The sequence below is a fragment of the Sminthopsis crassicaudata genome, chromosome 3 (assembly GCF_048593235.1).
Source record: "Sminthopsis crassicaudata isolate SCR6 chromosome 3, ASM4859323v1, whole genome shotgun sequence".
NCBI lineage: Eukaryota > Metazoa > Chordata > Mammalia > Dasyuromorphia > Dasyuridae > Sminthopsis > Sminthopsis crassicaudata.
Window position 1 is genome coordinate 603,393,047 of NC_133619.1, and position 103,409 is coordinate 603,496,455.

Consider the following 103,409-nt stretch of genomic DNA (forward strand, 5'->3'; position numbering starts at 1 on the left):
ACTTTCCCCCTCCCACTTTTTAATGAAGTGGAGGAAGTTTTACCATAAATTGAATATGTCTAATATTTTTCTCTTTAAGCCGATTCTAATAAGAATAAGATACACATTATGTTCATCCCCCTCCATTCTTTCTCTCAGATATAATTGGTTTCCTTTGCCTCTTCATGAGATGTAGTACCCCCACCTTTTTCCACTTCAATTTCCTTTTTACCTCTAGTTTCTAGAACAGATTATACATGTGTTCTTTATATATCTTTATAGCAGAAATATAGTTCCCAAGATTTCTTTTTACCTTTTAAGGTTTCTCTTGAGTTCTATGTTTGTAGATTAAACTTTTTGTTTAGTTCCATTTTTTTCATCTGAAATAGATGAAATTCACTTATTTTGTTGAATGTCCATCTTCTTCCCTGGAGAAAAATGTTCATTTTGGCTGGGTAAGTTATTTTTGGCTGCAGTCCAAGTTCTTTTGCCTTTTGGAATATCAGATTCCAGGCCCTTTGATCCTTTAATGTGGATGCTGCTAGATCCTGAGTTATTCTTATTGTGGCACCTCTATATTTAAATTGATTTTTTTCTTTGTCTGATAGTTCTGGAATTTGGCCACTATATTTCTTGATGTTTTGATTTTAAGGACCCTTTCAGTAGGTGATCAATGAATTCTTTCAATGTCTATTTTATCCTCTGTTTCTAAAACAACTGGGCAGTTCTCTTTAATAATTTCCTGGAAAATAGTGTCCAGGGTCTTTTTTTCATCATATTTTTCAGGGAGTCCAATTATTCTCAGATTGTCTCCTGGATCTATTTTCCAGGTCTGTTGTTTTCCCAAGAAGGTATTTGACATTTTTTTCCATTGTTTCACTTTTTTGGTTTTGCTTGACTGATTCTTGGTGTCTCCTCGAGTCATTCAATTCTGATTTTCAATGAAGTATTTTCTTCACTCACTTTTTTATATCTTTTTCTAATTGTGCAATTGAGTTTTTAAGTGAGTTGTTTTGTTTTATAGGATTTTTTTCCATTCACCAATTTTATTTTTTAAAGAGCTATTTTCTTTTTCCAACTCACTAATTCTGTTTTTGGAGGCTTTGATTTCTTTATCCACTTTATCTTTAAATGAGTAGGATACTTGTCCAGACTCTAGCTTCCCTTTCCTTTTTCCATTTTTCTTCTAGCTCTCTTGTGAGAGCCTTTTTAATTTCTTCTATGAGAGTCTTGTGTGTTGAGGAGCAGATCATATATCCCCCTTTGGGAATTCATCTGGAGACAGTCTGTTTTTAGTCTCCTCAGGGTTTAAAGTCTGCTCTCTATCAGTGTAGAAGCTATCAATAGTTAGAGCCCTTTTTAATATTTTGCTCATTTTGTTAAAGAAGAGTCAAAGAAAACAAACTAACAAAAAAACAAAAAACAAATGCAGTCTGCTTTTTTGGGGGGTGGGGTGCTGGATGGTATTACATAGTTTCCTCTGCAGACTGCAGGGGGCAGCAGTGAGGCACTAGCAGGACAGCAATGGTTGTGTTTGGTCTGTGCTTTGAGACTCTTAGAGCATGCTGAGACACTCTGGGTAGGTGTGGCCAGGTGCCAAAAGATCCTAGCTTTTGGGGGTTATAGTCTTTATCCCCTGTGTTTACAGCTTCTCTGCTGACCTACTGGCTTGCTGCCAGAGGAAAGTAGCCACATTGTGGTAAAGTTCTTTCTGAAGAAACAGCTGAGATCACCCCCCCTCCTATTGTGAGCTGACTACCTTACTCTCCCTGCCTGCCTGCAGCCTGCCCTTGATCTGACCATCTCTACCCTCCAGCAAAAATTGACCTTTTCTGGAAAATTTCAAGGATGTCTTCTGTTGGTAATTATTTGTGGGGGTTTTTTTAGTCAAGCCCTAATTCCGAGACTTGTCATGAAATAAATTCTGAGGGCAAAGATGGAGTTTAAGTTGATGTGTGTGTCCTCTCCACCATCTTGGCTGGAAGTCCTATAGGGTATCATTTTTAATTTACTTTCAAAATTATTAACTGTATATATGTTGTATTTCTATCTCCAGCTTCCCCTTCCCCTATCTTTGTAAGCCATAGCATAGTGCCTTATGCATACACAGTAGCCACTTAATATTCATTGAATTGAATTTTTTTTTCTTTTTGGAGGTAATCAAGGTTAATTGTCCAGTATCAAATAGCTAGTGAGTGTCTAAAGCCAAGATATAAGCTCATGTTGCCCCCACTCCACCTAATTGCCCCCATTGAATTAGATCTAGACTGCATTGAAGAGAGGCCTAAAGTCCAAAATGAGGAAGCCCATATTCTGAGTATTGTTCAGTTTTTGACATTCCACTTTGGAAAAGATAATGAGAAGGGAAAAACAAGCATTTATTAAGCACCGACGACCCTGGGAGGTAAATGCTATCTTCCCATTCACAGATGAGCAAATTGAGGCAAGAAATCAAAAACATGTCCAGGGTTTCACAATTAGTCTGAGGCCAGGCCCAAATCTCTATCTACTGCACCACCTTGCTGCCTAGATAAGCTGAAAAGCATTCAGAGAAGGAAGACAAGGAAGACAAAAGGCTTATTTCATGTCATATGAAGAAAATTGGAAGGCACTAGGGATGTTTAGCCTGGAGAAGACATGACTTCAGGGAAGAAACAGTGAACAGAATTAGAAATCAAAGATTAGGTATGATGAATAGGCACATTGCTGAGATGAAGATTTGGGCTCCAGTAATTAAAGGTTATACATGGCAGAATTGTCTGCTTGGGGGTGAGGCAGGGAAAAAGGAGGAGGGAATATTTTCCTTCTCACCAAAGATTACCTTCCATTTATAGGATATGTATCTTATATGTATATAGTGATTTGTCTTCTCCATTAGACTGTAGGGCAGCTAAATAGTGCAGGGCATAGACCGCCTAAGTTTGAGAACCTGGCCTCAGACATTTCCTAGCTTGTGATCTTGGACAAGTCACTTCACTCCGTTTGCCTCAGTTTTCTCATTTGTAAAATGAGCTGGAGAAGGAAATGCAAACAGTTCCAGTATCCTTGCCAACAAGAAAAATGAATATACTTTTTCTTATATTAATAAAAAATTATTAAGATTAAGGTTTTCTCTTATTTCCTCATTCAGAAACCAACCCCTGTGGCCCTGAAGGACATTGTTGATAGAGGAGATTGCCCAAACTCTCGGGGCACATGCAATCTTGGGTGGGTCCCCATCCAACGAGAAAACCTTAGGAATAGCATCCAGTAGAGATCCGAAGAGATCTTGCACTTAGGAAATAAGCTCCTGTCCTTGGAACCTTCCATTAGTATTCAGGATGACCCAGCTTATGGGTCAGAGTAGCACAGGCAGAGATGGATTCTTTTGTCCAGATTGCTGAAGGCAGCTGTCTCACAAGCAGGTCACATTCTCAACAGGAGATGCTGAAGACTTTTACAGAGCTCTTCATTAATATGTCCATCCCCTCCTTGTCAGCCAATCAGAGTTGATTTCCATCCTCAGGTACGTTCCCTTTCCCAAAGTCTTAAGCATTCAGTGTTACAAGAGAAAACTGATTTAGACTTGTGATACAAAGAGCCACCCCTGTCCAAGAGAGAGCTATGGAGACTGAATGTGGATGCCAACATAGTATTTCCACATTTTTTGTTATTTGCTTATTTTTCATCTGATTTTTCTTGTGCAGCATGATATATGTAGAAATATGTTTAGAAGAATTTCACATGTGTAACCTATATTGGATTACTTGCTGTCTAGGGAACTGGAGAGAGGGGAGAGAAAGAGAAAAATATGGAACACAAGGTTTTTCAAAAGTGAATGTTAAAAACTATCTGCATGTATTTTGAAAAAACTGTTATTTAAAAAAGAGAAAAGTACCATAATTTTATTAATTATTTGCTAGTTATAATTAATAAATTGATATTATCCAGAAACCACGTCTCTCAGATTTTTCATATGGCACACTAAGAAAACCCCAAATGGGCTCACAAAGAGTGGGACCCTTTGCCATGATATGAAACCTTTTTCCCAGAAGCAAAGGAGTTGAGGGACTTGCCCAGGGTCACACAGCTAGTAAATGTCTGAGACTGGATTTGAACCAAGGTTCTTCTGATTCCAGGACTGGTGTTCTATGTACTGCCCCTTCCCCCACCCACCCTGAAGAATAGAAAGATCCTCTTGCAATCCTCCAGGCAAAGGTATCCAAACTCCCAGACTGTTAGTGGGGCTAATTGTCTCTGCAATCACTGGCAATGCTCATTTCTATGGATCCGATCCTTAAAGGCAAGCCCAAGAGGATTTTTACTTTGGTGCTGCTCTTTCTTGCCTTTTAATTAGACCATATCCAAAACAATCCCAATAGATTTTGGACAGAAAATGCCATTGCAGCCAGAAAAAGAACTAAGGAAACTGAATGTAAATCAACACATGCTATGTTCACTTCTTTTTTCTTTTCTTTTTTAAAAATCTCTCTGATGGTTTTTCCCCTTTGCTCTGATTTTTCTCTCCCAACATGATTTGTAAAGCAATGGGTATTACAAATAAATAAATTTACTAGGAAAAAATTGATTAGACCACAATATTTTCCCAGAAAAACTTAAATTTGGAGGGGAATTTGGGATTATTCCATTGGGATCAGGGCTAGTAAAGAAAATCTGATCATGTATTCAGGTGAAGAAACCAGATCCTTGTCTCCTAGGGAGAGAAACAATCACCAGAGGAGAAGAGTAGTAGTAATCTTTAATATATTATTATTTATATATATAAAATTATATAATCTATATATAATCTTTAATAAAATAATAAGATCTACCTTCCAGTGTTGCTACAAGGATCAAGTGAAATAACGTATGATGCTTATCACGATGTCTGAAATATTAATGCTATTATATAAATATATATTTATATATGCTCATTCCCTTCTTTTCTTTCCCTAGTTACTTAATAGTGACTAAGGGGAAAGATTCACTCAACTATTTTTAAATGTTACTTTGAGGTGATACCAGCAGGGAAAAGATTTCTCTCCTCTTTTCTCCATCAGCAACAATGGTAGCTACTAACATGATAGTGAGAATGTGCTTCCCTGGGAGAAACTAACTGCCTGTTTTTCCTTTGTATTTTTTCTTTAAGAGCACATCTCCAAGCAGTAACCAGCCATCCTGAGAATGGGAGATTTGGGGCTTTGGTGACCACCATGAGGTGAAGAAATCCTGAGCAGGTACTGACTGCCCAATGGGAGATGCTTCCTACAATTATACCAGTCATCGGAGATGACGATCAAGGACAATCTTTATCTACCTGGTCCAGAGATCTAGACGTTGGGAATTGCTTAGATAGGGCAGGTGTGAGGTGAAGGTTGAAAGTGAAGTCTGTCCAGCAGCTTTACATTTTGGGGAGATCACAATGATCTGGTGTGGAAACACACTAAAACCTTTTAGTTCAACTGAAAATACTTAGAATTTTCCTTCAAGTGGATTTTCCCTTTAGGAAAGTAGAACAAAAGACTTTCCATTTATTTCTGATAATAACCAAGTTTAGCTCTCATCTTGTTTAGATCCTTCCCACACCCTAAGGGATTGGTCTGTGACTAATCCAAGAGAAGAGACTTCTCTTATTCAGAAAGATTATATCTGTTTTGAGGAGGTCCTTTTAATACTTAAAGAGAAAGACCAATGGAAATAAATTGTTGTTCTGCATATTAACTCAAAATTAATAAGTAATCTTTTAATACATTTTATGTAGTACATATCCATATTTTAATAGGTTTTAAATATTAAACATATAATTAAATATCAAGGTAATGAATTAACTATATTATAGGTTTTTAAAAGTATTTTTTCTTGTACAAGATTCCTATGAATGTTACCTAAATTTTTTTTGGAATAGAGACATGTTCAAGCACACATGGCCATAGGAGGTAGGGTTAGAAAAGGAACTATGTGAAGTTGTATAATTTTTCTTTAGGCTAGAAATGCTTGGATTTTGAATAATGCTAAGGTAGATAAAATTGCTTCTGATGTGCTTGTGTCTAAAATATAGTAGTAATATTTTTTTCTTTGCTATTGAATTGTCTTCAAGTATTAATGCCCACTTAATATCCTTTTGTGTTTTGAGGTGTGTATGTGTACTTATAGAGAAAATAGCTGTCCTGTGATATCTATTTTATACAGAGTGCAATTCTTTTTTAGGATTTTCTGTCAGTCCACTCTTGGGAAGACTCTTGAGATGAGCTTTATCACACCTTTTTTCATAAAGTTTTCCCTGGAGCTCCAGTGTGGAAGCAATATATAAAAGAGAGTTGGAGAAAAGTAATTTTTCAGAATACTGTACAGTCTCCTAAAGAGATTTGTATCCACTCAAGAGTTAGGCTTGACCATCCACACAGGGAAGACCAAGTGGATATAAACTATCTACTACCCAGATTCAGATATTAGTGTGTGTGTGTATATACATATATAGATAGAGAGGGGGAGGGGGACAGGTTACTAGTTAAGCCCTGGGTTGAATAGAAGAGAGAGCTGGATACATTTGGGGAGTTGCAAAGCTTTTTAATACCAACATTGTATCATTGCTCTCTGGCAGTAAGACATGGAATACAACACTCTTTGAGGAATTCAAAACTACTACTCTGAGGGTCATGAAGAGGTATGGTGGCTGTGACTGCAACTTATAACCATAAAGAAGAGGAGTTAATATGATAGGAAAAGGTGCCCCGAGATTGAGATCACAGCTCCGTTTGTGCTGAATAATTCCAAGGATGGACAAGGATCCCCAAAGGAAAACCAATGGCCCTCTAGAGTAGGTTTTGATTCACATGAACCTAGTGTCTTGGCAGGATCAGGGAAACATGGATCATGGGCTACATTCGTGGGAACTTGTATCCATGATGTTTCCAGATAATTCTGGAGCAGATTATATGTATGTGACATGATTCCTAAATCGTGGAGATAAACTCAGCACAACTTTGCAGAGTTCCATGAAACTGGGGCAGGGGTCCCCAGAAATTCTGCCCCCATCTCATACTAAGGTTGAAGTCAATAATCTGTGTGAGGCATTTAGCCATTTGTCCCAGGTTAACATTTTACTCCATTTCATTTATAAAATGAAATGGTTGGGTTTAGCCACTTCTAAGATCCCTTTATCAGGTGAGAGATAGCCTCTTTAATTTATAGAATCAAAGGTGTGAACTAGGTCTTCAAGCCGGATGATGTACATTATTACAATTGGATAAATTAGGCACCCTGGATATGGTGTTCTGTATCAGAAAAGGAAATTTGGGCAACCAATTCAAAAGTGAATCTTTGGAAGCTCTTTGCCAGATCCTCCAACTTACCCAGAAAGGGCTGAGATCCAGGATTGTGACACTCCTTCCACAGACAAGGTCATGAGCAACAAGATACATTAGAAATGTTGAGGAAAGGGCATTTCAGGGATGACCTCTCCAAAGGAGCTTGGCAAGAAGTGCAGCATTACCTAGCTCAGAAGAGTGTTGTGCACACCTTAGGGAAACTTCCTGGAAGGGGGGGGGGGCTTCCGGGGAGTAAGGCCCTTTCATCCAATCAAGAGCAGCTACTCTTTTGAGCCCACTTTTGGCCTGTATATAGTTATGGGAAAGCATGTCAGATTTTTTTGGAGGGAATGTTTCATTCTAACTGTTCTTACTACATCCCTAGAAATTTAATAAATTAATTTTGGCTAATTGAATTCATTTGGATAACCAATAGAGAGCATATCAATGGGAGGTCACGAACATGAGAACATGTAGGAAGCAGGGGTCAGACATCCTGAGGACCCAGGCTTCCACTTCAAGGAGTGGAAAACAGTCCTAGAAGGGTTCTATACCCTGAACATCCTGCTTCTGGCTTTCACCCTTTTTGCACAGGTGAGCTCCAGCTCCCTACTTACTAGTCTCATGGGCTCCTCAGGAGGATAACCTGTATCATCTCTTCACGCCCCCAGATACTATCATTTCTCTTTTAAAATGAAGTTATACTAACACTTAAGAGTAGGGGCTTTAAATTTCTCTATGTGTATCCTTTGCACATATTAAGTGCCTAATGTTTACTGTATATTTGTTCAATGACCAACTCATTTATATAGCAGGTTAAGGTTTACAAAGCGTTTTCCACATTTCGAGATGGATTGTGTATTTCTGTAGATAAGGTGGGGCTGTGTTGACCCAAGGTTAGAGCAGCCAGTGCTTCACTTAATTAAGACCTGGCCTATGTGATGAGGGAAGAGGCACTACTATTGGCAGCAGGGAGCTCCTGGTGGTCCAGTGAACTTCTCCCATCCCCAGCTACTTATCTACAGGAGCAGCAAGAACTTTGGCTTCATGTACCTTCTCACTGGATGGGACCTGAAAGCTCATCTACACCAACCTCTCATTTGAGGAAATTGCAGATAAGAGGATGGAATATCTTGCCCAAGGTCACTCAAGAAGTGAGAAGCAGAACTAAGAGTTGAACCCAGATCCTTTGATGCCAGTGCTCTTTATACTCCACCCTACAGGGCTCCTTGGCAGTGGGACAGTCAGGAGCAGCTATGACTAGGAGGACTCTGTTGATGCTTCTGGGGCTGAATCAGGCAATGTGCTATCCTCTATTTTGTTTGAACTAGATGCTGCATTCATTTAGTGATGTTTATCCTGGTATCTCCCACTAAAACAATCTGAGGGCTTTATTTTTCTTTTTATTGTGCCCACCAGTGTCTAGCACACATTAAGTGCTTTATGCAAATCATTGCAAACCTCATTCATATTGGATGGGGGGCAGCTGAATAAAGGATGCCATCTGAGGAGGAAAAACAGGCTGCTCAATCTAAGGTTACACTGTCCTAGTACACCCAGGACAAAAAGTTAACTCCCCAGGTTGCTGCCATGAAGGCCCTAAGAAATAGACTGGCTCTAGGCCATTGAAAAGTTCCAAGGCAGCATCTTAAGACACCACTGAAGTGCTGATTTCTAGTTTTGATTACAGCTGCTCACCTTTAGAGAGGAAGTAGTCACGCTAAAACAAATTCCACATCGTCCGAAGAATTAGAGCAGCACTGTACTGGGGTAGTACTGTCCGCTCTGACCCAAAGTGCCAGGCTCTGAAATATTACATGCTCTTGCCTTGGCCAGTTTCACTAGTTGGTCTTGGGCCTAATTCTTCCACTGCAAAAAGTGTCAAATGAATCCTCGGCCCCTCCAGCTCTGAAGTTCTCTGTTCTAAAGGCATCCCAAGCCAGCCTTCCCTCCTTTTATTTCGGTAGGTAGAAGATGCCCCCCACGCAGGACCTAGCATCATAGTTTTCTTCACTTTCTATGTGGCCTAGGACTTGACAAGGCCTCAGAATCACATTGTGGGCATTTCTGGGAGGGGCATGGCTGCAGGTGTGGGGCCATTGCCAAATCCCAGCCAGGCTCCCTCCAGCCCTGCCCAGGCTCCAGCCATTCCTGTCAGTCTCTGAAATATGATAGATGGAGGCTGGTACAGAACTGGAGTGTCCTTTAACAAGTGCAAACCCCATGGGCACCGTGTGTGGAGAGCTGAGGGGGGCGAGGGGGGGCATGGCTTGGCCCTTAGTAGAGCTGGGGATGGATGACTGCTGGCGTCAGCAGGTTCACAGCAGGCCCATGGGGGACCAAAGAATCAGTCTCAGATCCTAAGGAGCCCCTCTCCCCTTCCACAAATTCCACATCCACACCTAGAACAAAATGTTTTTAATCAATTGCATCATCACCCTCACTCTGCTGGGGGTGGGGAGGGAGGGGGGGGCAGAGGAACAAAAATATTCTGCTCCTGCCCAAGTGGACAGTAAGGCTTTTGTGTTTCTTCCACACTGTGGGGGAAGGGGCCCTGGGCTGGAGCAGAGTGAGTGTGGTCTTAAGAGGCAGGAAAGCTAAGGGGCTATGCCAGGCCTTCCATCCCCTCCCCAGGGGGTCCTGCTTGCCCCCCTCTCCCTCTCTGGGCAAGAGAAGTGAGGGAACACAGAGGGGAGAGGGAGTCCGAGCAGCAGCTGTCTCCTTCACCAATAAATATACTTCATTACCAAGCAAGGGCAAGATGGAGGGTAGAGGGGGATGGTGAGGAAAAGAAGTTGGGGAAAAGCCGCCCCTGCCCTGCTGGGAGTGAAGCAGCACAAAGATGCCCCGTGACCTTCAATGTCCATCTTCCTTCCCCCAATTTTGCTTTTAAAACAATGAAATGGATTTTAAAATGATCCCCAGCCTGGATACCCAGCAGAGGCAGGGAAGTGCTCAGAGGTGCCCCCCTTCTGACCGGAAGGTGGGGAGAATGGCATCTACCTTTCCCAAGTGTCCTTGGCTTGGATGGGGGAGGGCAGGACCTGAGGAGTGGGGGGTGGGGGGATTCTGGGCTGGGTGGCCCTCTACAGGTAGAGAAGGATGTAGGGGAGGGTGAATGAGCCCCCGCCTCCACCAGCAGGTGAAGATGTCCATACAGGGTCGGGGGTGGGGGGCCCTACAGAGGAGACAGAAAAGCCGTCCCGTCCTTGGTGTCCAAAGGCTCGGCACAAGAGGGAACATAAAAAGGACAGAAGGTTGGGAGGGGAGAGCTCCTTGGCCAGGGCAGGTGGTACCAAGGAGCCCTCATTATGCTCGGCCTTGACGCTGGAAGAGACGGGGCAGTGGCGGGGCGGAGGCTCCAGGACAGAGGTCACAGTGAGTCCAAGCAGAGTTGGAGAGGGGGCATTAGCGTAGTGAAAGGCTATTCTCTGCCAGGGCCAGTGGCTCTAGGCCCCAACCACTTTCTCAGGAAGATCAAGGGAATGAGTTAATTGAGGCTGCTAACTGAGAGCACAAAGGGCCAGGATACCCGGGAAGGCCACAGAGCCCCCTCCTACTGGGCTGGACCGGCCTCTGCAGTCTAGCCAGGGGTAGGATGGGGGGTCTTTCCCTCCATCTGCTTGAACCACTTCAGGACCCTCCCTCCGGGAAAGGAGCAGCAGGAAGGCCAAGCAGATGCCAGGCTCTCCAAAGGCCTCACCCTGACCACCCCAGAGGACTTGGGGAGGCAGGTCAGTTCTCCAGAGAGTCGGGAACAGGCACTCAGCACAGCCAAGGGTACCTGCAGCCCAAGATTCCTCCTTCCCTCCCGTGACCCCTACTGTAGTCACCAGGCTCCAGGAACGGGGGCTCTGTTCTTGCCCTCACACATGCCTAAGCCCCTTTCCCAGCAGCCTGATTCCAGAGGACTTGCAGTTAGGGGCAGGAGGAGGGACACTGCTGGGAGAAGCTTCTGCTCTGGGTCTGGGGCTGTCACCCCCAAGAGTCTGGAAGCCAAGGAGCTGTACCGTCCCCCACCCACCACCCCCAAACAAACAAACAAAACGGGGGAGGGGGTCTGGAGGGGAATAAAAAAAACCCAAAAACAAAAAGAAAAACCAAAACTAAACCCCTCCTCCTCCTCTTCCTCCTCTCCTCGTCTGTGAGGAGATAGGAGGCGTGGGCTGAGCCTTAGCTGGGCCGGCACTGGACCTGCCCCTCCGAGCTGTCCTCATCATCAGAAGCCCCGGCGCCTCCGCTGCTCAGGCCCGTGATCCGATATCCCATGTTGAGCAGCATCACCTCGAGTGGGTCGGCATTCATGCGGCGCTGATTGGCCTGAGAAGCCCCCTCCATGTCCTCCACCACTCGGCCGGTGAGGTCTTCGCTCTGAGAGGCACGGAAGGACAGAAAGGGGAGAACATGAGTCGAGAGGGAAGCAAGTTCCCCCATTCCCCAATTGGGAAAATCATGCCCCAAGTAAGCTGAGCCCTGAAGGCAAAGGTCTGAGCCAAGACTCGCTGCCATGGCAATGGGCTCCCCTGCTGCCATGCTGCCATTTTTAATCTCAAAGACTCAGCACGAATCATCCTGAATGCCTTATGGAGCCTGCTGGGTTTCCCTATTGAAGTGGGGGTAAATTCTTTTTGCTTTCCGAGAAGACAGGAAGAAGTGGAGGGGCCAGGCTAAAAAGGACACTCCAATGGGTAGGGCCCCCCCACAAAGAATCCAAACACCAGCCTTCTTCAGGCTAAAGCCAATCCCACACCTTTTCCTTGACTTTCCAGGTGTGTGACTGTGCAGAGGTACATCTCTCTCACATTCCAGATCCCTATCTTTAAAATGGGGATAATGCCATTATAATATTACAGGGTTGTACTGGAAAAGAATATGAACTCTGAGGCTTCCTCCCCCTCTAATCTTCCTGGCTCTTTCCTCCCTTCTAAGGAATCCTTCTGTTTCGGCCCTCCTGGGCTGGAAGCTCTCCCAGGGAAGGGCCTATGTCTCGGTTTCCTTGCTGACCTCCAAGGATTAGGCGGTGGGAGCACTGCAAGCTGCAGGCCTTAGTTCAAGGGCCCTGATTCCACTGAGGAGACGGCAAAAACCAGGATGATAAGAAGCCATGGTGCTTTATGGTTTCTCAAAGGTTTCCCTTTGGAGGTCAGAGAGGCAGATGCCATGCTCAGCACAGCACAGGGCCAGGAGCTGGTCCCCAAACACCCTTTCTGTTCCCACCATCTCTCACCTCGGGCCGAGGATTCCAGAGCCTCACGACGGGGTCGATGCCGCTGGTGGCCAGGAAGCAGTAGCTGGGATGGGGCTGCAGGCAGTTGACGATGGACTCATCCCCCTGCAGCACGCGCACCAGGTTGGTGGTCTCTTTCTCCCAGATGAAGAAGGAGCCATCGTCTGAGCCACTGACGATGTATTGTGCGTTGCTGGGGAGGGAAAGGAGGAGGTGGTTCGTTATGGGGGAAGGAGTGCAACACACCCTACCCCTCTCCCTCAACCTAGTCCTTCAGTTTCAGAAGGACTGTGGGGACCCTGGACTGGAGGAGCAGAGAAGAGGGCATCCTAAGTAGTAGGGAAAGAAGCCAGGGGAAGAAAAAGGTACTTGAGCCCCAGAGTCTCCCCTTATTCTCCTGCACTAGTTTGGTAATAAGTACTAAGGCTAGCCCGTTTTGTGTAGCTGAGTGCCCCAAGTACTGCTGGCCCCATTTTGCTGACCCAGAGATGGAAGAGCATGAACCCATGTCCCTTAATTCCAGTTCCCTCTCTACTGAAGCACTCCCCTCCACCAGCAACACTCACTCTCTCTCTCCCCCAGTCTGTACCTATGCCTGTAATGTCCTCCCTGTATTTCACCTGATGAATTCTTATCTATTAAAAAAAAAAATAAGTCGCTTCCTCCTAAAAAAGGCCAATGTGCCAAATGCAAAGGGCTTTGCTAATTTTCAAGGATTATACAAAGAGGCTTCCTTGTCTCTGCCCTTGACCAGAACTTACTGGTGCCCCTGGGAGCACCGCGCAATACGATCTCGTGGGACAGTTGTTCTTGGGTCTTCCCTCCCTACGAGACTGAAGCTCCGCCAGCTCCAAGCACAGGATTCATGCCCAGGAGCAGCTATTAGTAAATGAGACCACCTCACTACAGGGATGCTCTTCTCCTCCCTACCATGGGCCCCTCTCTGATCTGCCCAATTGCCAGGCCCTAGGAGTGCTCCCTGGTGCTCCTCCAGGTTAAGAAAATAGCCCAGTGCGTTGTTGGCCTGCACACAGAGGAGGCTTCTGCTCTCCTGTCACTTGCTCAGAGTGGAAGAAACAGTGACTCACAGACCTGCCGAAGAAGTTTGCTTCCTTGATGTCGGTGGTGGTGTTGCAGTGCCCACAGTACCGGAACTGGTAGTCGTAGCTGCGCTCCCGGAGCACCATCTCGTCCTCTGAGATGGAGTCCTTCCGGCTGGTGCTCCTCAGGCGTACGGGGCCACCCCCCTTCTTCTCCTCTGTGGGCAGAAGGGGCCAGAGCTGGTGAGCAGCCTGCTCCCACCCCCTCTGCTTTGAGCCTGGGTGTTCTGGACAGGGTCTCGGTGTCAGGACAGAGCCCAACAATGTTGCACAGAGCAACATTTCTGGATGGGGTGGACATAGGGGACAAGAGCCGGCTGACAGCAGGCCTGACTCACTGGAGACAGCCACAGTGATGACAGTGGGGAGGATGGAGAAGCCTCTTTTCTAGAGGTTGCCAGGATCAGGGCTTACATGTTCAAAAGTCACCATCAATACTCTTGTCTGACTCAGATTATTTACATTTTCCAGGGATGAGAGAAAGGACAAAAAGCACTGAGCAAGTAGATTTTTCTAGATCAATCAAAGAATGTCTAACACCCAGATATCTCTAGTCCCAAGACTTTAAGCAGGGGTAGTCTGACCAGAGAATGTAAGCAATCTGATAAGGGGTCACAGTTTTTATTTTATCTTTGTATCCTTAGTGCTTTACACACAGAGGACACTTGTCAATCCAAACTGAACCACCACTTGCATTTTACAGATCAGACAAGTAAGTTCCAGGAGAGACTGAACACTTTGCTAAGGTCATGCAGAGAGTGGGCCAAGGCCCCCTCCTCCACAGCAATACAGGAGCCAGTATAGAACAAGACGTGTTGTGGGGGACTCACATACAAGACCTGAACTTGGTGGTGAGAGCTATGTGATCTTGGCAACATTTGGGATCCCTTCCATAGGGCTTAGGCCTCAAGGCCCAATCTGACTCTACCCTCATTTGGTTTCCATGGGGGGCAGGCGGAGCCAGGAAGCAACCCAACCTGAAACTCATCATAGCTCACTAGGCTTAGTTTGGAGCCTGGCCAGGGAAGGGAGAGCCAGCCCCTTGTCCCTCAGCAGCAGCCCCTTGCTCTGGACTTTGGTTGGCCAGCTCACTCACCGCTATCACTCTTGGAGAAGAGAGCTGCTGTGATGTCTCGGCCCAGAGCGTCACAGGCACTGCTGTGGGCCTGCTCTGGGAACTTCCCTTTGAAGTCATCCAAACACTCCAGGGCCTCAGCCACGTACTTGAGCTCGAAGAGGCATCGGGCTAGGCGGAAATGGGCCTTCAAGTGGCATGGGTTCAGGGAGATGGCTCGCAGGCAATCCCTTAGGGCGTCGTAGTGGTCCCCATCCCTGAGGAGACAGGAGAGCACAAGCAGCTGAAAGGAGGCAGGGGAGCCAAAGAGGCTGGCAGTGATTCCTCTTCAGTCATCTTTTCTTCCCCCTCCCTGCCCTGGACCACCTCTTCCCAATCTTATTTTTGGTCCCCACTGAGACATGACAACTCCCAGGCTCTCATAGGTTCTCAGAAGGCACAAGCCACTGCTCCTCCAAAAGCGCTACAGCACAGAAGCAAGCCAAGTGGATCCCAAGAGATACAGGCTTGGGTGGCGGCTCTGAGGCCAGCTCTGTGTGATCCTGGACAACTCATTTAGCCTCTCCTGATCTCAGTTCCCTCCTTTGTGAAAGGAAAGCGTTGTCTCATCAAGAGCACAGTGTAAGAGAACATCCTGCTGGAGGTCAGCAGAGAGCCCTGTTTGAATTCTGCTCTGACACGGGCTGTGTAACCATAGGCCAATCACTTCTGAGACTAAAATTTCTCACCTGGCGGGCCTTCTCTCCTTGGGTGACTGGGAGACTTGAACCCCAGTCCTGGGGTTTTGCATACATCAGCTATCACTGACTGCTCTCTAAAGACCAGGCTTCGGGGTGCTTTTCTTGCCTAATCTAAGAGTCTCTACTCCCGTTTTCCTCTCTAGTGGGTGCATAGAACACACTAGATGGAATGCTTGGCCTAGAGACAGAAAAGACTCATCTTCCTGAGTTCAAATTCTGCCTCAGAAACTTCCTAGCAGTGTGGTCCTGGGCAAGCCACTTAACCCAGTTTCCTCATCTGTAAAAATGAGCTGAAGAAAGAAATAGAAAATCACTGCAGTTATCTCTGCAAAGAAAACCCCGAATGGGCCACCAAGAGTTTGACATTATTAAAAATGCCAGAACACCCAAGAAACTTGAGTGAAACAAATGACTCCCAGTTTGTAAGCAAGGACACACCTTGACAAGTACAGGACAAGACTGCCCCCCAGTGGGCAAACAGCCCAACTGCCTGCTGCCATCCAGCACCCACCTCAACAGGCCCCCCTCCATCCATCCTGACTCCTTTCCCAAAGTCCCCTTCCTCACCACCAGGGGCTGAGACAGATTCCTCCTCAGAGGGAGGCTAAAAATTCGAAATTCCAGGGGTCAACCTCTACCCTGGCCATGGGCGGCTTCTTTCTTGTGATTTACCAGCTGGTCTGTATGCTTGACAAAGTCTGGCTTAGAGACTGTGGGGGAGGGAGGGAAGGAGGCCAGCAGGTGGTCACAAAAGCGCACTAAGAGGGGTCACCCTCTGCTCCACCCTATCCTATGCTGACTTCATCACTATCCCTGAGGTCTAAAGGCCATGCGCTGCTCACCAATGCACCAGGCATTGGATCTATTCTAGGAATAAGACTCCTTAGAAGCCCAGGGTGTTAATCTGATAACGCAAAACACCCACCATCTCCCCCCCTTGCTAATCTTCAGTCTCTCCTTATCTACTGGTTTCTTCTCCAATATCTATAAACATATCTCTGCCCCCTCCCTCAGTCTTTTTTTTTTTCCCCAGTCAGCAAGTCTGCGTTTGTTGTTCTCCCATCTTCTCTCTCCCTTCACTGAGGAAAGCAAAAAAACCCCAAACCAAAACAAAATCCTTGTTAGACATGCATAGTCAAACAAAACAGTTCCCTCATTGGACATGTCCAAAAAATTATGCTTCAACCTGCACTCCATCAATTCTGTCAGAAAAGTGGGCAGCTAGTTTCATTGCGGATCCTCTGGAATTGTTTGGTCATTACACTAATCAGTTCCTAAGTCTTTCAAGTTCTTTTGTCTTTACAATATAATTGTCATTGTAGAAATTGTTCTCCAGATTATGTTCACTCGGCATCAGTTACACAAGTCTTCCCAGGTTTCTCTGAGATCGTTAGCATTTCTTACAGCACAATGGTAATCCATCATATTAACATGTTATAATTTGTTCAGACATTCTCTGATGGGCATCCTCTGCTGTCAATTCTTTGCTAGCACAAAAAGAGCTATTAGAAGAATTTCCATACATATGGGCTGGTCTCTTTGAGAAAGACCTAAAAAAAAAACGGTGCAGCCACACCCCCCTCTTAGCATTTGTCATTTGCACCCTTCCCCCCCCACCCCCCCCCCCCAGCCAATTTTGTCAATCTGAATCTTTCTCCATTTTTAAAAAACATTTGTTTGATCTGATCTTATCTTTCTCTCTAGCTATCATCCAATCTATTTTTTGCCTTTCTTGGCTAAACTTAAAAATACCATATACACCTAATGTCTATAATTATTATTTTTTTTTATTTCCACCATCCAATTGAATTTGCCTTCTCTAATGATATCAATGATCTCTTTATTGCCAAATCTAATGATATTGCCTCAAAATTCTTTTTGATTTTTTCCAAAAAATTTCTGACACTGTTGGTCATTTTATTTCTCCCCTTGGCTATTTTTCTTTCTTGCTCCAGTATCACAATGAGCACTCCTCATTTTTTTTTTTTGCTGGCTATTTATCCATTAACCAAGGCCAATTTCTCCTTCTATACTAAATTTTCCTGAGCTACAATTTTAAAGTACCAATTGCCTTTGACAACTCAAACTTACTGTGTCCAAAAGAGAACTTATTCTCCCCTAAATCCTTTTCTCTTAAACTTTCCTATTACAGTTCCTCCCAGTCAATCAGGTTTATAATATCAGTATTATTCTCTACTCCTGATTTTTACCTCACAAACTATTGCCAAGTCTTGTCCTTTCTATCTTCATATCTCTTATGTATTCATTCCTCTATTCATTTCCCATTCTGATTCATCCTCCACTTGGTTGCCAAAGTAATCCCCTACTACACCCAGAGAAGAAACACTGGGAAGTGAATGTAAACTCTTAGCACTACTGTCTATCTACCCTGGTTACTTATACCTTCAGAATCTAATACTTAATGTGCAACAAGAAAATGGGATTTACACATATATTGTATCTACGTTATATTGTAACACATGTAAAATGTATGGGATTGCCTGTCATCTAGGGGAGGGAGTAGAGGGAGGGAGGGGAAAATTTGGAAAAATGAATACAAGGGATAATGTTATAAAAAAAAAATTACTCATGCATATATACTGTCAAAAAAATTATAAAAAAAAAAAAAGTAATCCCCTAAAAAAGCCTGATCAGGTCATCTCTTTCCTTATTCAATAAACATCTAATATCTTCAGGAACAATGTTTTTTGTTTTCTTTTTAAATCCCCAGCCATTAATGTAGTGTCTGGCACGTAGTAAGTGCTTAATAAATACATGCTCATTGATTGCTCATTTATTAATGATACAATTAGGTATAGTTGTAATTGGTACAAATAATGAATCCCCTGAAGTGGTTACATGCATTTGACATCAGACTATTTGAAATTATAATTCTGTAAAAGATACAGTCAGTTCTTGCTTTATATAAATTTGCATTGTGCAATTTTACATAAAGAATTGTGGAAAAAATGTGCATTCCAAAGAAACTATCTATGCTGTGTACTGCCCCCCCCCCAAAAAAAAAACCCTGAAAAAAAGTGAAAGAACTCATGCACAGAGAGAGAGAGGGAGATAGAGACTGCACAACTTCCACTCAGTCAGGGGTTTATCTGGAGATCTCTGGAGAGAGACAGGAGACCTTTCCCTTATACTAGCCATCTGCCTGCTCATCTTCCGTGCATTCTTGCTCAGGTACTATGAGAATGTCCCTGGTCCCTGATTTTCGCCTGTCTGTGGCAGTGTCCAACCCCATGTGTCTGTCTCCTGTGTGTTGTTCCTCTCAATTTCAGCCAGGCCCCCACATGGCTATCCCACATCCCATGTGTTTCTCCCCTCCTACTCTCACGTCTCTGTCCACAGTCCCTACATGTCCTTGAACTTTGTGCCAGTCCCCTCCCTCTATGGCGCAGGGTCTCCTTCCTGCCTCACTCCCTCTCTTCTCCACATATGCAGGCAAATTCACTTGGTATAAAAAGATTACTTTATGTAGAGGTCCGCAGAACAGTCTGCTTATGTAAAAGTGAGAGCTATCTGTAATTGGTTCCAGCCAAATGGAAAGGTGCAGTGCAAATCTGAATAAATTTCTTCTCCACTTCAGAGGATTTCTTATTCACACTAATTGGGGTTTACTTGGCTAATGCCAACAAGGACAATTTAGGCTAGGCTCCAGAATATTCAGAGACTTGAGGCAGCAGTGACTGGCATAGGTATAGATCATCAGAGAGGTTTTTAGCCAAGACACACACTAGGTCAATGGCTAATAATGAGTACCTATGGAACTTCTCAGCCTCAAGACTCAGCACCTAAAGCAGGAGGAAAGGGTGGACTAGTAGACTATAACTAGTAGAGATTGAAAAAGGAAGGGGAGAGGGGTGCAGTCATGCAGAAACAGAATGCATCATGCTGCAACAGACACCAGAATAGGGGGGAGTGACTCAGGAATTGCTGCAACACTGAAATCCAATTACTGTCTGCAAGATGCCCCTCTAAAAGGTGCAATGGAGAGAAAGGCTGATCATGATGAGTCACCCCAAAGACCAAGCCAGGAGCACTGTAGGCCATGGGGCCTGAGGGGTATGCAAAGTGGAACAGTAACCATGGAGTTAGTCTGTATTTTAAAGAAATGAGTGCTAAGAGGGTGACATTCATGGACCCAGTCCTGCTCCCTCCAAGAGCTACAAACTCAATAAGTCAATGTCATAATCTAATAGACAAAAGACAAAGGCTAATGCAACCTTAAGCTGTATTACTAGAGACACCGTGGACACCATGCTCAGAACAGGGAGGAGGATCGTCCTGCTCTTCCTGTTCTAGTGTTCTGTGTCAGATCTGCAGGTCACCTTTGAGGAAGGTCTTGGACAAGACAGTGCACATCCAGAAGATAGTAATACAGAGAGTGAGGGGACTTAGAAACTAACCACCATCTCCTTTTGGCCAGAGGTACAAGACATAACACTAGCAGCAGGAAGGACAAAACAATTTAGACGGACCCCAAAGATCCTAGTGAAAATATTTTCCTATTTCAGGTGATATAACAACTAGAAAAAAGACCACAATGCACCAGGGGTAGATATGGAGCTGGACTGAGAACCATGGGAAAGGACCTTTGGGCAGAAGAGCACCTCACATCAGGCATTTACTGGGTTTTTCCAATGGTATTCTCTGGCCCAGGTAGCTGTCAGAGAATAGAAACAGATGCCTAGCTAATTTACCCATTCCCAGGAAAAAAGATGGCCTGTCAGCCCCCAAGAATGAAGGGTTCAAATGAATAAGCATTCATATATAGTACTACCATGTGCTGTGCCAGCAACTGTCCTAAGCATTTATACAAATAACATTTCATCTGATGGGATAGAGGGATAGAGAGGCCTTTCCAAAGTTCAACTGTTATCTCTTTAGGAGCAGCTCAGGCTCACACAAGGCTTTACATCTCTGGGATCCCTATTTTGGATGAAGAACATTGGCGGGCAAAAAAGCTGGAGGATCTCTAGATGGGCACTAAAGAGATTCTCCAAATTTCTTTGCTTAGTGTCTGTAGAACATCTTTTGTAATTATTCTGCCTTGTCTCCCTGAACTCTTCTGCTGAATCAGTGACACTGGAAGTGGCTAAGCAGTAATGCAGAGCTTGGGTGACATGGCTACAGGATCTGCAGATAAGAGGAGTCTTTAACTGCTTCTCCTTCCTGGGAAAAGCCAAAGTTCCCAGGGACAGGGTACAATCTTCAGCCCCGACTTGTGAAGCCTCAACATCTGTGGTTCCCACCAGCCACATGGACCACATTCCCTCTGTAACTTAGAAAAGCTTCGGGAGTTGCTGGAAAACTCAGGCCCTGCTGGTCAAACTGGGAAGGACTATGAATTTTACTAAGTTGTTCTGTGGAAAAGTGAGAAAGTCCTACCAACAGCAGCTACCATGGGAGCGTTTTACAGTCCCTTTTTTCAGTGACCCTGGAAGTAAGCTAATACCAAGATTATTATCCCTGCTTTACAAATGAGGTAATTGAGGCTCAGAAGGGGAACTGATGCAGATCCAGGCTGGAAGAAACTTCAGAAATCCTCTAGACCCAGAAATGGAGTCTCAGAGAAGGGCGGTGACTTGTCCAATGCAGCCCAGAAATGAGTTCATCTTGGTGAGACACCACACCTATGCCCAAAGATGCTGATGCCTGTGGGGCTCACTTACCACTTGCGTTTCATGTAGGCAGCGGCTCGGTTCCCGTAGAGCATGGCATTGTGTGGGGCCTTCTGCACAGCTTTGCTGTAGAGTTGGATAGCCTGAGTCCATTGCTGACAGGCAAAAGCTTCATTGGCCTGCTGCTTTACTCGCTCTAAGGATGGAGGCAGCTCTGCTTGGGGACTACGGAGAAGAGGTAAAATAGAGGAGAAAATCAAGGCAGAAGAGCAAGGGACAAGGCACCTGGGCTAGGCCGGAGTTGCAGAGCTGATACGGTGCTAGCCGGCTACCTATTCCTTTAAACTCCTGAGAAGGGCAAATCCCCAACTGCTGTTCTAGAGCAACACAGATGAGGCAGCAGACAGTAGAGTAGAATGAACAGTGGCAGCAAAGTTCCAGTTAATTCCCTCCCATCTTCCAGGCTCATATTTCACACTATTGACTATCGTCTTCCTCTCTAAAACTTGCCTCTTGCCCTGGCTTGTCTTTTGAGATGCCCCAGATAAGCCAGGCATAGAACTGCCTCTTTTGTCTCCTAACTTCTACATCAAGTTAAGTCTTGTGGATGTTACTTCTCGCCCTACTTCCTGTCGGCTCCTCCCTATTTCTTCCCAATGCTACCAGTCCCCTAGCTCTTGTTCAGATGACGGAACAGCTTCCTTGCCTCTGGGTTCTGGCTGCTCCCTTCAATTCTACACTATCAGGTTCCTCCTCCTAATGCAGAGCTCTCATCCCGCCAGCCCTTCATGGCTCTACTATCTAGAACAAAGTCCATACCTCTTTGCTTGGCATTTCACAGCCTTCCTTTCAGAACTTAGCCCCTCATCCCCCTTTAGTAACAACTGACTCTCACTGTTGCTCCCTTTATCCTGTCCTTACCAGTCTCCTACCATTCCACTTCTGTCCACCAGCATGTTGTTGAGATGCTACTTCCTTCAAGAAGCCTTATTTGATGTATCCAGATAAAGGTGCTATTTATCAACTTGATTCTCTCTGACCAAATTCTTCTTGTGCATATAATCACTTCTGGAACTGTACATACCTTATCCCTCAACTAGATCATAAGCTCCTCTTTTCTTCTGCCATCTAAATGTTTATCACAGGGCCCTGTACATCAAAGAAGCCTATCATCAGACTGAAATGTACCTCAGCAGCCATCTAGTTCAACCTAAATGGAATCTCCATTCTAAAAGACTGGATAAGTGGTCATCAAACCCTCCAAATAAGGAGAAAGTCACTGTTTCCCAAGGCAGTCCATCCATTCCATTTCTGGATGGTCTCTTCTTAGAAAGGTCTTACCACACCAGCGTAAACTTGCCTCTATGAAGCTTCCTCCCATTGCTCTGAGAACACATCTAATTTCTCTTTCCACATAAAAGAAAAGACTTCCTGCTCCTAAGTCTTTTTTTTCCAGGCTAAATATTCCTATTTATGATTTTTCACCTGGTCTTCACTGCTACTCCTCTGGACACTTCCCAGATGCTAAGTATTCTTAAGCCAAAGCAGCTGGAAAGCACATCTGATTTGTTCTGAAGGGAGCAGGGGAGACAGGGATTTATCAATGCTCTGTCTCTGAAATTAATGGTTCTTTCCATGTAGGCCCATGTAGCATGAGAATGGCTGGCTGTCACGTCACACTGCTGATTCATATGGAGAATGCAGGCCACTAAAATTACCAGCTCTTTTTCAGACAAACTGTTTTCTAATCCTGCCTTTCTTGAAGCTAATTTTTGGAACCCACATATAAAACTTCTCATTTATCATTGTTGGATTTCATCTTGTTAGATCCAGACCCAACACATGTCAAGCTCTTTAGGGACCTTGACATAATAGTGGGTGCTTAATAATGTCTGTTGGATTGAACTGAATTTCTTGACTTTAGATTTGATGGAAGTGAAAAGAATCTTTTGACCCAGCTCCCTGCCTTTAGAACACAAGGACATCTAGTCATACTTATCAAAGCTATGTAAAAAAAGAGTCATAGACTCAGAACACATTATGAGTCATAAAGTTTTAACTCCCTAGTCAAGATATCTTGCCCTCTAGGCCCTAAGGAGCTAGAAAATGCCATACCTATTTCCCAAGAGAACTCCCAAATGGCAGTTTCTCCCTCTATTACATTATCTTTCCCCTCCACTTCCTGTGTGTTGGAAATGGTTTCTATTCATCTTATCCTTACTGGAAACTTGGAGACTACAGGGAAGAGAGCAAAGAAGTGGGAAAATCAAGACAGTATAAAGTGAGGATAAGGTAAACTCTGGGACCTCAACCCTTGCTGATGCAATCCTGGGACGGCATGACTTGATATATTCCCCATCCCAAAGGTCTGACTAGGGATAAAGAATAAAGCATCTTCTCCACCCACAAACCAAATGGCTTTAATGGTCCTCTTTTGCCTATGTAGGCAGATTCATATCCTTTCCTCCCTCTCTGGGAAGATCACGAAAGGTACCAAGTCATCTCATGGGACACATCACAATTAAGGAGAGGTACTACAGCCTAAAAACTGACATTACCTAACATGTGCTCTGCCCTCCGACAATCGAAAACCGTTGCTGTGCAGGTGGAGCCCGTTGGACATGCCATTGGTGGACATCTTGCCATTCTGGACCTCTGATGGGTTTAGTGGGAAGAACAAAGAATGGGACAACTTAAATTTTGGGCATGGATAATAATACTCTTATTTTCACCCAAACTCAGGTAGGACCTGCTGATGATACCAGGTAAAAGTTTATTGGGTAGTGGACAAAATAGGCTACACCTCCCAGCTACAGCAGAAGAAATGGGACAGGTTCCACAATGGGGAAGAGTTGAAGGAAAAGGCTTCTACTGACAAACCATCCTTTCCATAGCCACAAAAGCTCAACATGACTTCCGTGGGATCAGCCTGACAGTAAAGGTTGTCTATCAGTCTTTGATGCCTCCATTCTGACTTGGTGGGGAAAAGAAGTAGTGTCAGAAACCTGGGCCCTACCATTCCCACACTCACCCGCTGATGAATGACATTTCCTTGGCAGGAGAAAGGTATATGGTCGCTGCTTGTATGTCAGGTCAAACAAATAGACCTAAAGACAAATTGAGAGAGAGAAAGAAAGAGAGAAGACAGACAGACACACACAGAGGCCATAAAACAGCCTCACTGTCATTAGTATTTAGCAAAGATTCTACCCCCTTTGGGGATGTATCCTAAAAAGCCGGGATATAATGAGTGCCAAATAGATGGTAGGGAGAATTCACAACGAATTGCCAAATGAGGATCTATCAAGGCATTAAGCAGTTCCAGGGCAAGAGCTCTCTAGAGCAATATTTGGCCAATTCATATTAAAATACATGAGTTATCAACAACTGAAATGCATAGTTTAAGTTTGTTATAAATTCTCTAATTCTTTCATGTGTTTTTCATAATAAACCTAATCTGAGAAGACATTATTTCAGAAACTTTCTCCTCATTTCACAGTTGAGGGAAATGTTGTTCTGTGGACTCCACACCCACCATTTTCCTACTGCATACTACTGACTTTCAAACAGAACCCATCTTACCTACTACTCTCTAGGTGAGAAGCTACAATGATCCCCTGCATACCTCCTTTGAGGGCCTAAACCCTTTCTATGTTGTCTCACTCAGGAACACAGTAGCAAGGACTTTAAAGTCCATCAATCCAACTTTACCATTTTAGAAAAGATGAAATTAGGGCCAGAATGGGAAAATAATACACCTAGTCTTACAGGACAGAGTGAGGGATTAAATGATATTATAAGGCAATAAATAAGGAAATACTTCATGTCCATTAAAAGGTTAGAAAAGGCTTGCCTAACAGTAAATAATCACAACAGTGAGGCAGTAAAAGAGCTGGTATCACCATTTTACAGTTAGATAGAGTTCTAATATGAAGCAAATGTTCAATAACATATGATAACTTGGCCCAAAGCTCTTTGGAGGTCCCAATGGCATTTATTCAACCAGCTCTTTTATTAGGCCCCTGTGCAAGGAGCACAGTGTTTGGTTCTAGAGGGCATACAAAGATATATAAGATCAGATTCTTTCCATCAAGGCATAGGGGATAAAGGAGCATCACCTCTCTGAAGGCTTATGTCTTCTGATACCCCTCTAACCAAGTGACAGTTACTACCTGTTTATTTTGGGTATTGCCCTGTTTCCCCTTTGGATTTCCCTGTCTGGACAGGACTGTTATGCCAACTGAGGAAGGCCCTGGCGCTAACACTACAATATTATGCTCACTCTCTTTGCCCTTTTGCTGGGTTCAGCAAACAAATTCTACTTCTCACTTGCCTCTGTAGGTCTGCTCTGACCTTTTATAAAAAACAAACTAAATAGGGAAATCAAAACTGTTTTCTTCATTCTATCTTAACCTCCTCTGTGACAACCACATACAACTAGTTGGACACAGGGTTACCTGCAAAGCTCAGCTTATTCCCACTGAAGTGCCTACCTGTTCCCCTCCCATGTTGACCAACAGCTCGGTGCCATTGGGACTGAAGGTGACATAGGTAGCAACCAGCACACGAAGGCGGTTATTGTAGTCTGGCAGCTTCACTGGTAAGTGCCCTGTGGGGGACAGGCCAAAAATAGATGTAAGATGTCTACTCCAAGTCACCCACTAATTTTCTCTTATATTCACTACTCCAGAGTCAGATATTAAGAAGTAAAGACTGCTACATGGCAGAGATGACTCTTACTCAACCCTATGGCATTCATTCTTTTTCACCAAAATCACAGGCAGGAAGATTGACTAGAGAAAGGAAGACAAGGGAAAGTCCCTTTGCCCAATTCTCTTTCCTGCAGATGCTGGGGATTCTCCCTAAAAGTCCAGAAGATGAGCTTTCTGTGCTCACCCTCCTAATGCTTTAACATGAAGTGCTTTTCAAACCACTCTGACACATATCACCTTGTTTGATCCCAATAGCACACTTGTGGGTTAAGAAGGGGGATTATGATCTCCCACCCAGCCCCATCACTGACCAATAAGCAGGCTCTCTCCCAAATTGTTTCCTTAAAGCCATTCAACCAATTAATGGCTGAGTTTTAACCTAACCTGCCTAACCTCTTCCTGCTTGCTATCAGTTCTCCCTACAGCTGCTTCACCATTGGACTGGCAGCTTTTCTGGCAACAGGGTCCTTGATACCCCAGATTGCCCATAATGGTGTAGACGATGAGAGTGAGGCCACAGGAGAATAACTCTCCAGGACACTGACTGTTCACATTGAAAGGGACTTTAGAGAAACCTAGGGTGAAATGGTTTGCCTCTTCAATCAGCTAAATATAGAAAGTAATGTCCAAAGATGAGGCAACTCCAGGATATGACAAGTCCCATGGAACTGGTTGTTGAGGAGGAACAGAGCTGAGGCCCAGAGGGCCTGAGGCTCTTTCCATAAACTACCAGTCTATTCTACCCTCCAAAAAAAGTGCCAAAGGACTAAGAGTTCTCTGTCCCTAGAGGACAGTGCTATTTCCCGAGTTCAGTCACACTGTCCACCCTTCCCAAGAAGTCTCCTCAACCTGCTGAGGAGCTTCTCCAAGGGCTATGGCTGGACAGACGCCTACCTGCTACGTAGTACTGGGCAGCACCATCAGGGAGCGGCTTCCGTCGGTCACAGAACGTGTGCACACCAGCGGAAGGGCCTTGTTTCATGCTTTTTCTGTCAGGAGAAGGAACCATAAAACCCTTAAGAACTGCCAACTAAAGGTGGCACTACAAGGCAAAACCAGACAATCCTTGGCATCAAGAAATGGTTTTTCATTTTATCTGCTTAGTTACAGTGCTTTGGGGCAGTGAGGTGATTCAGTGGATAGAGCACCAGCCCAGAAGTAAGGAGGACCTGAGTTCAAATCTGGCCTCAGACACTTAACACTTCCTAGCTGTGTGACCCTGGGCAAGTCACTTAACCCCAATTGCCTCAGGGGGGAAAAAAAGCACAGTGCTTTGTATATGGTGCTTAAAAATACCTAATGAATCGCATGACATGGCAGGTGGAATTTTTCAATTTCTCCCTTATCTTACAGAAAGGTAAGGGGCCCTCAGGTGCCAGTGCATGGTCCTTGTCTACCCTGTGAGATAGACTGCTCCATAAGGCACTGAAAATATCATGCAAAATTCTTCCCTCCTCCCAAGCAATCCTAGGGTATTTCCACTGACTCTTTGAATTACAGATCACCACAAAATTGCAGGCAACTGATTCAAAAGACAATGCAAAGGATAATAATAGAGCCCTTAGACAGGCTGCAGCATGTTGTCCATGATTTGCATTCAGGAAGTGATGTAACAGACACCATTCAAGGGTGCAGATAGCTGGAAAAGAAAGTAGGTCATATATGGGAAATAGGACAATGGATGGCCAGATTGCAAGTACTACCTTGATACCCTCCAAGGCATGAAAAGAACACAAAAAGGCCCTCATGGAGATTTATCAAGCAGCCTGGAGGAATGCAGTTCAGATGGGAAAGGACAGAGTGGTTTTGATCTATACCAGTAGAGCCAGCCAACTACTCTGAGATCCGGATCCCCTGAGTAAGCATGCAAGGAGAGCATAGGAAATAGGTTTTTTGGTTTTGTTTGTTTTTTTAAATGGCAAATTACTAACTATCTCCAATAAATTCTGGAGTGAACCTGGAAAGACTAAAACCATTTTAGGGGTTCTGTTTTAAAGTCCCTCAGGGAGTTCAGGTCTTACCAGGGATCCTTTCTGGGATCTCCAGACACTGCTTTCACAACTTAAAATAACTACTAAGTAAGAAGGGACAGTAAAAAGAGGAAGCTGGCTGGTGGCAGTGACCTCGGCTCTGGTGGGAGTTGGTGGTCCAGAGGGTCATACCTGTGATTATGTATCATTCGGATATCGTAGAGTCGCACAAAGGGTCCACTGGCTCCTACTGCCAGGCAGTTGTTGTCTTGGGGGTTGACTGTGAGGCATTTGGCCTCCACCAGCTGGCCACAATACTCGGTCAGGTCGATCAGCACCTCTGAGTGTTTACTATTCTCTCGAAGGTCATACTGACTGCAAGACAGAAGGGTTGGGAAAATGTAAGCCATTGTAGAGAACAGCAGAGAGACCAAGCTTTCTGTGGACTCAAGTAGTACACCTCAATGTAGAAGCTCACAGCAGGAGAGTTCAAAGAGAGAAGAGTTATATGAGAAATTGGAATGATAAGTGGGGATTTTTACATGAAAGTAAATACTGACCATTTTTAATCAGTCCTAAAATCAACCAAGCTTAAAAATCTTGGGGTCAACTTTGACTCTTCCCTTTTTATCCATATTTAATAGACAAATCTTGATAAACTTTCTCTCACCCTTCCCTTGTACTTCCATTGCTCCTGCTGGAGTTTCCATTTTCCTCAAGGCCCCACACTCAGGTCAAGGTCCCCAAAGTAAGCTTTTCCCAACAATTCTATTCCCACCTCACAAGTTTTCTGTTATCTTTACTTGTCCTCTTTCTTTCCTCCTGTGACTTCACCAAAACTAACCTTGCATCTATGTCCTAAAATCACTTCTTTCCAATAACATTTGGAACTTTGTACTTCTCTCTCTGAGACATATTTTTACATTTACCTGCTTTATAATTCTTCTCCCTACACATACAGATTCGTTGTCTTCTCTCCTTTTCCTCTGTCATTACTAAACTCTAATATATTTGTTACCTTTATTTCATGAGTTGCAATCTGATTGCAATCCACATTACTCTCCATAAGGTCCACAAAGACGTCCAATCATCAAATCCACTGAACAATGCTTTGTTTTCAATGACCAGGACCTCTCTGCAGCTAATTGTCAACTATTGATCAGACCTTCCCTAGGGAAATTTTCTTCTAAGGATATTTGATCTATACAGGCATTCTTTCTTTCTCTGATCTAATTCATTCACAAGACTTCAACCACTGTCTTTGTAGCTATTCTCAAATACGTTTTTTTCCACTCCAATCTCTCTAAAGCTTCAGAATCCAAGTCCTGTCTGCTTACTGAATGCATACAACTGTCAATGTATCCACATCAGTATTTAAACTCAATACCTCCATGACTGAACTAACTTTAAACTCTTTCAAAGTGGCTCTTGTTCCCGATTTCCCCACTTCTATGAACTGTATAGATCAGCCTTTTAATAAAGCTTAAAAATAAAAAAGTCAATTCTGATTCTTCCCTTTTTCACCATATCCATTGGCCAACTGGCCAAGTCTTGCCAATTCAATCTCTATAAATTCTCTTACCCTTCCTTTGTATTTCCATTGTTCCTGCTGGAGTTTAGACCTTCATTACTTTTTGCCTGGACTATAATAGACTTGAAACTTATCTTCCTGCCTCTAACCTCTCTATGTTTCAGTTCTCCAAGTTAGATTGCCAAAGAAAATTTTCTAATGCATTACTAATCTTGATAGCTGAGGTCCTTTCAGCATTATGTTCTATCATTCCATGTTATTTCCCTCCTCCCAAACTTCCAATTATCATCTACTGCCAATGGAACAAGGTTAAAATCTGTTTGTCCAGCATCTGAGGCCCACCTTAATTTGTTCCCAGGCTCCCTTTACAATGACAATTCACAATTCCCCTTCTTATGCCCTGTTCTGGTCATACTCCCTGAACATGCCTCTGTGTGTTTCTAGTTGCCTTACTAAAGTCTTTCCTTGTTCATCCTTCCTGTTTCTCACCTATAGACTTCCAAACCCCTTCCTATATTCCCTTTTGTGCTTATTCAATTCTATTTTGCAGTGCCCATTACCAAGATTGAAGACAACATTCTTTGTTGTTTTATCTCCTGAAATGCTCTGTATGTGCTTCATAATCAATTGATGTTTGTTGAATGACTGAATTATGCCTCAAATTAATTAATTAATTGTTTGTTTATTAAGTGCCTATGGAACTGACAGGACTGGATTGTAACGTGCTCTCCTGGTAGTTACAATTACTAGTCTGTCCTAGACCCACCAGAGTACCTTTGACCACTGTCCTTTGCAGTGTGAGCTCTACCCGGCTCGCCTCCTCTGAGGCCTTCTAAGGTCTCTGGCCACAATCTCTTGAATCTATAGCTTAATAACCGGTAGCGCACTCAAGAACAACCACGTGTAATCTTAAAAGCCTTTATTATACCTACTCACATAATGCCCTAGCTGATGCCCTGACTTGTTGGTTCCCGAGTGAACACCTGGTCAGAAGACCCATGTGTTCACTACCAAAATCCTTACCTCTTTCGGCTACCCATCTTGGCTTGGCCACCCAGGCTAGGAGCCAGGGTGAACAGCACGAGGTTAAAGAGGGCGGTTGCTGCCTGCAGTGGGCTTATATAGGGCCTGTGAGGTCACACACACAGCCAATCAGCGAGAGAGTCACCCATTACAAAACTATCTCAATATGGCCAGGATCCCGCCCAAGGGCAGTCCTAATATCCACAGAAATTACTTCTGGGCCTCAATCTCCCGATGCACTGTGTCCGCCCATTTAAAGGGCCCTTACACTGGATTATGCACAAGAGATATGAAAAAACATAGACAAACCAGTTCCTATCCTTATGGAACTTGCAGTCTAGTATTAAGACACACACAAGTAACTAAAATACAAAATATTACATATCTAAGTGCACATAGAGGAAGAAAACCAAGTATTACTGTGAAATTCAAGGTTAAACATCAGAAAAGGCTTCACAGAGGAGGTAACAGTTCAAAAAATTTCAAAAGAGGATGGTAAGAATTTAACAGATGTGGAACAGGGAAGAGAAAAAAGTTTTCTTGATAAAGAAGGGAACAATATAAGGAAAATCACAGGGGTGAGGGTGGGAAGGGGGAAGGAAATGTAGACACAAAGGGTAGTGAGTAGTCCAGATTGGCTAGAAGGCAGAACTATATTCAAAAGGAATCATGGATCAAGATTTCTGAGTGGGACACACCAGTCAGCTTGGCTAGAATGACAGGGAAAGATAATGCAGAATGTTGGAGGGGATATGGGAAAACTGGGACACTGATCCATTGTTGGTGGAATTGTGAATATATCAAGCCAGTGATTTGGAACTATGCTCAAAAAGTTATCAAATTGTGCATACCCTTTGACCCAGCAGTGTTACTACTGGGAAAGAGATCAAAGAGATCTTAAAGAAGGGAAAGGGACCTGTATGTGCAAGAATGTTTGTATCAGCCTTCTTTGTAGTGGCCAGAAACTGGAAAATGAGTGGATGCCCATCAATTGGAGAATGGTTGGGTAAATTATGGTATATGAAGGTTATGGAACATTATTGTTCTGTTAAGAAATGACCAACAGGAGGAATACAGAGAGGCTTGGAGAGACTTACATGAACTGATGCTAAGTGAAATGAGCAGGACCAGGAAATCAACAACAATACTATATGATGATTAATTCTGATGGACGTGGCCCTCTTCAACAATGAGATGAACCAAATCAGTTCCAATAAAGCAGTAATGAACTGAACCAGCTACACCCAGAGAAAGAACTCTGGGAGATGACTATGAATCACTACATAGAATTCCCAATCCCTCTATTTTTGTCCACCTGCATTTTTGATTTCCTTCACAGGCTAATTGTTCACAGTTTCAAAGTCCAATTCTTTTTGTACAGCAAAATAAGTGTTTGGACATGTATGCATATATTGTATTTAACTTATACTTTAATAATATATTTATCATGTATTGATCAACCTGCCAACTGGGGGAGGGGGCGGGGAAAGAGGGGAAAAGTTGGAATGAAAGGTTTTGCAATTGTCAATGCTGAAAAATTATCTATGCATATATCTTGTAAATAAAAAGTTATTTAAAAAAAAAGAAAGAAAGAAAGAAAGATTTCTGTGTGAGTACAGCATGGCCAGATCTATAAAATGGCAGATTATTCTGGCATTGGTGTAAATGATGTATTGAAAAAAGAAGAACCTCTTAGGAGATCGTAAGAATGCAAATGAGCCACAACAAGAACCTATGTTAGGAAGGTTTGTCTTTTATCATTTGCTAATTATTTCACACGTCTTCACATCTTGTATTCTTTCTGAGTAAGGGTTAAAGACTTATATTCTTCTTGGACAACCTTTCCTTCCTCTCTTGGCCATAGCACCTTAGATTCTCTCTAAGCACAGAATAAATAGTAATTAGTTGGCCATTTTAGAAAATCCTTACTGACACACCTTGCTGTTCCATATTTAGACAATCCTATTTTAGAGAAGAAGCAGATTTCTACAATGGGCAATACAATGGGGCCTGAGTTTGCACCGGAAAGGACTGGCCAGGCATGCTAGAGCCTGGCATAAAGACTGGGCTGGGGCGCTTACCGGATGAGCCCATCCTCGGCCGCACTCCAGAACGTGTTGGGCCACATCGGGGCCGTGGCGATGCGCTTTACTCTGTTTGTGTGGTCTCCAAACATATGGATCGTTTCTTTCACAGTCAGGTCGTGCACGTGTACTTTAGAATCAGCTGCTCCCGTGATCAAGATCCGATCCCCAGCATGAGGCAGAAACTAGTGTGGGTAAATATTGTTGGTGGTGGTGGTGGAGAAGGGGAAAAGTCAGTTCCACTCTGACAGCCACTCAACTTATCAAATTCAAACAATCAAAAAGCATCTATCAGGTATCTGCTATATACCAGCCAACTGGGCTAAGTGTTGAGGGAAGTACAAAAAGCAGAACAAAACAGCCTTTGCCTTCAAGGGACTTCTTTCTATTCCCCAGATGCCAACCCCAGCAGCTTCATCAGAAAAAGGAGTTTCCCTCTTTGATCATCTGTAAGAGTTTGATTTTCCTGTATGGAAATTATCCTGAATCCATGGGTCAAGGAAATATTCCTGAAGTGAAGCTCACACCTCAAATTCTTTCACTCAGATAGGTTCTCTTCTCCAAATAAGAGCTTCATAGACAAGCCATACAAGCACTAAACTAAAGTCTGCATGCTGTGGCAGAAAGTACTGGACTTGGAATCAAAAGGGTTCCATTGCAGACCAGATTAGCCGTTTACTGGCAGGGCTGCTGAGGCAAGGCCCTTAACTTTAGTAAGTTAAAGATAAAAGATAACTTTAGTATCTTAAAGTTAAAGATAAAGATAACTTTAGTAAGGTAAAGATAAAACTTGTAATAATCCCTCACGGGGCTTTGGGGAAAGTACTTTATAAATTGTAGGCCCTATAGCTATGGGAGCTATGGTACTATGTCTTAGTCCATGGGGTTGTGGTGAGGAAAGCCCTTGTTTAGCCGACTATAGAAGTACTACAGAAGCTGGAAACAAGGATGAAGTTCAGGGATATTTTTGTAGGCTACCTGTGTACCATACTGCTCTCATGCATATAAAGTCGTATAACTAAAAAGAAGCCATTTGTGCACTAATGATCCCTCTTTCTCCATCTGCCCTTCCCAAAGTAGGCACTTAATAAATGTTTGCTGACTGGATGATAGCCATCCAAAACCAATTTATTGGTATTTAGGGATTATTAGAGGCTTTAGTTAATAGGATTCAGCATATTCTGGGATGGGAAACACCGATCCATGGCTGAACTAAGCCAGAGGTGAGCCCTGGCAGTGTATACAACTGTGGTCTTGCCCTCTGGGATGCAGAAGGCAAAGTTTGTCTAGAACCTTTTTTCAGAGAGCAGAGCCTGAGAAATGGCTTTCAACCTGCCAGGACTTGCCTTCTATCATCCTACCATTAAGATAATTCTGAAATGCTGTTGTCTTAACTCAAAGCAAGCTATAAAATAAAAGCTTCTTTTATTTTTATTTTTCTTGTTTTGAAAAAGAGTTTAGACTCAAGAAGCAAAAAGTCAGATCCCATGACAGCTGACCAAGGCCCAGGAAAGCAGACACAAATGAATCCTGGCTGGCATTTGTAGCACAAACTGTGTGACCTTGGGCGAGCCTCTATACTCTGGGTCTCAGTCACTCATGTATAAAATGATGAGGTTGGACTCTGTGGCTATGGTTCTTTCTATCTCTAAAATTATGCATGAGGCCAGCACTACAGAGGAAAAAGAATACTGAAGTTAATGTCAGAAGACTTGGATTTGACGCCCAGCTCTAATATCTAGTAGCTAACCATGACCGCAAACCCCTTCCCATCATTGTGCTTCAACCTGAAACATTGAAGTCTATGAGCTCTAAGGCCCCTTTCAAGCTTGGCCATTCTAGAATCTTTGGGTCTAACCTGAGCTCTCCAATCTAGAGGCATCTGATGCCTTAGCAATGGCCTCAAACCAAATACTGCATTGAGCTCAGTCACCAACCATCTTCCTTCCCCTTCTTCCCAATGTCACTAACTCACCTTGACAGAAAAGATGTTGGCCGTGTGCCCTGTGTGCATGGAGAGGAGCTTCTTGTGGTGCAAGGGATCCCACACGATGGTGTGCTGGTCATCAGAGCCAGAGGCTAGCAAGCTGGAGATCAAAGCAGGAGATGTCCTGAATCCCTCTTCCTACTTAGCCCCAGAAAGCAAAGAGTCCTGACATTTCTCTCAGAGATGAAGAGCTGAGTTTAGGGCTTGTCTCTGAGAGTTCACTAAGATTACCAGCTTCTAGGTAGGCTTTCCCTTCTCATGACACCTTAGTTTTTCTTGGCCTGGAAGTAAGGCCATACCAGAGAGCCCATCCTGTTAAAAGGATTATTGTTGGTCTAACATTATGATATCCCATATAAACATCAAACATATGCTACAAACTTTTATTAACTTATGTTTTTGCTTCCCTAAAGTCTTTTTTCAATGTCTTATCATAGAAAGGACCATAAGTTTTTTTCTACCTTGCTCTAAAAACAAAATTTTAAAGGATGTACAATAAGGTAGAAAGGCTTCTGAAACTAGAGGGATAGCTACCAGGTGATATATTCTTGAACCACAAAGTTAAGTATAATCTTGGGGGTTTCATGCTAGTTTTTAAAATAAAATGATACAAAGGAAGGCTCAATCTTAAAAGTGGAAAATTTCTTCATCTGGTTTCCCTCCCCAGAAATAACTGATGCTAATGAAAAAAATGCATCAAAAACACGTTGTCAAAAAACTGGAATTAAGTAATCACTGGTTTAGGAGACTAAAGGATTAAAGTGCTCAGAACACAAGATGAGAAAATAATACTTTCAAGAGAAAGAGCTCTAGCTCCAATTCCTGATGCCTCTTCAGTCTACTGAGGGTCTCTAGAAAGAAGCCTCTCCAGCTCTGACTAGACCTGCCTCTGCCAGCCTCAGGGCCATCTCCCAGGTAATGAAAAGTTTGATACTTACTCTCCTTTCTCATTCCATTCCAGGCAGTTTACACATCCTGAGTGACCCTGATGGAGGGAGGCAAAGAGGAAGAAAAGGGAAGAAGAGTTAATGACACAAGTTCTTGTTGAATGCTCTCACACACAGACTATTAGAAGGATTGGGCTCTCGAAGGAGTGTGGGTCAAGGAGTATGCAACACAGATGGCTTCTGCCGAAGAGTGGCTCCACAAAGACTTATTCAAGTGCCTCCTATAGGCTAGACATGAAGAAGGAAACTATCCTAATTCTCATAGGAAGGTGCATTCATTTATAAATATGTGTATGGCACAAATAAAGTAAACATTAAAAACAAAGATTTACAAATTAGATAGAAATTAGTTTGGGAGAAAGGGCAGGAGCTGTGAGGGGACTAAAAAAGACTTCTAGCAGAAGAGCAGCATGTTAAAGAAAGTGAGCTTTTAAGGAGAAATGGCACTCCAAACATGGAAGACAGCCAGTGAAAAAGCTTGGAGAGTAGAAAGTGTCATGTGAAGAACTGAGAAAGTCAATTTGGCTGGATAGCAGAGAGTGAGATGGGGAATCATGCTCAGTGAGACTAGATTGATGGGTTGAGGCTAAATTGGGGCTTTAAACACTAAACTGAGCAGCTCACATCTGATTCTAGAAGCAATAGAAAACCACTGAAATAGATTGACTAGTAGAATAACATAGGCAGATATATACAGTATACAAAGTGACAGCAAATCTGGAGAACCATGTATAGTATACCTGTCAGATTTTTGGAGAAGGATTTTCTGACCAAAGAAGAAAGAGAACAATAAGAAATGCAAAATGGATAAATGATTACGTTAGATTAAAAAGGTTTACATAACAATATTATGTGATCAGTTCTTATGGACATGGCTCTTTTTAACAATGAGGTGATTCAGGCCAATTCCAATACACTTGTGATAGAGAGAGCCATCTGCATCCAGAAGGTGGATTGTTGGGGACTAAATATACAACAGTTTTTTCCCCCCTTTTTTTATTTGCTTGTTTTTTGATCTCTCATTTTTTTCTCTTTATGATCTCATTTTTCTTGTGCAGCATAATAAATGTGAAAATGTTTAGAAGAATTGTACATGTTTAACATATACTGGATTACTTGATGTCTAAGGAAAGAGGGTGGAGGAAGAGAGAAAAATATGGAACACCAGGTTTTTACAAGGGTAAATATTAAAAACTATCTTTTCATGTATTTTGAAAATAAAAAGCTATTATTTAAAAAATAAGTTTTTGCATAAACAAAATCAGTGCAGTCAAGATTAGAAGGGAAGTAGAAAACTGGGAAACAATTTTTATAGCCAGTGTTTCTGATAAAGGCCTCATTTCTAAAATATAGAGAATTGAGTTAAATTTATAAGAATATAAGTCATTCAAAGGATATGAACAGACAATTCTCAGATGAAGAAATTGAAACTATATCCACTCACATGAAAGAGTGTTCCAAATCACTACTGATCAGAGAAATGCAAATTAAGACAACTCTGAGATACCACTACACACCTGTCAGATTGGCTAAGATGACAGGAACAAATAATGATGAATGTTGGAGGGGATGTGGGAAAACTGGGACACTAATACATTGCTGGTGGAGTTGTGAAAGAATCCAGCCATTCTGGAGAGCAATTTGGAACTATGCCCAAAAAGTTATCAAACTGTGCATACTCTTTGACCCAGCAGTGCTACTACTGGGCTTATATCCCAAAGAAATACTAAAGAGCGGAAAGAGACCTATATGTGCCAAAATGTTTGTGGCAGCTCTTTTTGTTGTAGCTAGAAACTGGAAGATGAATGGATGTCCATCAGTTGGAGAATGGTTGGGTAAATTGTGGTATATGAAGGTTATGGAATATTATTGCTCTGTAAGAAATGACCAGCAGGAGGAATACAGAGAGGCCTGGAGAGACTTACATCAACTGATGCTGAGTGAAATGAGCAGAACCAGAAGATCACTGTACACTTCAACAACAATGCTGTATGAGGATGTATTCTGATGGAAGTGGAAATCTTCAACATAAAGAAGAGCCAACTCACTTCCAGTTGATCAATGATGGACAGAGGTAGCTACACCCAGAGAAGAAACACTGGGAAGTGAATGTAAATTGTTAGCACTAATATCTGTCTGCCCAGGTTACATGTACCTTCGGAATCTAATGCTTATTGTGCAACAAGAAAATGGTATTTACACACATGTATTGTATCTAGGTTATATTGTAACACATGTAAAATGTATGGGATTGCCTGTTATCAGGGGGAGGGAGTAGAGGGAGGGGGGGGATAATTTGGAAAAATGAATACAAGGGATATTATAAAAATATATATAATAAAAATTATTTTAAAAAAAATACAGTACATACAAAGGGTTGGTGAAGGCCTTCAATCCCATTTAATATGTGGATCAGTTCAAGAAATCAAGAATATTTTGGCTGGAGAAGAAGAGACCTTGGATGATAATTGCCTTAAAGTATCATGAAGTTGGAATAAATTTTATCTGTCAGATATCCAAAAACAGATTGAGAAATAAAGTGTGAAATTTTTGAGAAAAAAAAAAAAAAAAAAAAGAATATGTCATTCCCAAATAACAGATAGTCAAAAGATATGAATAGACAATTTTCTCATGAAGAATTAAAGCCATCTATAGTCATATGAAAAAATGTGTTAAATCATCATCGATTAGAAACATGCAAACTAAAGACAATTCTGACTTATCTCACACCTCTCAGATTGGCTAAGATGACAAGAAAATATAATGATAAATGTTGAAGATGTGGAAAAACTGGTACATTGATGCATTATTGGTGGAATTGGGAATTGATCCAACCATTCTGGAGAGCAATCTGGAATTATGTCCAAAGGGCTACAAAACTATGCATAATCTTTGATATTCCAGAAGTGCTACTATTGGGTCTGTATTCCAAAGAGATCATAAAAAAGGGAAAGGGATGTGCACATTCAAATATGTTTGCAGTAGCTCTTTTTGTGGTAGGAGGGAATTGGAAATTGAAGGCATACCTATCAATTGGGGAATGGCTGAATAAGTTATGATATATAAATATAATGGAATACTATTGTTTTATAAGAATGAATAGGCTAATTTCAAAAAAGCCTGTTAAGACTTACATGAATTGATGCTAAATGAAATGAGTAGAACCAGGGTAACTTAGCTTTTTCTCAGCAATAGACTGATCACAACAATTCCAAAACACTTGGGTTGGAACATGCTTCTGCCTCCAAAAAAAAAAAAAAAAAAAACTATGAAAACTGAATGTGGATAAAAGCATACTATTTTTAAACTTTTTTGGTTTGTTTTATCTTTTTATTTCTCTTGGTTTCTCCCTTTTGTTCCGATTTCTTCCCCCAACATGACTTACATGGATACGAAGAAAAAAAATTTGCAACTCCAAATCTTACAAAAATTAATGTTGAACATTATCTTTACATGTAATTGGAAAAATAAAATACTATTAATTTTTTTTAAATCAGTAGATAAGGAAAGGAAGAAGATTCAAGAACAGAAATGAGATGATTGAGTATGACATTTTCTGGAGAAGATGGTAGGGAGAAGACATGGAATCAAGTGCACATATGTAAAGGGACTGGCTTTGGCATAGGGAAGAGTCACCTCTTTGTTGGAGACAGAGAGAAAGAGTAGGAGAAGATGTCAAGGGATCTTGAGATAAAAGAATGGGAGAGGGGGAGCTCATATCAAATGGTCTTAATTTTCTGAGTAAAAAAAAAAAAAAAAAAACCTCTGAAAAAGAGGTGAAAGGTACGGTATAGAAGGCTTGAAGAGAGAAGAGAGTTTCTGTGGGGAATGAGGTAAAAAATTACTTAAGGAGGATAAAACATCTACCACAATGCAATGAGGGTCTGACCAATGAGTAAGAGCATTTAAGATGGATGAGAAGAATAATACTGAGCTGAGATTTGACAAGAGAAGATTAGTGACAAAACAAGGGAGCCGAGGAGTCAAAAGCAGAGGACACTGGCTATTATTGGCTATTTAGTTTAGATGGAAAATGTGACGTCAGAAGAATTAGAAGTCTTGTTAAGAATAAAAGCAGATTTAAAAGGGGTGAAATATAAGAAGAATGTTTGTGGCAGCCCTTTTTGTAGTGGCAAGAAACTGGAAACTGAGTGGACGCCCATCAGTTGGGGAATGGCTAAATAAATTGTGGTATATGAATGTTATGAAATATTGTTTTGTAAGAAATGACCAGCAGGATGATTTCAGAGAGACCTGGAAAGACTTATATGAAGTGATGCTAAGTGAAATGAGCAGAACTAGGAGATCATTATACATGGGAACAGCAAGATTATACGATGATCAATTCTAATGGACATGGCTCTTTTCAAAAAATGAGATGATTCAAATCAATTCCAATTGTTTAGTGATGAAGAGAGCCATTTACACCCAGAGAGGATGTGGGAAGTAAATGTGGTTCACAACATAGCATTTTCACTCTTTTCATTGCTGCTTGCTTGAATTTTATACTGTTGCTTCTTCTTTTTTTTTTTTTTTTTAATCTGGTTTGATTTGATTTTTTTTTTGTGTAGCACAATAATTGTATAAATATGTATGCATATATTGGATTTAACATTTTTCTACCATGTTTAATATATATCGGACTACTTGCCATCTAGGGGAGGGTGTGGGGGGAGGGAAAATTGGAACACAAGGTTTTGCAAGGGCTAATGTTAAAGAATTGTCCATGCATATGTTTTGAAAAATAAAAAGCTTTAATTAAAAAAATTTTTTTTAAATGATGTCAGCATTTGCCCTACCCACCTCACTGTTTTGAAGAAGTCATTACTTAAGCCCATTATGCTATTTTTATTCTTACTTCCTAATCTGGATCATAATAATAATGCACTGTTGTTTATACTGAGAGACAAGGAGAAGAGACACAGACTATGCTACATACCCATTAGATCAAAAAAAAAAAAATTCAATCAAATTTTTTTGCAGACTAGTTGACTAAAACTTCTATGAAAATTTTAAAAATTTCTTTGCTATGTAGCAAAGGAAAAACATTTTTCTAATTCATTTGATATAGTTTTTTTTACAAGTTAATTTTATTCAAGGGATTTTACAGTACTTGAAACAAAAGATAAAAAAAAGAAAAAAAAAAAGTCAGGAATCACTGACCAAAGAAGGGAACAGCATGGAAAAAAAAGCACAAAGAGTGAGAAAGCTTGGATGGATTAAATTCTGCCAGGGGCCAGAGCATCTCCTACCTCAGCACTTTGGACCCATCAAAGGAAAATCAAGACTCCTAAAACTTTGGTAGACAGCATATAGTAGATACCATTAGAATTTGGGACCTTGGGGCAACTAGATGGCGCAGTGGATAGAGCACCAGCCTTGAATTCAGGAGGACCGAGTCCAAATTTGATCTCAGACACTTAATACTTCCTAGCTGTGTGACCCTGGGCAAGTCACTTAACCCCAGCCTAAGGGGGGGAAAAAAAAAAAAAAAAAAAAAAGAATTTAGGACGTTCAGGATTCCAACTTTCTCCCAAATTGGCAAAAGTCATTCTAGCCTTTTGGACTTTATCTTCAGGTAGCCCAGCTGATATGGATAGTCCTTGTGGGCTCTGAATTTATGCTAATAGGATCCTTCCTTCCTGTCCCACCCAGTTGTGCTTCCATTCCTGGCTGGATTCCACAGTGAGCTGCCAAAGTTAGAGAGGAAGGGGAGGAGACTCCTTGTGAGGAGTCACAACCTAGATACAATTTAAAGATGATTTAAATACAGATTAAAATTATTGACAGAAATGCAGCTAAGTGCATGCTTTGTAAGAGGAAAGGTACTAGAGAGTTGAATCTAACTGTTCTTCTTTAAGTCTCCTGGAGGAAACTGAAGCAAAGGTCTTATCGTACACTAAATCATTCTTCAGCCTCCACTATATTATGAGGCAGAGACATCTATTTTTATCTATTTCACATAGTGGTACAGATTTTTTTTTTTTTTAAATAACAAATATGCTTGAAGGATTTCACCATTTCCCTTAAAACAACAGCTCATAAATAGTTTAAAAAAAAAAAAAGTCAGGAATCAGTGGGCTGAGATTAGCAAGCTAAGGGAAACAAAAGCAAAAAATCCCAGAAATTAAACCAAAAGAAATCCTTTATCTTTTCTTCCCTCCTGCTCTTATGTTTAAAGGTTTTTCCATCTATTTATTTTAATAATTACTGAATTCTATATTGCTCTAAAGTTTGCCAATGTTTTCCTCAGAAGTGGGTGTAAAGACATTTATTCTATAAATAAGGAAATGAAAGCTTTAGAGATTAAACAAATTGTCCAGAACCACAGTGTTCATACAACCACGACTCCAAAACCAAGGGTTCTTTCTCCCACAGTTTCATTCACTAAAGGACAGCCCCAAAGATCCCCAGAAAGGCTTATCCCCAGTATGGGTTCTCCTGGCATAGAGCCTTATTTATGAATCCAATCGCATTTCTTCCTAGAAATCCTTTGTTCTCACACTTCCTACTTAAGTTATAGGATGCATGAACAACATCCGCTGAAAGCATCTGCCTTCTGGGCTCCTTTCATCAGAAAGCAAAACTATCAAGATCATGTTCCCCCTTTCCTTGGACTTCAATCTCTGTATCTGGACAAGATCACAGTGGACATTCAAATCAGAGTTAATTTTGGCCCAGGAAATAGGGAGCAAGGAGAAGGAGGGGAAGTGTTGTAAGGATGAGGATGTCAGGATAGGAAAAGCACAGAAAGTCCAGAATAGCTTCACTACAACAGAAACACTCTTCTGAAGAATGCCAATAAAGGAGTTTATGACTTTGAGCACATGCCCAAGAATCTGCTTTATGAGAGAACAGTGCATCTGACACAAATTATCTTGGTCTTGATAAACAGGGCTGGCTCTGCTACAGCATACAATATGTAATTAAATTTTAAAAATACAAGAGAAGCAAATGTGTTCACTACATACAGGAGTACAAATAAACTGGTAAAAGGCGAGAAGCAACCCACAAAGCAGTCTCTTTTCTAGAGGGTCAGGAGGAGGAGGTCGGAGGTGGTTGTTACTGAGGATAGCCTTTAGGCTATGCCTGCCAAATGATCTCTCTCTATTGGCACTGAGTACCAAAGAGCACAGCAGAGACAAGAACACAGAGAAAGAAAATTAAAGTTCCAACTCCTACTTAAGCCCCAAGTTGCCGTTTCCTTAGCTTCTTCCATAAGGTGTTTCACAGGATGCTAAACAAGCAAAGGAATACCGCCCTTATCCTAAATGCATGGCTTTTATTTCCATGGGTTTCTAGGTTTAAAAAGGGCTTTTTCTCCTAACTATTTGTCAGTCTTATATCTATTTTGGATATAAAGAAACAGAAGCTATTTGCCTACAGCTGGTAAAAATACCAAGTTAATGTGCTTTCTACACATATACATGTTCTGTGATAGAGGTAAGTTTGGATGACTCACAAAATTAAAAAACACAAAAGTCTGAGTGTCAGAACTAGAAAGTCACCTATCATCTCGATCAATTCATATCTACTAAATAAATTAATTTAAAGGAGAAAAAAAAGAAAATTAGGCTCAGGGAAGAGAAATTATTTGCCCAAAGCCATACAGTCTTTCATATATCCAAAGCCGGGCATTCAATTAGTCATAGCTTGCCTCTCAAAGTGACTTTCACGAACAGGAAAATTTGGGCAGCCAGATTCCTTTATTTGGCTTAATCTAGCCCAAACTATGCCCAAATAGAGAGACCAAATTTACAGGGAAACTTCAATCCTCTCCTCATAGGAGGTGAAACAAAATGAAAGTGGACAATGAACAGGGCTGAGCTCATTTGTATTAGGGAAAGGTCTACACCCAGAGAACCAGGGCCTTTCCCTTTAGAACCAGAGACAAAAGGGTGTTATAGGCCAGAATCTAAAGAGTGAGAAGTACTGATCAGAGAAATGCAAATCAAGACAACTCTGAGGTACCACTACACACCTCTCAGATTGACTAAAATGACAGGAAAAGATAATAACGAATGTTGGATGGGATGTGGAAAAACTGGAACACTGATACATTGTTGGTGGAATTGTGAAGGGATCCAACCATTCTGGAGAACAATTTGGAACTATGTCCAAAAGCTTATCAAACTGCGCACACCCTTTGACCCAGCAGTGTTTCTCCTGGGCTTATATCCCAAAGAGATCTTAAAGGAGGGAAAGGGACCTGTATGTGCCAAAATGTTTGTGGCAGCCCTTTTTTGTAGTGGCTAGAAACTGGAAATTGAGTGGATGCTCATCAGTTGGAGAATGGCTGAATAAATTATGATATATGAAAGCTATGGAATATTATTGTTCTGTAAGAAATGAGTGATAGGATGATTTCAAAGAGGCTTGGTTTAAGTGAAATGAGCAGAACAAAGAAAACATTGCACAAGATTATACAGTGATCAATTCTTATGGATATTGCTTATTTTCAACAATGAGATGATTCAGGCCAGTTCCAATGATCTTGTGAAGAAAGAGCCATCTGCAAGCAGAGAGAGGGGACAGTGGGGATTGAGTTTGGATTACAACATAGCATTTTCACTTTCTATTATGGTTTGCTTGAATTTATTTTTTCTCTTTTTTTTTTCCTTTTTGATATGATTTTTTTACGCAACAAAATAATTATACACATATGTATACCTATATTGGATTTAACATTCTTACCATGTTTAACATATGTTGAATTACTTACCATCTAGGGGAGGGGGAGGAAAGGGAGGGAAAAATTGGAACACAAGGTTTTTCAAGGGTCAATGTTGAAAAATCATCCTTATATATGTTTTGAAAATAAAAACTTCAATAAAAGAATAAGGAAGAATGCTGGGCCTGGTATGGTATATAGCACACAAGGAACACTACTCAAGATTATTAATGGAAATTGAAGACACTCCAATGAAAGAACCTGGTTAAAACTTCTCTGGCCTAATAACAACTAATAAAAGATTTCTCAAATGAAAAAGAAAGCTGGTGTCTAGGGGAAAGGGTAGGGGGAAGTAAGGGAGAAAATTTTGGAACATAAGGTTTTGCAAGGGTGAATGTGGAACATGATATTTGAATATATTTTGAAAATAAGAAGCTATTTTAAAAAGAAGAAAAAGAAAGCAAAACTTTCTAGCTAGAAGGGATTAAAAAACCACATAATCCAGCCCATATATGAAAAAAAGAATTCTCTCAAAAACAACCGTGAAAAGTAATGGATCATTCAGTCTGTGACTGAAGGTATTTCCAATGGGGAACATGTTATCTCTCAAAGTAGGTCATGCCTCTTTAAATGCTAGATTTTCTTGAAACAACAATTCTTCTCTTGGCACCTTCTATATTATGTTCCTATTTCCGACCCTTCTGATCAAACAAAACAAATCTTAATTCACAAAATAACTCTTTCACTATAAGTTCTTTTGAACTAGAGCAGATCACAGAGTTAATCAGCGGTCCTAAATCTTTCAGAATAGATTAGCCTGGGGCAGCTAGATGACCTAGCTGTGTAACCTTGGGCAAGTCATGTAACTGCAACTGACTCAGAAGAGAGAAAGAGAGAGAGAGAAAGTGAGAGAAAAAGAGAGAAAGAGAGAGAGAGAGAAAGTGAGAGAAAAAGAGAGAGAGAGAGAGAGAGAGAGAGAGAGAGAGAAAGAGAGAAAGAGAAAGAAAGAAAGAAAGAGGTCTCAGACACTTAACACTTCCTAGCTGTGTGACCCTAGGCAAGTCACTTAACCCCAGCCTAAAAAGGGAAAAAAAAAAAATTATGAAAGAAAGAAAGAAGGAAGGAAGGAAGGAAGGAAGGAAGGAAGGAAGGAAGGAAGGAAGGAAGGAAGGAAGGAAGGAAAGAAAGAAGGAAAGAAAATCGATTATCCTTACAATAATAGTGCTGTTGAGGCAGCTAGGGGGCGTAGTGGACAGAGCACTAGCTCTGAAGTCAGGAGGACTTGAGTTCAAATTAGACCTTAGACACTTACTATTTCCTAGCTCTGTGACCCTGGGCAAGGCACTTACCAATTACCTCAGCAAAAAAAAAAAAAAAAAAAAAAAAAAAAGCCATTGTAATTAAAAAAAAAATTAATAATACTGTTACCAGACATATTGTTCTCCCAGTTCTTTTCACTTCACATCAGCTCATGTGAGTCTTACTAGCTTTTTCTGAAATGATCTTCATTTCTTACAGCACAATAATATTCCATCACAATCATATACTCTAACTTGTTTAGCCATTTGCCAACTGATAGGCATCCCCTTCATTTCTTACTCTTTGCTACCACACAAAATAAATATTTTTGAATCCATGAGTCCTTTTCATCTTTCCTTGATTTCTTTGGGGCACAGACTTAGATTATGGTATTACTGGGACAACTGAATTTTGAGGAACGGTTCATTTCTTCCATGCTCCATATCACCTTATATCTAAATCTCAGTGTGAGATGCTAGTTTATACCTAGTTTCTGCCAGGTGCCATTTGTTTTCCAAGTAGTTTGTCAAATAATGAGTTCTTACCCCAGTTGCTAGGATTTCTGAATTTATCAAACACTAAGTTACTCTGCTGATTTGTTTCTCTATATTATATAGCTAATCCATTCCATAGATCACAAACTGTTTTGACAATTATAGTTCTGCAGTCATACTTTAAAATCAGGTACTGCTAGGCGCTCTTCCTTCACATTTCTTTAAGTTTCTTTGATATTCCTAACCGTTTGTTTCACCAGATAAATTTTTCTATTTTTCTTCTACTTTTCTAAAGCAATTCTTTGGTAGTCTGATTGGTATCACACTGGATAAGTAAATTAATTTAGTTAACATCTTCATTTTTATTAGCTCACCTATCCATCCATAATTAATATTTATGCAATTATTTATATTTGTTTTAATTTGTATAAAGAGCATAATGTAATTGTATTGATAAAGTGTCTTGGTAGGCAGACTCTTAAATACTTTATATTGTCTATGGTTAATTTAAATATAATTTCTATCCTTTGAATTCTGTTAGTAATATAAGGAACTATGAATGACTAATGTAGGTTTATTTTGTACCCTAAAATTGTTAAAATTAATTTTTATTTTATTTTTAATTTTAGATTAATTTTTAATTGACTCTAGGATACCCTGTATAATTAATATATCATTTGCAAAAAAATAATAAGTTTCCTCTTTGTTTATGCTTGTTCTTTTAATTTTTTTTTATTGTCTTGTGGTTATAGCTAGCATTTAAAGATAACATTGAACAGTAATAGGAATAATGGACATCCTTAGTTCAGCCCTGAGCACCACTGTTCCCATTATAGAAAAGGATTGCTCTTGGTTTTAGATAATACTTACCATTTTAAGGAAAGCTTCACTTATTCCTAAGCTTTCTAGAACTTTTAAAAAGAATGGGTATTCTATTTTGTCAAAAACTTTTTCTGCATCTATGGAAATCATATGATTTTTGTTGTTTTTGTTATTGTGATTATGTTTTCCTATAAACCAGTCCTGACTTCCCTGTATAAACTCAATCTATAGTATATGATCTTCGTGATGTTACGACCTATTCTTTTTTAAAACATTATTTTGTTAAATATTTCCTAACTACATGTAAATTTTTAAATAATCATTTGAATTCCAAGAGTCTCTCTTCCCTTTCTTCCTTCGGTTAGGAAGGAAATAATTTGGTATCAATTATACATATGAAGTCATGCAAAACATTTCTACATCAGCCATGCTGGCAAAAGAAAACACAAACATAAAACAATAACTTAAAAAAAATGCTTCAAGCTACAATGAGTTCATTAATTCTCTTTGGAAGTAGATATTTCATCATGGATCCTTTAGAATTATCTTCAATCACTGTCTTGATCCAAAGAACTAAATCTTTCATAGCTGATCATCCTGACAATATGACTGTTATTGTGTACAATGTTCTCTATGGTTCTATTCAACTTTGTTGTAAATCAGTTCATATGAGTTTTCCAAGATTTTTATGAAACTATTCCCCCCTCATTATTTATGACTCAATACATACTTTATGACAATCATACACAATTTGTTGAGCCGTTCCTTAACTGATGGGCATCCCCTCAATTTCTAATTCTTTGCCACACACATATATAATATATATTCATTTATAAATCTAGGCCTTTTCCTTTCTGTTTCTAATCTCTTTGGGATATAGATGTAGTAGTGGTCTACTAGATCAGTATTTCTGGACTAAAGAATATGCACAAATTTGTAGCCCTTTGAATTAGTTCACAATTAAACCAACAGCTTATTAGTGTCCCCATTTTTCCACATCCCCTCTAGCTTTGTCGTTTTCCTTTTCTGTCACATTAACCAACCTGAGATGGTATTTCAAAGTTACTTTAATTTGCATTTCTCTGTCAGTGGTGATTTAGAGAATTTTTTCAGATGACTATTGATAGTTGTGATTTCTTCTTCATGACTACTCCAGATGAATCCATGTTGGCACTTTGCCATTACCTTTTCCATTTCTATATGTTCACTAGCCAGCCTTTTACTAATAAAATGCTAGAATTTTTCCCGGAATTGAACTACATATCTTCTTCCCTGTCCCTTTCAGAATAGCTATCCTTCTCCTGTTCTTTAGTAAACTCCTATTTGCCTTGGTCTTTCATATTATTACTGACAGCAATCTCAGCAATCAAAATTACTAGTTTTTTCCCTGAAAAAAAAACAAAACAAAAACAAAAAAAAAAAAACCCAAAAACTCCTTCCTTTCCCCATATCCTCTACAATATAGTTAAAAACAAATCTTTTCTGTTTTCCTTGACTCTTCTTATAAGCCTCAATTCTGTGCTTTTAACACTCAACATTATAATCTCTTACAGTTATAGGCTATATTTTTATATTAATTACCTGTTAATTGCCCTTAGTTTCTTTTTCTGTGATTTTTATTTTAAATTTATTTTTTTCTCATGTCTTTTAAAAAATTAAGTTAATTGAATTCCTTATGCATCCACATGGGTCTTTCTATACAACTACTCATTTTACTCTTTCTAGTGTTGTCTTCAACATTTTAATCTTGAAAGTTTCCTTGTCTGACTTTTTATAAAAATAATTTTTTTCTATGGAATGATACTTAGTTTTCTTCTAACTCTTTCTGTAATATTCTAGCTCAAAAGCTAATGCACATGTAAGACCATTCCCAGATTTCCTGTCCTCCTTTCCTAAAAGGGAATGGTCACTTGTCCCCAAGTTTCCCAGTATTTTTACCCTAACAACCAGGTTATCCTCTTATTGAGAATTAGATCCAGGAGAGAATGGTCATCCTAACTTTTAAATGGTGAAATTATCTTGAGAGTAATTAAAGTACGATTGAATCCTCTGCTTTTGGCAGTTTGAGTACTCCAGAAGTCTTAGCTGAAGTCTTCTGAGGTAACCTGTGTCAAGTTCTAGCTTTGTGGCTGTGGGATTGGAAGGCAGTCATTTTTTTGGACCTCAGTTTCTACCCTTCTCCCCTTGTTTTATAAAATGAGGGAATTGGACTACATATACAATACTGGGTCCCTCCCAAACCTAATACCTATTATGATGTTATAGTATATAGTAATCCTACAACATCAATCTTCAGGGCATTGGGAGATAAAGAGAGGAAGTAACAGAAGGCAATATTATGCTGAGATGTCTTGTTACTCAAATACATAAATAGTTCAGAAAACATGTGTTAGATTTCTGGAAACCCCTAACAAAATAGAAAGTTCTTAAGGAAAGGAATTAAGTTATATGGCTTTTACATGGGGATGTTCTACTTCTATAGAAGGAACCCTTAAAGGATCATCTAATTTAAAAGCCTCATTTTAAAATGAGACAATTGAGGTCTAATGCCTATCTTAATCCGGAATATAACAAAGTGCCAGATATGATTCTGTCAGCACAAAATACAATAGGACCATGACTACATTTGGATATGAAATGTCTATAATAAAGCCTAAGACTGAGTTAGTTTTTTTCAGCAATTACATTATACTCCCCACAGAAACAATGTAGTCAACAAAAACAACTTGTTCACAAAAAAAAAAAAAAAAAAAAAAAAAAAAAATCAATGCTAAACAGGCTTGCCTGGCTCTGCCCCAAGTTTCTACCTTTTAGCTTCCCCGATTTCCTTCAAAATTCAGCCCAAACCACACCTTCTGGACAAGGCCTTTTCCCATCTCTGCCCCTAACTGCTTCTATTTTCTCCTTTTATGTTATTTTCATCTACCCTTCATATATTTTGTGTGTACTTAGTTATTCACACTGCCTCTATTATATCAGATACTTCTTAAGGACAGAGTTCCCCCCCCCCCTTTCTTCATATCCCCAGTCCTCATCAGTGTCTGGCATATGCTAATTGCTTAATAACTACTTGCTGATTAAATGACTCCATGATGCATTTGTGAAATTTCAAAATGTAACACTTTATAATAGTTCTCATTAAATCTCAAACTAGATTTGGGCCTAACATAACATTCTGTTAAGACTATTTAAAATCTTGATATTGTCACTTTATCTGATTAGTGGCCACTTTGGATTCTGCTTTATCTACAAATCTGATAACCACACCGGTCTTCATCCAAGTCATTGATAAAAACATCAAGGACAATACTCCATATTCTTCCATTTTGGCAGGGAAATAAGATACAGTACTCTGGGTACAACTGTTCAATCAGCTCCAAACTTGGCTAACAGTAATATCAGCCCACCATTTATTATTTATTTCCAGCGACGCCATGGAAAATTTTCCTAAAATTCTAAAAAGCTAAAAATCATCCATGTCTATAGCAATCTTTTGTTCCATCAATCTAGAGAGGACAAAGACCAGGGATTTAGTGAATGAAAGGATTCCCTTGCAAGTGCCTACAACTTCCACTAAGTCATCATGTTTCTTACTAATTTAGTATCCTTATTCCAAAAAATTATCTTAAATTGGGGTAATTTTTCTTACTATTGTCTTAATATAATTTAATTATATATAATTACATATGATATTATCTATTATTACATATTGTCTATTATGATATATTACTAATATAATTTTATTATAATAGTAACATAATATTTCTTAATGTAATTAGCTTCAAAAGATCACCATATTCTTCTTTAATAAGAACTATACAAAAAGAACTAAAAAGGAAATGGAAAAAAATTATTAAAAATGGAAAAAAAAATTAAGTAACATAGTAGACATCAGAGGATCTAGAGTCAGGAAGATCTGAGTTCAATCACTTACTAACTGAATGAAGCTGGGAAAGTCATTTAACCTCTGCTTGCTTCAATTTCTTCATCTGTAAAATGGAAGTACTTCCCAGAGCTTTGTTTGCAGTATTTTTGTACTGTGCAAACCTTAAAGTATTATATAAAGGCTAGCTATTATTTTTATTATTAGAAAGTAGGTTAGCTGGTTAAGATGGTATATGAAGATAGAGCATAGCTACTTAGGGATCAGAAGGAAACCTAAAATCATTCAGTTATATATTATAAAACAGTGGTCATCAAAACCATTTGGGACTGGCTAAGAAATAGACTAGTGGATCAATGAAATAGATTAGGTTCATAAGAAACTATAGTCAATGACTATAGTAATTTAGTATTTGATAAACCGAAAAACTCCAGCTTCTGGCTTAAGAATTCACTATTTAACAAAAATTGTGGGAAAAATTAGAAAATAGTGTGGCAGAAACTGGACACTGACCAACACCTAACATCCTATACCATGAATCTATTTCAACCTTAAGGGTGATACTACCAGCAAATTAGGAGAACAAGAGGTAATCTCTCTCAGATCTGTAGAAAAGGAATAAATTTATGACCAAAAAAGAACTAGAGAACATTATGAAATGCAAAATGCATAATTTTGATTATATTAAATTTAAAAGGTTTTGTAAAAAACAAAACCAATGCAGTCAAGATTAGAAGGAAAGCAGAAAACTGAAGAAAAAATTTTGTATTAAATGTTTCTGATAAAGATCTTTTATTTCTAAAATATATACAGAACTGACTCAAATTTATAAGAATACAAATCATTCTCTAATTGATAAATGGCCAAAGGATACAAACAATTTCCAGATGAAAAAAAGTAAAGATAATGATGAATGTTGGAGGGGATGTGGGAAAACTGGGACACTAATGCATTGTTGGTGGAGTTGTGAATTGATCCAAACATTCTGGAGAGTAATTTGAACTATGTCCAAAGGGCTATCAAACAGTGCATACCTTTTAATCCATCATTATCTCTACTGGATCTGTATCCCAAAGAGATCATTTAAAAAAAAAGAAAAGGGTCTACACGTAGCAGCCCTTTTTGTATTGGCAAGGAAACTGAGAATACTGAGGAAATTGGAAACTGAGTCGATGCCTATCAGTTAGGAAATGGCTGAATAAGTTATGGTATATGAATGTTATAGAATATATAATGTTATAGATCTATAAGAAATGATCAGGAGGATACTTGCAGAGAGACCTGGAGAGACTTACAGGAACTGATGCTAAGTGAAATGAGCAGAACCAGGAGATCATTATACACTTCAACAAGATTAGGTGATGATCAACTGTGATAGACTTAGCTGTTTTCAACAATGAGGTGATTCTAATTAGACCTGTGATGTAGAGCCATCTATATCCAGAGAAGGACTGAATGTGGATTACAACACAGTTATTTTCACCTTTGCTTGCTTTTTTCTTTCTCATTTTTCCCCCTTTAGATCTGATTTTTCTTGTGCAACATGATATATGTGGAAATGTTTAGAAAAACTGCACATGCTTAACCTATTGTTGTATTACTTGCTGTCTAGAGGAAGGGGAAGATGGGGAAGGAAGGAGAAAATTTTGGAACACAAAGTTTTACAAGGGTGAGTGTTAAAAACTATCTTTGCATGTATTTTGGAATTTTATTTTTATTTTTTAAAAAGCAAAATAAAATAATAAAAATCATTCAGTTATATTCACATAGTAGTAAGTGCTGAATAAATATTTGTTGACTGATACAAAATTTGGATAAGTCCTTAACCTCACATAGGATACAATATAGCAGGAAGATGAAATACCGTGTTTCCCCGATAATAAGACCTATCCTGAAAATAAGACACCCACATACTCTTTAATATTCCGCTAAAATAAGCCCTCCCCCGAAAATAAGCCCTATCGAACTTACTATGAAAACGGTCATCATGGTGATCCCCTGCGCTATATGCTGCGTAGCGGTACCTTCAGTAAGCAGCGCCGCCCTCCCCTCCCGGGTGAAACGCACGTCGCGCTCCGAGCTGCATCCAATCAGAGCTGCAGCAGTGAGCGCGTCATCCTCTTCTTCCCTGGTGATTTGCTTGCTGGCGCTACTGAGAGCAGCGCCGCGGAGTAGAGCTGAGACAGGACCATCTAAAAACTCGGTAAGTTCAGTAAGCGATGGAGAATAAAATAAGCACTCAGGGGGCATGATGGAGGCTAAAAGGGGCATGATGGAGGCTAAAATGGGCATGATGGAGGATAAAAGGGGCATGATGGAGGCTAAAATGGGCATGATGGAGGATAAAAGGGGCATGATGGAGGATAAAATAAGCCCTCCCCTGAAAATAAGCCCTCTGGTGTTTTTTAGTCCCAAAAAAATAATAAGACAGTGTCTTATTATCGGGGAAACACGGTACGTATATATACCTGTAATACAAAGTAACATAAATATATCACGGGGTACAGAATAATATGCAAGTGGAATGAAGGACAAATTCCTGGTGGATACAAGATTTAATCTGGGCTTTAAAGAACAGGGAGGAATTCAACAATAGAGAAAGATGTTGGTATTCCAAACATAAGAACTAGTGAGAGGCAGAAAAGTACAGTCGAATGGTGAAAACTCATTTGCCCACAGAATATGAACAGGTTTTCATCAGAAATAAAAGCCATCTATAATCATTTTTAAATGCTCTAAATTACTACTGATTAGAGAAATGCAAATTAAAACAATTCATATAATACCTCACACCTTGTTTTGATTGGTTAATAGGACAGAAAAGGAAAACAAAAAGGATTTAATGGCAAATGTTAGAGGGCATGTGGTAAAATTTGGACACTAATGAAGTTAATGGAATTGTGAACTAGTTTAACTTTTCAGAAACTATATTCAAAGAGCTATAAAACTGCATATTCTTTGATCCAGCAATATCACTACTAGGTCTGTATCTCAAAAAGATTTTTTAAAAAGAAAAAGGGAAGGGACCTATAATTACAAAAATCTAACAGTTATTTTTGTGGAAATAGAAACTGAAGGGATGAAATCAACTGGGGAATGGTTGAAAAAATTGTGGTGTGTAATTGATGGAATGTTACTGTGCTAAAAGAAATGATGCTTTCAGAAAATCCCAAAAAAGACAATGTGAAGTGAGCAGAACCAGAAGAAAAAAAGCAATATTGTAAGGATGTTTAACCATGAATGACTTGGTTATTCTCAGCAATATAGTGAATGTGTTAAGAGTTCTCCACATCACAAAAAAAAAAAAAAAAAGATGGAGAAATCCTTCCTAAATTCAACTACAAGCATCATGGCAAGATGTGAAAAACAGCAAACAAGAGTTTTGGGAACACAGATTCTATCCCACTTATAAATAGTTAACACTAATGGCTGTGTGAACATGGGCAAATCTCCCACTGCTGAGTTGTCTCTTCTGTAAAATAAGGAACTGGACTCAACCAGGTCTCACCTTCTTTGAATCTCAGGAATTGGTGATAATGGGGTAAATAACTATTAAGCTCTGTGCTGAAAGTAGTTTTGCTTATTTAACAATGAGGGAATGACTAAGTTTTAAAGAGTGCTTGGGATAATTTTCTAGTTCAGATCTAGTAAAATTCTGCCTTAGTTTGCCCTAAAAAAAAAAAAAAAAAGGAATGAATTAAGGTGGGAAAGGTAGATGAAAACATCTGGAGACCAGTCATATGACCTTTGTGACCTTTAAACTCCTAAAGAGGACAAAAATGGACAAAGTAAAAAAAAAAAAAAGAAAAGAAAAGAAAAGAAAAGAAAATGAATGTCAAGAGCAACAAAAATTTTCAAAGAGTCCTAGGGTACAACATGGAGGAAAAATGCTTAAGAAACAAATAATCCAAGTAAAAATTGGAAACTCTTCAAAACAAATAACCCTATGAACATATGAACAAATTTTAGCAGTACATAGGCAGAATAAGAAAATGTCCAACTAGCCAAACCTTGAATAACAGACCTGAAAGCAAATCGTAAAGTCTCAGAAAGCAGACATTCAACTATATTATTTATTGTGTGGTATGTGCTGCCTGATGGAGATGAAATCAGAGCCAGATGGGAGATTAAACAATAAATCACACAAACCGATGAAATCCTACTAAGTGTCCAGCACAAATCAATCGATTTCAAAACAATCTTCAATGTAGGAGGGAATCTCAGAAAGCCTCTGTGCTCAAACTTAACTGAGCAGAAGTTATCTCAAATCCACCCCAAACAAGTAGTCATTCACTATCTTAGAAACCTTGGCTTGAGAGGAGCTGGACATGGATAACCTCTCAGGGGAACCCACTCACCTTTTGTTTTTCCATAACATTCATTTCTGTACCACTCTAAGAACTTCCCGTTCATCAGTGTTTGAAGGTTTACAGAGGGCTTTATGTAAATGATTGAATTTCATCCTCACAGCTATCTTGGAAGATAGTCATAACCATGACTGTTCCTAATTTTCTGTTTTATAAAAGGGGACACAGTTTTAGAGGAGAAGCCAAGCTTCAGTCACATAATTGGAGAGCTGGAATTAGAAAGAAGGTCTCTTGGCCAAGTCAGAGAAGAGAAGGAGGTACATGCTGAGGCTGGCATCTCTCTCAAACTCCAGGAGGGTCAGAGTTGATCAGATGTCAGCACTAAATCTGGCAATGATATGGTAAGATCACTACAGCTAAGGAGTTGGGGACAAGGAATGTTTCCAGGTTACCTAAATGGGACAAATGAGGGACAAAATGAACTAAGTAGGAAAGAAGGCAGGTCAAATCTCTGTGTTGAGCAGCAGTGGGATCCATCAGTTGGTGAGCCACCACTGTCCTTCCAACCTTGGTGAGATAGGGAGGGAAAGAGGAGGGGAAGTAGATAGACAACAAGCAATGAGGTCTTCTGCCTCCAAGACCTCCTTCTGATAAAATGCAAACTGGCTCTCAACCAATAAAAATGTTCATCAGACCCTAGGGAAAGGAAATTGATGACAGCTAAGTGGAAAGAGATGGATACTCTGAATAATCATCACAATTCCCTTGTTTTTAGGCAATGATGAGCTCCTACTAAGTGCTCAGTTTTTAATCTATCTTCTTTAACAATCCTACTGTTTAGAACTTTAAAGAAACTATGGATGGCAGAAACTTTGAAACCTGAGAAAGAAAAAGGAAAATGGGAAGAGAAATATAGTGCCTGAATAATATTCCTTTCTGAGAGAAAACTAGCTTTTAAAATAATTGTAGCAGTGAAATATGTCATCATTTTTATATCCACGCCCTCATCTGAGCATCACAACAAACCCTCAGATACAGAATGGGGAAGTATAAGACTGCAGTCAGAAAAGTTAACTGATCCCTTGTCCAGTACAATTTTCACTACACTAGGCTACCTCAACAAGGTGGCCAAGTGAGAGTAAATCTAAAATCATTTTATTTTCCTTTGGTCAATTCTAGCCTTTGAGATATCTCTGCATGTACTCCTTTCTTTCTTGTCACCCTGATATTCAACCTCATACAGGCCCTCATGCCAAGTAGCAGATTGATGAGTCTGCCTAAAGTCTCTCCCCACTCCAATCTGACCTTAGCTGCTGAATTAACCTTCCTAAAGCATAAATCTAATCATGTCATCCCCTTCTACCCCCATTCAATAAACTCCAGTGGCTCCCTAAGACCTTTAGGATCAAAAATAAAATTTCTGTGAAGTTAAAGATGTTCACTGAGGCCCTTCCCAACCCTGACATTCTATATTCTTAACTTCTCTTCAACTTGAATGATTTATAATTCTAAATATGTAGAGCCAAATAAAGTCATGAAAGAGTATAGGGTTAGGTACAAAAGTGGTATATGCCCTATTTTTCACTAGAACTACTATCTAATTGGAAGACCTGCCTCCAGTCTCTTCCTTATCTAATTCACCCTTCATACATGTTCCTTAATTCAAGTAGTAGAGAAAGATGTGGAACGCAGATAATGTACAAATAACTTCTATTTGTCTTCTACAATCATTTTGGGTTTTTCTAGCAGCTTTACCTTTTTAGTTCCAAGTGGAGGGGGAAGTGTGAGGTAGAAGTGTAATTTGAAAAGGAGTTCAGTTTTGAAAAGGTGTTCTAAGCAAGCCACAGTGGGCTCCCTCCCAATTCCCTAAGAGCAGAACATCTGTAAACTGGTTCACTTATATGAACTCTTACCTGTAGTTCAGCTTCTAGGCCCAGCCGCCGGATGAATGGGTCTGTGACATGATAATGCCGCTCAAAGCTCAATGCACCCCGCTCCTAGAAAATGGAAATAAACCTAAAGTTTTCAATTCAGTTTAACAAGTCTTTCTTGGAGCATTTAGTAAATATCCAGCAATGTGCTAAGTAGTGCAGGAAATACAATATTTGGAGAAAGAGGTCTATCACAAGTTACCAAGTAGTAACAGATAGGAAAAAATTCTTAAAATGGCTTTAAGTAGCTTTAAAAACAATTCTGAGTATTTCTCTTTTCTTTGCAGAGGTACAGAATGCTATCTGCTTCAGTATCAGAATATGGTTATACTTTTTTCCTTCTTTCTTTTTATGCTTTGTTACCAAGAATGACCTGCTGAATTAGAGAATGGCTATATTTGGAAACATGTAACAACTAAAGACACCAATAACAACTTTTTAAAAACTCCAAACATGCTAAATATTATTACTAAAAGGTCACATAACATACAATCAGTAACATAATCACATGATCATTAAAACAAAACAAAAAACCTCTTTCTATTTCTATAGCACCTCTGAGGTAAATATATATCCTCATTTTACATATTAGGAAACTGAGGTCCAAAAGAGAATATGGTGAATTGTTCATAGTCACACAATTAATAAGGGTCAGAAGCAGGTGCTGATTATAAATTCTATAAATATTAGAAGAAACTCATTGTAACTAAAATAATGCATACTTTCCCAATTCTTCCTCCTAATGTCCCAAAGTTTTGTGACTTATGGCCATCCTCCCAACCATTCAAACTAAAAGCTTCAAAGTCATTCTTGACTACTCTTTCTTCTTTCTTGGGTATAGCTAGTTAGAGGGTCTGTCACATGCCCTTTCAAAGATCTTCCTCCACTTCCACTTCCATCCTTTCCACTCCCATGGACACCACTCTTGTTCAGAGCCCTATTTTTCACCAGAACTACTATCTAATTGGAAGACCTGCCTTCTTCCCTATCTAATTCACCCTTCATACATGTTCCTTAATACACAGTTCTGATCAAGTTATTCCTCTACTCACAAACTTTCAATGGCTGTTTTCTGCCAAGGCAAAATAAAATGCAAACTTCTTAGAGTCATATTCAACATCCTTCCAAACAAGCTTTCCAGTCTCATCAATCTTCCGCCTTTCCCTTCCAATTTCACTATCTTTGGTCCCCTAAGTGTTGTCTAAGGTACCGTGTCCTCCACTAAGCGTTCTCTCCTTCCTCTTTCTTTCCCCTGATAAAAGTAATCTCTCCCACTTCCCCCCAACATCTTCTTTGCACTTAAATAATTTTATTTTTACAATTTGTATTTTTATTGATAGCTTTTTGCTGTTATACCCCTATCCACTTCCAAATATATCTTTTACTCTTCCCATCCCCTAGCAAATTATCCTTTGTTACAAAGAAAAATTTTGACTCCAGAGAACTGTTGAAGAATTATGCTCCCTCCCTTTCCCTGGGAAAGACTGGCTTAAATCTGGGGAAGGGTATGCATTGTCAGGCAAATGGTTTGTTGTTTACTTAACTTTTTTTTTATAGAGCAGCTAGGTGGAACAATGGACAGAACTCTAGGCATGGAGTCAGGAAAACCTGAGTGCAAATCTAGCCTTACACATTAACAGCTATGTGACCTTGGGCAACTCCACCCTGTTTGCCTCAGTTTTCACATCTATAAAATGAGCTGGAGAGGGAAAAGGCAAACCGCCTTCTGGATCTTTGCCAAGAAAACTCCAAATGGGAGTCACAACTGATAATGACTTAACAAACTTCTTTATTATAAGGGAGGTTTCTATTGAGGGAAAGGTGGTTATTGACAGCAATATTGTTTGGGTTTTTTTGCATTTTTTTTTAAAGGAAACAGAAAAGAATCAGTTTAGCAAAACCAAACATCACCTGCACTGTGTCTGATAGCAAATAAAACATCTCATGCCCATTGCAGGCCCCATCCCCATTCTGCCATTTAGAGAAGGAGGCGCACTCTCTTAATTCTGTGGGGCTGCACTAAGGTCACTCTGGATTGACTGCTTCCCCCAGAACTAGTTCTTCTGTCCTCCTATGCTTCTCTCTTATGCACTTAAATGCTCTCATGTGTGATAAACCTGTTTTTGTATGATTCATTCCCCTACATCCTGAAGATCCATGACAGCAAAGATTTCATTTTTCATCTTTGCATCACCCAAGAACCCTGGGAAGAGTGGTTCCCCCAGACCACACATCTCCACATCCTGCTTCCAGCAAATCTCTAGAACTGTCATCCCAGGCAGCAAGGCCACATGGGTGATGAAGCCTGGCAACTGCTTAAAGAGTACAGCTAGGATATAGCCACAGTAATGAAGACCTAGAAAAGAACATTTTCACTATGACATGGTTCAGAATCAGAAATGAACAGGATCTTATCAGCAGCAATGCCATTAAAGAAAAGGAGTGGCTGTCTGACTTTTCTGCATGTCTCTCCAGTTCTTAGCACATAGTAAGCACTTCATAATATACTCAAGTACAGCACCTGGGCACATAAAAGAAACTTAAAAAAAAAAAAATGAAAAAAGAAACCTCATTGTGGGCTTAGTGTTAGGAAAGGAAAAGATGAGGCTTGAACTAGGCTATGAAGATTTTTAACAGGTAGGAGTACACCTATCCATGTATATTAACTTCACACCTCTGGGACTATGAGAAGTCAGGTTTTCAGAATCCTGAAGTTTAGACTTTCAAAGATACCAAACCTCTTCAAATCAATCTATCTGTATGAGTATACATTTATAATAAATAAATAAATGAATGAATGAATAAATAAATAAATAAATGTGCATTTAAAATAAATTAATAGATAGATAATCATGCATTTATAATAAATAAATAAATATATAAATAAATAAATGAATAATGCAAATAAAATGCATTTATCAGCATGATTATTTATCTAACAGAATACCTCTTTGGCATCTCTAAAACACCAACCCAAATCTCTTCAATTCAGCAGCACCACTTCCACCTTATAGCCTTTCCCCAAGAAGGTCCCTTTCCCTAAGTATACCTAGCTAATCCTGTCCAGCCTAAATTTTCATCTTCTTCACTAAAAGCACTCCTGATATTTTGCTTCTTTTAATACAATCTTCCTTGGATTAATCAACTAGAGATTTAATGAATTCCTATCATCCCAAATTGTATGGGCATAAAACGCATAAGGAGACTCACCTTGGGATGGGTTTGCCCCCCATCCCAAAATACAGTCACATATCCATGTCCCAAATATAATACAAATACACCAGAGTCACAATGTAATTTGACAATAGTACAGAACTCCATTTGACATGGGGCTAGGGCCCATATCTGAACATTTAATTACTTTGTTATAATACAATCCTACAGCAGAGACTGACTCTATATGGCAAAGTACCAGTATAACCACTGCTGCCTATTCATCTCTTAAGTTTCTAAGGTTTCTATTTGAGATTGAGAGTTATTAGGAAATAGAGCTCCCATCATTTTCTGGCCATTGTAATAAGTACTGTGGGAATGAGAGGGCCAATTCTCTGTTCCGAGTTTAGAATCTAATGGGAAAATGACCATCTTTAAAAGATGCCAGAGAACATACATGGTCCAAGTACCTGTGTGAGCTGGGATGACTCATAATCTTTTTGGGTTTCAGCTTCTAAAGTCCCTTTCAACATCAAGATTCTAGGACTATGACCAGGAATCATAGAATCTTAGGGCTGGAAAAGGGCCTCCATCCACCAGCCTCACCCACAAGTGGTCAGCCAGTTTCCATCTAAAAACCGCTAATGATGAGACTGTTCACTCATCATCTCCCTGAAGCCCATTCCACTTTTGGACAATTCCAGTTAATTTCTCTTTATATCCAGCCTGAATCTGCTTTTCTGAAGCTTTCACTAACTAGGCTCATAAAAAAGGGAAAAAAAAAGACACATTCTAAATGTTAAGTATGAATGCAAACATTACAATTCTAACAATTATGCTAACTAACAGAACGTGCACTGCTGTCCTTACTTGACAGATGAAGCTGAAGCTCAAAAAGGTAGAGGTGTGCTTCCATATTGCATGTATGTGGCACATTAAGAGTTTTTCAAATGCTTTCTCATTTCATCCTCACAATCACACAGTAACTTAACAATTATCAATATTTGACAGAGGAGGAAACAGATGAGTGGATGAATGACGTTATGAGCATAGCAACAAGAACAATGACATGACAGAGCATATGGCCTGCTGAGGGGAGGAAGCAGACATTTGTCCTGAAGACAAGAAAAGTGTGTGCTTAGGGTATGTCATGTGGCAGCTCACCCCTAGAAGACAGCTCCAGAATCAGAGGGTAGAGCCAGGGTCAACAACAACTGAGGAAGACTCTGACTTAGAAAAGTTTCCTAACAATGAAGGCTGTTCGAAAAGTGAAATGAGAACTCCTCATCACTAGAGTCAATAAACTTATAAACACATCCAAAACAAAGTGAAGACTACATGGTTAAAGGGGAATTCTGCTCAGATATGGGCAAGGTTAAGTCAGAGGAGCAGAGTTAGAAGGCATCTCAAATGCCATTTGGTCCATCTAGCCCACCCCACCTTTTGTCTAAATTTACAGATAAGGAAACAGACCCCAAGATGTCATTGTCAGGAGAACAGTTCTAAGTGTTAGACCCTAAATTGGTTCTAGTTCTTGGGACAGGAGGATGCCTATCTGGCCTCTCCTCTGTAACCTGTCTAAGTCACAAAGCTAATTAGTGACAGGACTGGGACTAGAACCAAAGTCCTAGGCTCCTGTGCCTCCAGCTGAACTCCTTAACAGCTCTGGGGCTATTCAGAGCTGTCTCACACCCTATATGCTATATCACTGGGGCATCTGGGACCACTGACACTCACAAATGTCACAAGTACCATACTTGTGAGGAAGGGAAGAGAAGAAGCACTTATTAAGATCCTACCTACAGGCACCATGCTAAGCACTTTACAAATATTATTTCATTTGATCTTCCTCAAAATCCTAAGAGGTAGGTGTTATTATGTTCTCCATTTTGCAGTTGGGGAAATTAAGGCAGGCTCATCCTGTTAGGAAGTGTTTGAGGCTGGATATGAAGTGAGGTCTCCTTGATTCTCCTCTCCAGAAACCCTGCCCAGCTCTAAATAAAGGCATTCACAATCCCACTTTATATTCAAGTAAACCTTGATCCAGAGAAATGAAGTAATAGTTAATCAATGGAGCTGTGGACCCCAAATTCCTTCTCCCTCAGCCACAACACCCTGCCTCACCCAGTATCCAGAGTTAAGGAAAGCTCTAATTTCAGAGGAGGGTAAAGAAGATCCTCAAGGTCACCAACTTAAAGCTAAAGATCACTTGGTTAACTCCCTAACTTTTAGAGATATGGAAACTGAGTCTCAGAGGAGAAATATCAAGAGACTTAATAGAAGCCACAAAGATAATTAAAATTGAAATTTCTATTCCATTCAATCTTAGCTATTTCCAAGAGAGCGGGCTCTAAAGAGAACAATACTACCCAATCAAAAGCTACCTTCCTGAGGCTGACCAGGAACTGAAGAGTCCCATTGGTGTGACAGCCTGGTGAGGCAGTCACGTCTCCTCCTGCCTTCCAGCACTGCTCAGTCTCACATATATCTTTTGAGACCCCGTCTCACCTGGCTGGTACCTTTATTTAGCAGTAAAGCCATAAGCAGTCAGGTGATGACAGGTTCCATAAAGCCCAACCATGAGGGAAGGGGAGAAGAACAGCACAAAGGAAAGAACAGTGAAGGAAGAATGGGGGACCCACGTTTGAGCTTTGACTTTGCTACCAACTCAATGTATGAATTTCTCTGGGCCTCAGACTCCTTATCAGTTTTGTTTCTTTTATTAAAGCTTTTTATTTGGGGCAGCTAAGTGGCACAGTGGATAGAGCACCAGCCCTGAATTCAGGAGGACCCGAGTTTAAATCTGATCTCAGACACTTAACACTTCCTAGCTGTGTGACCCTGGGCAGGTCACTTAACCCCAGCCTCAAAAAAAAAAAAAAAAAAAAAAGCTTTTTATTTTCAAAACATATGTGTGGATGATTTTTCAATATTGACCCTTGCAAAACCTTGTCAGCCTCCTTATCTGTAAAAGAGGATAGTAGACTAAATAATCACTAAGGGCTATCTCCTCTATAACATTCCATATGCTAACATTCCTTTCAATTCCAGTTATGATTCTTTGAGTGAGTAGTTGGATGCAGTCCCCCACACTCAGACCCAATGATCCCAAGCTGCTTACCTTTATCTGCCTATGAATGAGGTCTCTAGTTATGTTGACTTTTGCCATCTTCTCAAAATGGGGTATGAAAAGGGAGGTTCTAGAAGGATCTTCTGTACCCCCAAGCATTCCAGCCAAGCCCAGGACCAGGGAGCACACATGTAATAACCTGAAAAGAAAAAAAAAAAAAAAAAAATCACCATCAAATATTGGCCAGGGTAAAGTGTGTGGATGTAGGTGTGATCACGTGTCAGAATTCTTCTCTTCTCAAACAGCATAATCTAGCTAAGAATTTGTTGTCTAAGCAGAACCTTGCTCCTCACATGCTGGAAAAGTCCCATCTCAAGTCCTGAAAAACCTCAAGAGTGGGGTTGGTAAACAATAACTCTACTAAGAAAGGGAATAAATGCTAAAGAAGCTATGCATATTTCACCAGAAATGTTTTTCACAGGGTGTTCCAAAAGTTTTAGTGCAATTTTGAGGTATTAAAGTTCAATTCCTAACTCTAGTTCTAGTTTTGTTTTGTTCTTTTTTGGGGGAGGGAGGAGGCATAGCTTTCAGCATATTTCTAATGCTTGGCATAATGTTTAGTACATAGTGAATGTTTAATAAATTTTGGTCGTTGGATAGCTCCAGCACTTGCCCTTAGCTCATATCCTCCAAACTTCTCTAGGCAAATCAGCACGATGACTAGAACAGTCATCACACCTTTCCATGGCTAAATTTCTTAGACTAGTTTGAAGATTCTAGACAGCCAACATATATAGCATGCTACTTCTGTTTCAACAAACCCCTGCCTAAAGATTTTCCCAGCTCTTCTCCCTCAGAAGAGGCTACAAGAGTAGCCAAGATTTTCCCACAATTATGAGCCACATAATCAAAAATTCATGGGTGTATGTGAAAGCTACATGTATTTTTCACAATTAAATGATGAGTTGACCCAAGGTGATCTGCATAAATACCAGGGGGCAGTCATTACTCAAAAGGGGCAGTGGATAGGTCTTACTGGTCTTCTAGTTTTTGTGTGTTAGGTAACTAGATAAGAGAAAGAGAAAGAGTGTGAGTGTGAGTGTCTGGGCCAGCAGGACCCCTGTTGAATACTTTAGCAATGAACCACAAACTCGGTATGATTTCTGGCCTTACAATTTAGATTTATTCTTAGTGTTAGGCATATAGCAGACATTCACCATATAGTTCTTACTGGATGCTATATTAATTAGCCTGCTAAATCCACAAAAGGGCAGGGAAAACCTTGTCTAAATATTCAGAAAGACTACCAGATGCAACCTATTAGTCAATGAGCTAAGGTTTAACAAAAAGATGAAGAGGATGGGAGCCAGAACAGAGCATTTTCATCTTCCTGCTGTTGAAGGAATGACCTTGGGCCTTATGAGTTGGACTAGATGCTTTCTTAAGGTCCTTTCCCTGGTGCCACTCTCATGAATTAATCAACATGCACTTATTACACAGTCACCATGTGTCCAGCATTGTGCAATGAAGATAAAAAAAATCACTAACATGTCTAATGTTGCTCTCCCCTCTACCTATAAACACTGAAGGATAGGACAAAACAAAATCCCAAGATTTTAAGCTTTTTAATTTCCTAGGGATGGACTGTAAGTTTCAAATGGAACAGTAACTCAAAATGATTAGCAGGAACCAAGTGCTGTCAAGTGCATCTACCATTTTGGCTTGTAATGCAAAAGCCAAAAACAAAAAGTCAATATCATCACCCAAATCAATGGAGAGATTTTCACTCCCTGTTTCAGAACAAGGTAACTTGAATTTTCTGCAGCAATAGTTGCTAAGGTACCACACTAGCAAACTACCCCAGATCTCTATGCTGTGGAAGAAGTGGAAGAAATTTGTCCTCAAGGAGTTTATCTTAATGGAAGAGACAACACGCAAATAATTTATGTACAGTATATGTTGCATAAAGGGAAGGTAATCTAAGAAAAGGCCCTAATCAGCCACAAAGATCAGGAAAGACCTGCTTTCTTAATGGAAGGTGGGATTTGAGTTGAAGCTTAAAGAAAACTAAGGAATATGATGAGAGCAGAGGAAAGGAATGGCGTCAGAAGACAGTATCACATGCTGAAATCAGGACAGAGGCCAAGCTGGATCATGGCACCTATGGGGAAAAGGCAAGTTCAAGAAAATTGGAAAGGTAGGAAGAGGTCTGGCAGTGAAGAACTTTAAATACAAAACAGGATTTTTTAAAATTTTATTTGATACATGAAATAATATGGAGCTGCTAGAGTTCTGGTGCTTTAGGAAAATCACTCTGGCAGCCAAGTGGAGGACAGTCTGGCATAAAGGGAAATGTGAAGTAGAGCCCAATGAGAAGCATCCAAGGTGAGAGAGCATGAAGGCCTGAAAGAGGGCTGTGGCTATGTGCTCAGAGAGAAGCAGTCTTATAGTCAGACACAGCAACATTTGGCTACAGTCAGCTGAGCAAAGCTTCTACCTTCCCATCTGAGTTTCCCCACCTTGTCTACAATCCTCAGTGAAACTTCCCAGCAGGACTTTTCATTTCCTGCCTTTTCTCACACTCAAAACCCATGATGTCTCCTGTTGTCTTCTTAACATCTTTCAAGACCCAACTCAACTCAGATGCTACTTTCTCCATGAAATCTTCAGTAACCCAATAATCAGAAATTTTTGTTCTTGGTTCTCTTATAGAACTCTGTACTTCTCAAGGTACATGAAGCCTATTTTGTATTATTTATGTGTGAAGCATTTTCCCTTTTATATATTTCCCCTAATTAAAAAAATCCTCAATGAATCTTTCATCTCTCTTTACTCACTCCTCCTCCACCACCATAAGGCCCAATTCACAATAGACACTTCATAAATGTTTATATACTCATACAACGATACACTGAAGACAAAGATCAGCTTAAAAGATCATCTCCATTTCACAGGTAAAGCTCTTGACAGAGTAAGTGCCTTTCCCATGATCACAATGTCAGTAACGGCTAAGCTAGAATTCTCTAAGTTTAATCACAAAGAAATTGTCATGAGTCCTTAAGTTCTGCAGGTAAACACATCGAGATACATTTCTATCCAGAGATTATAGTAGCAGCTCACATCTAATGTCTCTGTAAGGAATTCATACTCGGAAAGGAAAATACCAAATCTACCAAAGTAGCATAACCAGTTTCCTTTATTTAAGTTTCTCAAACTCAGGCATTATAGATCAATAAATCAACAGTTAAATCGACTCATTAATTTTTAATCAAAGATTAATGCCTGCTTTCATACACGAAGTGATTTCTATAAGAAATGTGAGTACTTATTCTCCAACTTGTTAGTTTACAAACTTCAAAGTAATGGATTTATAGTGAGAAATTTGGGACAGGCTACAATTACTTGAAAGCAAGTGCAATTAACACACTTAATATATGACCAAGGGCAAACTTTTCTTTAAACAGTGATTGACAAGTACAATACAAAGGCATCTAACTAGACACATGGGATTGATCTTTTGATCACTAAGGATCTGTGACTTCTAATAGAATACTTTCATTCTCTCAAGCTAAAGTCACCTTTCTATTATAGTCCTCAGTTTTTCCATCAACAAAATGAAAGACACAGCCTATATAATCGCCAAATTCTCTTTTAGCACTAAGATTTTCTAATCTAGTTTTAAATCATGCTTCACATAAAGTGAATTACTAAGGTAACTGAACCATATGTGCTAAGAATCCAATTCCAGCAAGGAGTTCTGGACAAGCTATAAGGAGGTATAGTTGGACAACTAAAGGAGTGATGGGATGGAAAGGGATGAACTGCAAGCTCAGACACATGAATGCCATTTAAGCTTTATTTACAAGCACTATGTCTAGGGGAAAATGGATAATAACCCTCTTGCCCTGCTAGAACATCTCTGGAGGTCAAATATTGGGAATAAAATAGGGGCCCTTCAGACGAGATAAGTCTACAAACCATTCTATAGGAAAATTGGTTCAAAGAAGTGGTTATATTTAACCTGGGGAAGAGAATATACAAGGGGAATATGACAATTGTCTTACCAAGTATTCTGGGATGGGCTGTCATTTGGGGGGAAACCTAATTTGTTCTGCTTGGCTCCAGGCATCGGAAAGGAGAAACAATGAGAAGATGCTGGGTAGATTTAGGTTTGACATAAGAATTTTTCCAATGATCAGAAATTTTCCAAAGAGGATAAGCAAAGGCAAGATAATCATTGGGAGGGAAGGGGTTATTTTCGAGACAATTCTTTTTCAGATAAAGGGTAAAAACTAAATGACTTAGAAGAGGTGCCTTCCAATTTTGAGATTATGTCATTTTATGTAAGAATGTCTAATTAAGGGCAGCTAAGTGGCATAATGGATAGAGCACCAGCCCTGAAGTCAGGAGGACTTAAGTTCAAATCTGGCTTCAGACACATGTCCTAGCCGTGTGACCCTGGGCTAGTCTCTTAACCCCAATTGCCTCAGCAAAAAAAAAAAAAAAATAAATAAAAAAAAAAAATAAAAAAAAAAAAGTCATATTTACAGAAGATCTATACAGAGTTTTCATGTCCCCTTTAAGGCTACCAATCTATCTCAGTCAATGATAAATTACACAAGCTTTTCTCTTGTATGGAACTATTCTAAAAAATACTTTATTTTCCAAAGAACTTTCAATGAAAACTAATTCATGTTGTCTCAGTTCTGAAATTTTTCTTTGTGATTATTTGTTAAGATGATTTCCTCTAAGAAGTTTTCCTTTTCAGCATTTTGATTTTTGAATTATTACTGCAGTTTCTCTATCCTCCTCATTTCCTTCGCCTCTTAATTTTCTTGAGGTAAGAGAAAGCAATAAAGAGAAATGGATGCTTATTTAATAACTATCTTTTTTTCCCACATTTAAGACTACTTTTAGATCTTGCCTTACACTGTTGGGGGGATTTGGAATGGTCCTGGTTATGGTGCCACTTATAGAAGGTTTTGAAACAAGTGATTGGGAAGTTCCAGAGAATAAGTTTTATCCACTAAACATAATCACGATGGCCGAAGGACTTAGGAAAACCAAGGAGGTCAGACAAAAACCCCTTTCTTTGTATTGGGGTTGGTTTCAAATGCAGCCCTGCCATAGCAAGAGAGAACCACTGGCACCTATTTGTAAGCATAAATCAGAAAAGCAATTCAATAACTAACCTGCATTTTCTCAGTGCTACAAGCAATTCCTTGGCAGTCCAGCAGATTTAAATGTTATCTCAGAAGAGAAAGGACAGAAAAGCAAAGGAAGACAAACCTCAGCAAAGTCCTTATGCAGCCCATTGCTGCCTTCAGGCTCCCTCTCCCACTTCCTATGGAAACTGGGGTAGCACATCTCCAGGGTGGATGTATCCATAGTGTCTATGGTCCTCTGCTGTACTTCTTGCACTAGCATGCTCCTGTCAGGGCTCCAGAAGAGGTGCCCTCAGTCTTGGGAGGGCAAGAAACTGCCTCTTATCTAATGAGAGGCCTTGTAATCCAAACTCTCATGAACTTTCTTAAGTTTCAGAGGTTATTACCCCAAACAGAATTCTCACCTAAGATCATCTGACTTCCCTTTTGGGGAAAACTTCACCAATCTGCTAAATTCCACTCTTTTGTAAAGAGAAAGAGCAGGAGGGAATCTATTGCAGCTGCCCTTCCAAGACAGCTAGTGGGATAAGGATTTCCTTTGCATAGGTCCTCCTACACACATTTGGGACACTCCCACTTACTTGACATGTTCTAGGGCTATATTCAGCCCTAAGTTTTTAAGCTATTAGTCACTAATGCCACAAAGCCCAATGTAGAGTTTACAGCTATTACTAATACCACAAAATGGGCTCTGAAACCCAAGAACATGAGACAAATCAGGAGTGGTCCCCTCATCCCCCCCCCAACTTCCCTGACATAAAGTGTGAACCAATACACACTTCTCTCTGGAGCCTGCCAGCCTGTCTGCATTAAAGGAGTCTTCATTTTATAACATCCTTCAAGCATACTTAACTATTCATAGCTTAGTTAAAGGTAGCAAATATCCTGTTGATTTTAAAATTCAGCAGCTAGATATCTTATGGCAGCAGGAACTAAGTTTCTAGACTGGACAGAAATGATGATAATTAAGAACAACCAGATCTCAAGTGATCAAAAGCAGCAACTTAAAGAAGCAAGGATGATTTGAGGAAGCCAGAGAATGAAATTGAGAGGAATGGAGACAAATTATTCAACTGGTCAGCATTAAAGTCAGACATCAAGACTCTTTCTTCCTACCTGGGCCCCACTGAGGATGCATGATGTTCCTGTTCTCCAAGGCTCTACTTAACAACAGAGTCACTTTTAAGTTAAGAAAGAAAGGGAAAACATTAGAGTTTACACACCAATCCTTAACTTTGGACTTGCTTCTGCAGATGAGCACCCAAAGTCCTAATGACTCTCAACAGCCTGAGGGACTCAAGCATGACTACCAGTTGCCTCAGTTTGCAATGGTCCCACACAAAAGCAATCCAACTTTTAATGAATGCCTGCTGAGTTTCCTCTAGCAATAAAAATTGGTGTCCTCTGACAGGTTTAGAATCAGGGTCAGAAAAGCAGAGGAGCTAAAAGTCATCATAATTAACAATAAGATTATCACTAATCAAGAGTTTATGCAATGCTTTACTGTTTGAAAAGCACTTTCTTCAAAACAGCCTGAGGAAATAGGTAATTGAGGAAATTGAAGCTGGAAAGTGTTAAATGATTTGCCCATGATCACAGAGAGCTGACAAGAGCTTGAGACAGAATTTGAATCCAAGACTCCTTTACTCCAAGTCCACTAAGCTACTCAATAAACCATGCTGCTGATATATAACATGCTCTGTTAATCTGGATTACCCTATATGCTATTAGACATAAAATAGTAACAAGGGAAGGTAAAAATATAGTGATTTAATTATTGAAGTTTCTATAGGTTCAGCTCTGTATAACACAATTTGGCTTACTGCTCTTAGAGAAGTCAAAATAGTTTACTTCTGAAAGAAGCCCAGTATCAAAATGCACAGTACTAATAAGAGTGACTTTGTCATCACAAATCTTCTACAATGCTTAACACTAATAAAGGCCCAACATGAACGAGTTAATCCATAGTCAAAGAGAGTCTAACTATTAAATCTAAAAATTATACTTGTAATCTGAACTCCTTCAAACATGAGAGGCAGCCTGTTATCATACAACTACCAACTGATCAGGAATCAGAAGCCATGGGATTTAATCTTGACTTTCCTCAGCCACTCTCCCCTCCTTGAATTTCACTTCTCTAAGATTCAAGACTTAGATGGAACTAGATGATCTCCAAAATCCTGATGAATTCTAACTGTGTGATTTTTAAGAATCTCACAAATTACAAGATAACAAAGTTGGATTTGAGAAGTCACAAAGATTCCTCCCCTATCATCTTAATGACTTTCGGGATTAGCCAGGTAAGGAGGTAACAAAAGAGGAAAGAAAGATGCGACTTGATTAGGGTTCTATCTATTTCAATGTGCTGCTTCCCAGGAGATTTTCATAATGCTTTTACAGATCAAGGTGGGGATCACTGAACAAAGTTTTCCTTTGCTCTAGATTTCAGGCCTTGCATTCTATGTAGACCAATCTATCTCTCCAGTTTCACTATCAGATTATCCCATCTGGTGAAGACATCTACCACTCCCAAAAGGTAAGTGCATTTCAAATTCCTGATACTGACAAAGTTGATCTTTTTTTTTTTTTTTTTTTTTTTTAAACAAGTTGAACACTACCCCAATCACTGCAGTTAGTCAAAGATACAAAGATATTCTAAAGAAAGCATCAGATTCCTTCAAATCAAGTCCTAAGCTTTTTATACAGAAGTTCTGGTAAATTGCTAGAGGAAAAGTACAAATTTGTTAAGTGAAATTGCAAGCTAGGCCCAGGGCCTAGTCCATCAATGTCCAAGTACATTCAGGGTAATGGGCAAGAGGGTCCCATTAGATTGCTTCGGTAAAAAAACTGGAATTGGCTGGCACTCCCTCTCTGAAGTAACATTCCCTCATACTATTTTAAATGATGGCTGAATAATGTCTTCACACAAAATGTGACTGTCACTGGCCAGCATCAGCTGAAGGCGTACCTGGACAGTTTAGTTAAGGGTCATAGAAGTACAACTAAGGGGAACTAGGACATGCGTACACGCATGCATACATGTATATATACACACACACACACACACGGAAACAGAAGGGTCAGGTCAGTGTGGCAGCCCTCCCAGCATTTCCACCTGCCCCCTCTTCCTGTGTTCGGTGCCAGATCAGATGTCAAACAAAAACTCTGCCCAAAGTCTCGTGATTGTGGAACTTCCACCAATCTCTCAGCTCTGTCTCCTTCAGTCTCCAAAACTCCATGGCATCAGTACCCCCCCCCAAATTCCCAGGTCCTTTGCAGGTCTGTGTTCAGCCAACCCAGGGAAAAAGTAATTAAAAAAAATATTTCCCCTTCAACCTTCTCAGGTCAATAAACTTTTATTGAGTGTTTAGAATGGGTAAGGCCTGTTCTCCTTTCAAAACTCCCTACTTGGAACCAATGTCCTCCCTACACCCCTTCTCAGTTCTAATATACCCTTCCCTTTTCTCACACACAAATCCTTTCTTCCTTGCCCCAAATTCCCCCCTCTTTTCCATGGTTCCTATCTTGAGTCCCATAACCCCTCCCCTCTCCCAAAGTCTCCATTCTGGGTCCCAAGGATCTCTTACTTCTTCCAGTCCCGTTTGGTTGCCAGGATCCCCTTTGCTTCCCCAAATCTCTCTACTCTCCAAAGTTCCCCCTTCCAGTTGCTAAGGTGCTCTCCTCCCTAAGTTCCCCCTCTGGTTACCAGACTCTCTCCTCCCCCAAAGTCCTCCTGCTGGCTGCCAGAGTTCCCCCTGCTCCCACAAACTCTCCCCTTCTAGAAGTTGCTAAGGTCCCCTCAGCTTTCCCAAAGTTCTCCCTTTCATTACCTGGCTCTCTTCTCCCCCAGAGTCCCCCTTCAGTTGCTAAGGTTCCCTCAGCTCCCCCAAAGTTCTCCCTCTGTTTACCAGGTTCTCTCTGCTCCCCCAAGTCCCCACACTGGTTACCAAGTTCTCTGTTTCCCTAAAGTCTCCTCTCCCCCCCCATATCCCCCTTCCAGTTGCCAAGGTCCCCTCTGCTCCCCCAAAGTTCTCCCTCTGTTTACCAGGTTCTCTCTGCTCCCCCAAGTCCCCACACTGGTTACCAAGTTCTCTGTTTCCCTAAAGTCTCCTCTCCCCCCCCATATCCCCCTTCCAGTTGCCAAGGTCCCCTCTGCTCCCCCAAAGTTCTCCCTCTGTTTACCAGGTTCTCTCTGCTCCCCCAAGTCCCCACACTGGTTACCAAGTTCTCTGTTTCCCTAAAGTCTCCTCTCCCCCTCCATATCCCCCTTCCAGTTGCCAAGGTCCCCTCTGCTCCCCCAAAGTTCCCCCTCTGGTTACCAGGCTCTCTCTCTGCTCCCCCAAAGTCCACCCCCTTCAGTTGCTAAGGTCCCTCTGCCCCCCAAAGTTCTGCCTCTGGTTACCAGGCTCTCTGCGATGCCCCAGGTCCCCGCCCTCGCTCTCAGCTCGGACTCGGGGTGTCCGGTGGGGCGGGGGAGGGGGTGCCTCGCCCCCGGGCCTCTGGCCGGCCGGGGCCGGGGCAGCGGGCCGAGCTTACCTGTCAGGCCTCGTCCCGGGGCAGAGCGGCGAGCGGCCGGTGCAACTTCAGGATCCCATGTCGGCACGGCGGGGGGCAGCGGCCCGGCCGGCCCCGTCCGGCGGCAGCGGGCAGCCCGTGGTCCCGTCCGTCCGTCCGCCCGCCCGCCCGTCGCCCGCTCGCTCGGCCGGTCCGCCGCGTTAAGCCCTTCCCATGCTCCCCGCGGCCAGCCCGGCTGGGGCTGCGGGCCCCCGGCCCAGCACCCACTCCCACCGTCCGTCTCCCTCACCCTCTCACACGCACACACGCGCGCACACACGCGAGCCCGCCCGCCCTCGCCCCCTCACACACACGCACTCCCCTCCCTCTCCCCGTCTCCTTCCCTTCTCTCCTCTTCCCTTCCCTTCCCTCCTCCTCTGTTTATCTCCGCCAGCTGTCTGGGGACCCGGGCGAAGCCGCGCAGCGCGCCTGCGCCACGCCGTCTGCGCCCCCGCCCTGCGCCTCCCCGCCGGCGCCTGTGCTACGCCGAGAGCGGACGGCCGCTTGCAGAATGGCGGAGGCCCCCCGCCCCGGTCAACGTCTGCCGGGGGCGCCTACTAACCTGCTAGTGGGAGGGAGCGACCCTCGCCAGGCCACGGCCAATGGGCTTCGGCGCCCGCTGAGGGATATGGGCAGAGGGGAGGGGGAAGTGGGATGCGCCCGAAGGGCATGACGGGATTTGTAGTTTTTCTGCCTCCTCTGGGCTCTTGGGACTCTCGCGGGCTGTCCCGCCACCTCCGTTCGTGTTAGCGACACCTAGGGGTCTGCCCCTGCCGCCACCCAGAAAGGTCCCCGCGGTCCCTCCCGCCGCTGAGGTCGGGGAAGCTTCTAAGGTGTTTGGTTTAGCGCCGCCTGCATTTCTTAAGCTCCCGTGGTGCTCTGAGCTCTGCGTTACGCGCTGGAGAGATACAAAGTTTCCAGAAGAGCTGTTCACGCAGCGGCACCCATCCCTCCTGAGCGTTTCCCGAGTGCCGGCAGTGAGCCGCTCTGCCCCTTTCTCCAGCTCCACGCAGCCCCAGGTTCCGCGCCGGCTCCGTGGCTGCAGGAGTCCCGCACCGAGCATGTACTAAGTAAGCGCCACGCTGGGTTACTGAGCTAAACGCTAGGGATAGAGGTGAAAGTCCTTGTTCTCGGGGAGCTCCCATGTGAGGGAACACCACGTGCTAAAAACGAGGCTCGCGCACACGATCAACGGGAGAATCGGGGATGATTCCCGAGGGAAGGCGCTAGAATTAAAGAGAACCGGCCAAGACTCCCTGTAGAAGGTGGAATTTTAGCTGGAAGGAGTTAGGTGGAAGTGAGAGAGAGTTCCAGGCGTGGAGGTCGGCGGTGGAAATGCCCGAGTCGGAAGGTGGAGAGCAGTTTCGCAGAAGCTGTGGGGATACTATACAGACAGACTGCAGAGGGACAAGGTTGTGCAAGACTTTTATAAACCTAACGGAAGGTTTTTCATCTGAACTGCCAGAACTGAAGATGCGTCCTGCTTGGCTCCAGAGGGCAAGAATTAGGAGACATGAGTGGAAATTGCAGAGACGATGTTAACGATTAGAGTGATCCCTAAGCGGAATGGGCAGCCTGAGGTGTCTCCCCCCACCCCCCGGAGTTCTCTAAACTAGGCAGAGTAACCGATTGTGACCCACAATAAGGTACACGGAATCATCTTTCAAAAATGGGTTGGATTAAAAGCCCCCTGAAGTCCCTTCCAACGTGAGAATGTAAGATTCCCTTTTCAGGTGGCTGCTAAGATAACATTTTTCATCCCGTTACAAGGAGAGTGAAAAGAGTGGGGGGAAAAGATGGACCCCAATTTAAAGGGCTCCCCCCCACACACATTATTCTATAAATTTAGCCAAAAATTGAATCCTAGGTGAGCTTTGAGCGAAATCATTTTAAAGTGTCTTCATTTGTTTAAAAAAAAAAGTGGGGAGAGGAGACAGTTGGGTTAGATAATTTCTAAAGTTCCCTTCCATTCCTAAATCCTAGGATGATGATAATGATAAAGATATCGTCCTTTAACGTTGGGGAAATGTACATCCATAATCTTCGATGTGAGCGTAGGGGGGGAGGGGGAAAGGATAATAAGAACACTCAATGCGACAAGTACTGCGTGTGGAGTCAGGAATCGTTTTGATCCTTCTGCTACTTAATTACCAACCTCTATAACTTTCCAAAACTTGGTTAAATTTTTCTGGGCTCTGGATTCCTTGCTCGGGGTAGAATGTAAGCCACTTGAAAGCTGGGATTATCAAAATCTTTTTTGGGGGGCAGCTAGGGGGCGCAGTGGATAGAGCCCCAGCCCTGAAATCAGGAGGACCCCAAAATTTGATCACAGACACAACACTTCCTAGCTTTGTGACTCTGGGCAAGTCATTTAACCCCAATTGCCTCACCATAAACAAAATCTTTTCTATGTATCTCTGGCACTTGAAATATAGCAGAAATAAATAAATGCTTATGATTGATTGATTGTAAAATAAGGAGATGAACCATCCCAGCTTCTTAAACCCCACTTGGGGTCTCATAAATGAATGTGAGAGGTCATGAAGTTATAATTTATTAAAAGTAAATGTTTGATTTGTATACTTTATTCCCTGGGGTCACCTAAAAATTGGGGGGAGAGGATAATGGGTGGAAAAAGTTTAAGAAGACTAATCAAAATCCCTTTCAGTTACTTAAATTATGATGCTATGAGCCTGCCCCTTGAGAGAGACTTGAGACTGCTAGGAAGACTTGTCACTTGTATTTGGGAGAAACTCAATCCAAGCCCCTCAATATAGGAAATATTTCTTCAATCAATATACATTTGTTGTTGTTGAATCGGGTCCCACTCTTCATGACCCCATGGAACACAATACTCCAAGCCTCTACTATCTCTTCAAGTTGGTCAAAGTTCATGTTCTATGATTCCTCCTAGGAGACTATACATTTCATCTTCTTTTGTTCCCTTTTCTTTTTGTTTTAAATCTTTTTCAATAAAATCCTTCTCATTGTGTGGCCAATGTATTTAAGCTCAGCTTCAGTATTTGGCTTTCCAGTGAATAGTCTGAATTAAATTCCTTAAGGATTGACTGATTTGATCTCTTTGCTGTCCAAGGGACTCTCAAAAGTCTGCTTTAGCATTGAACTTTGAAAGCATTCGCCTTTCCTTAGTTTTCTTTTCTCGCAGCCATACAGTGTTACTGAAATATTAAACTTATATTAGATTATGTGCTGGAAACTGTTCTTGGTGTTAGGAATACAAATATGAAAGGGAAAGACAGTTGCTGCCCTTAAAGAGCTTACAATCTAATTGGGGAAAGCAGCACAGGAAAGAAAGTTGAGAAAAGGAAGAGACACAACACAGGGAAGAGTGGAAAGTCAAAGGAATCCAAAAAGCCAGGTGGGAAATGGGTTGATATCTGTTCCGTGCTTTCTCCTTAAAGGAGTTTATAGCTCCACCCTCCAATCACAGGGCATAGAGTATTTATGAATAGAAGAGGAATAAGCATTCATACTGACTATATGCCAGATATTGTGTAGGTGCTTTTTTATAAATATTATCTCATTTAATTAATTCTCATAACAACCTAGAAGGTAGGTGCTATTAATATCCCCATTTCACAGTTGAGGAAACTGAAACTCGGGTCTTCCTGCTTCCAAACCTAGTCATCTGTTAATTGTATCATCAGCTGCCTCAATGATGACTTTGGAGTTAAAAGACATTAGATTTTGTGAGATGATGAGATTTCCCAATGATGCATTTACTGATTGGTTGGTTGGATGGTTGTCCTTCTTTCTCAAAGAGGACCAAAATGACATCACTATAATTAGTTTACAATGTGACCGACTGTGGCTGATCAGACCACAAAGAACTAGAATGCTCTGCCACAGGTTGGACACAAAAAGTGCCTACAGCATTTGGAGTGGCTTCTCTAACTTTATGCACCTCCAGTTTCTTCTGAGCTAATGCAAATCTGCTTTGCAAAGTAGCCCAAATTAAATTTAGCTGGGTGAGAAATTATCCATTGGTTTAAAAAAGACTGCATCTAAACCAAAATACTTATGGTAGCATTCTTTGTAGTAGCAAAGAATTGGAAACAAAGTAGATATGCTCAAATTGTGGGGTGGTTTAATAAGTTGTGGTGCTTGAATGTAATGGGTCATTGGTGTGTTATGAGAAACAACAAATATGATGAATACAGTGAAGCCTGGGAAGATGTCTAATTTGATAGAAAGTGAAATAAGCAGATCAGGAAAACAATATGACTAAATAAAAAAAACAAAAAGGAAACAATTGAAACTGAAGGCTATGGAATTAGAATACCCAAGACAACATCACTGAGATCAATTACTTCCCGTTGGCACTATATATATTTTGTTATATACAGAATTCTTTACATGGTGTCTTCTTCATTAGACTGTAAGATTCCATAGGCAGGGACCATGTTTTTAACCTTTCTTTACATCTTCAGTTGGAGAAGGAAATGGCAAAACACCCCCTTTTTTTTTTTGGCAAGAAAATCCCAAATGTTGGACATGACTCAGTGAAAAGTCAACAGCTTCCATCCTAAACACAGTAGGTACTAAGTAAATGCTTGTTGATTGAGTAATTGTTACTTTTTAGGCACTGGGGATACAAATATAATGAATAAAAAGATCCCTATTAGCCAGGAGCTAAAAAAGCATTTGGGACTATGGAAATTCTAAAGATAACGTAGGACTTTTTTTGATATATTAATTTGGCTGAAGCCAAACCCCAGTTGTTGTGATACAGGAGCCACCTGCCAGTTGCTGCTGGAGGTCTAACTCAGACTTGTAGAATAGATCTCTAAAAGGAGACTGAGAGCTAATTGCATTCTTTGATCTCTCTACTGAGAGGCAACTGCCTCTCACATATTCAATGTGATTGATGAGATAATGGTTCTCTAGTTCACACATACTTAGTGTGCTGTAATGATGTAATCATACTGAAGTATTTAAGGGCTGAGAGAACTAGAAATACACACTCTCCATCTTTGATCATCCTGGTGGCTCTCCTGCCTCCTTCACTCCTCTACTAAGACCACGGCGGATGGAGATTCTTCAGAGAGCTAGTCCGGACACTACATTTTGGCCCCCAACGTGGGGCTCTAGAGGAGAGACCCTGGACAGTGAGGCCTTATACTCAGCACTTCAACTGGCTTAATGGTAAGCTCAGTGGAGAAGTCCTTGTGACCCGGAAATAGGATGAGTACAAAAATAAACAAGCAGGAAAATTTGGTAAGGACTAAACTAGTCACTTTCATTTTTCAGCTGAAATGGGGCAAATACTAAGAAAAGAGTCACCCCCCCACCCCAGGGGAGTATGTATCATGCATAATTAGGTAAATAGAGAAGCAAGGTTTGTTGGTAACTCAGAAGCAGACCACAGGGCTCTTAAATATATTAGAGTGCAAGTATCCTTGGCTCTCTAAGGAAGAAAAATTAGAGCCAGATATGTGGAAAATAGTGGGAGAGCAACTAATTGAATATCACAAAACTATGGGTCCTGATTCAATTCCTGAGGAAATATTCCTTATGTTTAATATAATATAATTGGCTTAAAAGAATCCCACAAGTTTTAAAATAAGGAAAAAATTTAATGTGGATGCCCAGACGGGAAGTGTGAGGAGAAAGAACAGAACTGGGATGCTACTGACAACACCGCTGGAAGGCATGAAAGGCGGGAAAACAGTACCTTAAGGAAGGTACTGTTGAGCTTAATGAGTGTGATGCTTCTCACTTTTACAGCTCAGCTTCACTTCTGCCTATACCTGAGCATGTGCCTTTCAGATACTCCCCATCTCCTGATCATGCTCCCTCACTTCCTCCTTCATGGGCAGAGGGAGGAGGAGGAGTGGGAGGGGCAGTGACACCATCAGCACCACCATGCAGCAGTTCTGCCTACCCCCCACGTCACCATTACAAGAGGCATTAGTTAAAGCAAAGGAGAAATGACAGGATACATCAGGTTTGAGAATAAAACCATATCCTGTGATTGATAAGCCTGACTCTTTAAGTCAATAGAAGACACACTTCTTTTAATCTGGAAATTATCAAAGATCTGAAAGAGGCTTGCACTTTTTATGGATCTACATCATCTTATGTTAAGATGCTATTAGAGAATTTGGCTTATGAAATTTTAACCCCTAATGAGTAGAAATCTATAGCAAAAACATGTTTAGAACCTGGGCAAACTCTGTTGTAGCTTTCTGAATATAGTGAACTTTGTAGAACACCAGCCAAATAGGCAACCTGGAATTAATATACCAGTCACCTTTGACCTACTAGTAGGTGTAGGCCTTATGCAGACCCTTTAGCTCAGATTAATTTACCCTTTGGCAGCATATAAGCAAATTGCTTCTGCTGCTATGAAAGCATCGGGCACCCTCCCAGGAAGACAAGATAGAGGGGAAACCTTCATAAAAATAGTGCAAAGTTCAAATGAACCCTTTGCTGATTTCATGAGATGTCTGCAGACAGCTGTCATACAAACTATGGGTGAAAATGAAGCAATAGAAATTATGATAAAACAATTGGCTAAGGAAAATGCTAATGTAGAAGAATTATACTAGGACTTAAAAAGGATGCTCCTTTAGATGAGATCATAAGACACTGTGCCACAGTGAGCACAAATACCTTTTATGCCCAGATTATGATGCAGCCTTTTCAAGATATGAACATAAAAAGACAGAGTCCCTTTTGGAAAGTGACTTCCAAAGAGACTCGTCAGTACTTTCAATGTGGTAAAACAGGGCATCTGAAAGCTCAATGTTGGCAAAAAGATAAAGTGAAAGAATAGGGTGAGAGAACAAAACCCAAAACCCCATTCCAAAATGCAATAGGGGCTTCCACTGGGTATCAGAACATAGAGTGGCTCAGGGAAAAGGAAAGCAGGGTTTGGCCCAAAAAATGCTTTGGGCACTGGAAACTGAGTGGATGTCCACAAATTAGAGAATGGCTAAACAAATTGTGGTATATGAATATTAGGGAATATTATTGTTCTGTAAGAAATGACCAACAGGATGATCTCAGAAAGGCCTGAAGAGACTTATATGAACTGATGCTGAGTGAAATCAGTAGGACCAGGAGATCATTATATACTTCAACAATGATACTGTATGATGATCAATTCTGATGGACGTGGCTCTCTTCAACAATGAGATGAACCAAATCAGTTCCATTTGTTCAATAATGAATAGAACCAGCTACACCCAGCAAAAGAACTCTGGGAAATGAATGTGAACCACTACATAACATTTCTAATCCCTCTATTTTTGTTTGCCTGCATTTTTTATTTCCTTCACAGGTTAAGTGTACATTATTTCAAAGTCTGATTCTTCTTGTGCAGCAAAATAACTGTACGGGCATGTATACATATATTGTATTTAACATATACTTTAACATATTTAACATGTATTGGTCTACCTGCCATCTCGGGGAGTGGGTGGGGAGAAAAGGGGGAAAAATTGGAACAAAAGGCTTTGCAATTGTCAATGTTGAAAAATTACCCATGCATATATCTTGAAAATAAAAAGCTATTTAAAAAAAATACACTTTGGGCACGATGGCAGCTGCTGTTACACCCAGAAAGTCCTTAAAAGTTCAGAACTCCAAGATAATCAGTCAGCCGAGAAGTACCTGATTACAACTGGGGAGAATAGAGCTGTATGCCACTGGGACCACTGAGATATCCCCTGGAAAGCTAAAATCTGTCTCTGTCCGGCCTATGGATCCCTTGCCTCCACACACAGTCAGCTTGACCATTTCACCTCCTGAGAGTGCTTACAAAACAGTGTCTATCCATAAAATGATTTGGGAAACTGGGGAATGTGTAGCTAATGCGCCAGTCACTAATACAGGTAGATAATGCGAAACTTATCAACCAGGAGAAGTAGTAGCATCAAGTTTACTGATTCAGACTCCTAATAGGCAATCTGGTGATATTTGTCCAGATTTTGACTCCCAGCAACAGAATCCAGGAATATTCTAGACTGCAGCTATTATAGCTGACTGTCCTATGCTCACTATCTATATGAATGGCATACCTTTGAAAGGGTTGGTAGATATGGGTACAGTCATTAGAGGTGCCAGCTGTTCCAGTCACTGGCCAAAGATTAAGGCAGACACTCATATATCTGGCATAGGAGAATCGATAGCAGCTGAAATTAGTGTTTCCCCTTTGAGATGGAAATTTGAAGATAAAACAGGAGTTTTTACTCCTTTTGTAGTAAATAAAATCCTGTCAATCTGTGGGGAAGAAACACCTTACAACTGTTAGGATTACAATTGACTACTTTGGCTTTTTAGGCAGGGCTGCTGTTGAAGGCCTGCCTACATTCTCACCTGTTCCCATTCAATGGAAAACTGAAACACCAGTGTGGGTAGAACAGTGGCCTTTAACAAGTAAAAAAAAATATGCCTTATTAGATATAGTACAGGAGCAACTTGACCAAGAACATTTACAACCTTCTCTCTAAGTCCTTGGAATTCCCCTGTATTTGTTGTAAAAAAGAAATCTGGAAAATGTTGACTGATCTGAGAAAAGTAAATGAACAGAAGGAAACTATAGGAACTCTTCAACCTGGACTTCCATCTCCTATCAATTACCTAGAGAATGGCCTCTTTGGGTTATAGACATTAAGGATTGTTTTTATTCTATTCCTCTAGAGAAGAAGGATATGAAAAGATTTGCCTTTTCCGTGCCCAGCATTAATTTAGCAGAGCCTTATAAAAGATATGAATGGACAGTTTTGTCACAGGGAATGAAAAATAGCCCTACCATGTGTCAAACTTATGTGGCTGTTGCTCTTACTCCAGTAAGAAAAGCATTTCCAAAAGTTATTACATTGAATGGACGATATCTTGGGGTATGCACCTGAGGAGCAAGTGCTAGAAGCATGTCCATAGAAACACTAAGGAACTATAAATTGCATATAGCTCCAGAAAAAATTCAAAGGCATGGTCCTTTTCAATATTTAGGATATGAAGTATATCCTAAGGTGCTTATAGTACATAAACTCTCCTTAAGAACAGAGAAGTTAAATACCTTAAATGACTTTCAGAAATTGATAGGAGATATCCAATGGATGTGTCCAGCGTTAGGCATGACTACCTATCAATTACAACCATTATATGACATTTTAAGGGGAGACACTGCTTTAGATTCACCACAGAAGCTTAAAAAAGAAGTTCAAGACGCTTTGAGAGTGGTTGAACTGGCTTTATCCAATGTAGTTTAAAGAGTTGCTAAAAAATCCTTGGAAATATTAGTTTTTATTACAAAAGAGGTACCCACAGCAGTCTTTAATCAAGGACACAGTATGATAGAGTGGGTGACCCTCCCAGTACAACCAGACCAAAGTCTTCCTTATTCCTTACCCAGTGCTTGAGGCTAGAATCTTATTAAAGACCATTAAGCAGGTAGTACAGTTATCTGGGATAAGACCTGACAAGATTTGTGCTTTTATACCAAAGCACAAATTAATGTATGCTGTGAAAATGTCCCAGAGTGGCAAATTTTATTGGCCACAGCTCCAAATTTTATACACTGGTCTCCATTAAAGATAAACAGATATTACATAATTGGAGATGGATTTTTGAAGAAGGTCCTCTTAAAGAACCAACTATCTTTACAGATAGCATTTGTGCTATATACTCTCATGACTTAAATATAAAGAGGGTAGTCAGAACTTCCTTTCAGTCCACTCAGCAGAATGAATTGTATGCAATCATGCTAGTTCTTACTTATTATCCAGGAGATGTAAATATAATATTTGATTCAGCCTATTCAGTAGGTGTGGAAGGGACCAGATAGGTTAATTGCTTGGGAGAGAGAGTTTGCTTGTATCTCTACAGTTGGAGAAGAAATTAGATGGGTGCCAACGAGCTATATCTGCCTTGTCCATCGGAGAGGGATAGAAAAAGAGAAGACTCTCAAAACAAAGGAGAAGACCCAAGAAACATCTGGTGGTTCCATCTCTGAATCCACTGAAAGAGCATTGCTGTTAACCCAATGTGTATGGCAATTGACTCATAAACATCAAAAAATTGTTGATAAGACAGTTGTCAGGCTTCAAAACCTGCAGGAATTATTGGATTCCCTGACAAATGAAATGATGGATAATAGATTGGTTTTGGATTATCTCTTGGCTGCTGAAGGAGGTATATGTGTGATTGTTATTTATATACCTGCTTTCTAGGACTTATGCAAATCTTTTATAATCTAATGCTGATTCATATTGTTACACCATTACTTTCATGTATAATTCCTCATGTTGATTCATGTTGTTTGTTATATCACTACTATTGTAGTTATATTATTGCTTGCTTGTGTAATACTTCCCATGCTGATGGATTTATGTATACTGTTTCAACTAAAACAAAAGAAAGCGGGAGATGTAGAGGGCCACAGATAGTGGGGGAACTCTTGGTAAGATATAAGACCCTTTAGCCCAGAGGAAACTGCTAACAATATCTAATTTGGCTCCCCATTTCCCTTTGGTGCCCACATCCCTTCCTGAGAAGTCAGGGAGGGTGTGACCACCTGTGTTCTTGAAGGAAGGGATACTGCTATAGCAGGGTGCTTAAAGTTAGCACATATTCAGTGTGATTGATGAGGTAATGGTTCTCTAGTTCTCACACACTTAGTGTGCTGTAATGATGTAATCATACTGAGGTATTTAAGGCCTGAGAGGACTGGAAATGAACACTCTTTAACCATCCTCCTGAGTCTCCTGCTTCCTTCACTCCACTAAGACCAAGACTGGTCCCGAGATCCTCCAGAGAGCTAGTTCAGATGGTATATTTTGGCACCCCAATTTGGGGGCTCTATAAAACACACTAAATTCTGCAGACTGAACAGGGACCTCCAGAAGAACATTACACCCAATAGAAGAGAGGAGCTGTGAAAAAAGTTTGCCTTTCTGTCTTGATGAACTGACATATTTGTGGGTCACATTCAGGCCTCCTCAACCTTAGACTTGAAGCAAAGAGAAAAAAGAATTTCTTTCCCTCCCTCCCATTACTCTTCAACAACAGCCAAAACAGCCTGCAGTGAGGAGATAGCAATGTCAATCAACAACAATTGTTTTCCTAAGCGAACCTGAGAAAGGAGCTCAAGCCCCTAGTTGTCTCTTCTGCTTTGTATTGCTTTCTTTGAGCACAAATCACCAAAAAGTAATTCTGAGAGATGGATGTGTTTAATCTTAGTTGAGAGGACTAGGCCTCCCAATCCAGAGCCAGTTGCCCAGAAAAAAATTTTCCTCCTGCAATTCCACTCTTCTCAGAGAAGAGGATGATGATCTTTTCAAGGAGGACAATATAGTTGAAAGAACTAAGAAAATCCACATCATACCTGAATAACTTAAATACAAGGAATTGGTCAGTTTCTCAGATAGTACAACTCTATAATGAATGTGAAATATTCCACGAGGGTCCTAGGATTTTTTTTTTAACCTCCTGCTGAGAGTATGATAAAGATGCCAGGTTATTGGTTCGTGTTTTTAGTATTTGCTTTTGAGAACTTTTTGGATGTCTTTTGAGGAAATAGATAACTATTCCATACATAATATTTGCAACTTTGGAATGAATAATTTTCAAGAAAAGAACAATCCTTTTAGGGATGACCCTATGTTACTCTTCTCTGTCTAATGGTGCTCCTTTTCATTATACTTTCTGTGTGGTTGTGGGGATTGGAGGGAGTGACTACTCCCACATAAAATATGGACCCAATTAGTTGAACTTGTGGCTAGATTTCTGAGTGTCTTTTTTGCCTTGTATTTCCTATCCTAAGTGACTGAACATAATTTTCTAGACATATCTATACTTGAACATATTCTTATACATTTAAAGGACTTAGATGTCAATGAGTTCTATTGAGTGGAGTAACAAAAGGAGTTTCTATATCTAAGAAAATAACCATTTGCAGAAGAGTTATTTAACCAGTGCAAAAACCAAGGTCAAATGTGAAATTCCTATTGGCTAGGACTATAGTAAAATGCTTTATGTTCTGATAAGATTCAATTATCAGCCTCCCAAGAGTTTTCAAGTTAAATTAATGAAACCTTATTCAAGTTCTGACAATGCATGCTATGTATCTTTTGTATCATTTCTTTTTGTGCATAGGAAATAAATACCACTTCTATGCTCGATTTACCTTATACAATTATTACATTTCTCTTGTCTTCCCTCTTTGAGGAAAACTACATGTGAACCAAAAATGAAGTCAGGTGGGATTTTAACAAGTTGAATTGTGTGAGAACAGAGAACCTAATCCTCTTAGACTCCCCTAAACTGAATCTGGTTGTACCTCATTCAAAAGAAGAGACCTCTAGGAAGAAGGAATGGGTGCAATGTCTCCATCCCAGGGGTACAACAGTGATTTAAAATCATTAGATTGTGAGTTCCTCAACAACAGGGACTGCCTTTTCCCTCTCTTTGTAGCACAAAGCTTGGCATATAGTAGGCAATGAATGCTTATTGAGTGCCTGCCTTCTTATTGTTACATTCAGGTAACAAAACCTTTGATTTAGAATTGTATCAAAAAGTTAGAATCCCCCAAGACAATTCCAATAGATTGTGACAGAAAGTGACATGCACATCCAGAGAAAGCACTCTGGAGACTGAATGTAGATCAGAGCATAGTTTTTCACCTTTTTCTTCTTGTTGTTTGTTTGCTTCCCGCCCCCCCCCCTTTCTCTTGCTTTTTCTCCCCTTTTGATCTGTTTTTTCTTATGCAGGATGATGAATATGGAAATAGGTTTAGAAGAATTGTTTGTGTTTAACCTATGTCAGATTGCTTGCTGTCTTGAGGAAAGGGGAAGAGGGAAAAAAGAAAAATTTGTAACACAAGGTTTTTCAAAAGTGAATGATGGTTTTAATTAACTAATTAATTTTAAATGTAGATTGCTTTATGAATCATGTTGGGAGAGAAAAATCAGAACAAAAGAGAAAAACCATGAGAGAAAAAAATAGAAAAAAAGAAGTGAACATAGCATGTATTGAGTTACATTCAATTTTCTTAGTTCTCTCTCTGGATGCAGATGGCATTTAGTATCCAAAGTCTATTGGGATTGCCTTGGATTACTAAATCACTGAAAAGAACCAAGTCTTTCATAGTTGATCATCATACATTCTTGCTATTATTGTATACAATGTCTTCCTGGTTCTGCTTTTGTGTTCAGCATCAACTCATGTAAATCTTTCCAGACTTTTCTAAAATCATTTTGTCCATCATTTCTTACAGAACAATAATATTTCATTAACTTCATATACCACAACTTGTACGGCCATTCCCCAGTTAATGGGCATTTATTCATTTTACAATTCTTTGTTACCACAAAAAGAGCTACTACAAACATTTTTGCATGTGTGGGCCCTTTTCCCTCCTTTATGATTTCCTTAAGAGACACACCCAATAGTGGCACTGCTAGGTCAAAAGGTATATACAGTTTTATAATTCTTTGGACATAGTTCCAAATTGCTCTTCAGAATAGTTGGATCACTTCACAAATCCACCAATAGTGCCTTAGTATCCCAGTTTTTCCATATCCCCTTCAACATTTATCATTTTCTTTTCCTGTCATCTTAGATCATCTGAGAGGTATAAGGTGGTACTTCAGAGTTGTCTTAATTTGTATTTCTCTAGTCAATAGTGATTTAGAGCATTTTTTTTCATATGACTATAGACAGCTTTAATTTCTTCATCTGAAAATTGTCCTTTGACCATTTATCAATTGGGAAATGACTTGTATTCTTATAAATTTGCCTCAATTATTTATATATTTCAGAAATAAGACCTTTATTAGAAACACTGGCTGTAAAATTTTTGCCCAGTTTTGTACTTCACTTTTAATCTTATTTCTGTTAGTTTTGTTTCTTCAAAGACTTTTTAATTTAATGTAATCAAAGTTGTCTACTTGTAAATGTGGATGTTGAAAACTATTTTTGCATGTATTTGGAAAATAAAATACTATTTTCATCTTTGTTGTTGTTGTTTGCTTGCTTGCTTTTTTTCTTTCTCATTTTCCCCCCTTTTGATCTGATTTTTCTTGTGCAACATGATAATTAAAAGCTTTTAAAATATATGGTTAGAAGAATTACACATGTTTAACTTATATTGTGGGATGTGGGAAAACTGGGACACTGATACATTGTTGGTGGAATTGTGAATACATCCAGACATTCTGGAGAGTGATTTGGAACTATATCCAAAAAGTTATCAAATTGTGCACACCCTTTGATCCAGCAGTGCTACTACTGGGCTTATAACCCAAAGAGATCTTAAAGAAGGGAAAGGGAGCTATATGTGCCAAAATATTTGTGTCAGCCTTCTTTGTAGTGGCCAGAAACTGGAAAATGAGTGGATGCCCATCAATTGGAGAATAGTTGGGTAAATTATAGAATATTATTGTTCTATAAGAAATGACCAGCAGGATGAATACAGAGAGACTTGGAGAAACTTACATGAACTGATGCTGAGTGAAATGAGAAGGACCAGAAGATCATTATACACTTCAACAATGATACTGTATGATGATCAATTCTGATGGACGTGGCCCTCTTCAACAATGAGATGAACCAAATCAGTTCCAATAGAGCAGAAATGAACTGAACCAACCACACCCAGTGAAAGAACTCTGGGAGATGACTATGAACCACTACATAGAATTCCCAATCCCTCTAATTTTGTCCGCCTGCATTTTTTATTTCCTTCATAGGTTAATTGTACACTATTTCAAAGTCCAATTTGTTTTGTACAGCAAAATAACTGTATGAACATGTATACATATATTGTATTTAACATATACTTTAACATATTTAACATGTATTGGTCAACCTGTCATCTGGGACAGGGGATGGGGGGGGAAGGAGGGGAAAAATCGGAAACAGAAGATTTTGCAATTGTCAATGCTGAAAAATTATTCATGCATATACCTTGTAAATAAAAAGCTACATATATATGTATATATATATACATATATATATATACATATACATATACATATATATATACATATACATATACATATATATATATATATATATATATATAAAACTTATATTGGATTACTTGCTATCTAGGGAAGGGTGATGGGGAGAAGGGGAAGAAGAAAATTTGGAACACAAAGTTTTGCAAGGGTAAATGTTGAAAACTATCTTTGCATGTATCTTGAAAAATAAAAAGCTATTAAATATAAAAGAGAGAGAAACAGTAAAACAAAAACAAAAGAAATTACTATTTAAAAACAACAACAACATAGAATCCATTCTAGAATAACTTGACTAAGGTCCCATAAGCAGAAAATGATTGGAATTTGAACCCAAATCTTCTCACTTCAAATCCATTGGTCTTTCCTTTCCTCCTTATTCTCCTATGATTTTACTATATATGTCTTTTGATTTTTCAATTCTTTAACAAGTCAGTGCTCTCTTTGCCTTCTCAATGTTTCTGAGATAAAGTATACCAAAAGAGGTATCTAGAGAAACTTTGTTTAAAAAGATTCTTCTTCTCCACATTCTGAGCTTTATTGTAGAAAAGAGATTTAATTTCTAACCTTTTCATTGCTGTCAGAAAATATTTAACTTTGATCTCTTGGGTGAGTTTACATACTAAATGCTTAGCTTACCTTTCTGTTCTTAAGAAAGAATAGCTCATCCAGCAGCGCTACTATTGGGCTTATATCCCAAAGAAATACTAAAGAAGGGAAAGGGACCTGTATGTGCCAAAATGTTTGGGGCAGCCCTTTTTGTAGTGGCTAGAAACTGCAAAATGAATGGATGCCCATCAATTGGAGAATGGCTGGGTAAACTATGATATATGAATGTTATTGTTCTGTAAGAAATGACCAGCAGGATGAATATAAAAAGTCCTGGAGAGACTTGCATGAACTGATGCTGAGTGAAATGAGGAGAACCAGGAGATCATTATACACTTCAACAACAATACTGTATGAGGATGTATTCTGATGGAAGTGGATATCTTCAACATAGAGAAGATCTAATTCAGTTCCAGTTGATCAATGATGGACAGAATCAGCTATACCCACAGAAGGAATATTGGGAAATGAGCGTAAACTGTTTGCACTTTTGTTTTTCTTCCCAGGTTATTTTTACCTTCTGAATCCAATTCTACCTGTGCAACAAGAAATTCGGTTCTGCACACATATTGTATCTAGGATATACTATAACACATTTAACATATATGGGACTGCCTGCCATCTAGGGGAGGGGGTGGAGGGAAGGAGGAGAAAATTCGGAACAGAAGTAAATATAAGGGATAATGTTGTAAAAAAAATTACCCATATATAAGTACTGTCAAAAAATTATAATTATAAAATTAATTTGAAAAAATTTTTAAAAAGAAAGAATAGTTCAAATTATTCCCTTTTGTTGAATATTCATTTATTTTCCTTTGATGCTTATATTTTAACTTTTTAGGATCCATTGTTTTTGGGGGTACCACCAATTGGTCTTCTTGCTTTTCAGGAGATCACATTTTAATTTCTCCTTTGATTTCTTAAAAAAACAAAGAGTAATCCTGTATTCTTGGAAAGTGAAAAGGATTGTTTGCTTGTTTATTTGGTTAATAACTTCTTTAGTGTTACAATTACTATGTTATTTCTTGGTGAGTGAAACTTGTTCTTTTCTTCTGTTTGAGGTGTGTGGTATACTGTGGTTTACCTTGATCTTTCTTTGCTTTTTACTTCCAAGAATTTGTGAATTTTTTCAATGTGATTTCCCGCCGTTATTTGGAGCTACAGTTCTTCATGTTACTAAAACTTTAGTAAATTTTGAAATCATTTCTTCTTTTTTTGGATTTCATTTCCTGTCTCAACTATTGTTCTTCCAGTGTTGTAGCTATAGTCTATTGTATTTAGTTTAGGAAATAAATGCATTTTTTCTTCTTTTAAAAATAATTTTACTAAATTTTAATATTTATTAATTTTTTTGAGTTTCCATTTCTCTTCCTCCCTCCAACCCTAGACCCCATTAAGAAGGCAAATAATATATCAATTATACATGTGAAGTCATGAAAAACATATTTTCATATTATCCTTGTTACAAAAAAAAAAGCAAGAAAAAGTAAGTGAAAACAAGTATACTTCAATCTGTACTCAGAATTCAATCAGTTCTTTCAGAAATAAATCTTATGCCCTTCAAGGTTAATTCATACTGTGAGTTGCTTAGATCTAGCTTCTGCAAGAAGCCCCTCGTCCTCTTTAATCTTAGTGATTTCTCTCATAGATGATTGCAAATTTATCCTCTATATATCTTGTTTACACACAGTTGTGTGGATGTTGTGTCTCTCATTAAGCTGAGAGTTCCTTGAAAGCAGAAAGTTTTTGTTTGGGGGAGATGGCTTTCTTTGTATACCCAGCACTTAGCATAGTGCCTGGCACATAAATAAGTGCTGAATAAATACTTATTGACTTTACTTGGCAGTAGCAGCTACAAGGACAAGAAGACCAATCAGATGGGTTTTGTGTGTCTGCTAGATGGCCTCATTGTTGGTTTCCCTATCTAATAGGCAATGTCCCCAACAAGGGATACTTTATTCTCTTCCACAAGCAAGTTGGCATATTTTCTTTAACTGGCATATTTATTTATTTGTTTTTATTAAAGCTTCTTATTCACAAAGTATATGCATGGCTAATTTTTCCAACATTGACCCCTGAATAACCCCCTGCTGAAAATTTTCCTCTTCTTCCCCATCCCCTCTCCCACCCAACAGGCAGTCCAATACATGCCTAATATGCTGAAATACATGCCAGATCCAATATATATCTATACATATTCATACAGGCAGAACATAAAATCAAGAAGGAAGAAAAAGAAAAACTTAGAAAAAAAGAAGCAAAATGCAAGCAAATAATAACAGACAGTGAGAATGCTATGTTGTGATCCACCCTCTGTTTCCATGGTTCTCTCTCTGGGTGTAGATGGTTCCCTTCATCACTGCACAAGTGGAACTGGTCCGAATCATCTCAATGTTGAAGAAAGCCATGTCCATCAGAATTGATCATCGTATAGTCTTCTTGTTACTGTGTATGATGATTTCCCAGTTCTGCTCATTTCACTCAGCATCAGTTCATGTAAGTCTCTCCAGGCCTTTCTGAAATCATCCAGGTGGTCATTTCTTACAGAACAGTAATATTCCATAACATTCATATACCACAATTTATTCAGCCATTCTCCAATTGATGGGCATCCATTCAGTTTCCAGATTCTAGGCACTACAAAAAGGACTGCCCATAAACATTTTTGCACATGTGGGTCCTTTTCCTTCCTTTAAGATCTCTTTCAGATATAAGCATGGTAGTAACACTGCTGAGTCAAAGGGTATGCACAGTTTGATAACTTTTTGAGCATAGTTCCAGATTGCTCTCCAGAATGTTTGAATCCATTCACAACTCCACATCAGTGTCCCATTAACTGGTGTATTTAAAAAATTCTTTTAGCTAAAGTAATTGATGTGGTTGATGATGTGGGATTTGGCACCAAACAGTGCTAGGCACCAAAAGTTGGGGTTCGGTCATGTGAAGAATTCACAATGGCCATTCTTTTGACAAAAGGCAAATTTCTTTGGGCAAGAGGTTACAGACATAACAAAGAGATACAAATAGACACCCGGAATGGCAAATATGGACTAGAGTTGGGAGAGCATAGAAAGGTTTTTTCTGAAAGGGACATAGCACCCCAAAAGAGTTACATTGGAAAGGCTGGATGTGTGGAAGTGACCCTTATCCAAATTAAAATCAGAGACTTTTAAGGTAAAAAGCAACAAAAGGATTTATTTTAATCTCGGGAGAAAGGACAACTCCCAACAGATAATGTATCAAAAGTATAGTGCAAAACGCAACACAAGATTTATCGACCCCAAATGCAGAAGCCCCTAGCCCCCTGACCTTTTCTCCCATCGTCTCGGGGAGGGGAGGCCAGATTTACAGCATAAACACAGAAATCTATCTCAGAAACAAACAAACAAACAAAAAAATACTAGTAATAACAAACCTTTTATCTTCTAAGTAGTTAAATGCTAATTAAGAAGTGGTGGGAACCGAGGGGAAATGTTCAGCCAAGGCAAGTGAATACCTGCCACTTTTTAGCTATAGTTCAATTTGTTATAGCAAAGTCTCAAGTCACAATTAAGTCATAGGTTGAAGCCACATTTCCATGACAGGTCTTTACTCAGTTTATCCCGTTCACTGAACCTAATCACAAACTTCAGAGATCTTTAATCAAGGCAACTATCTAATCAGAACAGTTTTGGACCTCAAATCTAGGAAAAAGTTCAGCTTAGTTTCAATTGCAAAGACAAGGCAAACTGTCTGGAACTGGTTAAAAAAAAAAAATGCACGCACAGAGATAGTAACAATATAGAGAAAAACATGCTTTTTAAATCTTAGATAGATATTATACTAGTTCTCTCTGTAAATTGGGGACTCAAAAACTTCTAAAAATCCTACTCTTAAGCATAGAGAAATGGAGATATGCATTGCCCCCCCTTTTCAAGACCATCACTCAATACCCAGTGAGCAAAGTAGTTCCTAGCTGTGACACCCTCACCCTTTTAGATGAGGAGAAGGAAAAAAAATCAATTGGGTTCTCATAGCTTACCTTTTTTTTAATTAAAGCCTTATATTTTCAATATATATACATGGATAATTTTCTCTTTTTTATTATAGCTTTTTATTTACAAAACATATGCATGGGTAATTTTTCACCATTGACCCTTGCAAAACTTTCTGTTTCCACCTTTTCCCCTCTTTACCCCCACCCCCTCTTCTAGCTGAGAATGCTGGAGACCCCTACAGAGGGTGGGTTTCAGCTTTTTGACATAACTTGTATTTCAGACTGGACTACCTGGCCAGAGGATGGGACCATAGAGCTAAACTGATTTCTATCCATGGCTTCTGCCTGCTTGCCTCAGGGATCAGTTCTTTAGTTTCTCTTGGTCCAAAGCACCATTCAGGACCTCATCAGTAGCGACTATTTTAAAAACTTCTTTTTGGTCAGATCGAAGGTGGGAGAAGAGGAGGAGGGAGAAGGTATGCTTCCTTTGACAAATTCATCCTGGCTTAAACACTCCTTCCCTTCATAAAGTATTTCATGTTGCTTTAGGGTGATTGGTTTCTGTTCAGCCCTTTCAACTTCCCATAACCCTTTGGGGTGGGGTGTATGAGGTGTTCAGAGAGGACTAACACCTATGGTATAGAGATTTAGCCAAGCCCTCTTCAAGGCTGTTCATCCACCTTTGGTGTCTAACAGGTCACTCAACTCTCACCTGTGATTCTAAGAAATTGTTACAAGAGCAGCTGCCACACCCTGTTAAACCCTATCTTGGCAGAAAGGCTAAATCAGACCTCAAACCCGTTTGGTGAGTTAGGGGAAGTCTATCCCAAGCATGTAAAGACTCCTCACCCCCTCGCCCAGCAGAATAGGCAGATGAGTAACAATTTGTTCCAACAGCCATAAAGGTGACTAAAGCAGGTGCCTTGGAGCACTTACTGCTTATCCGACATTAAAGATGCTAAGATCACCCGCTGCATCCTGGGCCATCCCCAGAAATCTGACTTCTGTCTTGCCACTGGATTTTGATGACTTTGGAAGAGAGTGAACTTTGTTCTGAAACTTTGTGCAACTTTGCTTCACTTAAATGCTATTATCCTTTGGTCCCCTTTGACAAGGAAGGACCAGAACTAGAAGGCCTCAGGGAAGCTCAAATTGAGATGAGTGATAAGTGTTTAGGGACAAAGGTGTGAATGAAGTCTGTGCCCAGGGGGCACATCATCTCCAACTGGCTTCTTCAAATGCAATTAAGGTATTCACACCTTTTTCACTTTCTAGGATTGAGGGACCATTTTTCTTTGGAAAGCTTTCCTCTTTACTTTTCAGTGTCTATTAGCCTCCACAGACTTTCAATTCTTGCTGAAATCTTAATGGGGCCCTTATCCTAACTACATTTGTATTGGGAACCCTCTCTCTCTTCCGTCTGTTATTGTGTTCTGTTTGTTTCGCTCAGCATCAGTTTATATAGATATAATTTTCAAAAAAGTAAGCATTTTCATACACACCACCCGAATACAAAAAGGGATTTTTACATTGAAGTGGTAAAATAGGCACCAGGAGTGTTTTTGAGAGAGCAATAGTTTTGGGGGAGCATAATTATAAAAGAATATTATATAAAAGTTCACAACATGGAGCTGGATTTTCCAATGATGGATTATTGGTTGGTTGTTGTCCTTCATTCTCAAAGAAGGCCAAAATGGCATCACCATGTTAGAGTTCAGTTACCAATAGAAGCTTCATTCTCAAAAGGACCAAACTGACATCACTATGTTAAAGTCCAGTTACGATGTGTCTAACTGTGGCTGATCAGACCAACATAAGCTTGGAAGGCTTTGCCACAGCTTGAACTCAAACAGTGCCTATGAACATTTGGGATGGACTCTCTAACTTTGCTCATTGCACATTTCTCCCAAGCTAATTCACTTCTGCTTTGCTCATAGAGCATGGCACTTCCTCTGATGAGGACATGCCTTGCTGGGTGGTCCTGTGCCAGTATCATGCCATATAATCATTTCTAAAGTTCTTAAGAGTGACCTTGAAAGTGTCCTTGTATTGCTTTTTCTGATCACTTTGTAAGCACTTACCCGGTGTGAAATCTCCACAAATAATCTCTTTGGCAAGTGTACATTTGGCATTCAGACAATGCCAGCCCAACAGAGTTGTGCCCTCTGCAGTAGAGTTTGGATGCTTGGCAGTTTAGTCGGAGAAAGGACCTCAGTGTCGGGTGTCTTATCCTGCCAAGTGATCTTCAGAATCTTCCTAATGATTTGGTGCAGACTATTCAAATGGAAGCAGTGCAGTTTCCTGCTTTGGTCCAGGTTTCACAGGCTTACAACAAGGAGGTCGGCACAAAGGCTCTGTAGACCTTCAGTCTGGTAGTCAGCAAATTACCTTCAAAAAGGGTTCATCAGGGGAAAGGGATTACACCATTGACTGATGGGCTAACCCTAAAAGGGATTTAATATCTTAAAAGAGTTAGTTATAAGGAGGAAAAAGACACAATTAGCCAGGAAGAAACCATTAAAAGGAAGAAGCTATGAGGTGGGAGATAGTACCTCATTGTAGGCTAGTCCCGAAAAAGGAGTTAGCAATGAGCAGATCTTTTATAGGGGAAATAACCTTGGGGGTTTGACATCATAATCTGGCTTTCTGATTGAATAAGTAAAGGTGGGGTTTCTAAAGACTTCCACCTGGGGTGGGACTCTAATGGAAAATCCACTTGCACAAAAGATTCACAAAAGAACAAAAAATTCCCTTTTTGTCTCAGGGAGTATTATAATCTTAGCTGTACTTCAGGCTTTCTCTGCTAGTGCTCACCTAGGTAACCAGAATCTCATTGTATGGTACGGAAATGGTGAGGGAACACCATTTAATAAAAAAGCTGGGGAGAGCTCTAGAGAAAAGCAAAGTTTATTGTACATTCTCGCGAGAAGGGCGTCCCACTCTTCGAGTAGACTATCGAAGAGAGGAAGTGCCTCCTGTGGGCAGGACAGCACCTTTAATCCCTAACGCAAAACGCCCCTCCCACCACTGACCCTCATCCTCATTGGCTGAGAGTCTTACATTCTAAACGGGAGATCTACCCATGAAATTGAACTTGACCAATAAGTACATAGTTGCCCATATTTGGATGAAATAGGGGATGTCATAAGAGGGGAAGGCAATGCCCTTTGCTCGAACTTCAGAGTCCTTCAGGCCTACTCGAACTCTGAAGTAGATGAAGCCTTACTGGATTTTCACAACTGTCTTGAAAGATCTCACCTCATCTCATTCATCATCAACATGAAACCCTGAGTCTCCAGCTTGTATCTCTTGCTTTTTGAAAAAAATATACAATAAAATCCTATTTTGTTTTCAAAATTATCTTGCTTATCTATGCTTCTTTCTGAACTTCTGCTCTATTCTTGATGTAATATAACCTTTAGGGGGGATAGCAATAATTTTAAGGTCCCCTTACCTTACTGGAGTTCTGTTCTAACAATCTGTCAGTGATTCTAAATCATTTGGCTTTGGAATCTGTGAAGCCCTCTGATCTAAGAAGGCTATTGTTCTGTTAATGATTATAAAAGTCTTCTGGCATAAGAATATAATAATATTTCTTCCCTTAAACTTTAGGGAAGATATATTAGTGATCCTGAGACTCTATTATTCTGCTAATCTGTCAATGATTCTAAAGTCTTCTAGCTTTAGGATAGTCCTAGGTCTGCTGGTCAGTGATAACCAAATTCCTGAGACCACTCTTCCCTGCTTCCTCTAGCATAAAATTAACATATCAATGACACGAACCGGATAAATTTGTCTCCTTGCTCCATGCTCTTTGCTAAAATCTTTGGACTTTAGCCTGTTTACAATTTCAATAAACGTAACCCTTTAACTTGGAGAGGGGTTCAAGCCTGAAAATTTTTTTGAGACACTTCATGATACCAGTTTGTGATTCCCAACCTTTTGGGGTTCTTTCCCAATCTTTTGGGGTTCCTTCCCAATCTCAACAGAAGGAAGGAACAAGTCTGTAAAAGCCAACTGCCACTATATCCTTTTTGTAGATCCTTGCTGTGTTAGGATAGAATCAACCTCCTTTTTCAAACTGTTGAATAAACAGTTAAATGTACCTCATTTAATCCTCCAAATGAATCCAACAAGGTGCAGGCATTAGTTCTATCCCTAACATTCGTTCTTTGCATAAATTCTTTATAGTAGATCAACCCAATGTGGCAGGAATGGGAATGGTTTTCCTCTAATTCTTTAAATATTTTGTGAATGCTAATGTAACATCTGGACTTTCCATAATTTATAACTCACTCTTACTGCGATTTTCAACTCCTTGCTTCATGATGTCCCTTTCGGCACACAAGTCACTGTTGGCAGGCAAAGCAACAGTAACTTCATTTCTCTTCCCATGTGTCTTTACAATGAAAATTGTGGAATTTCATGATTTTTAAACAAATAGCATCTCCAGGAGAATCATATTCTTTAAAAAAAATTTTTTTTGGCTGTAAGAACCAGCTTAGGTTCTTTCAATGAGAATGTTATGTAAAATTCCATATGTGATTGAGCCAGCTCTCTCCTTCTTATTCAATTCTGGGTATAGCTTTATTGTTCTCTTGCACTACCCATCCACGATTCAGGAACTGATGGACTAATTCAACGGGCTGCTCATTCAACTTAATATTATGGTCTGGATAGTTTCCATTTTTCATCCACTTTTTTTCCTCCTTGATGTAGATATTTGTGCTCTCTATGTGATGTACCAGACAGATTTTAGTGTTCTAGCATTCAATGCAATCAGCACAAAATGCTCTAGAAAGAGTAGCATCTGGAAGACACCACCTCCTTTTTGAATTTTAATATCCTTTTTGATCTTGCTTGATTCTTAGAGGATTCTTGAACAGAACGGTCATTGTCATATTTTGTTGAGGTTGGGAAAGGGGTACCCCAAAAGTTTGGGGTCTCAGATTGGTGTTGTGAGGTATCTCAAAAGAATTTGCAGGCTTGAATCCATTTCCTTTGTCAAGCGACAAAGTTCATTGAAAGTAATTGTAACACTATTATAAAAGCGGGCTGGAATTCTAAGGGAATACATCAGTGAAACAGAAGCAAGGAGACACATTTATCCAGCTTTTTAGCATTGACATGCTAATTCCATGGCTCATAGATAGGAAGGATTTGGTTCTTATTGATCAGATTATCAGATTATATTATTTTCTTCTGGTCTGAAACTCTGAGGGTCTTCCCTTCCTAGACTGCCATCTTTGGGATGGTAAATTGAACCAGCTTTTATCTCATTTTTTGCCGGCTTTTAGTCACAGAATGGAAAACCTGGGAAAGATCTTAGTTCAGAAAGGCCATCATGAGTCTTCTTGATCTTTGACTTGGCTATCTTGACTCCAATGACTTTGGAGGACAAAGCTAGGCTCTAAGCAACTCCACTTCACTCAAATGCAATTCAGATGTAAGACAAAACATCACATTCACTGATTTTTGATGTTATGTTCCTTTAGATGATGAAAGACAAACAACAACTACAATACCAACAACAACTGACAAGACCTCCTTTTTAAAGTCCCAACTAAAATCTCATCTTCTACTGGAAACCTTCCTCAATTCTTCTTGAGCACCTTCTCTATTAATGGTCTATTTATTCTGCATATAGCTTGCTTTGTATATATTAGTTTATACATTGTCTCTCTATATTGTAAGATTCTTGAGGGAAGGATTATTTTTTGCCTCTTTATAAATCACCTGTGTTTGGCACTTAATAGGCATTTAATAAATGTTTATTGATTGATGGATTGATTGGGGAGGCAATGATAGAACCAGATGAAAGTTACTCTTTGTTAAGAGGTTAGATACCACCTTAATCCATTTCTCTTAAGAAAAGCCTTTTTGTCCTTGACAATAGCCCAACTTTCCATGGGGCTTTTTCCTAGGAGCTTGGAAAAAGCTTTTTTTTTTTTTTTTAATTTTTTTTTTTTAAAGTATATTATGTCTTAAGATTTTCTGTTTTGTTAAAAAGAAAGGCTTTCCTAAGCACTGTAAAGTTGTGGTCTGCTATAGAAACTCATTTCTGGAAAGCTGCCTGGTCCCTTTTCATATTTTAATCAGACTTATCTTCAACATGCATAAAGACCATTCTCATAAATCTTTTACAAAATCTTTTTACAAAGATGAGAAATGCCATATGAATCAGTTGTTTGTTTTCTCAGTTACCTTTTTCATTCTGAATTTAATCAAGTCCAAAAAAGAAAACATTGCCACATACAAAGTAGAACAGAAAAAGAGGATTGTATGTGGCTACCAATCTCTTATCTTCAACTCAATTTATTTTTTTTAATTACATGTGTGTATATAATCTATATGTATTTTTGCCAAAATATATCTTTGAAGATTTTTTCTCTTCTTCCTCCTCCTCTACCACCACTGCCACTGATGTAATGGACTCTGTGGTCCCCTAATCTTTGTGGGGGTTAGAAAACCCTGAATCTGACAATCTCTCCCCACATTCTTTTCACCTGGTCTTGGGGAAACTCCTAAAATAATTCCTACCTTCAATTCACTTGGAGATCCTGACCTCGAGAATAATCACCACCCATTATTGGCCTGGAGATTACTCCTTCAATTTATTTTGAGATCATCCCTAGCACTGGCTACAGGAGGCTAAATAAGATTAAATTCTGTCTCCCCAGTCTTTGCTACCTTCCTAATCAGGAGTCCACTGAGAACTGCTCAGTGTCAATTTTTTTTTTTTTTTTTTTTTTTTTTTTTTGCCAACCTCAACTAAGACTGTGAATTCTTTTGCAAAACCTTCGACCACTGGCCTGGGGATCCCAAATGCTGTTAGGGTGTCTCTCCCTCAATACCACTACCATCAGACCTTTTGATGTGATCTATTATGTGGGGTTTTCATCAAAGCAGATATCAAAAGTTGGGATTCGGTCACATGTAGAATTCACAATGGCCATTCCCTTTGGCAAAAAGTAGATTTATTTACAGGAATAGGTTACAGACAAAATGGAGGGAATGGTAAATTTGAAATTACTGGAAATGGTAAAAATATGAAAGAGTGGGAGAGCATATGAAAGACAAGTTCCTCAGTGGAACTCACAATTATCCAATAGAAAGGAAGCGCCCTGTGAGGTTGGGGCATGTCCTTAGCTGGCAGGCTAAATCCTGAAAGGATTTAGTTACCTGTAAGAGGTAGTTAGCTGGAAGAATTAAAAATGAGGTTAGGAAATAGTGAAGTTAAGGGAGATACCATGTGGCATGGAGGGGGGTAAAGAGAAAGATATCAAGAGACAGATTGCTGTAGTGGGCTGACTAAGGAAAGCAGCAACAAAGCCATGGCCTATATGTGTTTTATAGGGAAATTTTAGCCTCAGAGTCTTGACATAAATTGGATTTCTGCCTGGATTAACTTTAGAAGATGGGACTAAGGAACTAAACTGATCTCCATTATCAGAACCTTCTTCCTGCTTGCCTAAGGGATTAACTTTTATCAATTCCTCTGCTGACCACACCTAATATCAAAGACCTCATCCCTTAGAGGATTGTCAATTAGACAGTCTCTCCAGTGACTTTTAGCTACAGCAGACTTCCCTGCCTACTTCTCTTTTATAGAATTCTAGAACAGGACTTAAACTTTTTCTACTTGTGACCCCTTTTCACCTGAGAAATTTTTACAGAACACCAGGTATACAGGTATATAAGATAGGTATACAAATCAAACATTAACTGATAATAAATCATAAAGAAGTTTAAAACAATTCTTTGGTATACATACATTTATTAAAAATGAAAGTAAATTTGCATACTAATGAGATGGTTTACATATTTATTTTTACATAAAGAATTAAATCTTGGCATATTATGTAATATTTTTTACTGTTGCCAAATTTTTTGTGGCCCCCACAGTTATCCAACAACCCATAATTTAAGAAGTTTTGTTCTAGGGAGTGGGCCTGAGGATGTTTGTTTCTGTTCTGTGTTTTCAGGTACAGGAGGTGATTTTCATGGAACATGGAGACCTTGGAGCTAGCATTGTAGACACAGTGATATAGCCAGCAGCTTGGCAAGAAAGTCCTGAGATGACAGAATGCTGGGCACTCAAATCCTGGGGGTATTTTAGACTTGGAACTTCAACTATGTTCTATAAGAACTGAGCTAAATTATGAATTAACCCCTTTCTCTTGCCTAGACACTGAAGTGGTAGTAAGTGGTAGTAGTTTGGAAGTGGGGGAAAAGGATTATGTTTTGCAGATATTAGGGGGGAATCAGTTTGTTTATTTGTGATTTTACCTTTTAGTAAATATCCCTTTGTCAAAGTTCCTGTGTTACAAAGAAAAACACATTCCTCATAATAAACAAGTAGTATTAAACAAAACAAAGTCTTACATTTGTCATGTCTAAAAATGTATGTGTATATACATTGAGTTCATCACCCCTTTATTTCCAAGTAAACATCATGCTTCATCAACAATCCTCTGGAAATGTCATCAATCATTGAATGATCAAAGTTCTTAAGTTATTAAAAACAAAAAAGTTGCTTTTCTTCACCTTGTTACTATGTAAACTGTTCTCCTGGTTTTGCTCATTTCCCTTTGAATCAGTCCATATAAGACTTACCAGGATTCTTTGAAAGTGTTTCTTTTGTGATTTCTTGCAGCACAAATGACATTTCAGTTGCCTTTAAAATATATATATATATATATATATATATATATATATATATATATATATATATATATATATATATATATATATATATATATATATATATATATATGAATGTTTGATCATCTTTTCTGTTCTTTTAAAATCTTTTCCTTTTTAGGATATTTTGAAAAATGGATTCTTTAGTACTTTCAAAATTGTGTTGCCTCTAATACTGATTTCTTCGATTTGATTTGGCTATAGTGTCTATCTCTTTCTGACCTGATTTTCTTGAACTTCCATGAACATTGCTTTTTCTTTTTTGAAAATTAAAACGCTCACTGAAAACTTAATATTGATATTTCTACTTTATCATTTAGTATATTGTTTTGCTAGGTTATAGGTTCCTATCTATTGGTTCTACTTTCAATATGAATAAGACTATAGAAATGGTGGCAGATTTTGATGAGGTTTAGAATTGGGGTACCTAAATGAAATTAAGGTTTAATTGAGGTCTAGTGGCAGGTTCAGGGCACAGGAAGTCAAATGGAGCTCCCCTGCAAGTCCTTTAAATTCTGAGCAAGGATACAGAGTTAAATGAGGTCTAGTAGTGGTGCAAGAGTCCTCTGTAAAGGAATTTACAGACCTGAAAACCTAGATTGATAAGAGGTTTATTTTGGGTTTGGAAGTAAGGTTAAAGTCTAGTTAGTAAAAGATGTTAAGTAAAGAGAAGAGGGCAGTGGACAGAGATCCAGGAGTAAGGCTGCCATGTTTGGAACCTCTGCAAAGAGAGGACTCCAGTCTTGGCTCTTTTGTAATGGCTCTTTTATAATGAGAGATTTAGCTAAAGGGCCTGTGAGTGGAGTCCCAAGTTGGCACAGATCTGGGAGGGGGTTGTGAGAGCCTGGATCTCCTATTGGAATTCAAAAGTGTGCTTTTGACCAGGATTTGTGAATCAAATGTCCTAGCTTCATGAATTGATAATTCTAGGAGGGGCTGGGAATCAGAAAGGAATAAATCAATCTGAAAAGATTATTTTCTTAAAGGGAGCACAACCCACATCAATTTGTTCTATTGTTTTCCTTCCACATTTGCCTTTAAATTCATCTTTCAGGCATGAATGTGTGAATAATATATCTCTCCCAACTCTAAATTCTATACTCTAAACTTCAAGATGTCTCCCAACTCTAAATTCTATGACTCTCTTTATCTGGCTTAATTGTATTACATCAAGATCATTGTAAGCAATTTTTATGTCTTCTTTTTTATCCATGCTTTTTTTCTTTTGTGTCTGTGTGACACAATATTGCTCAAAACTACCCATGCTCTTCCATATTAATACTTTGCAAATGACATTATATTCTAAATCAATATTGTTTACAGTCTCATGTTTTGAAGGGAGTGCAGAGGCTCCCTAAGTCCTCTGAGTCTAAACAAGAATTCCCTTTAGTTACATATTTAAGTGGTCATTCAGTTTTCCTTGTGTGAGCTTTTTGTTGTGGCTCGTTTCTGCCCTTTTTTTTAGACATACAGAAAGGCACTACATCACCATGCTAAACATCCAGCAAGAAAGCTTTATTAGAAAAGCAAAATATCCAAATCTGCCACCAAGTTGTACAGTATTTGAACTACTAGCTGACATTTCCCTTTCCCTCTCTGGTAGATATGTACTTTTTTTTTTTTTTTTTTTCAAATAAGCTACAGTAGTGGTGTCAGACTCAAATAGAAATAGATTCAAGATTACATATTGACTTAGAGAATCACAAATTAACATTGTATGTGATGTATTGTATTTTTATTTATTTTGTTAAATATTTTCCATTTACATTTTAATCTGGATCTGCAGTATGAAACCTATGGACAGTGAGTTTGACACCCTTGGGCTACACTATTTCTTCTGGCCAATAAAATTTTTTCAAGTTTTTTAAAATTCCAGGTGATTCTCTCCACTACCTTGTCCTCTTCTTTTGTTAACTGTTAGGTGTTAAATTTAAGAGATGAATTGATATATTACTCCAAATATTAAAAAATGAATTTTGCTATTTATACCCTTACCCCATGAAGTATTATACTTTCTCAGGTCACTTCCCAAAGTATTCACAGATGCAAAGACTTAGTATGCATTAATCAAATAATTTATTGTACAAGGAATAAAATAAAAAGGAAACTAAAACTAAACACTCCAGGATAAAGTCACCATCAACTCTCTTGATCTTCTATTTGAGAATTTGATTCTTTAAACTCAAAAGCTAGACCTTACGATTTCATCTTACTAAATTTGGCTTAAGTGTTCTAGACTCTCAAGGTATTTTTTGGATCCTATGTCATCCAATATGTTATCTATACCTCCTTCAAATCTAATAGCTGCACAGCTTTCTTCTTGACCAAGTGATCATGAGTCTACTTACTGGCACAGTTTATGGGTTTTTCCAGACTCCAAAACTGTGGCAAATATTTTATAGCAGTCAATCAGCAAGCATTTACTAAGCACTTTGTACATGGAGCAGCCAGTTGATGCAGTATTTAGAGGACTGTACCAAAAAGATGCATC

General features: G+C 39.9%; 1 protein-coding gene across 2 annotated transcripts; it reads right to left on the reverse strand.

Annotated features, from left to right (window-relative positions):
• Window positions 1-9,668: 9,668 nt before the first annotated feature.
• Window positions 9,669-73,286, reverse strand: WDTC1 (WD and tetratricopeptide repeats 1). 2 transcript variants are annotated; one of them, XM_074305683.1, is made up of 16 exons: window positions 73,206-73,286; window positions 62,976-63,123; window positions 56,684-56,767; window positions 35,286-35,332; window positions 34,336-34,447; window positions 32,358-32,545; window positions 27,915-28,097; window positions 26,647-26,741; window positions 25,534-25,649; window positions 24,072-24,147; window positions 23,599-23,695; window positions 21,092-21,265; window positions 14,689-14,924; window positions 13,585-13,750; window positions 12,493-12,685; window positions 9,669-11,636 (listed from the first exon to the last, which is right to left on the reverse strand). In XM_074305683.1, exons 2-16 carry the CDS (start codon window positions 63,081-63,083, stop codon window positions 11,439-11,441), a joined length of 2,073 nt encoding a protein of 690 aa, XP_074161784.1. In that variant the 5' UTR covers window positions 63,084-63,123; window positions 73,206-73,286; the 3' UTR covers window positions 9,669-11,438. The 2 variants fall into 2 exon arrangements, with proteins under 2 accessions (XP_074161784.1, XP_074161783.1); XM_074305682.1 differs by lacking the exon at window positions 73,206-73,286 and adding an exon at window positions 72,626-72,913.
• Window positions 73,287-103,409: the final 30,123 nt, after the last annotated feature.

Coding starts and splice junctions, on each gene's coding strand:
- WDTC1 (XM_074305683.1), bottom strand. CDS start 63,083: ATGCTTGGGGGTACAGAAGATCCTTCTAGAACCTCCCTTTTCATACCC. Junction 32,546..34,335: donor CCAACATCTTTTCTGTCAAG/GTGAGTTAGTGA, acceptor TACCCACACTAG/TTTCTGCCTCATGCTGGGGA. Junction 21,266..23,598: donor GAGGGCAGAGCACATGTTAG/GTAATGTCAGTT, acceptor TCTTCTCCGTAG/TCCCCAAGCAGAGCTGCCTC.